The sequence below is a fragment of the Copadichromis virginalis genome, linkage group LG14 (genome assembly GCF_057382275.1).
Source record: "Copadichromis virginalis isolate Kocher_CV1m ecotype Utaka linkage group LG14, C_Virginalis_male_GT1.1, whole genome shotgun sequence".
Classification (NCBI taxonomy): domain Eukaryota; kingdom Metazoa; phylum Chordata; class Actinopteri; order Cichliformes; family Cichlidae; genus Copadichromis; species Copadichromis virginalis.
This window is the reverse complement of record NC_140631.1, coordinates 41,187,444-41,309,339: the sequence shown is the minus strand read 5'-3', so window position 1 is coordinate 41,309,339 and position 121,896 is coordinate 41,187,444. Positions and strand designations below refer to the sequence as shown.

Sequence of the window (121,896 nt, the reverse complement as noted above, 5' to 3'; positions counted from 1 at the left end):
AGCTCAGAGGAGTTACATAAAAAAATAATGCTGTTGGTAATTTTAAGATCAGACAACTGATCTTATTTGAGAACTTTAAACTGAAAGCTGGAAAGTGTAAGAGGAATAGTAACTATTAGACTAGAGGGAAGAAGCTCAAATGTAAGAATCTGGAGCCTCAGTAAACATGTAGGTGAAGGGAACAGAGGGGATTTAGATGTGTTGGGCAGGTGTGGTGTTAATGAGATAAATGCTGAAGAACAAATAGTAGCAAATTTTGCAAAAAGAAGAATAAGAATGGAAATGACTGTGGCGAACCCATGGTTCAAGAAAGGGCAGGAACGTAACGTAAAATAGAAGTGGAGGAAGGTGCACAGGTTGAATATGATGGAGGTGCAATCTGAAAGAAATAGGAGACGGTTCTTCAGGAAATGCAGAAGATTTGTAAGGAGGAAGTGAGGGCAGCTACAGCAGGGTCCAGTTGGTCCAGATGAACTACCTGCTGATGAACTTTTTAACCAGCTTGTTTAACACAATCCAGGAGAGTGAGAGGATACCGGAGGAACTGAGAAGTGCAATGGTACCGAGTTTCAAGAACAAAGGTGATGTGCAGTGCTGCAGTAAAACTGATGAGAGAACTGTTGGAACTAGGTTAACCCACGAGGTCTTTTAGGTCAAACTAACCTACTTCTTCAACCGTTCACGCAATCGCAAAATTCAAATGACTCCTGAAAGCCGCAACTGTGCGTTTCAGTGGGCACTGAGCTACCAGAACTTTTCCTGTAATTTTGCACAGAAAAACATAATGTACTATTGAAATTACACTTCTTTATCTTATATTAAGATATCTCAGGGATTAAAGGTGTAGTAAAATTTCTTTATACTCAAAATTCACTTGGTGGACCCACTTAATATCAAAGTGTTCTACATGTAAAATGACTTTGAATGACTTTGACATTCCTGATTTATAGAGTTGAAGCAGAGTGTCTGTGTGGAACAGAAACACAGACTATAGATAACTAAAGTCAAAATCAACGTTCAACATAAGATGTGTGTGTTTGTGCGTACACGTCAGGGCTGTTGCTAGGAACTTGAAACATTGGGAAATTAGCCCAGCCCTGAAATCTTTTGGATTTTTGCTCAGTAACAGCACCTTTTAAAAGTTATTTACTACATTTGATTTAAGTATTTAAGTAGAAGATTTTAAGTATTAAAATCACATTGCTGATGAAGCAGTCATGTGAGATTTTATGTTGACATTGTTCAGGTTTTTTTTGCAGCTCTGGTCTCATAGATTCTGCTTCTGTTGTGCAATTATGACTCCTTTTAAAATGCATTACCTCTGTCTGGTGTTTTGGATGCTCACGTGTTCTTCACTTTTCCTGCTCTTTTAGTGTCCAATTAATCTACTGTACCTTCCATCTCATTTCCTCTCTCTGCTTCTTCCCTCTCCTGTCCTGGTTGTAAAAAGAATACAGTTCTAATCAAAGAATCCAAATATGTATTTTTTGATGTAAAGATTAGACATTTAACACATTATTTAGCCATTTATTTTAAACACTGGGTCAACTAAATTTGCATTTGAACACATTAACAAATATAAGATTGCATTATGATTGTCAGTTGATCAGACAGAGACAGTAGTGTTTCAGGTGTTACTTCACCTAGTGAAAAACTGATGCCTGAATACGGTTGCCCTTTACTAAACAAATCTTTTACCACTTCTGGGTCTATTCAAAACACAGAGCTAAAGACATGCCTGCACATCACTTTAGTTCCACTCTGCTGCCATCAGAGGGCAGCTTAGACTTGTAGTGATGTAGCCATGTCTGCAGCTTGTTACCACTGGAGGTTAATTAGAACAGATCACATCATTTATAAAACTAGGCTGTAAAGAAATATAATTTTCTCAAAGGACTAGAAAAGAAAACAATATGTGTGCACTATTGTTAAGCTTCTTCTTGTATTTAAAACAATCTTATTCCTATAAAGCCAAAATTACCAATTCAAGACCATCCAGTCATTTCGATAGTTTGTAATTTATTAATGATTATTACTTTGAGTAATTCTTTTTCTCTGGTATCTGAAGATTATGAACAACATAGCCAAACACCTACTCTATACCTTGCTAGTTTTTTCTTTCTTTTGCTACATTCGAGTCAACCTCTGAATGCCACTGTTCTTTGCCCCAACTTGCACTTGCTGAACTGGTTTCATGATGTTACAGTTTGATAGCAGCTTGGAGGAAAGAGAGCTGTCTGAGAAGTGTCTCTCCTGCTTTATGTTTTTGGCAATTATGGATCTAACTTTTTATTATCTGTGTTAATAAACTTTTAATAATTCAGTCAGATCATCGTAAAAGTCACTTTTGAAGCAGCTGTGTGTAGGATACAATGATCTGCTGGTGTGATGGATCCTGAAAGGAATAACCCAAGTAAGTCCTAATTATTAAATGTTTATTTTTCTTTTATAATTTGTTGTCATTTTAAAAACAATCTTCAGCTTCAGTGTTGATTTTGCAGCAACTCACTCTCTCACTTCTTTTTTTTTTTTTTTAATGTTAGGTGCATGCTCCAACAGGAAAAGGTAGTTTAAATCACAGTAACATCTGTTTTCATCGTTTCTCATCATATGAAATTGAAAACAACTACAAAAAATATATATATTCTTGCTCTCCTTAAAGTTTGCAGCAGCAGAGACCTGAGGTTGGTGAATTTCGCTGCACAGAAAAGAGTCATCCTAAAGATGGACAAAACTCTGCAGATGAAAAGTAAAGACTGAAAAGTTATGCTTTCTGTTGTTGAGGCTGCACCAAGGCTTATTGTTGTTTCACTGACTGTTTCCCAAGTCTGCTCATCCGTGACATTCAGAGGTTTTTACAGAACTCCTTATGCCTGAACAGCCATGCAAGTGTATTTGGCAGTACACCCTTTAGGAGAAATTCTTGGGAGTCAGTTTAGCTCAGTCGGTGCGCAGGCCATAACATCTCACATAGTCCTTTGCTGCATGTCCTCCCCTTCTCTCTGTCGTCACTTTTCTGTCTGTCTGCTCTTATATCAAATAAAGGCTAAAATGCTTCCCCAAAAAATAATTTAATAAAAATAAATAAATAAAAACATACCATAGGATGATTTTCTGTTCTGTTACCCTAATTCAATTAATTCAATTTTGGTCTATTCCTTGGAAACATACTGGACCACTTTCACAGATAAGTCTACTCAGACTAACAACTGACATCCTATCCTTTTAATTCATTCTCTTTTATTATTTCAGGGTCTATCAGGAGAGTCCAAAGTCTCCTCAACCTCAACCCAGTTGTGTTTCCATGAAGAGCAACTGGTCAAAGTCTGAACCTCTTAGATTCAAAGATGGACAATCTTCTTCAGGAAAGACGTGAGATGTTGTTGAGATATAAGTGTTAAAGTTTGCACTGTTAGATTTTTATTTTTTTGAGTTTCTGATGCTCTTTCTTTTGATCTCAGTAGTCATCAGGAGAAAGCAAAGTGCTCTGATCCCAGCTCTGTGTCCATGAAGAGCAACTGGTCAAAGTCTGAACCTCTTAGATTCAAAGATGGACAGTCTGGTTCAGAAAACATGTAAGACTTGACTAACTGAAAAAAAAGATTAGATTTGGTTGGTTTAATAGTTATTAGAGAAGCCATGGGAACATTGAAAAGTGTTTGTCATAGATGTCATCCTGATTTTATTTCCTGTCACTTCCATCTTTATTTTTTAAATTCCTCTTCTCTCTTCACACTTTTGGCAGTTTCACTAGCTTTGTTAGCCTTTTTAGAATTGTCTCTATGCATGCAGGTGATAGTTAAGATGATGAGATCTGTGATGAGGTCTTTGAAATATAATCAGTGCAAGCATGACTTAATGCTTTATTTCTATAGGCAGTGTGTGCATAATCTATAACAACACATTATGGATAATATTTTTCTTTGCAGAGATCTTGGGGACAAGTGTGAATCTGACAGTTTCTCATGTGGTCATAAAACTCCAAAGGACATGGATTCCATATTTATAGTATGTGATTGTTGAAAACCTTTTACCACTTTTAAAATCAATTAAAATATCTTGCATTTTCATGATCCATGCAGTGCTATTCAGACTAGTGTTCACAAGTCATACAACTGATTGTGGTTCTATTCTTATCTGTTCATTCCGATACAGTTACTTGAGGAGAATATAGCAGGATTTGTGAAGACTGAACTGAAGAGGATCCAGAGGATTTTGAGCCAAGATGACTCTGAATATTTAGAGACTGGGAGTGAGGTTGAGGAGATGGGAGACATTAAGAAAAAAAAACAGTTGAGAAGCAGCAGAACAGCTTTTCTTGAAATCACGCTGCATTTTCTGAGAAGAATGAATCAGGAGGAACTAGCTGAGTCACTTCAGAGCAGTAAGACAACGCCGAGAAACAGTTGTTGAGAAAAAATATCAAAAGGTTATACTAATGATACCATCCAGACTAGTATTCTGACAAGCACATATTTTTTGTTAAAATAGAATAGAATAGAATTCAACTTTATTGTCATGGCACATGTCACAAGTACAAGGCAACGAAATGCAGTTTGCATCCATCCAGAAGTGCTTTAGCCATGATATAGATATATTACAAAATATATATGAGCAATAATATAGGTATATAGATATATTACAGAAATGGGTCTGTTATAGGTATGAGGGTACAAAAATGGGTCTATTATGGGTATGTTACAATGTACACGGTATGAAGGTCTGTTATGAATATGCTATAAGTATGTACAGGCTGTAGTGGGTATACAAGCTTTGTACAGGCTATGAACAGGATATAAATATGAAACTATACAGAAATATGCAAGTTATAAACAGTTGTGAACAGTTGTAGAATTATAATTATCATATTGTACAGAATGATTGTTTGTACAGAATTATACAGTAGTGCCGTTAAGATAAGTGAAATATGTGGCTACTTTTTACAGAGGCTATATAAAGTGCTAGTGGTTGTATGTATGTTCAGTCCATGTGTTAACGTGGGTCAGATGTCAGGAGGCAGAGTTCAGGAGTCTGACAGCTGTGGGGAAGAAGCTGTTCCAGTGCCTGGTGGTCTTAGTCCGGAGGCTCCTGTAGCGCCTCCCAGAGGGCAGGAGGGTGAAGAGTCCATGTGATGGGTGACTGGGGTCTCTGATGATTTTCCCAGCCCTTTTCAGACACCGCTTCCTGTAGATGTCATTTATGGCAGGAAGTGGTGCTCCGGCGATGCGCTGGGCAGTTTTCACGACCCTCTGCGATGCCTTCCGGTCCGAGGCAGAGCAGTTCCCGTACCAGACTGTTATACAGTTGGTCAGGATGCTCTCGATGGTGCAACGATAGAAGTTCACCAGGATGTCTGAGGACAGGTGGTTCTTCCTCAGAGTCCTCAAGAAGAAGAGGCGCTGGTGAGCCTTCTTGACCAGCTTGGAGCAGTTGGTCGTCCAGGTGAGATCCTCGGAGATGTGGACTCCCAGGAACTTGAAGCTGCTCACACGCTCCACAGCCGTCCCCTTAATGTGGATGGGTGGATGTGGGTCAGCATTCCTCCTGTAGTCCACGATGAGCTCCTTGGTCTTCTCGGTGTTAAGCAGCAGGTTGTTTCTGTCGCACCACTCAGCCAGACGATCCACCTCCTCCTTGTAGGCGGCCTCATCGTTGTCACTGATGAGGCCAATCACCGTGGTGTCATCTGCAAACTTAATGATGGTGTTGGAACCATCAGCAGGTCTGCAGTCGTGGGTGAAGAGGGAGTAGAGGAAAGGGCTCATCACACAGCCTTGTGGTACACCGGTGTTCATTGTGATGGTAGATGAACAGTGGTTATCCAGCCGGACATGTTGGGGGCGGTTGGTCAGGAAGTCCAGTAACCATTTGCAGATGAGGGAACTGATGCCCAGGTCTGTCAGTTTCCTGATGAGTTGTGAGGGGAGGATTGTATTGAATGCTGAACTGAAGTCTATAAACAGCATTCTGGTGTAGGTGTTGTTGTTGTCCAGGTGTGAGAGGACAGAGTGCAGTGCGATGGAGACTGCATCCTCTGTGCTCCTGTTCTGACGGTATGCAAATTGGTGGGGGTCCAGGGTGGGGGGAGACAGGATTTGAAGTGTGCTAGGACCAGCTGCTCTAAGCACTTTGTGATGATGGGGGTGAGTGCTACTGGGCGGTAGTCATTGAGGCTAGATGGGTTGGAGTTTTGGGTATCGGGACGATGGAGGTGGATTTGAAGCAGACCGGTACCACAGCGTGGGCCAAGGACAGATTGAATATGTGTGTCAGCACTCCTGCAAGCTCCCCAGAACACGCTCTGAGAACACGCCCGGGGATGCCATCAGGACCTGCAGCCTTTTGGACATTAATCCTGCTCAGCACCGCTCCTAGATCGGTGGGGGAAAGAGTCAGTGGGTGGTGGTCCGGCGTCACGTCTGCTTTGGTCGTAGTTGTGGGGTTCCCTCGCTTAAAACGAGCATAAAAGTTGTTGAGCTCATTGAGGAAGGAGACATCAGAGGATGCGCGGGAGTGTTTGGTGGTCCTGTAGTCTTTAATGGTCTGGAGTCCTTGCCACATGCGTTGGGGGTTGGAGTTGGAGAAGTGTTCTTCTACCTCTTCTAGGCTTTTAATAACTTGCATAATGAAATGTCAAGCATAAACACTGACTTGAATATTGTTTACATGTTTATATGAAGTATTTTAGTGTCTTTTACTATGGATCCATGCAGTTGGAATAAATGCAAAATGTCATTATCTTGCTTAAATAACCACGATTTACGGAAAAGTCTGGATAGCAGTAGAATTATTATAAATCTGTAAGTATTTATGGTGTTAGTTATCCATGCCTTGTACACAAATATATAATGAATATAAATGATGGCTGTAATGCAGATCAGAGAATTTAAGCAATTCAAAATCATATTAACAAATAAAAGCCCAGACCCATTTTTACAGTCAGGAAAACTATGGGGGATTCAATTCTGAAACTTTAACAGAAACTTACCTCATTTTCCCATAAGAACCCCCAGTGACACCTCTGTCCCCGTTTGTCCTTATGGGTTAAACATGTGTTGTTGTATTTAAATGACTTGCTAATTCACCTTTACATTTACATTCTGTTCTTATTTACATTTTACTTGACATTCAATTTTTTTTAAAAATGGGTTTGTACAAATTTTGGCAAAAACACTCATTATTATTTCTTTTGATTGTTGATTCAGAAACCTACACCATCAACTGCCAGCGGAAACTCAAATGTAATCTCAAGAAGAAGTTCCAGGTTGTGTTTGAGGGAGTTGCTAAAGCTGGAAATCCAACGCTCCTCAATGAGATCTACACAGAGCTCTACATCACAGAGGGAGAGACTGGAAAGATTAATAATGAACATGAGATCAGACAAATTGAAGCAGTATTTAGGAAAAGAGACAAAATAGAAACAACAATCAGATGTGAAGACATCTTTAAACTCTCACCTACAAGAGATGAACCAATCAGAATCGTGCTGACGAAGGGAGTGGCAGGCATTGGGAAAACAGTCTTAACACAGAAATACACTCTTGACTGGGCTGAAGACAAAGCCAATCAGGACATTCAGTTTATATTTCCATTTACTTTCAGAGAGCTGAATGTGCTGAAAGAGAAAAAGTTCAGCTTGAAGAAACTTCTTCGTCACTTCTTTTCTGAAACAAAAGGAGAAACCTACAACTATGACAAGCCCCAAGTTGTGTTCATCTTTGATGGTCTGGATGAGTGCCGCCTTCCTCTGGACTTCAAGCACAATAAAACATTGAGTGATGTAACAAAGTCAACTTCACTGGATGTGCTGCTGACTAACCTTATCAGTGGTAAACTCCTTCCCTCCGCTCGCCTCTGGATAACCACACGACCTGCAGCAGCCAATCAGATACCTGCTGAATGTGTCCACATGCTGACAGAGGTCAGAGGATTTACTAATTCACAGAAGGAAGCATACTTTCAAAAGAGATTTAAAGATAAAATGCAGGGCAGTATTGTCCTCCAAAACATCAAGAGATCACGAAGCCTCCACATCATGTGCCACATCCCAGTCTTCTGTTGGATCACTGCTACGGTTCTGGAAGATGTGCTGATAACCAGAGAGGGAGGACAGCTGCCCAAGACCCTGACTGAGATGTACATCCACTTCTTGGTAGTTCAGGCAAAACTAAAGAACATAAAGTATGACGGAGGAGCTGAGACAGATCCACACTGGAGTCCAGAAACCATAAAGATGACAGAGTCTCTGGGAAAACTGGCTTTTGACCAGCTTCAGAAAGGAAACCTGATCTTCTATGAATCAGACCTGACAGAGTGTGGCATCGATATCAGAGCAGCCTCGGTGTACTCAGGAGTTTTCACACAGATCTTCAAAGAGGAGAGAGGACTGTACCAGGAAAAGGTGTTCTGCTTTGTCCATCTGAGCGTTCAGGAGTTTCTGGCTGCTCTTCACGTCCATCTGACCTTCATCAATTCTGGGGTCAATCTGCTGTCTGATGTACAGTCTAAATCCAAATGGTCTGGACTATTAAACAAGGACAACACATATGCAAAGTTTTACCAGAGTGCTGTGGACAAAGCCTTGCAGAGTCCGAATGGACATCTAGATCTCTTCCTCCGCTTCCTCTTGGGTCTCTCGCTGGAAACCAACCAGGCACTCCTAGCAGGCTCTGCTATGCCAGCACAGCAAGGAAGTTGCTCAAAAGTGAACCAGAAAACAAATCAGTACATCAAGAAAATAATCAGAAAAAAAATCTCTCCAGAGAGAAGCATCAATCTGTTCCACTGTCTGAATGAACTGCATGACAGTTCTCTAGTGGAAGAAATTCAGCAATCACTGAGGTCAAGAAGTCTCTCCTCAAACCAACTATCACGTGCTCATTGGTCAGCACTGATCTTCATCTTACTGTCATCAGAAGAAGATTTGGATGTGTTTGACCTAAAGAAATACTCTGCATCAGAGGAAGCTCTTCAAAGGCTGCTGCCAGTGGTCAAAACCTCCAGCACAGCTCTGTAGGTTGATGTTATATATAACAAAAAATTCCCCTCTCACCCCTGCGGAGCAGTCTTTGTCCTTCAAGCTTGGGTCCTCTGCCAGAGGCCTGGGAGCTTGAGGGTCCTGCGCAGTATCTTAGCTGTTCTTAGGACTGCTCTCTTCTGGACAGAGATCTGGAATGTTGTTCCTGGGATCTGCTGGAGCCACTCGGCTATCTTGGGGGTCATTGCACCATTGGCATACATAGAACACCATCACCATTAGTTATGGCGTGCATGCCCTGCCTGCTAGCATCTTGCGCCCTGCTGTTATGTGCTGGATTGTCTCAGGGGCATCTTTACACAGCCTGCACCCGGGGTCTTGCCTGGTGTGGTAGACTCCAGTCTCTATGGATCTTGTACTTAGAGCTTGTTACTGTGCTGCCATGATTAGTGCCTCTGTGCTGTCTTTTAGTCTAGCTCTGTCCAGCCATTGGTAGGATTTCTGGATGCCAGCCACTTGGTGCAATGACCCCCAAGCAAGGCGAGTGGTTCCAGCAGATCCCAGAAACAACATCTGAGATCTCTGTCCAGAAGAACGTAGTCCTAGGAACAACTAAGATACTGCACAGGACCCTCAAGCTTCCGGGCCTCTGGTAGAGGGCCTGAGTTTGAAGGATAAAGACCGCCACCGCAGGGAAAGAGGCGAGTTTTGTTTTTTGTTTTTTTTAATGAATGACAAAATAAAACTTGAATCTACTTATATGACTTCTGTCTTTTCCCCACTGGTACTTATTTCAGGCTGAGCGGCTGTAAGCTGACAGAGAAAAGCTGTTCATTTTTGGCAACAGTTTTTAACTCCCAGTCATGTAATTTGACTAAGCTAAACCTGAGTAACAACAACCTGTAAGATCCAGGGGTGATTTCACTCTGTGCTGGACTGCGGAGTCCATACTGTCAAGTGAAAACTCTGAGGTTTGATAAAGTTTGCGTGTGCTTATGTGTTTCTTGTAAGATTTTGTGTTATGTGAAGACATACATTTGTTATGAATTTGCACTCTATGCAGTTCTAATTTTGGTGTTTTAAAACTGTTTACAACCTACATGTAGTTTATTAAGGCACTAAAGATCTCGGATAAACTTATGAAATGTCTGAAATAAAAACAAATGTGTTTCTTTTAACATTTAGGTTGGAACAAACCAGTCTCACAGAGGCATGCTGCGAGGATCTCTCATCAGTCCTCAGCACCCAGTCCTCCAGTCTGATAAACCTGTCCCTGAATTATAACAAGCTGGAGGATTCTGGAGTGAAGCTGCTTTCTGTTGGCTTGGGCAGTCTACAGTGTAAACTCGAAGTTCTCAGGTTTGATTAATGAAGAAAGTTTTAGTCATATTACTGTCTAGGTTATAAAGAAAGTTTATCATGAATATGGTAGTTCATGCCACAGCCATATATACAAAAATATGTTAAAAGGCGTATGCCATCATTGGGAAATACATACATATATTCCTGCAGCTTGACAGTGGGCATTACTTGAGAAAATTAAATTATGAACATGTAACTCTGCCCATTGTTTCAGCATAATGAAAAAATATCCATGCATCTGTCATAGACACAACAGAATAAGCAGAGATACCCAGAGCTCACCTCCTCCAGCTCAAGCCAGCCAAGAAACATAATCTCCCTAGTGTGTTCTGGGTCTGCACCAGGGTTTCCTTCCATGCTCCCCCTCAAATGTCTTCTTTAAGTTTAGAAGACTCTAGGCTGTCCTCTGAACTCAACCTGAATGACCTAAAAGAATGAGGTCTGTGATCAACCAAAGCTCTTAGCCATATCCCCAAGATATGGTATAGTGGTTTGTTGCACTGTGGATTGGGTGGTGGTCAGGGCCATCTGCCAAGACTGTTTAGACTAGTAGATACTTAAGAAAACATTATTAAGAAAATACCAGCATGATAAATGTTTAATGGTTGTGTTAGGCAAAGCACATATAAAAGATATGATTCTTTCAAACAGCCAGCAGGGAGCAACTTCTCTGATATAAAAAAAAGAGAAGTCTGAGAAAGTAAGTTTAAAAAAAGCAAGTAAAACTTTATTTATATGGCACCTTTAAAGATAAAAGATCACAAAGTGCTTCACACAGGGATAACAAAGTATAAAACAAAACAGACAACATGTGTTTTTAGTTATTTAGAAGCTACTGAGTCCAGAGATTTTAAGCTCAGTGGGAGAGAGTTCCACAGTCTCCCTTAGTTCTCAGCCTTGTATGATGAATGACAAGTAGACCATGATTACATGACCTAAGAGACCTGCTAGGAACATGAGGCTGTAGAAGTTCAATGATGTAGGCAGGTGCTTGACCATGAAGAGCTCTATAAGTCAGTACCAGAATCTTGAAGTGGACTCTAAATTCAATGGGGAGCCAGTGCAGCTGTATTAGCAATGGTGTCAGATGTAAATACTTAGATGTTTTGGTCACAAGTCTTGCTGCGGCATTTTGAACAATCTGTAGATGCTCCAAGGAGTTTTTGTTTAAACATGTAAACAGTGAATTACAGTAGTCCAGTCTTGATAAAATGAAAGCATGAATGATAATCTCCAGTTCAGTGTGAGATACAATAGGGCTTAGTTTAGAAATGTTTCTTAAGTGATAAAAGCAGGACCGAACCAAAGATTTGACATGAACATCCAAGTGAGGTCAAAGATTACCCCTAGGTTCCTGTTAGACAATTTCAGAAATGTTGCAAGGGGACCAAGAGCATTCATTATCTTAGGTACGTGTCTATCAGGGGCATACAAGGACTTCAGTCTTTCCTGGAATCTAAGCACTCATTAAAAATCTGTAGCTTAGAAACATCTTGAGACTTAAAAGAAATGAATAACTGGATATCATCTGCGTAGCAGTGGTAGCAAATGTCCTCAAAGGGGCTCAAAACATGCTGGAGGGGAAGTAGATATATTAAGAACTATAGAAAATAGAAAATGCTCCCACTGCTCACTTTCTCGCTTCAGCGAACACTTTGTGAAGAGTTTATGGTCTCAATTCCTGGAAGCTAAGACCAAGTACAAAACCATAAGTGAACCACTTATTTTGGCTGAAAAAAAAAAAAAAGAAATTAAACAATGTCCAAGATACTAGAGACCGGTGGCTGTGGCTCAGGTGGTAGAGCAGATCAGCTACTGATTAGAAGGTTGGTGGTTTGATTCTTGGCTTCCCTAGTCTGCATGCCAAATATCCTTGGGCACGATACTAACCCCAAGTTGCTCTCTGATGTGTTCATTGGAGTGCGAATGTTTATTAGTTTGCACTTGAGTTTAGAAGTGCTGGGGTGAATGAGGCATGTTGTATACAGTGCTTTGAGTAGAAAAGCGCTATATAAGAATCAGTTCATTTACCAGTCCAAGATACAAAATAAAAATCTCCAGGCAAAGCAACACACATGGGGAAACAGGAAGGCAAGGACAACAGCATTAAAGGATAAATGGAAAACACAGAAAATCTATACTAGGGGACACTTAGGGAAACAGGTTGGGAACAAGGAACACCTGAAACTAATTAAGGGTAACAAGACTGGGGAATAGGGGAACTGGCAACATGACATGGACAAACCGCTACCAAAATAAAATAGGCACTCACAACCTAAACATAGAGATAAGACTATAACAGACTACTCTGATTAATGGGGAGGCTTGTGCCAGGAAGGGCATCCGGCATAATTTATTATGTGTGCAGGAGACCATTTGGAAGGGAAGCAAGGCCAGGAGTTGTTGTGCCATGGTGTAGATGGGAGGAGAAATGGAGTAGGAGTAAGTATTGCTTGCTTTGCTTGTCCTGTCAGAACACTAATGAAAATGAATATATCACAGTGACACCTGAGCTGGGAGCCATGAGAGAGATGGTTTGGACATGTACAGAGGAGGGATAGTGGATATAGTGGGGGGGAAAAGAGGAAGGAAAGAGGAAAAGATGAAGACCACAGTAAAATTCATGGTTGTAGTAAAGGAGAACATGCAGAGGGATGGTATGACAGGGGATCATGTTGGGATGAGGTGAGGTAGATGGAGCTCATCTGCTGTGGTGACCTTTGAATGGAGCAGCTGAAAGGAAAATGATTTTATATTAACATATATAATATTGGGGGGTTTTCTTCCTTCTCTTTTAAACATTCAGGTTGGTTGCCTGTGATCTATCAACAGTAAGCTGTGGCATTTTGACTTCAGTGCTCAACTTTCAGTCCTCCAGGCTAACAGAGCTGGACATGAGTTTCAACTGTCTGCAAGATTCAGGAGTCAAGCAACTCTGTGTTGGCTTACAGAGTCCATACTGTAGACTAAAAACTCTCAGGTCAGTGGGGTAACTGCAATATTGCATAGGCCTGTTGATTGCTCTCTCATTTGTAATGTCTCCAGTTTTCATTTGTTCAATATTATCTGTTAGAATTCTCAGTTCAGTTGAATTCAGTTTATATAGTGCCTAATCACAACAGCAGTACCTTAAAACACTTTGTATTTTAAGGCAAAGACTCACAATAATATATCAAATGTGCTTTTTTTCAGCCTTAGCTACTGTGGTCTGTCAGAGAAAAGCTGTGGATATCTGGCTTCAGCTGTCAGAGTCTGTCATCTGACAGTTCTTGATTTAAGTAGCAATGACCTGCTGGATTCAGGAGTGGTGATGCTCTCTGCTGGACTACGAAATCCTTACTGTAAACTGAAGGCACTCAGGTCAGATCTCTTAAACTGAACACCTTGGCTGTGTTCTTAGTATTAGACTTTTTTTTGTTTTGTTTTGTTTTTAGCTGGCTGAAACTGGTGGATTGCCTGAACTAGGTCTTCAAAATCTGTCTTCATCAGTATTGACGTGGTACTCATCCACCTCATTCTATAGTAGTCTGTCAGTCTTACTCTTAAATCTATAAACTTGAATAACTTGAAAGTATTCACTTAGGTACTTGACTTACTCCCAAACCAACAGAGTACCAGATCTGACCTTTATTTCCACTGACACCCGACTGAAAGTAAAGCCTGGCTGAATACAGTACCATGACACTTTCCTCATTAATGGTGGTGGCCATAACATTCTGTAACAAGAAAACAATTTACTGTCTGGGATCTACTAAAGTTTATAGTACTTCAATCAAAGCATAAATTATAATTTTTTTCAGTGTTTAATCTGACAAATTTAGAACTTTGCATTTACAAATACTGACTTTATATAAAAATGTACATAGCTGTTTTCAACTCAGTATTTTGAAGGCCCCATGTTAATGTTTTGACCATAACTAACTGTATTTTATTTATTTATTTTGGCAGGTGGCAGGTAATTTAGCCACACCCCTAACATGAACCCTTATCAGTATTCCAAGTGAAAAAAATGTACTCCTTGTACAGTATTTTTTGTTTGCTTGTTTGTTTTTGTACCAGGGTTTCAACATGTTCATTTTTACTGTCAAGTTGGATAATTTAGTTTGGTGATTGCTGTAACACGCACCAACCACCATACAGCCTCTTATGGCAAGGTCTCTCTGCAGAGGAGATATCGAACATAGTTCATTTGAGCTCAGCATCCCCAGGCTCCACTGGAATGCTGTCAAAGTTCTACCTGAGGTAGAAATTAAAGATCTCCATAACCATGTCCTCTGCCAAGTGCCAAGCCTACTGAGCATCTTCCCCTGCCACCCGATCCCTATCAAATGATTACCACCAGCTGGTGAATGCTAAAATTCAAATCTTCCCTTCACCTGAGTGTCCAAGGCAAACAGCCATAGATCTGATGGCATAATTGCAAAACTGATCATTTTGGAATAAGTTGGACCTGAGACCTAGGCCCCTGTCACAGTAACACTATCCTGGGCAGGGTATCATGGTCTAGAGTTGTAAAAATCTTTTCTATTCACGCCAGGCAACAACTCGATGAGAAGTAGTTTTTATTCCAGATGTGTTCAGGGTTCAGCTGTGTTGTTAAAAACTATATCAGCAGCTTATGAAATGAAAAAGTGGTTACAATTAACATGCACACTTTGCACCACTTTGTTTATTATCTTGATTTTTTTCATAAATGGTTGGATGGTCAGCTCTTTTCATAAAGGCTGGTCCCAGTATATACTATGCTGAAGGAAGCAATGAAGCTCCTTTAATTAGTATTTGGAACATCTGCCATCCAGATACTTCTGGGTGACGTCTATCAGTTAGGAACCTTGCTAACCAAAACAGACAATTGGAATGCACCGTAAAAGTAAGGCATAGGAGATAAAGAAAATCAGGAATTCAGACATCTAAACAGTAGGCAATTATGGGAAATCAGTGCAACATGTTGGGGCCTTTTTTGTGTCCTTTTTGCCAAATACAGTATAACATAACATTTTCCCTTTGTGTGTGCGTTTACAGTCTGTCGGGCTGTCAGATAACAGAAAAAGGATGTCCTTCTTTGGCCTCAGCCCTGACATCCAACCCCATCCATCTGCAAGAACTGGACCTGAACTACAATCATCTTGGTGACTTTGGCGCAATGCTTCTTACTGCTAAACTGGAGGATCCCCAATGCAGACTGGAAACACTCAGGTATGGAGAGCCTTGCTTTAATCCAGAGATATATAAAGAAGCACCAGGAAAGAATTTTTGATAACTGTGAAACCAGACAAATTCATGGTTCATCCCATAGAAGAAAAATTGAAAAACACTGAGGCTGCCATTCCCACCAGTCGAAAATAGTTATGTCTTTATGGTTCATTGTGCTTATTAATGAAATGAAATGAAAATTTGCATTTTTCACATGTTGAAGCAGTGGTGCATCCATGATAACCAGTTTTATCTGTTAGTTGTTTTGATGATCAACCTGATGCTAATTTATATTCCTGTAGATTTAACGCTGTTGATTAATCAATACTGCATTTATTTGCTAACAGCTTGTTTCTGTAGTTGCTTGTGGTTTAGAAAAGCACTGTTGCCTCACAGCAAGAAGGTCCTGGGTTTGTACTCCACCATTGGCTGGTCCCTTTCTGTGTTTGCATGTTCTCTCCGTGTCTGTGTGGGTTCTGTTTGGGTACTCTTTGGATTGTGTGACTCTCTCCCACAGTCCAAAGACATGCAATTAGTGGGGTTTGATTAATTGGTAACTCTAAATCGCCCATAGATGCGAATGTGAGCGCGAATGGTTGTCTGTCTCTCTGTGTTGGCCCTGCGTCAGATTCCTTTTCCATATGGGACAGACTAAAACCCCCACATGACCCTGATAAGGATAAATGGAAGAGAATGGATGGATGGAAGCATGTTGGTCTGATATTGTTTGCTTTTTTTTTTATCTCAGGCTGGACCACAGTGGAGCACAGAGGTTAAAAACAGATCTTAGAAAGTGTAAGTAATTAATTAGTGAAAACCTTTTTTTTAATTGGAAAGTTTCCTGCTCAGAAAGTGTCATTATTTTGTCAAACCTTATCTTTGTAATATATTGTTACAAGCATGTTGTTGGTAATGACTGAGAGAATAGGCATATTGTACAAATGTGCATACTTTATACCTGAGTATCAGTGTCATGAAAACAAAGCTGCCTTGATTTGATGAAGCTAAGCTTGTAAGTTACAGCGGTTTAACTGCTTACATGTTAGCTTTTACTGTAGAAAGTAACCCAGACAGCACCCTCATTCGCCATGATGATGGGATTACAGAGGAACGTAGTCAGTAAATCATGTTCTATCTAAGGGTGCCTTTAAAAAAATCGATGTCCTGATTTAAATTAATTTTAGTTAGAATAACGTGATATCGATTCATTAAATCCAGAAATCGATTTTTAAATATAAATGTATTTTGCCAGAAACACCAGAATCTCAGCTCAAAGTTCACAAAATGATTTCAACAACCACCAAACAGCTAGAACGGTAACAATGAAAGAGCAGGTAAAAGGAAAACGATGTAAACACAAAGCATGACTTGTTCACCTGATGGCACGTATGCGGCCACACCGTTGGTGCTGAAAGCCAACAATCTCACAGATTCTGAAGCTGCAGGTTTCGTCACTCTCCGACCAAAATGTTGTGCTGTGCCTCTCATTTTATAGCTTTAGAGCACATACAGTAATGTAATGCAAAAAAGTAATCATTTAAAATATCAAGTCAAACTTTCAATGGTCAACAAAAGGGCTAAATAAATAACATAAAGTAATGTATCACTAAAAAAAATCACCAAAAACCCAACTGAGAAAAATAATAAATAAAAAGTTAAGCAGTAAAACAAAACAAAAAATTGACAACCTGGATTGAAGGTTTTGGTGCTTTAAAATATAACAAATGTAACAAAAATTCACAATTCAACCCTTAATCTCAAATTCACTAAAATCATATTAGCAAGTGCTAATTTAACAGCACACAAGCAAATAACAAAACTCACATTTCCAGAACACAAAAATATCTCCATACCTGCAAAATACAGAGAAACATGAGCTGTGCATGTTGTGCATCAGCTTTTCTTTTTAAACCTGCTGCTAGTAATCAGGCTAATTTGGCTTGCAAGCGCTACAGTTGTTATCCTCAAGATAAAAATCATTGAAAACTTAAGTTAGTGGTATTCAATTCAATTTTAAATCATGCTTTTTATTTGTTCTTGTTTCTAATGTCTCTGTAAAGCACTTTGAATCACCTTGTTGTTGAATTGTGCTATACAAATAAACTTGCCTTGCCTTGCCTTGCCTAGTGAACTCAGCCCTCTGCAAGACTCACAACAAACAAGTTGGATATTAAACAGAACAAAATGCAACAGTTGGGTCATTCTAATTACAACTAATGGCTTTAAAAGACTGTTATTAGCCCACATTTGGGAAAGGAGAGAAATGTTTCTTGTATAAAATAGGCTGATTCTATATCATCAGCCACAGTGTCTATGTTGTTGGCTGCTCGCTGTGCTCAAAATCACTGCAGTTAGAAAAATAGCTTTTTGTAGCAAGTGTGATTAACTAAATTTTGTTAAAGCTCCTTGTTTTATCAGTTTGTAATCTTTTCTTCAATCAGATGCCTGCTGTCTCACACTGGACAATAATACAGTCCACAAGAACCTTGCTCTGAAGCCAGACAAGAAGACTGTGTTGGGGTCAAAACAGCCAGTTTTACAGTCACGATGGGAATTCCTGCCTTTCACTCCAGATATATTTTATAACTGGGAACAGGCACTATGTACAGAAGGTCTCACTGGACGTTGTTACTGGGAGGTAAAGTGGAGAGGGATTGTTTCCATAGGTGTGACTTACAAGGGCATCCAGAGGAAAGGTGAGGATAAATCCTACTGGCTTGGGGGAAATGAGAGGTCCTGGATACTACTCTGCCATAGGGATAATTACTCCGTGTGGCACAATTATAGTCAAAAAGAGATACCATTTCGCCCCAGCAATAAAGGCTCTTGCTTTAGAATTGGAGTGTACATGGACTGGCCAGCTGGCATTCTGTCCTTCTTTGATGTCTCCACTGACACTCGGATCCACCTCCACACCTTTCACTGCAAGTTCACTGAGCCCCTCTACCCTGCACTTTGGTTCTGGTTTACAGTTGAAATGCACAAGTGCTCAGCAGCTTTGTGTGACCTGCAGGAATGGGAGTAACCAACTGTTTATGACAACTGTAGTTTAATCTATCTATTGATTGAACTTTGTACATATGTTAAGGTAAAAGGGAGCAGAATTTCCAGTAAATTATGCCATGTAAACACTACCAGCCATGCAAGAGTCTTGGCTAAGTAAAAGCAACAAAATAAGATTGTTGGCACATTTTTAGGTTTAAAGGAGGATCTAGTCTGCTCATATCCAGTTCCATATTTTTATACTTGGACTCCACTATACTAGCTTTGCATGAGTATTTTCGGACCATAAGGTGCACCGGATTATAAGGCGCATTAAGTGAAACAAAACGGTCAGATAAGTCAAACTTTACTCTTTATTTATAAATTTACTTGGGACAGTGCATGTTAATGAAAAAAAAAAGAAATTACATGAATGCAAACATACCAGATTATAGCCAAAGGCTAATTTCCATCTGTTGTCCAAAAAAAGTCAAATCATTCTTCTTGCTTCCTCCACTTCTGTACCATTGATTCATTAATGTTGAATTCTCAGGCAGCTGTTCTATTCCCATCTTGTTGCAGTATATGAATGACTAACCTCGTATTGTGGATGGATTATCTCAGTTGTTCTCCTGACTGAAGTTTGGTCCGTTTACAGCATCCTGCCATGCGATTGCATTTGTCTCTAACCATCGGGAACCCTCACGTTAACTTTTATCGAGTGGGAAAAAAGTTAGCGTTCATCCTCCAGCTTCACTGTGTTTATTATGCTAACATAGCTGTGTAGCTAGCGATCACGTAGCACATCATTATATAGCAGCTAGCCCAACTTCAGTAACCCTACAAACGTCACTGCTGCACTTTGAATCACCTTGTTGTTGAATTGTGCTATACAAATAAACTTGCCTTGCCTTGCCTTGCCTTGCTGTTTAGTTTTCTGTCTTTATGTTGGAAGTGATAGTAGAGCTGTACGTTTGAATTTGTTTCCGTAATCTCTCAGTCAGAACATGCTATATCATATTTAGGTGGAAACTAGCGAGCTAACTTCCTGCTAACTTCTAACTCTGTTAAATGTAATAAATCCTGTTTTCATGGATGCCTGGATGTTAAACTTAATTGTTACACCTGGTAAAGCAGCAATATTAGCACCACATCCTCATTTGGTGCCATTTACATTTTTAATTAATGAAAAAAAGGAAACATTCAGACAAACGTTTGTCATTTTGAAAATTACAATTGTTTTTTGTGTTTTGTTTTTTAATTAAAAACATTTGTGGATAATTTGGAAAAGTATTGGATTTTCTTTCCTTTAAATAGGATTTCATTTTAAAAAGGTGAACATCTGTGAGGGCATTAAGTAAAACTTTGGATTGTGCAGTCATTTTTGGAGTATTGGTGCATTTAGTAAAGCGTGGACATGTTTTAACCCTTTAAGTCATTTATGAGATCCCTCATTTATTTCTAGGTGCCACTATATTTAATCATAGACATGGATTTGTCAGTTTGCTTCTCCCACAACTTTTATATTTTTTTCCTTATTTTTGTTTTACACAGTTAGGACTATTAATGTGTGGGTGGTGCAAAGTTGTGTAAAATATATGTATGCTTTTAATGTACATTACATAATAATTCTGATTGTGATTGTAGGCTTTGATTCAATGTAATTTTCCACTTCTAATCACTGCAGTGGCATGTTTTGCATTAAACCATGGATAACAGACCCACAGTAGCAAGATTTGCTGTTTGAGGCAGAAATGTAAAGCTCAAGATGATAATGAAAACAATCGAATGGATGGGGGGGAGCGAAAGTCATAATGGCTTAAGAACACTTTGAATATCTGTCATATACAAAGGAAACTGTACATGAATGATAAACACCAATAGATCTATCCATCCATCCATTCTCTTCTGCTTTCCTCATCAGGGTCTAACAGATTCATTAAAAAAATATCCCTGTACACTCACCAGTCACTTTATTACAGGGGTAGGCAACTTCAGGCCTCGAGGACCGGGATCCTGCAGGTTTTAGATGTGTCTGTGATCCATCACAGCTGATTTAAATGGCTAAATGACCTCCTCAACATGTCTTGAAGTTCTCCAGAGGCCTGGGAATGAACTAATCATGTGATTCTTGGTGATATCTAAAACCTGCAGGACACAGGCCCTCGAGGCCTGGAGTTCCCCACCCCTGCTTTATTAGGTACATCTTTTTAGTACTGGGTTGGACTCACTTTTTCCTTCATAGCTGCGTTAGCTCTTCACAGCCCACATTCAACATTGCTCTGAGATTTTGGTCCATGCTGATGTGATAGCATCACACAACTGCTTCAGATTTGGCAGTGGCACAAATGTGCACAATGTGATTCTCCCATTCCATCATTCCAAAGCTGCTCTATTGAACTCTATTCTACCAGCTCGATAGTGTAGTGGTAAGACTACACACCTTTGGAGCGAAAGTTTGATTCCCCAGCCAATATCCAGTAAGGGTCCTGGCTAGACCCCCCATGTGAAAAACCAAGCCCTGGAATGGCGCAGCTATGTCCGCAGCCTGGACAGAAAACATTTCACTGTATGTTGTACTCTGTATGATTGTGTATCCTGCAGCCATCTGAATATGGTACACTGGTCATGAAGGGATGGACATGGTCAGCAACAACACTCAGTTAGGCTGTTGAGTCTGAATGATGCTCAGTTGGTGCTGAGAGGCCAAAACCAACAGCATGTACATAAGATGCAATGTAGGATGCATCCAAGTTTTCATGACGTTTAAGGCAAATTCTGACCCACCGTCCAAAATCCAATGTTGGTTCAGTTGTAGTGTTGGTTTTCTTAGTTGACACCTGCTGTGGATCATATGGATGCTCTTCTGCATACCTCAGTTGTAACAAGTAGTTATTTAAGTTACTGGTGGCTTAATTATAAGCTTGAAGCAATTCTCCCTTTCTCCTAGAGAACTGCTGCTCGCGGGATATTAGCTCCTTTTCAGACCATTTTCTGTAAAATAGATTTTCTGTGGCTGTGTGGAAAATCCCAGCCGATCAATAGCAGTTTTTGAAACACTCACATGAACGTCTGGGGGCAAAGAAGTCTTAAATCTTCGTCATTCCAATGTTCACTTTGAACTTCAGCGAGTTGTCCTGACCATGTCTACATGATTAACTGCGCTGGGTTTCTATCATATGATTGTATTAACAAGCAGCTGAATATGTGTATCTAATGGAGAGTGTCTGTGTATATAAAGGCGTCTTATTCCTAAATGAAGGAATAATTATTCAGCTGATCCCATTAAAAAAGTCATTTCTTCTCTGAAAGTGTTTTTATGGCTGAGCGGCGGAGAGGTGAGCGAGAGAGGCGGTGGAGCGACGCAGACGGAAACAGCCAGAACCGTCTGGGCGGAGAGAGAGGGAGGACTATATACAGCGGCGGAAGGAGCGCAGCGTCACAGAGGTGAGTGCTGTGGAGCTGCCATCAGACAAGAGAGAAGCTCGTCACCCACTCATCAACCAGCGGCTTGTTCTCAGGTAAGTAAAACACGTCAAAGCGCAGATTTGAGTCCGAGCTGAGCTTCATTTACGGGGTTTGGAGGCGACGAGACGATGGAGGCAGAGCAGGTGCTTTAGTGAGGATGACGATGCTGCGGAGGAAGGATGGAGAAAACAGCAGCAGCAGCTTCAAATCTCTTTAAAGTGGCTCCGGTGGGCTTTAAGCAGCCTGCCGATGTTTTCATTGTGTCACAGGGGCGTTTTTCCCGTCCTGGCCTTCACTGCGCACATCGCCACAAACGCGCACCGAGCCCGAATCCCAACATTTTCATCACTCAGCGTCAGAAACACGCTGCGTGGGGAGGAGACCGTGGGTTCGGGCATGTTCTGACTCGGTTTGCAGCGATTTTGTCTTCATGTTTGGTTTGATGTAAAATGGAGGCTGGGTGGAGGAGGAGGAGGATGCTGAAGCTGCCATGGCCTCCTTCCTCTCCTCCTTTCCTTCCTCCGCCTCCCACATCACGTGGCGTCTAACAGCTTCTAACCACCACAAACCCACACAAATATCGCGCAGCTGTCGCGTTATAAGCGCTCAGGTCTGCGTGTCGGTCAATCTGTAAAACGAGCTCTTTGCTGGGTAGAGCGGAGCGTTCCCAGTATTCCCAGTAAGAGATCGATCCTTCTCCAGTCTGCGAGCTGAGTGGGCCGATCTAAGAAAACACGGACATCTTTGAATATGCATGAGGAGATTTATCCATAATATGTTGGAAAGTATGGATATTTTAAATAGTGCGCAGCTTGCCATGTAATCTGTAAAAGGAGCTGTTTGTTGGTGGTAACAGAGCTTTCCCAGTATTCCCAGTAAGAGGTCGATGTTGCTCCAGTGTGTGAACTGAGCCGGTCGATTTGTGGAAATGAAAATATTTTTGTTCACGAGGAAAATTGGGGGAAATGTTCGTTTTGGAAAGTAGCAGTATTCTTCGACACTGTGTTGCAGGAAAAAGGAAAAGTTGCTTCCACGAGAAGACAAAAAAGTGAAAATACTTTCACGTGGTCAGATTCAAGGCTCGCTGGAAGGTCTTAGGAAAGTCGGAACATTATGGAACATCTGGAGATTTTAGAAATTTACTGGAAAGTTTGAATTTTTAGAAAGCAGGAATATTATGGGGGGGGGGGGGGGCAGTTTGTTAGCTATTCCTTAAAATGAGCTTTTTCGGGGTCATATAAAAAATCCCCTGGAGTATATTGATGATAAAATTATTACTGGGAAAGGCTTTGCTGGGATGTTTGGGGCATAAGGAAACTGCTGAATGTGTTTGTTTTGCTAATGAAGGAACGTTTTGAACACGGGACAACGTGGTTATCTTTAAAACGGGAACATCTTGGACATCGTGGAGATTTTGGGAAATACGTCTTACGTGTCTGAACACTGACTTTCTCCTGATGGTGCACATAGAAAAACCCAGAAGAGCCTGTGACTGTGAACGCGTTTGTTCCTGTTTGAGAACATGGATGTAGCACAGTGGCCTTACAAAAGGTCAAAAGCGCCTCCTTAGAGGCGACGTGCTGCAGTTTGTACCTGTAGGGACAGAAACGCTTTTTGTTTCTCGGTGTCGTCGTCCAGTCAACAATAATCTGGAATATAATCCAAACTCATGTTTATTAACACAGATGATCTCTGTTCTCAGAATGCTGAGCGTGGCTGTAACTTTGGTGCTGCTCAGGCTTTCATCAGGAATCTCTCATTTCTTTATTTTTGTTTCAGTAAATCTACATGAAGTTGTGTTTAGTACATGTGCCATAAACATGAAGTGAATACATGTAACATGTATGTGCGTGTCGCCTTCACTGGTCCTAAATCAGCCCGGATCATTTGACCTGGAAGCGAGGCGTCTGAAAACAGGAACCTCGTTAACACAGCAGAGAGCAGCAGCTGAGCTTATTTTTAGGAGATTCATCGGGATGCTTATGCACTTCACCTGTGTGTGTGTGTGTGTGTGTCCACGCTGACTCGTAGGGTCGTGTTGCGTAACCTCGATCGTGGCCTCAGCTGAGTCCTGTTGTCGTTGTGTCCCGCTGGGATCTCAGATTACATAAAGCACTGATAACGAGCTTAATCAGAGAAGTCAAACCCACTAAATGGTGCACAGAGGGAAGTGTTTATCCCGCTCATGCTTTTCAGGTCATTTTCACGTGTAAACAGCCCACAGTGACACGTTCAGGCCTGTTCTGGAAGATTCTGCAGATACATGAGATCCATGGCGTGCATAGACTGCACGGCTGCGTCGCACAGACATTTGATAAATAACGTGAAGAAATAAAGAAAACGCTGCCTTTAGCGTTTGAAAGCAGCCTAAACCTAAACCAGCACACTCTGCATGATGCTGACTCAGTGATGGATGCAGTCGGATGGATGTCAGCATCGTGTCCATTTGCTAAAGTGGATTTAATCCAGTCAACAGCTAATGATGGGCAGCAAGGGTTAGCGTTAGCCCTCTAAGCCACTGTGCAGTGGGTCAATTAGCCTGCTTTCAGCTCTTTCCTCTCTCTCACACACTCACACACACACCCTCTCTCTGGAGTTATACTTAGCACTCGTGTTGTGATGCTGAATGGAAACAGAGACAACAAGACGCTGAAGGAAAACAAACCTCGGCCGGTCTCAGCTGCATCCCGGCCACGCCCTCGTGGCGGAGCCGTGCGGTGGTTCGGGCCGGGAGCGGCCCGAGTACAGCACAACAAACTGCTGAAATGTTGTGTTACTGGCAACAAACTGCGTCACTGATTGAATCTGTTTATTTAAAGTCATTCTGCAGCAGAAACCTAAAGTAAAGCTGTTTGAAGCGCGTCACAGCACAGCTCAGAAACATAATGTGGTGCTAGTGGAATAATTATGTAATTACAAAATGTAATTATTGAGTAAATACCAAGTAATAACTAAGCTCGAGCCCAGTATTAGCAGTAGGTTTATCTGAGTAATGTTAGTTTCATGTAACAGCACAGTAATAGAATTCTAACCGTTTGGATTCAGGTGTGATGTTAAGATGCAGACGGTCATTGTCTTTATGTGCTGCCAATAAAGCTTTATTATGAGTGTTTGTGCACAGAACATTTGAAACATCACACGGAGCAGATTTAGTCTGAAACAGTAACCTCACCTTAGATTCAATCAAACATCTGAAAGGTAAAGATTTTCTGTCTTTTTGGAGCAAAGAAAATGAGCTTCTATGTGACGTAGCAGCTGAATGTTTTCAGCTTTTCTGTTTCATTTGTTTCTGGGGGAAGTTTGGATTTCCTGCGTTGATCTGTGTCCCGTGTTTTGTGGCTCTGGTTTCGATGATGTCGTGCTTCTTATGACGAGGTCTGTATCGCGATGTCCTGTGTTCTGGTTCATATCATGCTTATTATCTGCAGCAGTCTCACCCGTGTCGCAGTTTTGGACTTCTTGTGGTTGATTCTGTTTCACAAAATGCGAATATTAAACCAAACAAGAGGGGCAGTCATTGCAGCTAGAAGTCTTTCAGGTCACACGAGACAATGTGACAGAAACAGAACCTCAGTCCGCAGGAAAGCAAAGGAAGCAGCTCCTTTTAAAGACTCAGTGTCAGTTACAAAGACGGGGTGAGGGCACGCCAGCCGTGGCTGTTAGCACACACCTGTCTTCTCTGATCAGACTTGTACAGTCAGTCAAAAAGTGTGAAGGCCCAGCAGTCTGATGGAGTAAAACATCAAGAAAGGCTGTGAAACCTGGTTCTTCATGAAGGTCAGTCAGACTGGATGGTGTCCTGACCGAGGACGTAAGGCTCCCTGGATCAGGGATGTCCTTAGTTATTAGTATTTACTACTCACTGACAGTTTGTGCTCTCCAACATCCAGCTTCCTGTTTCAACCTCTGCTTGTATTCTCATTAGTGTTTGAGGAGCACAAACGCTGAGAATTCCTGAATAAAATGTGAGCAAAATGTTGTTTAAAGGACAAAATAATAGAAAATCTCATGAAAATCTGTTACTGCGTCCTCTCTGACAGGCCCTGCTGCAGAATCCCTCATCATGACAAAAGAGGAGAACCTGGAGGTGCAGGAGAAGGAGAGGCACGACCGGGAGGAGCAGGAGGAGGGGAGGGTCCAGAGAGAGGAGGAGGAGGCGCTGACTGAAGAAGAGGAGGAAGAAGTAGAGGAGGAGGAAGAAGAAGAAGAGGAGGAGTATGAGCTAGAGGAAGAGAGGGAGCAGGAGGAGAGGACAGAAGTGGAGGAGGATGAGGAAGAAGAGCAGCAGGAGGAGGAGCGGGAGGAGAGAGAGGAGCGCGAGGAAGAGGAGGAGGCTCCGGCCGAACCGGAGCCAGAGCCCGTGTCTGTGTCCGAGTACCAGAGTCCGGTTCACGAGCCGCGGCGCCGAGCCATGGTGCACCCGTCCGCCCAGGCACCGCTGCCCAAAGACTACGGTACGTCATACCACCTTAAATTCAGACACCTTAAATGCTGCCAGTCACGCTGTTAAAGTGGAGACTGCTGGAGTCACAGCTCACTGTCAGCACTCACAGTCTGACTGATCGGCCTGTTGTATTGATGACAGCCAATCACTGTTCAGTAAGCAAATCACCGCAGTTCACGGAGCAGCACAGCAGAGGGCGCTCTCAAGCTGACTTTTACTCTTTCAGCATTAACTCCTACTCTGTGCACTTCCTGCTCCCTAGGGGGCGCTCTGTGGAGCTGTAGAGCAAAAATATAAATGTGAGGTAAATGTTTGGTCCCGACAACAGCTTCACTTTAATTTTTAGATGTTTCTCACAGGTTTCTGTTGTGTCTGAGTATTACTGATGTTACAGCACCACAAGCTGCTTAATGGCAGCTGCCATTTTGATTTGGGGCGTGAAGCAAACAGCAGCAGAGACTGTGTAGCTGCATCACCTTCAACCACCGCAACCAGCTGCTTCTTCTTCTTTAACTTCTAACGTCCAGTTATCTTTTGGGAATGGGCGCCATTGAGGGAGGACGTCCTTTAGTGACCAATCAGCTTGCATTAGCAGAATGCATTTTATAGATAAAGTTACACATCGGTGGTATTTTATTTCAGTCCCATTCATAAGACCTTCTCCATTAGTACCTACTCGGATCCACTGATTTTCCATTACAACCCAGTGTGCGTGCTTGTCGTCATAGCAACATATCTGCATGTCATGACATGACTGCCACAACATAGGTGGACGTCGAGGTGATGATATACCTGCTGCTCAGTCTGTGGCTTTTCTCACACTCTGGATCACGGCGTCGTTTTTGTAGCCGTTTCCCTCGTAGTCAAGCTTCAAAAATGGTGGTTTGGATTTTCGTAAACAATCGAGTGACGCTACTGACCAGCCAGTTGGTGGGATGAAGTCTGACGATGTCACATTTTAGTACCTGCTCGGATCGCTAGGAACCCCGAGTGAGCAGGTACTATGACTTAATGGAAAACCCTGAAAACTGTAGCGAATCGTGCTGAGTCGATCGAGTAGGTACTAATGGAAAAGGGGCTATTGAGGACAAGCTCATGAGCGCCCCCTGCTGTGCCTCAAGATGAATATGCAGCTGATTTCCTTCATTGTTATTAGCAGGAAGTGGAATGGCTCTCCCGGAGCTGCTGACAGTGAGTCGCAGTGGGGCAGGTTGTCAGGCTGATGGCAGTGAAATAAAACCCTCCTCAGAGCTGCAGAGCCTGCAGGAAGAGAAACTGCAGCACTCGCAGGTTATTTCTGATTTGATGACGGGGACAGATTCTTCTTGGTGTCACCGTCTGGAACCATCTCCTGCCTGCTTTCCTCGCTCCTTTCCGTTTACCTTTCTTTGTCTCTTTAAGCTCATCTGTGATTTCTTCCTGTTTGCGTGCAGCGTTCACCTTCTTCGACCCAAATGACCCGGCCTGCTTGGAGATCCTCATGAATCCCCAAACCACGGTCCCTGAGCTGTTCGCCATCGTGCGACAGTGGGTTCCCCAGGTGCAGCACAAGATTGACATCATCGGCAATGAGGTGAGAACATAAAAGCAAAAAGAAAAAAAAACACTGGAAAACCTGCAGTTCCTCTAACGTCCACTAGAGGCTCCAGCAGTGAGTCCGTCCCCACAGACTCCCCTGTTCAAACTTTACAGCAGAAATAAACACGTTTACAGTCTGATGCATAAAAACTTGCTGCTTTCTACACATAATTTCCTGATTCATACATTCATAGTTAATTTTTTAATAACTTCCATTAGGCTTAAACTTTGGGGCTCATGTCTCCGTTTTTGAAACCTCGGCAGTGCTGCAGCTTCTCTTTCAGCCTGCTGCAGTCCTCTGTGTCACTGGCTTAAAGCCAACACTGATTCATTGTCACATTGACCCAGATTCAACCCTCTGGACACACACACACACACACACACACACACACACACACACACACACACACACACACACAGTGATGTCTCTCTGAGCAGCTCTTGTCAGGCTCTTAAAGCCTGAATGCTGAAAGCTTCTGTTCAAAGCACAAATTATGGTCCATGCAATTAAAAAATACAGGCTGGGAAGATTATTTATTATTGATGATTGATTTGGACTGGATACCAGATAACAATATGGAGGCTCTTCCATGTGATAAAGTGCTCTCTGCATCAGACACCTGTATGTGCACTTTGATTGCATCACCAGCAGCGTCTCAAAGGTTGTTGCTGCCGTTACTTTATTTTTAGTCAAAAGTGAGAAGAAGCTGCTGTGCCAAGTTTTTAGCAACCATGGTGACCAAGGCACAGATACCATGTAATTGTTGCTAAGCAACATGCAAATAACATCCTAGAGAAGATTGGATGCGCGGGCCCCACAGCTGGACATGCTGTTTGTCAGATCACTGCACTGAAAATGCTCCAAAGCAAACCTAAAGCAGCAGCATCCATGTGCATCATCAGGCCCATCCGCTCACCGTAACCTAAACAATTATTTAAAGAAATCCATCCCTTAGGGAGGGGAAAGGTTTATGAAGGGGGCATATCTGTACAGACCTTCTGTAATGGTCACACTGGCAGCAGCGCTGCTCACAGAGAGATGGTGATAATGACCCAGTTAAAATGGCTGCATGGAAACAGGAGGCAGAGCAAGTGGTGCAGAGGGAGAGGGAGCGATGGAAAGTCAGTGAGGCTTCACCGTGACTCAGCGTGAAGCCGACTCAGCCTGGAGGAAAGAAAAACAAGGAGAGAGCGGCACAGCGACGATCGCGGAGAAGAAATCAGCCAACGAGCTGGAAGGCTGGCAGCCAGCACGGCCAGGATGTGAACTCAGGGTTTTCCCACTTTAAAGTTTATTATACAACCATAACATCACATGTAGGAGCGATATACAGATGTTAAATAAAATATTATAAATGTATCCTCAGCTATCTGCCCCTCCTGGCTTTATTTAACGTTTTTGTTTAGTGTGACAGGAAAGTGACGCCTAAAAATCCAGAAAACTGAAAGCCTGATATCAATAACTGCTGTGTGAAAACCAGAACATGCTCTGACACGATTAAAAAACCCAGAGTACAAGTGGCTCTAAACAGAAAGGGAAAGTTCCAGAAGCCTGCACGTGCAGATATCAGTTTGTAAAGTTTTGATGTGAAATCTCTGGTCAGGTTACCTGTAACTGTCTTTCCTCCGTCTCAGCTCCTGAAGCGTGGTTGCCATGTGAACGACCGCGATGGTTTGACCGACATGACGCTGCTTCACTACAGCTGCAAGGCTGGAGCGCACGGAGTTGGTAAGTTACTTTATTTGATACTTATTAGGGAAGCATCGGTCTAGAGGTGCACCGACCGACCGACCAGAGACCAGGATCAGACAGTTCCTGACTTAATTAGCCTGTTTCATATGCAGCATACACACAGCGATGTGTTCAAATACTCAGTTGCAGACTCACAGGCAGGTCGTTAGTGTGAGGCTGTGGCTGTTAGCGAGCTCTTCGCTGTGAGTGATGGAGACAATAGACCTCGTAATTCACCCTCAGCCAGTTAACAAAGTTATCCAAACCTCAGCCGCAAGCTAGCAGCCTCGGTATGAGCAAAGGATCAAGGCGGCTACGAGCAAAACTACAGAGACGAGTGAAAAACAGAAAAAAAGTTGCTGGCTCGGTGAGGTCGGGTATCCGGCAGCAACTCATTTCACTTCACTTTCAGCACTTTCATTAGTTCAGTAGTTTAAGTGAGAGAAACTCACCACAGTTCATGTTCAAAAAGGTTCATTAATTATGAAGAAAAGCTGCTTTTTGCTTGTAAGGCTGTCAGGTTCTTAGAGACATCATCTAAGTCAGCAGGACACATTTGGAAAACTGGAGTCAGTGCGTCTCTGTTAATCATCCCAGAATAAATATCTGACAAATGACTCTAAACGCTGATATCAGCCCAGAATATCACAAATCTTCAACTTTACCATCCTGGGTCTAACTCGACGTTACTGCTGATGACTCTGACTCCACCCACGAGAAAATAATAAAACTATTTACATATTTTTCCCATAAACCTTCTGTGAAGAGTTTGTGTTATTACCTGTGAAAACTTGGCCCTCAGGGGGTTGAATTCTAATAATCACAAATCACATGAAACAAAAAAATCCCAACAACACACCAAACCAACTTCAGTCCAAAGTCTCAAATCCTTCCACCCTCGATTCAGAAGAGATTTTGCTTCAGGAGGAAGAGCAGAGGGGCGATCCTTGTTTCAGGTCCCACGTTCCTCTAGTTCGTCCTGATGTAACAACTGGGAATAATGCCGACTCGAGCTCTCACGTGGTTCCAAGTTATTGTACAGGGCAGCTGCGTGGACCTGCTCTGGGGCGGCCGGCGTCTGTGCGTGTGGTGGATTCAGCTCCTCCGCGTCTTAGTTTCGTCCTCATTGTGTGTGCAGGCGACCCGGCGGCAGCGCTGCGTCTCACCACTCAGCTGATCTCGCTGGGCGCCGACGTGAGTCTGAGGAGCCGCTGGACCAACATGAACGCCCTGCACTATGCCGCGTACTTCGACGTCCCGGAGCTGATCCGAGTCCTGCTCAAAGCAGCCAAACCCAGAGGTAATTTCTACACCAGGCAGTATTTTAGTGGTCGTTCTGAAGGTAACAGGAGGTGAGACTCTCCTTCCGTGTTCTCCTCAGTCCTGAACTCCACATGCAGCGATTTCCACTATGGTACGGCTCTCCACATCGCCGCCTCCAACCTCTGCCTGGGTGCAGTCAAATGTCTGCTGGAGCACGGAGCCAACCCCACCGTCCGGGTAAGGACAGCTTTCCTTACTTACTACTGGGGGCTAATTAAATGGGCTCATCTCCAGCTCCATGTTTGTTTGTTTTTAATTCATGAATTAACGTAGCTTTGCATAATTTTCAGTTCAAAGGAATCCTTCTTTACCTTGTCCCGGTCCTTGGTGCAGACCCTCAGTTCTTTTTAATTCTGTAACAAGCCTTTTTAGCTTCTGCCGAGCTCTCCTCTGATTGGCTGATCCAGTCTGTGAAGGTCTGAACTGCAGGTGGAGGATAAGGATAATAAGACTGCTTCAGCTCCTTGAGTTTTTTGTGCTGCTGTTCCTTTAAAGCTGAAATCCAGAGACCCTTAATGGTGATTTATCGTCTCAAATCTGACTTTCTGACTTGTTTCTGCAGAACGATAAGGGTCAGGTTCCAGCAGAGGTGGTTCCCGACCCAATGGACATGAGCCTGGACAAGGCGGAGGCGGCAATGGTGGCCAAAGAGCTGAAGCAGCTGCTACTGGACGCCGTTCCACTGAGCTGCAATCTTCCCAGAGCCACGCTGCCCAACTACGACAACATCCCAGGAAACCTGATGCTGGCCGCTCTGGGGCTGAAGCTGGGAGACCGTGTGGTGCTGGACGACATGAAGGTCAGACACGCTGAGATCAAACTGGGATAAATGGATTGACGGACATTGAAACAACAAATCTTCTGTATTTCTGCATAAACATGACCTAAAACATCACGGTCCTGAACCTCTGAACATCCACCAGGTCAACAGTGACCTCTTTAGGGTTAGAGGTACAGTTTGGTTCACGTCTACTCACTTACATGATATTTGTGCTCATATGCAGACTTGCAACAAAAGACCGAACTCGTGTAAGAGACTAGATTTGGAAGGTGGCATCTTCTAGTTTCTGAGCCGGTGCTTGTTTAGCGTGTCGCTCACATGCAAACTACCCCTAAGATGTTCTGTGGCAGCCTGGTGGATGGAGGTCAAGGAGACTCAAAGAGATGTACAGGAAATTACATTAAAATGTTAGATTTGTATTTTTTAATACTCCAGAGGGTTACAGGTATGTGGACCTTTGCTTTGGATATTTGCTGTGAGCCACCTCGTGTATCAAAAACTACAAACGACCTTTTCAGGCAGCTGTTGAGGGATTTGACTCCATTCCCAGGTACAGGCATCCTCAGCTCTGTCAGGGAGGGGCTCTGAGTCAGGACTTCTTCTTCTTTGTAGGATGCGATGATGGTTCTTGTGTTGCTGCACGGTTCAGTTCACAGACAGGTCTCCTGATATTTTCTGCTAATTATAAGTCAGAATTCATCGTTTCATTGATGATGATTGATTGACCACCATGCTTCACTGATTTAATGACGCTCTTATGGTTGAATGCAGCATTTTCTTTCTTCTTATCGAAAGCCAGAAGTTGTACTTTGGTGTCAAAACTCTCATTCCAGTTTCCCTCCTGCCTGGAAACTAGTTTTGTCTGGTTTTTGGAGCAATGCTCTCCAGGTTAGTCCAGTGTTTTCTTGATGTTCACCTGGGGTTTCACACCTGGGTTGATCTGGGTTGACATGTGGAAGGGATCGGTGGTTTGGAATTTGCTCCGTAGGTGGATTTTCGAGCAGTTTCTGCAGGATTCTGTTCATCTGGACGTTTTCGGTGGGAGAAACGTTTCATCATCATCAGGTGACGTCTTCAGTCTCAGCTGACTGCAGGTTTCAACCTTATAAACAGGACATTTGCACAGTGACTGAAACCTGCAGCACTGAAGGAACAATGGCTTTACTTGGATGAGTTGATGTTTCTCCCACTGAAAAGTCTAAATCCCGACGAACATATTCAACAGATTTACTTACCTGGATGATCGAGCATCAAGTCGTTATTTTTGGTCGGCAGATTTTCAGAAACTAGAAGATGTTACATTTCAAATAAAGTCTTGTTTGAATTGCAGTTTTTTATTAACAGCTTTTACATTTGGGCGTTTAAAATAGGACCCTGTAGCCTTTGGGGGGGTTGCCAGTGGATGTTAAGAGGTTAATCTGATCGGCAGTTTCTTTTTAACAACATGTAAACAGCAGTGTGTGTGTGTGTGTGTGTGTGTGGTGGCAGTTTGTCCTTCACACTGTGCTTCTTGAGCTCTGAACAGTGTGTTTTCACTGTGCAGCCCCACAGAGACCAGAGCAGAGACGACAGCCCGGCTGCAAAACGCAGACAGGTTGGTTGGAGTGGCTGGATTGTAGACTAACTGAAGTGACTCACCACGCTGCCAACATGTTGTCTTCCTATGAAATCACCGTCACTCCATCTGTAGCGTTGATGTCACGTTCGTCCCTTTCATAAAACACAGCAGCAGACACCCAGACTATCTGCCCCCATGCAACCTAACCAGAAAAAATCTCTTTTGCAGTCATGCTCCGAGAGTGCGAGAGGTCACCTCTGACTCCGCCCTCTCTTTTTGTTTCTGTGTCTCTCAGGCTGGCACTCTGAGGTTTTGTGGTACTACAGAGTTCGCCAGCGGGCAGTGGGTCGGCGTGGAGCTAGACGAGCCAGAGGGCAAGAACGATGGCAGCGTGGGCGGCGTCCGCTACTTCATCTGCCCTCCGAAGTTAGGTGAGAGATTTGTGGTTTCTACAGGCGAGACAAAGACTCCTTTCATTTTGTTCCCGTTAGCTGAAATCAAGTCACCGTGTTAAGTAGCGTATTCTAGGCGACTTTTCCCAGGATTTTTCCAGTTGCTCCGGGTTCTCACAAGTGAGTTCTGATCTGCTCCCCATTGGATGTTCCCAGAAAACCTCCAAAGGGGAATCAGACAAACCTAACTCAAGTTTAGTAATACTTCCTGAATCTGCAGGAAGTGACTGTGGCTCTTCAAGACCTCCAAGCTTTAGAACATCCAGCGAATCAGTGAATACATCAGAGAACGTGACATCTAAAGACGTCATATCTCTGTTCATCAAAAGCATCACTAAAAAACACAGGAGGCAAACACGAAGAGTCCTTCCCTCATTTCACCGTTTAAAGTCATCTCCTTGTTCATGTTCAGTCGGCTGTCCCTGCTGCAAGTCCTGGTGTGAGCTCTTTGATTTCATCGTAAACAAACTCACTGACCGACTGTTCTTGTGGAGGCTTTTGGTGGAGAAGTGAGACTTCTGGAGGAGCACGCTCGTCATCTTTCCAGCATGGAAACAGGAGTTGTTGCTGTTTCTCACTGCGTTGATCTACTTCTGCCCTGCAGGGATTTTCGCTCCAGTTTCAAAGATTTCCAAATCTGTGGACCAGACGCCTTCATCAGTCACCTCCACCCCAAGAACACCCCGCATGGATCTGGCCTCCCGCCTCGCAGGAAAGACCAAGAAGGAGAAAGAGAAGAAGGAGAAAGAGCGAGAGAAAGGTAACCGAGCTACAGTCTTTGCTAATAGCTTCATTCGATTAGGTTTATCTGTGCTTCTCATCAGTTTTGTTCTGCATTCTCAGCCCAGAAGAAGAAGGCTTCAGTAGCCAGTCTGGATCCAGAGGGAATGAATGTGGAGGTCGGAGATCAGGTTCTGGTAGCCGGACAGAAGCACGGCATCGTTCGTTACTTTGGCAAGACAGACTTTGCTCCAGGTGCGTTTGCTGATCCTCAGTCGGTTCTCTGAACTGTGCACATGTGGATACTTGTAGGACTGTGTTGTCTGTCCTTCTCCAGTCCGGAGAAACTTTGCACTAATCCTGCAGAAATGCTTATCAGACAGAGCAGCTGTGACCGGATCTGTGTCCCTGCAGGTTACTGGTTCGGTATCGAGCTGGACCAGCCCACAGGGAAACACGACGGCTCGGTGTTTGGGGTCCGCTACTTCAGCTGCCTGCCCAAATATGGAGTGTTTGCTCCGCCCTCCCGTGTCCAGAGGTGAGGATATGTCGAAGGTACCGTGATGTTTTAGTGTGTGTAATAAATGAGAATGGGGAGATAATCAGCTTCAGGATTAATTAGCTCAGAAATTCTTCCAATGTTGGAAATGAAAAAGATTAAATATATGAAAAAAACTGAAAATACAGCAGAGCATTAAAAGCTGTGGAAGCTTGAAGTGAAGCTTCAAAGTAACCAGGACGATGTGACATTAAGGCTTTTTAAAATCTTTGATTCCTGAGCGACGCCTTAAAAGTCGCCAATAAACACTGTTGTTGTCAGAATCGGAGGCCCTAAGGACGGCTCACAGAACGACAGCTCCACGGTGAAGAAGGTCCACCAGATCACCAGTAAGTGACGACCATAGTGTTTTATTATCATTCTTTACCCCTGAAAACCGTATTTGTCTCCTTGTTCTAACAAACGTTGTGTGCTTGTGCGCTGCAGTGTCACAGCCGAAGCGTAACTTCAACACGATGCGTTCTCCTAAAGACCTCACGTCTGAGAGCTCCATATCCAGGTCAGCCCTGCTCCGTCACATTACAGTCCTGCGCTCTTTGCTGTTCGGCTTTCTTGGACTTTTTGACAAGAGGAAATTTTGGAAACGGTTCAATTTGAGCTTTTAAAAGAAAAGCAAAATAAAACTGTTTTCACCTTTTTATCAAAAGTCCAAATAAGTCCAGCAAAGCAGGCAGGATTAGACTTACTGAACCCTGCTCTTCCTCCTCCTCCTCGTCTCCTGCAGGCTGCTCTTCTGTTGTTGGTTTCCGTGGATGCTGCGCGCTGAGATGCAGTCCTAACTACGCCCTTCCTCTTCTCTCTTCTACTCCACCACCAGATCAGTCTCTCCGCTGTACTTGCTCTCCATCTTCTACTCCTGCTTTCACCGACTTTCGCCGTCGTCAGTCAAACTTCTCGTGGTGACCCCGTCCCCCTCCTCTCTTAATCTCAGCCCAGAACCTCCTAATTTAGCCGTTCTATAGCAAAATCTATAGTGCCTTGTATCTGATCAAAACGTTCCGCATTCCTTTGAAGAAACCGAGAATCCGATTCCTCCAAAAAACCCAACCTTTCACGTCTTCTCACCTCATCGTCCCAGCTCGGTATTTGTCCGTGCTGTGCTGTCATTCGGGGCCTAACAACAACCACAAAACGTTTGTTTTTGCTACTACTAGCTTTGGGTCTTAAACAGATTTTGTCATTAATGCTAAGCTCGGCACAAGCTAGCTAAAACGTGGACAATAATGCAGATATTCAGCCTGTGCTTTGTGGTTTGGCAGATGTTTGTTAAATTCTCAGACACTTTCTGCACAAATGAACAAGAGCAGCGCACGAGAGCTCAAACAGTTTGTGCAAAATAAGTTTGTCTGCTCGTCTGAGACCAAGAACCTCTGCCGTCTCCGCTTGAGTTAAGATGTAAAAATCCCGAGTGCATGGAGGGAAAATCCCAGAAAACATCCCGACTCCAAACTGTTTGAAACTCAGAAGTGAAAACAGGGTTTTTACTTGAACGCAGCCAATAATTGTCTGTAGGAGAGTTTATTTCCACTGCTGATGTGTGAGATAAGTAAGTGGTTCTTGGCCTCCGGGTTGACTCGCTGTATGTGGAGGAGTGTGGATGCTAACATTTAATAACAAGAAGAAGCTTTATCTTTAATTTACATTTTTCCATTTTTCCTGACCACAAAGAACAGCTTTGATGTTTATCCTGCTGTTTGTCAGCCGTTAATCTTTAAAGGTACTTTTAGCAAACGTCTGGCAGGAAATGCAACGCACATTTTCACCACAAGGTGGCAGCGCTTCATCTGAGCTCCAGTGTAGTTTTCCACCAGCACTACAGTCGTCTACATGCACAGAACGATTTTTGTGCTCCAATGAATAAAATAAGTCTGATTAGCAACATTTGTACGAATGTTGAGCTAATTTTAGAATTTCTCGTGAGCAGTTTAGGTCCACCTGGTGGTCGACAGAGGTATTACATCAATTTGCATCTGCAACATAAATGTCTTTGACATAAAGGCGCAAGCTGGTTTATTTTTTGAAGGATTGAATCTGCTTTTGTCCAAGAATTCTTTACAAAAAGTACCTTTGATTATAGTCACTGCTAATCAGCGTATTGCCAATACTTGGACACTAATAACAGGCTCCAGTTGTAATCTGTTAACCATAAACTGCTAACTGACCCAAACCGTTGACGTTTCCGGCCCCATTTCATGAGACTGTCATGTCTTTATGTTGCCTCTGAACACGAGCTTCAGTTCCAGCTAAATGTGATGTCCAGTCCATTCAGGGTAGAATATGTCTTTGTAATATTAAGCGTCCCTTCATCAGCGCCTCCATTTCGAGGTTTTTAATGACCTTTACTTAAAAGTTTAACCCCCAAACGAGCTCCCGAGTCCAAATCTTTGATCTTCCTCTGACCCTCCTCTCTCGCTCCTCTCTCTCTCCATTTAAATAAGACTTTGGTATCTTTTGTGAATGTGAGCATCCGCGAAAAGAAAAACACAAGCTAACCTAAATGTGTGCTTAATGGTAAATCTCTGCATAACTGAGAAACAGCAATATGTAAACAGTGTACCTATCTCTGTGTGGAAACGTTTCCTGTGTTAATGTCTCGTTACACTCTGTGAGCACTCGATACAGAGAGATGAACACACTCGCGCTCGGATGGCCGAGGCTGCTGGGGCGAGCACAGAGAATAACCGGGCAAGCGAAGGGATGAAATCCATCCTCAGTTTTGATCCAAGTCAAGTGGAAAGTGACCCAGATGCCACCAGGAAGACCGTGGAGCGTATTTGGTGAGGTCAGATCCTCAGTTTGTGCTGCTTCATTATTCTGTTATCTGATTCTTGGACGGAGCATTCAGATCTCATGAGCAAGACCGGGCAGATTTGGTAACTTGTTTCCAGAGATGTAAAACTTTAAACTATGAGAATTATGAAATATGACCAACCACCTTCCTGCAAACACTGGTTGAAGGTCATTTTAGAGAATGATGAGGTCGTTAAGAGCCTTTGAGGCGGGGCTTGCCGGTTTTTCTCTCCGTGTGCTCTGCAGCCTCGGCCAAAGGAGACATTTGTGGTTGCTCGTGCACACTGCTGTGGATAATGTCCTGTTTGTGCTCGTGGAATCAGCTTCAACGTTATACTAACGAGAACTGCAGTGCTTTTGCTTTTCCACTCACCAGGCGCTCAGTTTAACTCAGTCAGCTGCAGGATTTAGTCCATGTGGTCACAAACCTTTCATTCCTGCTTGAACTTGACCTGAGCCTCGCCTCTGAATGACTTAACCAGACGAGCGGTAGGTTGAGTCATGTCGCGTTCCCCACGGACACAAACTGGTGTCCTGGTAGGACTGTAGTAAATTTAAGCTGCTTTAAGGATGTCCTGAAATCATCATGGATGAGATGAACACAAAAAGTCAGTCCTGCATCCATCGAGTTGTTGGAACCGTCCAAAACTGTCCTGAGAAGCAGCTTTTTGAAAAATGGGACTAGACGTTCGAGCGATGTGCAGATGACTTACTGCTTTACCTTCACAAATAAATATCACAGCCACAGCCCAAACAAGCCAGACGAACCGGAGTCAGTCCACGTGTCGTATTTGCATCTGTTTATAGTTTCACTCTGGAAATTCATCGCCACAAGTCAGCTGTCGTAGCACGGCGTTCAATGCTGAAGCTCCACCCAGTCGGGCGAGCGTTAGTGGACCGCAGTGATGGTGGAGGTTTGTCTTTGTACAGTAAACGTACAGTAACAGTACAGTCGATATGTCGGTTTGAACGTAGCGTGCTGTGTAGATGTGGAGCGTCACCAGTTATTAATCTCACGCTAAAGGAAGCGTTACAGACGTTTTTATCGCCACATATTTTCACTTTGGTTTCTGTATCCAAGGCCGTTGCCGCTCCTTTTGCCTGATTTGGCTCTTTAACTACAAACTCTCACTTTGTCGTTTTTGTTGATTGGATTTCAAACATGCTTTTACTTTAAGATTGGTTTCCTTACTTTGAGGCAGCAGGAATGTTTGAAATTTTGCATCCTTGTCGAGATTCAGCCACTGAAACTCCGTCACGTCGTAGCCATCATCTTCTCCTAATCGAAACCAAAATGTGACTGTAAATTAAAAATGTTCTAGAAATGTTTCCACTTTTTGGTTTCAAATGAAAATCCTGTTTGATGCCTTCATCGCCCACGTTGGCTTCGTTTCTCCACACTTCAACAAGATGAGATGACGTTAAATACATGTATCCTGAGAATCGTGATCAGGGATGCACCGATCAAACTTTTTCAGCTCCAGTGTGGTAGCCTGGCTTTGGGTGTCTGCTGATATCGAGGACTGACCCAGGAACAGTCTGGAATGAGGAAGCAGTGATCTTTACTGATCTTTACTGATCTTTACTGACCTTTACTGGAAGCTGGAGCCTGAAAGTGAAAATTTAAAAGCAAAGAAGAGAAACTCCCGTTAGCCTCGTTATGAGTGTTGACGTTGGTCCACCAGAGGGCAGCTTCCCTGATGAAACCAAACAAAAACAAGATTATGACAATATTATCTTATTAAAGACTCACAAATACAACAGATATTCAGGAAATCTGTTTGTATTTCAAGTGTCTGGAAGACAAAAATATCATTGGTTGAACTGATTTGTGCGTCGCGTCTGTTACTTTAGTTTCCTTTGGTCCTCTCGGTCTGAGTGCTCCTCACATGCACGTTTGTATCATCCACAAATAAAAGCTGTTTGCATCGGAGGTGTGAAAAGCCTCAGAGTTGCTTTCCTGTTGGCTCCCTCCATGCTACACCACAGCTGACAGGCCCTTGCTGATGGGTGGTGTAAGCTACATACAGCTGAACGACTTGTTGAAGTGTTCGGCGTCAGACTGACAGACAACCCAAATATCCGATCAGTGCATCCGTGATCACGGTTGGTTCTGGAGAAGCGTTGTTATTATGTCGTATGAGCACAAACACGGCGATCGTCTCTCATCTTCCACAACTCAAGACGAAGCTGAGTCAGGAGTTTATTGTCAGTCGCCTCTGTGATTTCTTTCCTCCTGATGTGAAGCCGGGAGCCGTTGGACAGTTTTAGCGGCTCAGCTCTTGTTTGCAACACAACTTCTCTGCAAGCAGATTTTCAGAGCTGCACTGACGCCAGCGGCTGCTTAAAGGAAGGAAATCAGTCACGTTTGGATCAGCAGGAATGGAAACTGTGATTTGTAGTTAACTGAGAGAGTCGGTGTCCTTTAAAGAAGTGACGGCTGTCTGACGATGTAACGTCGAAATCACAGAAACGAACTCGGCACTGCTCGTTTCAACATTCGGAGTCTGAAGATTATACAGTATATAGCCTATATTTTGATAACTTCACTAAGTGTACTTTTTGTTCTCTGGTTTTGTAAAGTGTGCGTGTGTGTTACTTTAGTCCATGTGTGTGCGTCACTCCTGTTTTCAAAGTGTGTTTAAAGCCGACGGGCGCGGAAGCAGAAACAGGAGAGAAGGAGCATCGACGTCTTCTTCCTAACAGATCCTCACTGCATGCTCTCTCAGTATTTTCTCATTCGGGGTTTTCAGTGTATCTTCTCATCCATCAGCATGAAAATGCTTCTAATAATAACAACTATGAATATAATAAAGATTTGATGTTTTTCTAAACCTTCTGTCTGCTGGACTTTTTATCTGCGTTCAGATAAAATCAGGTGAAACAGTAACTAATAAAACTGATACATTTATTATCTTTTTTTATTTGACTCATCAGACTATAAAAGGATTCACACTGACACCTTGTAGCCAGTTATCAGAGCACACCCACAAAATCTGCAGAGTGAAAATGATTTATATGCATATTTTTAAATTTTAGACAGACAATAAGTATAAATAAATTCATACTTGCAGCATAATTACATGTTGATTTTAGTTTGATGGGGATTCTTTGTGCTTCTTTCTCCCCGTGAGCTCCTCCGTGGCTCACACAGGTGTCTGTAGACCTGGGGTATCAAACATGAGGCCCTTTGGAAAATGTGAAGGAGGAAAATGATTTTGGATTTTAAATGTGGTTTGTTTGTTCTCTGACAAAGACCTCACCCACAGCCATTTATAATACACCAAAGAAATGATAGATTTCTGTAATTTTACACATTTCTTACAATTTAAGCAAAGGTTTAATAAAAAGAGTTTACTACATTTACTGCAGCAACATTTCTCTGTCACAGACTGTCCTGTGTGTACCCTGCCTCTTGTGCTATGGTTGCTTGGCCAGCCTTGTGTTACTTAGTCTCCAACAAAACGACGTCACGTAACAGCTTGTTTTACTCCAGAAATATGAAGACCACAATTAAAAATGATTAACAGTGACACCCAGTGGCCAGTTTTCAGAACACACTTTCCTCTCGTCACAGTCTTCGTCGCTACTACCCCAGTCATACCGGGATTTTTCGTTTTTATGGGCCGATGGGGTTTTATTTCTTTTCTTTTTGTAACGGGATAAATGAAAGGTGGTGGATTGGCCAGTTGGTCATGATCGACTCTGGGCTGGACCAATTACAGCCGAGGAGGTCGAACTTTAAAGTTGAGGTGAAGAGGAAAGCGATTTGTCCCCGTTCCTCTTCAGCTAGAAAGTTGCTAATTCAATCATGAAACTGATCAGTGATCAGCTGATCAGCTTTTCTCTCTGCGCCAGAAAGAGGAAACCAGCGGATGTCGCGCTAAACAACAGCAGCACGTTTGATCAGCTGATGTTAGAATTTATTTAATATTAATTTCTAGTATCAGCTGATGTTTGCTGGAGCCACAGCTGTAAAGCTGCTGGTCATGATGGTTTGGTTATGTGGTGAGAGGGAAATATGAAGATGAAACCAGGAGACGTCCTTACTGAATCATCAGAGCTGTGATGGAGAAACAGGTTTACCTTTCAGGTGACATGGATGAGTTGAAGTTATGAACTGTTTCTGAGAGACAAATAACACCAGGATCCTTTTTTATGTAGCTGACAGCTGGTAACTGTGCAGGGGCGGGTCTAGCAAAGTGTTGCCAGGGGGGCATGTAGGGCATTAACAGGGAAAGGTGGGCACAAAGAAATACTTTTCTTTCTTATTCTCATTTAAAATGTTTTGCTTTTACTAAATAATTATCTGAATCTTACAACCAAAGTTTTCATCTGATTAAAATTTATAGAAATCCATTATTGTATTCAGTAAATATTAAGCCTACAGTGTAAAACCTGACAAGTTAAGTTAACTCAAATGATTTGGGGAAACCGATTGCACCAATTGATTCAAGTTTTATAACTTAAACAGTTTGGGGTTATTTAAGTACTTTATTAGAGTCCCAAGAACCCAAAGCAAATATGATAATGTAACTCAAATACATTATGTTTATTTACTCATTGTATTTAGTATGTTTCAACTTAAACCATTAAATTTCTTGTACTAAGATGCTGTATTTATTCAAACTTATTTAAAGTGTTACATGCTCATATTCAAATTAAGTTAAATTAACTTAAATAGTTGTATTTAAACAACTTAATCCAATTGGGGAAACCGATTGCACCAAATGGTTCAAGTACTATTAACACAAAACCAAGCTATTATTCTTTCCATTCAGTTTTTATTAACTTTAACTGCAGAGAAAATACAGAATGAATACAACCATACTTTCAGTCATAACCTATGACTGCTAAAGCCATTATCAAATAACAAATAATTAGGCATTTTAAAACTTGCACTTTTAGGGAATTTTGAATGTTTTTTGTAGCATTTTGAAAATCGATTAAATGTACAAAACACAAATTTAGTCATGTAGACCTGATACATAGGTGTACATCATAAAAAAACAATAGTCTAGAGGCAATTAGAGCCATAACAATCACAATTTTAAGTAACATTTAGTATAATAATGAAATCACATGCACTACAGCAATGCAACTATAGAAAACAGCTGAACTAAGGATGTCACTAACAAAAAGTATTCTCAAAGGTATTTGTGGCTTCGCAACAGTTTTGCCCAGACCTCGAGTGAACTGGCACTCATCACACAATTAAAAAATAAAGCATGAAAGTATACTGTACATATTGACTAATTATCAGTTATCTCGCAAAAGATTTCCATGTAACTAAAATATGTTTTTAGAAATAAGCTTAAGATTACACACTATGTGAAGATTTTTTTCAATCACAAACAAAACGCCAAATATGGATTTTCTCCTTATTCTTAGCTTTCTCCACATTGCCTTTTAGAAAGCTAATTACCCAGAACAAATAAAACTATTGAAGCCATTCACAGATAACTGAAAAAGCACGAATATAGTGACCAGTGAAAAACAAGCATCATCTGCACAAGCTCATTTTTTAGTGTCTGCAATTTTGGTTTTAGTTGCTTTCTCTCATCGTCTAGCTTCAGCAACACTACTTGAATGAACTCAAAAAAGCCAGTATACTTCATAGGATAGCTCAGATGCAGAGCATAGATTAGCCCAAACAAAGACACCAGGGCATCAGTCCATGAGTGATGAGTCATAACAAACTGATCTTCAAGTTCTATGAACACTTGGCGTGGTGAGAAAGGAACTCCTCCAGGCACCTCCTCTTCATCGACATCAGCAACCAGAGCAATTCTATGGCTTCATAGAACTCAATTTCACCCTAAGATATAATACAGAGTGCACAATTATTCATCTGTAATATCTCTGTTAAAAGCATAAATACAAATGTTCAGGCACCTTTCTTCAGTTTTTCAAATTCTATATATCATAACATGTTTTAAGTTGACAGTGAAGGTTCATTTTTCATTCATCCAGGTAGTCAAATCAAGGATGAAAGAAGTTTATAAGTCATTCAACTTCACGTCTTCAACTTTCAACCCAAGTCCAGATGACTTATAAACTCCTTTCAACCTTTTCTAAATTCAAATGTGCAAATTATTGTAATACCAAAGTACCTTGCATGTTTTGAAAATCTCTGAGGTACATTGGTAGGCCGGCCAGAACTGCTGTTCTAGTTGCATAGATGTCGTTTGTGTCCTTATATATATATATAAATATATATATATATATATATATATATAAATATATATATATATATATATATATATAAATATATATATATATATATATATATATATATATATATATAAATAAACAAACACATAACAATGGCAACTGCCAAGCAAGCAGAATAATAATTAGTATCTTTTAAATACCTGTTTTCCATATGCCGACAAAAGCTGCTCCATCCTTTCACCGACCCGTCCAGTTTTCCTCTTTTTGTAAAGTCCAGTCAGCTGAGGAGCATAATCATCCAGCGCAGCATAAAACACATGTGGCAGATTCTGATTGGTGATCCGATGAAATTCAAAGTAGAGCTGAAGAGAATTCCAAAAATATTATAAGCAAAACACAGCATACTATATGAGCAGCAAATGTTATATACATAGTTGTACTTACCTGTGTCTCATGAAAGAGTGCTGGCCATGGTCCCTCACCTGGCAAAATTTGAGGTTATTGGATGAGGGCGATTAACTTTGTCAGAATGTTGGTATGGAAAGTGCAGAATTGCTCTGTTTAAGTCTTCTAAGTTAAAATATCTCTTAGAAATCAAACCTTTAAACAATGTGCCAACTCCACTGAAATGACACCTTCAAACAGGTCGTGTAGGAAGTCAGGTGGGAAGCCTGTGACAGGATGAAAGAAAGAGAGATGGTCAGAAGGAACACAGGTGTTTTTAACACCATAGTTTTCCTTAATGTCATCATTCTGAAGCTCTTGCACAATAATTATCATGAGCATCTTTTGTTCTCATTACATAATTCCCTGTAACAGCATTTTCTGTTTGCATTTCTGTTTGGGTGGCATGACAAAACCTACAGAAATATGTAGACCTGAAACTCTCATTGAAACCAGCAAGTCCATGGGCAGAAGGTTGTCTGCCACAACAGAGTAGACAGTGCCTTTAAGACGTTCACCAAGAGTCTCAATGTAGGCACCTACTTCTTCAAGAGTTTTCAGATCATTTAAGAGTGGTGACAGCATTTCCTTACACCCAAACTGGCGTACATCATTGGAATTGCACAGCAGAGCAAGCTGGGTGCAGTGTAGAGCAGAACAAGATTTAACTGGAAAGTTTTCCAGTGTCCAATAAACTGCAAAGACTTTATGTATTTTCTTTGAGGTACCAAGTGGGTTTGTGATCAAAATCATCCACATAAAGTATCATTGACAATTTCTGTCCCTCTTGTGACAGTAGAACATTTTCCTGGTAGTAGGATCCATCACAAAATGACATGAAATGTCCAGGAATCTGTGTGGGTGCTTGTTTAATTTCTTCAAGCACATCATTTTTTTTCAACAACAATTGCAAAGATGTGAGAATAGGCACATACATATAAGTGTGCTTTGACGATTCAATTAAATACTCCACAGGTTTGACATATGGAAAATTTTCTTCATAATATGATTTCCTCCTCTTTGCTGTAGATAGTGGTCCTTCAGATGTGACACATTTATGTAAAACATTACTATCAGAAACTGCCTGACAAATCTCATCCACCAGTTTGTCCGTATATGTACAGTTGTGCTTTTTCAGTATATCTACAACTGATTTTCTAACCAAAGGTTGTGATAACAAAAACAACTGATCAATATGCTCAATAATCTCCTGTGTTGCTCTCTGGGACACATGGAGAAGGGTCTGCATTTTCAAGAAAAATCCAGCCAGATTGTATTGCAACTGCTCTTCTAAACCCTCAATTCCACTGATTTCACTGGTGGATGCCACTTGATTGTCATCTGATGACTCTATTGAATCAAGCTGCATGTCATCTTTTTGTTCTACATTTATAACACTTTGCACAATGCCTTCATCGTAACTTGTTGAATTTTGGTGGTCTCTGCATTTGTGGGCATTGAAGGTTGAGTAGACATTGGTTTTAAAATTGCAGTTCTTGAAAGGACATGGAACAGTTTCTTTTCGTTTTAAATGCCCCCTCAGATGGATAAACATTTTGCTTTCAATAAATGGCTGCTTAAAATTACACATAGAGCAACAAAATCCATAATTATTCAAATCTGGATAAGAACCGTCTTTTCTTTGCGTGGGAGTGTGCATTGTAATGAATTAAATGTATTAAATGTACACATGCATGTGTTGTAGAGACAGGGTAAGGGTGAAATTGTGGAGTACTGACCATGGTTGAGCCGATAATGCTTCAACAACATGACTTTTATGGCAGTAGAAAAACTAGACAAACTACACAACTTGCAATTCCACATTTTGATACCAAATCGTTTTAAAATCACCTTTACTGGTTGTCTTTAGTGCAGTGCTGGATGATCTCTCGGCATGCTACTGCTCCTTCAATCGTCAGACTGTAATAACACAAAAGCCATGAGGACAGAAAGCTAGCAGAACAGTTTTTACTTTTACTTCACTTAAAAACAGTCAATCTGAATAACACAAGCTTGGAAAACAGTAAGATTTATTCTTGCACTACAGTTCATTTTCAATTCAGGTTGGTCAACTACTCTATACGTTATAAAATAATAAAGCAATTTTACACAAGTGAAGTACACAATAGGCTAACCCTTGGAAAGTACAGAGTCAGAAACGTTTAGGTTTGGTGCAGTGCAGCTTTGAAAAGGTAAATTATTTCGCGACTAAAATGCCACTAACCATCATATTCAAAATTTGTGAAGGCGAACTTGTCCGTTAAACTCTTAAAATTAACACTAAATAAATTTTCTACTATTTTCACTGTGTCAAAAGTAGGCTACATTTGAACTTGATAAAGGTCAGAGTCAGAAAAGCGTAAACACTGATTTTACCAAAGGTTTTGTGGCATGCAGTTTGCAAAAATCAGACTACTTACCAACTATTGATTGAAACAAGCCACCAACCGTTAATTTTTTAAATTGTGAAGGCAGACTCCATACAGCGCTAGGCGGGAATTGTGTGCTGGCAAGCTAAGTTACGAGCTACTACAACAAAGTAGTCTGATAAATTACAACGAAGTACAACTAAAACAAAGCAGTCTGATAAATGTACGCTAGAAGTAAGCATTAACAAAAAAACATAAAAATAACTTTATCTTGTACTTTCCACTCTCTTGACGAGGCTCCTGTCTCATGGCCGACAAGTCCAGGCAAAACACTGGGGGCGGGGCTGTGGATGATGACTAATACAAATGAATTAGCACAACTTAAACAGTTTAAAGCAACAGTACTTAAAACGTTACAAAAACATAATGTGTACTTATTACAATAAAGTTATTATATCATATGTATACTTTTGGGTCTACCTAACAAACTTCATGAAAGTTACTTTAACTATTTTTCAGAACTGAGTAAGAACAACTTACTTCTTTTAGTAAGATGCACTGTTGGGTTTTACAGTGTAGTATATATCCTAGTAAGTTATAGTATCCTTTCCTTTGGGAAGGTACCACCTGTGCAGTCTGCAATTCTGTTGAAGAAAGATGTTGAATCTATTTAATTACTGGAGAAAAATAACAGATTTCTGTGCATTTGTTTTATACGTGCATTAAATTAAAAACGTTTTTGTCAGTTAAGCATCTTGAGGCAGAGGGTTCCCTATTTTTCTTTTCTTTTTTTGCTGGGAGTTGGCAACCCTATTAGTGAGGAATATGTAATCATAAATTAGGTTGTTTTATATTTTTAAGTACTGTCTAGAATAGCAGAATAGTGAGGACGGTGTAGGTTTAAGTTTATTACAAAGGCTTTATGGCTTTTCCTATAATACCACGGTGGGCCGGTCACTAGTCAAAATGCCCGGGCTGATTTTTTTGTCCCAGTCCAGCCCTGCAGTAACACTACCTGTCATGTGTTCCTGAATGTGCATCAATACAAAGAACATTACAAATCATGTTACTGATTCTGTGAATAAAGGCACAAACACACAGAACTGGATATTATGGATTTTAATCATAATTCCATTTATTTTCATAAACCTCTCCAAGTTACAAACTCTGCTTCAAAGGTGCTTTTTTTTTTTTTTTTTTTTTGAATGCTCAAAGAAAAAGAAGAATTTTATAAATTAAATTTTAGGTCAAACAGTCTGAACGAAACATTTCATCATTCATTCTTCCTGAGGTTCATCGTGGTATTGAGACAAGGCTCAGAAATGTGCAGCGTAAAGTCTTTTCGTGTACTGCCACCAGGGGGCAGTGTCATAAATAAGGGTCGTGTTCCTACTGGCCATTAAGAAGAATGCAGGTTTGAGGGTGAACAGCAGGCTTCAGGTGAACAGCAGGCGGGCAGTCTGGGAGGTGAAGATGTTCTCGGAGAAGAAGAGCGAGCTTCACTGACGCTTCCTCCGAGCTCTGCGGTTCTTAAACCACACCTGGAAACGAAGGAGACACAGAGTTAGTCTCGTGATTCTAATATGCGTGCGCATTTCGGTCTGAGAGGACAGTGCAGCTTACGAAAATATAACAGTTCAGTACCAAAACTGTAATCTTGAACTACAAACTGCAATCTTAGTGAAGTACTAATCCTTCACAGGTCTTCATCTATTAGAAATACCGGGTAAAGGTCTAAAGTACTCAAACACTACAGTATGTTGGAAGGCATGAAGGTACCTAACGTTTCAAAAGGCCCAATACTGAAAACTAGTAACCAGTGTAGTATCAGTACTGGGAACGTTAAAGGGATTCAAAGGTACTGGATCACCGTAGCACCGTCCATCTTCACTGATAATAAACATTTAAAAGTCTTCGAACTTTTCCAGGCAACTATTTTTTCTCCTCTTATTTAATGAGTCAGTTCTACAAAACATGAAACTTCGGCTACAGCACGAGTCAAATTTAGTCAAAACAATTAAGTCAAATTTCAGGAACATTTCAGTTTCCCCATCAGTGAGTCTGCTGTCATTACATGCACCATTTACAGCGCCTGCGCATGAGACATTTTTATTGTTTTTTCCGTTTCAAAATGCAGAATCTTAAAATTGTTAAATAATAACATAAACTCTGGTTTAATGATGTTTTTCTAAAAAGTGAATTCGTATGTTGTTCATTCCCTGGCTGCTCTGTGCGCAAAGATTAAAAAAAGGCCTTTGTGTTTAATGTATGCATGTAATAAAATACCCTTATTATTTTTAATTACTTGAGTCAAAGTAAAATGGAACTTGGGAGCCTTTTGTGTAACTTGGAGGGATTTTACGCACGGACGGTCACTTGTTCGTTCCTCACGGCCTGACAGCCTCACACCCCAAATCAACATGTCGGACTCACCCTGACGGTCTCCTCGCTCAGCCCGGTGCGCCTCGCCAGCTCGGCACGAGTCTCCACTGAGGGGTACTCCGTGATCTCGAACAGCGCCTCGAGCTGCTTGATCTGACTGTCAGTGAACACCGTCCTCACCCGGAACTTGTGAAGCGACTGCGGGGGCACCGCCGAGGGCTGCGGGTATCCGCTGTAAGCCGCCAGAGGCTGCATATCTGGGGAGGAAAGGACCAGAAATGCTTTTAGCGAAGAAAGAATCAGACAAAACAGAAGCATGAATATCACAGCAAACACATCCTGACTGTGACTAAATCCGAAAAATAATAAAAGTTTCCCATTTTAAAAAAAAAGAGTCTCAAAGTTTTGGTGAAGAAATAAAACTTGAACTGTGAGAGTCTCTGCTTACCGGCACGGTTTTGGCTGAAGTGCGCGTAAACTCCGGGGTTTGAGTAGAAGTGCTGCTGATGGACAGCGGGTCTGTAAAGCGGGAATCGTTCCTCTCCGAAGCTCATCTCTCTCCACTGCTGGCAGCCCATCGCCTGTAACGGGACCTGGACCGGCGAGGGAGCTCTGACATTGCCGATGACCCCCCGGTGATACCCGTTCGGTGGAAAGTCCTGCAGCGGCGGCCTCGGGCCGAGCTGCGGGGAAAGGATGCGCTCGATGCTGAAGTCCGACACTCGGCCTCGGTCCATGGTTTCTCTCTGTGACCCGAGAGCTCCAGCGTCCACCTTTAAACACCTTCTGCTCTTTAACATGTTAATCAGCTCCTGAATTCAGACATGAGAAGAAATCTGGACTTTGATTTGACCCCTGACCCTTTGATGGTTTGAAGTGGACGATGACTGACAGCAGCTTCTGTAATGGGTGTGTTACCTGTAACTTCAAAGAGCTCCTTCATCAGTGATGGCGCAGTTTTAGTTGTTAATGAAGTTTTTGATTAAAAGTTCAACTTTTGTTTCACTCTGAAAAGATGAAAGACTTTGGATCTTAATTAACCCCAGTTTGTAAACGCCTCAGAGACAACAGCCAAGACTGGAGCGAATCAAACCCTCATAGATTAAATGTTAATGAAACCACATTATGTAAAAACCCATAGTGTACGAAAGACACACTTCTTTACATTTGGAAACTCTGTGTAAGAACAGAATAGTTTGATACATACGAGATTTACTTTTCATCTCACGACGTTTTACATTTAAATCCCTTTAGTTCCGTTTGAAAGACCAAAACTCCTCTTTATTCTTTAGCTTCGAATATGACTTAAAATAATATTCGAGATATGTTTAGTAAGTAAATTTAAAACGGGTCTTTTACCGTAAATTATCCGTATTTTGACAAACATTTTAAAATACAGGAGAGAGGATCATCGTTTATGAAAGCAGGCAGAGCGAATAATACTGGAAAAAAAACTTTAAATGGTTTTTTATCCATTTTATTTTTATTAAACACTCTAATAAAATTCGTTTATTTATGTTTATTTTTATTGTATTTATCTTCCGTCACACAAGCAACCAGATGATTATTTATTTTTTTATCTACTTAAATGAACATTCTTGACAATGTAGATGATATTTAGATAGATATTTTTGTTGTATTTAATAAGCGACAATGGAACGATTTATTTTAATTTTATTTAATTTTAAATTATTTATTTCATGAATTTCATATGTTGTATATTTATTTCATTCTTTATTTTTTTATGTATTTATTTCTTGCAGTGTGTGCTGGTGACCACCAGATGTCGCCGCAGTCCAGTTTTAGTTACATATACAAATCTGCTAACAGGCAGATGGGCCTCCTGCACTGTTAAAGCTTTTAGGTTTTTTTTTTAAAGAAAAGTTTAATAAGAAATAAAAACGGTCACGTGGTTCCGAGAGCATGAAAGCTCTGGAGTGAAACCAGCGTGTTTGTGCATCGCTGCTTTCATCATGTGGAGATTTCACAAACTGGAGACATCAAAGCATCAAAAGCTCGATGAGCTTTTCTCACTTTTTTTCTGGTTTGATCATCTTAAGTCCAGCATGAAACCCAGCAGGGATCCAACACTGAACACAACCATAAAAATAAGGTTCAGCGCCTCAAACTGCTCTCAGACATTAGTCTGATAAAAGTTTCCATCAGAGGTTTAGAGGAGCTGTCATGTTTGTATATACAGTTCAGAACATTTTACAGTTTTAATCACAGGTAGAAAGCAGCGTTTTATTGGCCTCATCACGTCAATCTCATCTTACATACAGGCTAATAAGACCCCTGCATGAACAGGACAGTGAAGGAAGATCAATCAGTAATCAACAGCAGATCAATGACTTTCCTCTCTTTGAAGTCTCCTCCTCAAATCTGAGGGATCGTTAAGAAATGAAAAGGAGAAACTGACAGTTAAAGAGCAACTTCTCAAAGATCAAAGGGAACATTTAAACCTGTGCAGAGTTTCTACAGAGATTTGATAAGATAGAGACGAAAAGCCTGGATTAGAGTCTAGAAGCTGAGCTTTTTAAAACTGTGTTTTAAATCACATTTAAAGGGTTACTGTAACACCCAGAACAGTAATCACAGCCCAAAACACAAAAAAGAGGAGTTTGATCAAATAAAATATGATCAAATAAAGTAGCTCATTAAAGGAAAAATACAAAAAGTGCTCACCGTCTGTGTAAAGTCTGAATATTATAGAGGACGACAAAATGCTATAAAATAATAAGGGCTCTGGTATTTCAACTGGAGGAAGGTTAGAAATATAGCTTTAATATGCAGCTTGTGTTTATATCAGGGGAGCAGATTTAATTGGTCCGTTCACAGAAAGCTGGATTTGTTGGCTCCTCTGTGTTTTCTTCATTAAGTGAGCAGATAAAGTTCTGCAGATGACCCTCGCGTGGCTTTGGACGTGAAACTCAAGCTGTGAAGACACAAGCCTGAGCAGCAACGTGCAGTTCCTCTAATGTCCACTGGAGGCAGGCAGAGGGATAACACGACCCTAACGAAGTCAGGGCTCCAGTTGTGCTGGACGACGTGCTACCTTTACTGTGACATTTGCATCGTGTTTGTTCATCTCTGATGGTAAAAGCTGGAGAAAGGAACGAGCTTGGTCTGAAGCATCAGGAGAACGGCAGAGGTCACACAGGGTTTAGGCAGCATCCGCCCCAACAACTGGCGTTTCTCGTGATTCAGCGCGTGCAGATGAATGATAGTGGGTGCGCAGGCCCCGCGGTCGTGGACCTGATCTTATTTTGTCGTGCGGGTTTTAATTTGCCTTGCAGCTTCCTTTCCCCTCTGTGCCTGCTGACTGCTTTACGTCTGCCTCGTCGCTCTCAGCGTGAATCAGCAAATCGTGGTGATGCCCAGACTGCTCTCCGAGCTGGGCTCCAGACACCCAGCCCCTCCCTCCCCGCTTCGCTGTCTGGTTCTGGCTGCTGGTCAGTGAGCGCGGCGGGGGTTCACTCGCAGGGCTTTCTGGGCACGTTTCATTCCTCATCTGTCGTCTCCTCCCTGCGCCTGCAGTGCTGCTGCCCAGTGCTCCTCTGGGCTGGATCTGTTCATGTTTTGGGGATGTGTGTCAGCACTCTGCAGCTCTGCACAGGTTCACTGGCTGCGTCTTTTTATCAGCTGCTTTCAGGGTTCCTTCAGTCTGTGTTTGGGCTGCTTTTTAACTGCGTTGTTGCCTCAGCAGCACCGTTTTACGACGCCTCACTCGGTCTGTTTTTGGAGGGTTTTCAACGCTGGTCAGCAGTAAAAGGCAAACAGCAACGAGACAGCAAAGCTCATTGCAAAGTTCCTCTTGGCATCTTCTCCACGAGTCACAGACAGAGAGCGGAGCTCGGTCGGGCTGCAGGCCCGGGTACTGGCAGGGGGGCATAGTACCATCTTTGAACCCACGGTGACCTGCTGCTGCACTTTAATGAAATAAAAATAATTCCCAGATAAAGAATAAGACGCAGTGGCGATTCATACCGCACCAAAGAATGACGTGAAAGATTTCTATAACTTCATTTCTTATAGTTTAAGCCCAAAGGGACATCTTTGAATAGTTCCACCATTCTGACTCCGCATAAGATCACAGTGGGCTGTGTGTGCAGCTTCAGTTTTATTCATGTAGCACCAAATCCCAACAACGTCCGTGTGCTTTATGTTGTTAGACGCTACAGTGTTAAAGAGTCCAGCAATCAGACGATGCCCTCTCCGCAGCGCTGGGTGACAGCGGGAAGGAAAAACTCCCGTTTAACAGGAAGAACTATCCAGGAGAAGCGAGGGGCAGCCATCTGCGATCAGCCCGGGGAAAGAAGAATACAACGTCCTGACATGTACATGTTACATTTTATTAAACAAATAAGACCTGGAGTTTCAGGGGGAGGAGCTGTGTTAATAAAGGTTAAATAAAAATAATCAGCAGTGGAGTATGAACAGCTGGACAGAGGAAACAGGTGAAGGCGGAGAGGAAATGCCCAGGAAAGTTTCAGAAAATGTGTCCATGAGCTGTTCACCTTCTTTAAAGATGCTGTGATGAGGCATAAAAGGATGAGAGCCTCGGCCTGGAACCCGGCGACGACCCGAATCATCTGAGGACAGGAGACAGAACGAGGGGGGGTAAGAGTGACGCTGGTTATTTATTGATGAGGACAGCAGAGGATCGCTCCCCTCTGTCTGTCTGCTCGGATCAGCTGATCGTAGCGAGGGCGTTTGGGATCGTTATCAGAAACTGTTCAGAGCTCAGTCTGTTGTTCTGCTGCTGTCTGAGTCTCTGCTCCGTGGATGACTCATCATAGAGAGTTTGGAAATACTGAGTCTGTGTGTCTGACGTTTACATGTAAGCGCCTTTTTTCATTTTTAGAAGAAACTCTGGAAGGAAATCACAGTAAAAGACTTCTGTGCTGCTTTAGCGTGTTCACACAGTTACCTGGACCCCGTCTTTAACGTCCTATTATTTGTAACTGCAGTGATGACATTTTTATCAACGTAGAAAACATTTCTAATTAATGAATTATAAATGTGCCCCCCTGGTGGCTCATGGAGGTACTGCAAGTAGCACAACCGGTCTGTCATGAGAACTTAGAGCAAATCATTTTCAAATAAAACCTTTTATCGTAAATGTATGACGTTTACCTCCAACGAAACTGCAGCAAATTTCTGAAAAATGAGTTAAAGTGGAATTTGGATTAAATTGTCCTTAAATAAGAGAACAACAAACTGTCCCATCCAAGAGGGTGGAGCTGAAGTTTAAAGTACCTGTTAAACTGTTAAACTAGCTGGCTCGACGTGTTCATGTGGTGTTAGCTTACTGTGTTACTTTCTGCTTGGCACTTTAAAATCAAGCCTGAGTTTAGTTGTTTTAAACTGTGATTTGACTCTTTGGAACAAAACGAAACTGTGCAGCTCAAAAGTTTTATTCTTCCTCCTGTTTGCATTTGATTTCATGGATGTTGCACCAACAGAGGGTCTCTCTCTGTTATTTTTCAGCGTACTTACATCATGACGACTCTGAGTGATTGTTCACAGACGCTGCAGTTCACCGTTGTGACCAGCAGGCGGCGGCGCAGACAGACGGCTGGTAAAAACCATTATGTAACGTCTGTGTTTTCCTCTTTTATGTTTTCACCGACTTATCTGTCATTCAGCATCCATCTCTCTCTCCCTCTCAGCACACCAGTCTTTCTTAACGTGGCTCGCCCTTTCTCTCTGCTGCCACCTTACACCTGTTTCCGCCTTAAATGTAACGTATATGATTTAAAATAACCCTCGAGAGACTTCTGGCTCTTTTCTCTTTGTCTCACAGACACACACTCGCTAGACAGTCATTAGACAACTGTCCGACCTTCACAGCACAGTGCTGCATACCCCACAGGACACACACACACACACACACACACACACACACACACACACACACACACCTGAGGCGGTACAGAAGTCTTTCTCTGAATAATGTGATCTCTCTTCAGGCGCGCTTGATTTAACTCAGCTCTTTCTTCTGCAGAGACCTCAGAGAGATCCGCCCGTCTTTACTCCGTCCAATGAATGAAATGTGCCCCCAGCTTTCCACGGAGCTGAGCGCTGAACTCTGCTTCTAGCAAGGATGAAGAAGAAAGAGACACAGGGGCTGGATGGGACAGTGCTGGTTGTGAATAAGTCTTTTCAGTCTGACATGACTGTAAAGTAATCGTCAGATTTCAAAGCTCTGACACTTCCTGAACTTTCAAAGACGTTGACCTCTAACGGCACCGTGGAGCCTGGATCAGGTCTGACTGCCCTCAGGGCCAAACTGGAAGAGGGCCTAGACTCTGATGTTGGTCCATCCATCCATCCATCCATCCATCCATCCATCCATCCATCCAGGTTCAGGTTCCAGGGCCAGCAGTCTAAGTAAAGACCTCCAGACCTCCCTCTCCCAACCAGCTGCTTCAGCTGTTCCAAGCCATCTAAAAGGGCTGCACATCCTGGTTCTGGTCAATGTTTAGCGTGTGCCCTCTGAGTTGAACGTCCCTGAGGTGAACCATGAACCATTGGAAGGTGGAGGAGTGGGTTTACTCTCAAGTCCTCCTGAATGAGGGAGCTATCTGTAACAGGAAGTCCTTTAGTGGAAGCTGATTTCTGCCACATTCTTTTAGTCACTCAAAGTGATGATCAAAGGTGAGCAGTGAAATGCGGGTTGACTGCCCTCTCACTAATGCAGTCTGTCAGTCTCCCTCCTTCCCTCCCTCTTGAATAAGACGCTGAGATACTTAAACTCTTCCACATTCTTAATCTGGAGTTAGGACTCCATCGTTTTCCTACTGAGAACAAAGGTCTTAGACCTGGACATGCTACTTCTCACCTCTGCAGCATCAGGTCATCAATCAACCACGTGTGGCTGCTGCTCTCTATGGAGATGATTCCTCATGGTAAAACAAATAAAGGCACGCTGGTGTCTGCACAGATCCTCAGGCTAAAGGTCTGATAACACAGATTAACATCACTGGGACCCAAGCAGAGACCAGTGGACTCACGGACATGGGAAGAATAATTCCTGTTTTACACCCATCAGAAATTGAGAGCGTGAATGTAGCCTAGATTTCAGCTAACGTGCAGAAACAGTTTTACTCTGGATCTGTGGTCCCAGGGTTGTTTGTGTTACTCGTCTCTCAGTGATTCCTGAGATCAGGGACAAAACAGGTTTTAATTTTCTAAAATATATTTTGTGATTTTTCAAAAACATATTTATATATAATTGTTACACAAAGTTGTGGCTGTCTCACCATGTTTTGGTCTCCCAGGTGTAACATTTTTTAATCATTTGTGTTTTTGCTGGAGAAGTGCAAGGTTTTTTCAAAGAAATGCAAAAATATATATTTTAAATTAGGTTGTTTCAGCTATTTTGACTATTAGCAGCTTCTCTATTCTGTTTATGCACATGTGTTTTCAAAGTAATTACCACATTTAAAAGTAAGATTGTTTTGGCTTTTTATTATTAGAGTTACAGTCATACATATTTTCAGAAGCTTGTATTTAATCTCTATAAGAAACAATCATATTAAGCAGAATGCAAATTACACATTTATTGAGGAAATTGCTTATTTTTATTGGAAGATCATGAGGGAGGAAAATATATGTCTCGGTTCTCCAAAAGAGAAAAATAAACCAAAACTCCATATTATGGAGTTGACAAGGTGCTGACGGTGGTGACACACGAGTAGAAAATGGTAAATGGCCTCTATTTATATAGCCTTTATAGGACCCCAAAGCGCTTTACACATCCAGTCACACACACATCCACACACACATCCACACACACATCCACACACACATCCACACACTGGTAAAAGCTACATTGTAGCCACAGCCACCCTGGGCTGCACTGACAGAGGCGACAAGATATAAAACAAGATATTATTTCTTTCAAAATGACCATTAAACCTTAGCAACCTTTGTAATATCACAAGACGCATCATAACAATTCTGTTTTTGCACATGGCAAGTTCTATATCTTAATAGTTCGCCAGCCAGTAGCTGCCTGCTGCTGATTCCTAAAGTTCTCTGTGGTTGTGTTTAGACGCTGCTGGACTTTCTCTCCTTTTGTCTCTGCTTGTTTCCAAAACCTTCTCTTCTGACTTTTTTCTCTTCCTTTCAGATCACTGATGTTCTTTATTTTTCCCTCTTTCACTCTATTTCTCCATCTTTCCCTTTATGAGAAACTCTTTCTTCAACTCAGGCTGGCTGTTAATGTTTTCTCTCCTTCTTTTTTGATCATCCCAGTTCCTTCTCTTTCGTTCCTCTGACAGCTTCCCCTTTGCTATTCTACCCTGAAATGTACCATTTTGTAATTACTATAATTTCTCTGAACCTTATGCTTTTTCACAGATTATCATGTTCCACCTGAACATGATACACCAGCTCTGCTATCACTTCCAACATAAATGGAGACAGAAAACTAAACAGCAGTGACGTTTGTCAGGTTACTGAAGTTGGGCTAGCTGGTATAAAATGATGTGCTACGTGATCGCTAGCGACACAGCTATGTTAGCATATGGAAGAAATATAGTATCATCAGAATTCAAGTATTTTTAGACATTGAATTTATGACACTGAATTTTTATCCTCCAAATTTCCCTGCAAAAATATTCACCTGCAAAAAATTCACCTGCAAAAATTCACCTGCAAAAGTGATGAACTTTAATGACCCAAGCCAGAGCAATCAGCACCAGATCGAGTCGAGTGGCTCTCGGCCAATTAAATTACGCTGTTTGATCACATGACACCGTTAGCCAGCAGTGTGTCTCCTAAAAGAGAGCTGTTTAAAGGTGAGTGATTAAGTTTTTCTCCTAAATAGAGATCATTACAGAACGCCTAGTCCTACTTAAAATCCCATTTATTTTTATTTTATCATCTACTCGAACTAAGGAAAACGTTTGACTAACTCAAAGACAATTTCCACGCCTCCCCTGCCTGACTGCAGAGGCAGTTTTGAATTTAGGAGCAGCAAGATGGAAGCGGCAAACCCTGGCGATTCTCCGGTGAGTATATTGTTTTTTATCTTCAAGTTTGTCTTTTGAAACCTTAATTTTATTTAAATCCGTTGCTCACGTATAAAGTACACAGACGGGGTCTTTGCTCAACTCGTCTGAGGCGTGTCTCACTAAGCGCTACATGCTAGCATCCTGCTAACCGAGCTACCCTTTACATGCTGTGCTTTAGAAAACAGGATACTCGTTAAAAAAAATACTCCGCAGATATTGATAGATAGACGAACACTGCAAATATAATGTTGTAAACGAAAACGGCCTTTGGTGAAGGGGTAAAATACACCATGAATAGAGCCATAGAGTGAATGGCTGCCATGGTTGCAGAACGGCCTGATTTAATGACAAGAATGGGGAAGAGTGAGGTGAAGTGAACCACAGCCACAAAACACGGTCAGACAAGGCGGCAAAAGGGCAGTGATCTGTCCGTCAGTATGAAGTTGGTGTGTGCTTTGGTGAACAAAAACTCCAGACCGGTAGCAGGAAGGTGGGAGACTCGTGTTTCACTGGAATAGTGGTGAATTAAAACATCCTTTGTTGGGGACATTTCGGTGTAAATGCATCCATACAGGCAAGACAGAGGCAGACCAGACAGTGAAGAAAACAAGGCAAACATTAGAAATATTAAAATGGAAATATAGGATTAATATAACATACAATTGGGGAAAATGTAAGGAACACAATGTAAATGATATTGTAAAGTCATTAAAACAGCATACTCTGATTAAAAGAAACAGATAATTGGGTAGGAGGATGATGATGATTTTGATGATGATAATAATAATAATAATAATAATGTTAAAGAACATGTACAAGATGGGTATGTATACTTGTAGCCAGAACTTAACAACTACAAAGTTGTAGCATGCCAGACCATCTTGATTGAATGTAACTTCGCTCCACACAAGTTTTATGGTAGACATATTCATATTGGTATCTAATAAATGATTAATTCTTAGATTTTATCAAACGTTAATTTATAAATTGTTTCTGTCTTTATGTGTTTGTTTCAGATTATGCAAGATGAAATTATTCAGTCAGCAAGACACTTGCTGCAGTTACTGACATCATCCAACTGAACTGCTGCTGTGATGAATCAGAATACAAGGTTTACTTTAGCAAGACTTATGAGTTAATGCTACATTTAACTAAATTGTTATATATTTTGTGTCCAATATTGTCTCCATATGATTTTGTTTTTTGCAACATCTTGCAGAGAACAGAGTCAAGGTACCAGCTTGGTCAACCCTAAAAGACCATCTGTTCATCAAGAAATGACCAGGTGAAAAAGTCATAAACTAAACACTCTGCATGAGCATGGAATTTAGGATGCAACTTTATATCTTACCTGCTCTACACTCAGGGCTTGAATTACAACAACAGTCAATCACATTAAAAAAAGTATGCGGAGTATTTTTTAACGAGTATCCCATTTTCTAAAGCACAGCATGTAAAGGGTAGCTCGGTTAGCAGGATGCTAGCATGTAGCGCTTAGTGAGACACGCCTCAGACGAGTTGAGCAAAGACCCCGTCTGTGTACTTTATACGTGAGCAACGGATTTAAATAAAATTAAGGTTTCAAAAGACAAACTTGAAGATAAAAAACAATATACTTACCGGAGAATCGCCAGGGTTTGCCGCTTCCATCTTGCTGCTCCTAAATTCAAAACTGCTTCTGCAGTCAGGCAGGGGAGGCGTGGAAATTGTCTTTGAGTTAGTCAAACGTTTTCCTTAGTTCGAGTAGATGATAAAATAAAAATAAATGGGATTTTAAGTAGGACTAGGCGTTCTGTAATGATCTCTATTTAGGAGAAAAACTTAATCACTCACCTTTAAACAGCTCTCTTTTAGGAGACACACTGCTGGCTAACGGTGTCATGTGATCAAACAGCGTAATTTAATTGGCCGAGAGCCACTTGACTCGATCTGGTGCTGATTGCTCTGGCTTGGGTCATTAAAGTTCATCACTTTTGCAGGTGAATTTTTGCAGGTGAATTTTTTGCAGGTGAATTTTTTGCAGGTGAATTTTTGCAGGTGAATATTTTTGCAGGGAAATTTGGAGGATAAAAATTCAGTGTCATAAATTCAATGTCTAAAAATACTTGAATTCTGATGATACTATATTTCTTCCATATTAGCATAACATAAACACAGTGAAGCTGGAGGATGAACGCTAACTTTTTTCCACTTGATAAAAGTTAACGTGAGGGTTCCCGATGGTTAGGCTGACAGTGATCACTGGCAGTTTTTAGGGGCTTGTTCAGATTAAATAGAACAAGATAAAAAGCATTAAAACATTTTAACAGCACAACAGGCTTAATAAATACAGAGTAGTTTGGCCTGGAAGCAGGATTCATACATCATCACAGCAGTCGGGGCACAGCTAGCTCAGCAGATGCCACATGATCGGAAGGTTGGATGTTTAAATCCAACGAACAGAGGCTATCCTGGATTGGTAGTTGCCCACTGCATCACTGAGTGAATGGGTCAAATGCAGAGGACTAAGCATGTTCCTACAGGATTAATAATGTAAACATAAACAATGAGATTCAAGATAAGGCAAATGTGATAATATTTGACACACCTGTGAAGCAGAAATATCAGTAAAATACACAAGAAGTAATATGACTGAAATATTAGTAAAAATAACTTATTAATATAAGTGGTGAATAGCACACATTTGTGACATTTGTCAACACCGTCAGACAAAAATCCTGATGGTGTTGACACAATACCCAACTTTCTCTCATAACACGTGTTTTTCTGACAGAAGCCATCTTGTTTTTCATCAGCTGCTTATGGCCTCAACAATCTACCTAAATGAGGCTGTTTTTACAAGAAAAAATAATTAAATCTTGGATTACGACGCACTATGGCTGTGACACAGAGTTTTATCAGAAAGGTGTGCAATAAATGAAATAAAAACAAACAAATTATCACAGCAGTGACCTCATGGCATGTGTCTCAAACAGGAAGTGGTGAAGGGGTCCTCAGAGTGTAAGCTGCCCACAATAATTCCTGATTTTTTTGTACTTTTAAAAAAATCTGATGGTGTTGACAAAAACTCTGGACACGATTTTAATCACTTAAAAAATATGTAAAAATAAATTTTCAATTGCATATTTTGATATTATATAAGGTATTGACTTAAATACTTAGTGAAGAGAGCCATGATGTTTAATTTTATATTACTTTTGATTTTCTTTTTCTGTATTTTAATATTATCACAACTGCTTCTGGACAGTGGATTTTTAAGGTACTGGTAATGTATTGTACCATTTAAAATAAATAAATATGTATAAAAAATGCAAAATCATACTTTTGTTGTATAAACATTGCCTTGGTTTGTCTTTTACGCAGTTGGGTAACACTTGTATGCATATTTTTAACCACAAAATTGGGTTTTGTCCCTTATCTCAAGAATCACTGCTCTAACTTAACAGTGATGTGCTTCCACACAGTCCTCCAAAAGAACAACAGCATGTCGAACAGCAGGCGAGGACACCGATCAGCTGGTGAAATAAAGAAAAGGATAAAGACAGGATTACACACACACACACACATGCTCGTTTTGATATCTTAGAGAGGACATCTCATTGATGCTGAAGGATAGGCCTAAACCTAACCATAACCTAACTCTAACCCTGACACTAAAACCAAAACTCGTGAGGACGGGCAAGTGACTTTTGGTCCCCACAAGTATAGCAACATTCCCATTTTTGGTCACAGAGGGGCATTTTCCTGTCTTTTTGCAGCCACAGGTATCGCCCCCTGGTGGGCGTTAAAAAGGCTGTATGGCCATTTTTACTGTGTGTGGTTGTTCAAATATGTTTGTCACTGCTCCGAGGGGCACAGACTGACTGTGTCAGCCTTCCAGGGACGAGTGTTAGTCAGTATTTGAAAATGACAGAAACAAATGTTCATTTCTCAAAGATCAGACGGTGTGTAAAAATGCAGACCTGAAAACTGTCCCACCATGAAGCAGTTTTGATGTTTGAATCATTTAGTTTGCACAAATGAGACAAACAGACAATCATGAAGTGACTCCAAGCTGTTGCATCAGTTTCTTTATTCTCAGGTCTGTGGAGCCGTCTCGGCTCTTCAGGTGCGATTAAAATGCAAATTCAGCTCCAGTGCACGATGCGTCGTGGTCGCCTGGTGAAAATGTGAGAAAATGTCAGCGATTAACAACAAGGACAACAAAAACAAGACATTTGACCCTTTTTTGTCATTTTTCTCCTCTTAGCGTGTCAGATAAAATGCAGCTAAAAAGGTCGCAGCCGATGTAGCTGTAAAGGTCAGGAGACGCGCACACACAGAGCACAAGTGTACAGTGAACAACACAAAGAACGGCTGAGTGGAGTTCAGCGTGTGTTCACGGGTGGAGTTGGGTCCAGACTGGGTAGTCTGCCTTCTCATTGGTCGGTTTTGGGGGCACATATGGAGTCCTGATTGGCTCATTTGCATCATAACGGGAGCTGTTACTGGCTGACGGCCTGACAGGCGGCCGTGCCATTGGTCAGTTTAGAGAACAAAAGGCTGTTTGGGCATCGAGGCGGAAAGGTGAGGAGGTCGGAGAGTGTGCTGAAGCCCACATGTTCCCTCTGCTCTCGAATGAATCGCACACAAATCATCTCCAGGAAATGTGAGCCTGAAGGCTTTTATACCAAATATACAAGCTGCAATTTTACTCACACATCCATCAGTAACACTGGTATGTTCTTGGATTTCAAGCTAAGCACCATGAAAATCCATACGTTAACATTACCACTCATTGTCTTCCACTTATCTGATTCATGGTCACGGGGGCCTGGAGCTTATCCCAGCTGTCACAGGGCGAGAGGCGGGGCCACCCAGAGAGCCAGACAACCAGCCAATTTAGAAACGCCATGCACGTTTTTGGACTGTGCGAGGAAGCCGGAGTACCTGGAGAGAGCCCGCACTGAGAACGTGCAAACTCCACGCCACGGCTCCAGACGAACACAGAACGTGCTAACCACTGCACCACTGTGCTGTCCTGTTAATATGACACGTGTTAAATATAAAAGACTTGAGAGAAGCACGCAAAAACTGTTTCTAAGAGAAAACGAAACCTCGGCGTTATCATCATACCTGGTGGTTTTAGTTTGTGTTGTGTTCGTCGTCTTAGGTTCAGGCAGGTTTGATTCCCACTGGGCTGTTTTGGGTAATGTAACTGTATTCTGTTGAAGCTGAAATAGCTGAACTCTCATGGAATATCCCTTTGATCCAGGAGCTGACGTCCAGCCTGACCTGAACCCAACATGACATACAGATAACTAGCTAATGTTAGCGCAACATGCACAACATGAATTCATGTAACTGTCATACTCAGCCGACTTATTTCAGTAGAATAGAAACATTAGATTAGAAGACGTCTTTTAAGCAGCAATACAAAATAACTTCCAACATGTGTAAAAAATGATATACCAGTCGGGGTGGACAACTATACTGAAAATGCTGCCACCGTGTGGTGAAAACTTGAATTTATTTATTTTTAACAGTAAGTACCATTAAAGGGAACCTCTGTCTGTCCATGCAGCTGTCAGATAGGGGGGGTTATGGGAGTGTGACGCATCAAAGGCAAGACAGACCCGAAGATTAGAATGAACTGCAAACAGATCGCAGTCACTAGCAGCTCATTCTTCAACCTGTTCACACAAATCCACTCGCCTCATCATCCGAGTGTAAAACACTAGCTGCATGTCAGGAAACAAATGTTAAATCACTTGATTGTGAAATCGATTTATTTCAGTAGTAAACATGTTTCTTGTTGTAGTGACTTTGCAGAGACGCGTCACAAGTTTTATTTTAAAATCACGATCTACAGCCGCCTCCAAACAAGGAGTTTTATTAGGAATATGTAAAAATACTCTAACCACAGGGAGCGATGACGTTATTTACACCACTGCTGAGCCCTCCTGCCTCCAAGTGCAGACTTGGTGCACACGCAGTAGATGTTTGTCCTACGCTCTGTTTTTATGGCCCCTCCTGCACTCTGGGCAGAATTGAAATAACTGACTGATATCTTGAGTGTCTGTACAATGATCTCAAGTTTCCTTTAAACCTGAAAGCTGAATCTTTTGGATTTAGATGAATCTCTTAGGTCATAGAAACCCTGGCACAGAAAGACTGTTCTGTCGCCACACTGCCTGAAGTTTAATCAGTGCTATCTCTGCCTCTGAAGCAGGCCCTGATGCTAACGCTATCATAGATACTCCCATTCTCTGCCCTAGGAGCCTTAGCTCACTGAAGCCAAGAGATGCAGCCCCCATCAAACTGCCATCAGCTAATCCTCCACAGCCGCTCTGTAGCATCTTCTCTCCATCAGAGGGATGCACTCAGCTCAGTAACGGCGTCATCCCTATCCACCGGTTTAAGTTGCTCTTAGACCCAAGTGAGGCTAATCAATCACTGAAAACCACACATGAATATTCATGGACAGGAGCGCACGTCATGATCCTGGGTTTTGTATCCAGCGTTTTCTGTTTTAAGAAGAAGAAGAAAAACCCTTTATTGTCCTGGTACAACGAAATTATGGGTGCTCCACGCCAACCGTGCAGGAGTAAAAACTATATAAATAGTAAAGACATCAGGAATAAATAGTAAACAGAAGAGTTTTATACAAACTAGAGAAATATATACAAAACGATAGAAAGGCACACACTGGAGAGCAAAGTGCTCGAAGGTGCAAAGAAAAGACTCGTCTGAATAGAGTCTGTATGTGAGTGATGAGGGTTACTCAGACCGAGACTCAGATTGGTGAGGTGGGTGGGCAGGGGTGGGGGGAAGGTGTTTGTTTGATTCTGATGAAACTAATGTTTTACTCAAGGGTAACCATGGATACAGTAATTCGGAAGCTTTTATTTTATTAACGCCATATGGCCCGTACCCCATACTTCTCTAAGAAGACAATCTTCCCCATTCCCATACTGCACAATGGTTGGATGTAGTTCCTGTACAACCACAGCAACAGGTTGGTTTGCATTCCTGACAGTAAGTCAGATTAGTGCCCAGCAGCACCTGACTGTGGGCTTTCAGAGCGATCCTTTGTCACAGATGTGTTTGAAACTTTACAGAAAGAAGTTTTAGCTAGCTAGCTGGAGGATAGCTAGCTAGCCAGAGCAGCTCTGCTCAGACCGTTGTGTCCTGACCCGGATCCAATGCAATGCAAGATAAGATTACTCAAACTTCATAGTCCACTTCACTTCAGTACTGGGCAGCAATGCTACAGAGAAACCGCCTGTCCTAATGCGTAACCCTTTAACATGGAGTGTATCATATTTAATACATGAGTTCGTAGACGTCTACATCAGCCCCTGAAAAGCCAAAATAAATTGTACAGTACATTTTAGTGAATAAAAAAAGAAAAACAGCAGAATGTAGCCAATGTAAACAAATGAAAACTCATAATACAAATTAATATTTACCTTTTACCTGATTCTGCTCTCCCCCCATCCTCCCTCACCCTCTGCTTAGCTGAACTAAATTCATGGTTCTCTTCTAATTTTCTCAAACTCAATAGTAATAAATCCGAGCTCCTCTTGGTCGGCACTAAATCTACATTATCCAGAACCAACAGTTTCTCTGTTACTATCAATAACTCGCCGGTCTCCGTTTCTTCCTCTGTGAAAAGCTTGGGTCTCATCCTCGACAGCACTCGATCTTTCAATTCACACATTAATAACGTCACTCGGTCTGCATATTTTCAGTTGCGCAACATTAATCGTCTCCGTCCTTTTCTCTCCCCACATGCCGCTGCCATTCTTGTCCACAGCCTTGTTACTTCCCAGATCGATTATTGTAATTCACTTCTTTTGGGTCTTACTCGAAAATCCATCCACAAGCTCCAACGCGTCCAGAACTCCGCTGCCCGTATCATCACCAGGACCCCTTCTGCCCACCACATCACTCCTGTCCTGCAGCAGCATCAATTGTACACATTTAAGGCTATTCATCATCTCTCTCCTCCATATCTCTCTGATCTGGTTCAGATCACCGCCCCATCTCGATGTCTCAGATCTTCTTCTTCCCTTTCTCTCTCCGTCCCCTCCCCCCGTCTTTCCACCATGGGGAGCAGGGCCTTCAGCTGCTCTGCTCCTCGACTCTGGAATTCCCTACCTCCTGATTTGAGAAATATCTCTTCCTTCTTTCTCTTTAAGTCCCAACTCAAAACTCACTTGTTCAAAATAGCTTATCCCACATAACCTCTTAAATCTGCTATTTTAAATTTGTTTTATGTCTTATGCTTTTATGATTCTGTAAACTGCTGGCTTTTATGTTGCTTTTATTATTCTACTGTGTACAGTGTACTTGAGTGTTCTGAAAGGTGCTTTCAAATAAAATGTATTATTATTATTATTATTATTATTATTATTGTTTTTTAATTTGTCGTTTTCAAGAAAATATAATTTTCTGGGGATTATTTTATGGTTCAGGCTTCAAAAGGTTAAAATGAGAAACAAAAATAAAAAGGTTTTATCGATTAAAGGAAATACTGGAGAACAGAACCCGAACTTTTCTACAGTCGTTCATGTTTATTGGATGAAAGTTAGTTTCAGCTGCCACTCAGGCCTCGGCTCAGTTTGAAGAAAATATTCAGTCAATCAAGATTTTTGTTTTGTTTTGCACATCAGGTGAGTTTTGTTGAGGTTCAAGCACCTTCAGCATCACTGCTACAGTAACAGTCATGTGATTAAAGGTTATAAACGGACAAAAACAAGCAACACTGACTCTTTGAGTGAAACTGGAAATAAACAACAACTTCAAGTCCAGTCCAGTATTTTGTCTGCCCAACTACCCACCCCAAACTCCTCATAACCACCCATTTCTTTCATTTTCTGTTCCCTTCACACCCTCTGCAGGTAAAGAAACATCATTAAAGAAAAAAGAGGTGGATACGGGCTTTAAAGCAGCGTCTAAGCCTCATAAAGGCACCAAGCAGGATGGACAGTTCAGATATAATTATTGAAAGTACAAAAATATGTTTATGCACTTAACCATAAGAAAAAGCAAGTCCAACATAATAAGAGCAGTGATCAGTCCATGAATTATTATCATGGTGAGCTGAGAGAGCCAGAATCAGCGTGAAGGCGACAGATGGGGCCATGACAAGGTCATCCATTCGGCTCAGTGGCACCAAAAACTGAACTTGGCAAGATTTTTGTGTAAACAGTTGTTTTGGGCCAAAAATGACAAAACAGAGCAGAGGGAGGTGATGTGGATTCTTTCCTTGGTCCAAATTCAAATCTGCTTAGTTTTGAGTCTGAAAATCAGCTGATCAGAGACCATTAAATATGAATTTATCAAACAGGGAACTTTAAAAACTCATGGGTGGCTCTGGTGGTTAAAACTTTTGAACAAAAAGAGCTTCCCATGACTGGCAGATGTGACAAACCAAGCAGCTACAACCTAAATTTACCAGCTCCCTGGCTCGTGTCGGCCGTTAAATTCCCTTTTACTCGTAGCCATAAATACAGCTCATTGTCCTGGTGGGATTGTGTTGGCAGCACGCCGTTCGCCGTGGCTGTAAATAGCCTCAGAACCAGCATCTTATGTAATTTCCTACTAAACCTCTCTTTGAAATACGCCGCCTTACGTAACTGTCCTACAACACCGGGCCTCATTTACATAATTGTATAGCGATAAACTCATTGCGCTAATCTATGGCCCCTCATTTACATATATGCAAATGAGCCTCACGTGTCTACAATTCCTCAAAATATGGCAGGACTTTGATTTCTTCTGCCTGTTTTTTTAATGTCTGTATGTGAGCATGTATTCATATGTTTGTGGGGACCAAAATCCTGGTCCCCACAAGTTCAAAAGTATTTTTGAGGCTCAGTTTTGTTCTGCTGTCTGCCCCCACAACAGATAAACTTCAGCTGTCAGATTCAGCTCTGTGTTATAAATCTGTGATTTTGGACGATGATGATCATGGATGGTTAATCATCCAACATGTCGTTCACGTTATGGTCCAGAGATGCTACGTTACAAATGAAAAGTGAATGCAGTGTTGGGCAAGTCTCACGCCACCCCCCTTCTCTTTATATTACAGACAATATGTTTATTGAAATGTATGAAAACATAAACTAAAACAAAGCAAAAGAAAAAAGAAAGAAAAGGAAAACAGTGACGCTGTTATCAGTCAGATGCTTTCCAGATAAATCTGATGGTGTCGTCTGCGTTCGTAATTCCAGCAGTTTCGAAGGATCTCCAACATCACCGATTAAAAAGCCAAACATGGCAGAGCCTCCAGCGTGTTCACAGATGGCTGCAGACTCCGACTGCTGACCTCCTCCTGACCGTGGGTCCATCTCTCCATCAGACCGGTTCCTCTGGTCTTCAGTCCAGTTTCATACCTCTCCCTTCGTTAAGCACGGCTTCCTGACAGCCGTCCTTCACTGAGACCATTTCTGCTGAGACTCCAGAGAACAGCAGACGATCAGCCGAAGGTCCCGATCGTCTCTCTGCTCTCGTCTCAGCTCTTTGCTGGATTGTTTTCCTGTTTCTTTCAGACGCTGTTCATTTGTTGCAGACAGTTTTTTAGACGTTACACTTCTTTTGCCCAGCTTCCTCAGAATTTCTAACAGCTCTTTTGTTTGCGCAGAAATATTCTTTCATGCTGTCAAACTGTGTTTTCTTTGAGATTTTTTATAGATTCAACTAAAGAAATTGTTCAAAAATGTGTTGTGTGACAGGCTGCTGGTAACAAGGTGTCTAAAGATACTTTTTAGACCTGGTTCTTTGCTCAGTCCTCTGCGATGTTTAGACAACGTTGTTCGTTGGGAGCCCTTCATGCTTGAACGATTCATACGTCTGCGTTATCGTTCCTGTGAAAAAGCAGCTGGTGTCCAAAGGAAAACTCTGACAGGTCTCCAGAAGGAAAACTGTTGCTCAGGAGCACTTTAAGACAGCGGTCCCCAACCCCCGGGTCTCAGACCAGTACCGGTCCGTGAGTTTCCACGTGTGTTGTGAATAAATCTTCTTTTTTTCGATACCAGTACTAGTTTTATTTTGTTGTATTTATCTTAAAGGCCGGTCCGTGAAAATATTGTCGGGCATAAACCGGTCCGTGGCGCAAAAACGGTTGGAGACCGCTGCTTTAAGACATTACCAGACATTTGGCTCCTTGGAAGGTTTGACTCAAGACTTTTGCACGGCTAACTGTATCTCCCTTTGTAATCTCACTGATAACAAAATCAGACAGGAAATAGTTTGTTAGCTTGCCAAACCAGCAGTTAAGACGATCCATGATGCTAACTCATCTCTCCAGCCTGATATCAAAGCCTCACATGACATGGTCACCTAACGGTAATCTGTCTTCTTAGACATGAACATCACATCTCATCTCCATCACCCACACCTTCAACCTTCAAATGTGGACTTTTCAGCTCTTTACAAGTAGAAAATGTTCATCTTGTATACACTGACACGAATTATGAACACGTGAGACCAGAGAGATGAAAATTTGCTTTCAGAAACACGAATCAGATGTTTGAAGGTCGTGACTGTTTCACAGAGCGCTGTGACATCAGCCTGCAGAGACTCGAAGAGCACAGTCTGAGGTACGTCACATGCAGGCTCTGTTAGCTGTCAGATGTGTTTCATTTACAATGTAAGGGCCTCCACGGTCACTCATAATGGTTTTCTGGACTTACACCAGGCTCGTTTCAGGCTGGCTCAGATGCACGATGGATATCTGGGTCAGTTTTAGGAAAGAAAACAGCAAAAAAAAGAAGAAAATATACAAGAAGAAAGTTTTAAAATAAGCACGTTTTTGTTCATCTCAACATCTCACATTTCCTTCTATCTGAACACTGGCACCAAAACATTATCTTGCAAATATAAAGACATTTTTTTTGTCAGGTTTTGAAATGTCTGCCTTTTTTTGTCCTCACTGCTGAGGAAACGGCCGTATGTGCAGGCAGCTCATTACGACTGTAGTTACTGTGCAAACTCAGAGAGTGACATGAAGACGTATATCACACGGACAAAAGAAAGGAAAGAAAACATCAGTTCATAAAGGACTGCGAGTTTTTTCCATGGTGATGTTGTCACTGCGCGAGTGCTGAACAAACACCTTCCCCTCTGCACATAAAACGCACAAAGGTGTTGTGTGGGCTGCCTGACGAAGCCTCCGCCTGGGCATGTTTTCACACAGGGGTCAGGACGGCGCCGGGAAACGAGGCGAGGCCGGCAACACGGGCTTCACTTTTCCTTTTGTGGCCTTTGAATGTTTTTAATTTCAACAGTTATGTACAAAAAGACCAAAAGCTATAATTAAACTACACAAAACACTGAAAAATGAATAATTATCTGAAAACAGCCTCAAATCTGGTGAAACTGCTGGTTCAGGTGGACGCTCACGTCTCCATCCCGGAACGTTTCAATCCTGATCATGAAGCAGCTTCATGAGACACAAACACCACAAAACATAAAACCAACACTTCAGAAAGCAGCACGTGTTTGTGCTCGAGTTTTCCTCACAGTCACAAATATTCATGGATTTTAATAACAGCTGATTTGTCTTCAGTAGGGATCTGTTACCACGGCAACCGAGAAAACAGGGCTTTAAAAAACTCTTTGAACCGAAAACACAAATGTTTTCTGAGCTTTCTGCTGGTTAAAACTTACAAAGTTTTTAGGGCTTGACTTTAACTTTATATAATTAATAGCAAGATTAAAATAGTCTGTAGCAGTCAGCTGTGTGAGGAAGTCGAACTGAGCTCTCCAGGGTTCAAAGGTCGACTTTTTCATCCACTAACAGTGCAAAAACTAAACATTGTGTACATGGATGTGTTTTAAAACACACGTGAAGTGTTGTGGCTGAGCTGGAGAGGAGCAGGTGCCCGTAAGCACAAGTGTTGTGTTGTTTTCATCATAAACGTGTTGCTGTGTGTGAATGTGTTTCAGGTTTTGCTTAAAGACTAAATGCGGTTCAGTGTCGGTGCTTTGGCAGCTCAGGTGAGCACAACAATACCTGAATAAGGTTTATAATTAACGCTGCGATTATAAATGCTGCATCATCACATGTGAGGCCTTGGAAAGTGTGTCTGCTCATTAAAAATTAAGCTGCGTGTTTACAGTTGTGAGCTAGATGGTTTCTGAGTTTTATTGCTTTATGGTTTGATTACAAATTGAAAGCAGGCCAGGCTGACGTTGCCACGTCCCATTCCGAACTCGGAGCACGTCTATGCGTCCTTGACAGACACCTGTGGACCGAGGCAATCCTCAGACAGACTAAACACGAGTGAAATAAAGAACGAAGAGCACAAAAGCTTCACGAGGACGTGAAAGGTCGTGGTTTTCTGAGTAAGGAGGCGAACGAGGACAGATCAGAGGAAGGTTTGGCACAGAAATAGGACGCAGGAAACCAAAATAGGAAGAGCTATTGCAGCGTGATGCAGGTGACCTGCAGCAGGTGTTTTTGTGTGCGTGCGTGCAGACAGGTCTGTGGAGGGGGCGTGGCTTATAAACTACCTGCAGCAGGTAAGGTTCGGGTTACCTGCAGCGCTCCAGTCTCTGCTCCGCTTTGGAAGAACATAATTCAGTGTTTGCTGATGAGTTTGTTCACTTATCGCTCAGCCGGTCAGAAGCCCAGAGTCGCAGAGCGGAGATCATCCACCCGCAGGTGAGTCGGTCATTACTCGCACCTGCGGCCTCTGCACAGCGTCTCCTCACAGCCTGAGCTGCTGCTTTTTTTTATTCTGCTGTTTGTTGGCTGGTTGGTTTCTGGCTGTGTGTCGCGTGAGAGCAGACTTCAGTAATCACTTCCAGCGAAACTCCATCAACGCTCGTGTTGTTTTCAGGAAACATGCGGTTTTAATGCGAGACTGTGACGTGTAATTCATACCTGCGTAAGAACTGGTTTTGTGCACGCGCGTGTTGTTGGATGCAGGGCTGCTGGGGGTGTATCCGGTGTCCGGTGTGCTCTCCCGACACGAGTTTGCGGAGGTGCGTGCGTGAGTGTTTGGTGTGCAAATGGTCCTGTTGCCTTGGTTACAGTGACATCACGCATGCTGCTGGGGTCACTTCAGCTTCACACGCACTTAATTTAAATGTGCATACATATATTTAAATCTAGTAAATGCTTTGTTATTGGCGGCGTCTGCGGAGTCCGCTTCATGATCCAGCAGCGCCGTCATGTTTGCATCACTTAACCTAATATTGACTTAAACTAACACCAACCTGTGCAAACCACCTGAGGACAAAACCAACACTGATACGGGATTTTGAAAACAAACTCTACAAATCCTTAAAACTTGTAAAAACATTACATATGAACTATACGTATGTTATATTTAGTGGATGGTAAGAAGTTTGTGAGCGTCGGGCCGCAGCAGCATGTCGAACAGCCGCTCACCGTCTGTTTCTGCGCCGTTTTAACCAAAACTGGATCCAAACTGGAGGTTTTGGTGCCGTTAGCTCGGCTGTTTCACGCTTCCTGGACTTTAGATCAAAGGAAAGTTTGGCTATTGGAAGTTTTTTGTGCTGCACGCTTTTATGAGTTTGAGCAAACATAAAGGAGGAAGAACATAAAATGGAAACGCTGTGATAGATGGTTACTCTTGTTCTGCCAACCATTCATTAACCAAGTACATTGTCATTTAAATGTTGCACTGAAAGTACAAAGAGCATGAATTTGCTTACTTTATTGCAATAATATGATCGAATTCAGTTGCTGCTGCCTTTGGAAGCCACTTTGAACCCCCCGCCCCAGCTCTTTCATGCTATCTCTAAAAAGGGCCATAAACGAGCGTCTGCAGCACTGTGACATACTGCAAAACAATCTTAAAGAACTTACCACTGTTACTCCTGACACGTGATGACTGAAAATATTCAGATTAATGAGTTTAATGTTATCATCTTCTTAATCTAAAAAAGTCAAACTGATTTAAAAACCTCCCAAATCAGAAGATTTACTACATTTTATAGTTTTATATCACTTTGAACTTGTTATCTTTAGCTGACCAAAGCACCCTGGACTCCAGCTTTAAATCCAAACATTAAGCTTTCTATAAATTTCGATAAGTTGTCTTCTCTCTCCCATGTTTTGCACAGTAAAGTATTATCAACAGGTCTTGATCCACTCCAAACATAAGTGTACGTTCAGGCGCACCCTCGGCTCCTCCGGTCTGTGTTGACTGGTTCGCTGCAGGAATGTGTGGCTGTGGTTGAACAGCTTCTCCACCCAGCGACAGCAGAAAAATACTCATACCTACTGTGGGCGTCCGACAGCAGGCTGATCCTCCGCCACGCCTGAGCTAAGAAACAATTAGATGCACGTTTGTCGGTCTCTGAATTTTTCCACCGACCGAACAAACAAAAGCCCGTCTGACACCACAGGGCAGCAAACACTAGAGTTTATCTACCCAAAATGAATAATCAGTTAAAGAAGGTTTGCTTTGTGATTAAAGATTTAATCTTGCAGTCCGGATTTAAGACCTGACATTATGCCTCAACACTGAGCGTGCCAGCTGGTCTTAGACATGAGTTTAGGGTCAGCTTGATGACTTCAACCCATCTCAGATCTAAAAGTTGGCTTTTCTAGGTTTTCCTCCTTTGCCTGGTTCATTTTTTTTCTTCCAGGTTTTGTCAGATTACAGCATCTTTATTTTCTAAGTTTTCGAACATTTCATTGTTTAAATGTTTAATCAACAAGTCGTGTAAAAGACTGGTGACCCGTCCAGAGCGTACACTGCCTCTCGCCTTACGGCAGCTGGGATGTTGCCGGCCCAAATCGTAGACATGGACAGCAGGCAGGATTCAATAATAGGTGAGCTGCTTATTTACAAGGGACAAAACAAAGTCCAAACTAATGAACCACAAGTTGTACGTGCAGACACTCTGACAAAGGCCAACGACTGCACAGAAAAGCAACCAGACACACTGCTGGATGATACTACAGCAGGGTGGGCAACTCCAGGCCTCGAGGGCCGGTGTCCTGCAGGTTTAGATGTGTCCTTGATCCATCACAGCTGATTTAAATGACTAAATGACCTCCTCAACATGTCTTGAAGTTCTCCAGAGGCCTGGTAATGAACTAATCATGCGATTCAGGTGTGTAGACCCAGGGTGAGATCTAAAACCTGCAGGACACCGGCCCTCGAGGCCTGGAGTTCCTCACCCTGCTCTAGAGATAAATAACCACCAGAATGAAACAGGAAGTAAGAAATGATAACTAAACGGCGAAACACAAAGACATTTACTTGAGATCAGGGACTCGAGAGGATGGAACAAGAAACTCTAAAGTATAAACTAAACGCTAATTCAACCAGGAACAGAGAACTGTAATCTCGGTACACTAAAGAAATGCACGAAGCACCAACTCCGGGTCAAAGGCCGAGCACTGTGACTGCTACAGCATGACTAATTTCTCCCTTTCTGATTGTTGGTGGATGCTCACAAAACAAGGATTCGCTGTTCTCCAGGTGTGCGCTACGGTTTTCTTTCACCTTGCAGAGTTAAAAATGTTTGACCTGAGGTTTTCCTGTTCGGTAAAGTCTGGCGAGCGTCAGCTGAGCTGCGAGCTCAGACTCCGTCACCACGAGCTAAACCCTTCACGGCTCCGATGATGCCCGGGTGTCTGTTTGGCAATTACTTTGAGTCAATTTGATCGGTTTAAAGTCCGACATTAAACAAATACCTGGAAGAAGTGAGGCGCCACCTGCTCTGCTAATGTGCTGCCAGAGCGGGCATCGGGTCGATACTGCGTCCTTATGCAACCTCGAGCCTGAGCGCGTGCAGCTGTGTCAGGTTTAAGATTCTCAGGTTGTATGTTTTGGTCACATGTTAGTGCCGCTGATTCTTACTGAAGAGCTCTGGCTGGTCTGGATGTTTGTCAGAGGAACATTCAGACTGTCGGCTTTTCTCGTCTTTCTGTAGTTTAAACCTGATGGCTGCAGACTTGCGTTATACGGCTGTCCCATGTACGATGTCATTGATGTCACTGTGGATAACTAACCAATCCCTCACCTTATTAGATGAGGAGCTAGATCTGACCGTGCAGGCTTAAATTAGCTGTTAAATGTACTCGGTTGGCTCCTGTATGAACTCTGAGGGGAAGGTGACTGTGTCGCAGAGCACAGGTGAGGTCACCTGCAGCTTTTAATTGTGTGACAGATCACATGACTGTCTACAGTTTCACTTCAGCCTGAGGTGTTCAACGGTGATTGGACCTGATGGAGTTACTGGAGAGATCCGCCTGACCCTGAAGCTCCAGTGTTTGTCGCTTTGAAATTTAAAAGTGAAGTTATTTGATCTTTAAAGGAAACTTCTTGTATTTAAGATAATTTTGAAAGCTTGCAAATGTGACTGTCAGCAGAATTTGAAGAGACATTTTTGACTTTATCTCCAAAAACGTCCCAGCAAGCACATTTGAAACGAAGCTGCTGTCTCTCACCTCCATCATCATTCTGAATAAAAACCTGTGAGAGGAGTCAGACGGCAGCTGGTCAGTGCTGAGATGTTTGCTGGGTCTGGGCTGTGTTGACCGCAGTTCTACTGAAGTACTTTTTTGTACTAAACATGGGCCAAAGACCTGGCAGGTCATTTTAGAAGACCTTTTTTATTTACACCGCTGTTCTATTAAAGGCCACACCTGACTTCCTGCATGAGTCAGGTGTGGCAGAGAAATGTGCAAGGCTGGTGCGGGACAGGTACGAGGACAGTGGTGATGTGTGCAGGAGGAGTGACAGATGGATTCGTGGTGGGACTACATCAGGGATCTGCTCTGATCCCCTTCTTGTTTGCAGTGGTGACAGACTGACAGATGGGGTCAGGCAGGAGTGTCTGTGGAGCTGGCGAGCCGTAGTGAGAGTGGGGAGCAGGTGGGAAAGAGCCTGGAGAGGTGAAGGAATGCTTTGGAGAGAAGAATGGAAGATAGAACACGTGTGAGTGAGATGGAGACGTGCAGTGTGATAGTGAAGGAAGACGAGTTTAAATACCTGGATTAACAATGCACGTGAGAGGTGAAGAGATTCCAGGCAGGGTGGAGTGGGTGAAGACGAAACAAAGACGATATGGTGGGTAGTGTCTGAGGTGCTGGAGGCTGAGCTGGAGGGGGCAGAGATGAAGCTCAGGTTGAGTGGTTTGGAGACAAAGTTAAAGAGGTACGGCTGAAACGTGGACTTGCAGAGGAGAGTGGCTTTGTTGGACGAAGTACTATAGACGTGTAACGGTCTGTACGAGCTAGCAGCTAGCTGTGAAGCTGACGTGAATTCTCCAGAACACAGCATCTTCTTCCTGTATTTACTTTTGTTGCTCCGCCCCAGACACATCTGGCCAATAAGCAGACTGAACATTGTCACGTGGTTTCAGTGACATTTTGGTTCGCTTGGAGTTTTCTTGAATTTTTCTCAAATCACGAGAAAAGTTTGCAAACTCAGAGTAAATGACCTACAGGCGTGAAAACGCCCCGAGTGACTTCTTACTGCTGCAGAGCTGCTCTGTCATTTTAATCCAGAGGTCTGGATTTAAGAGGAGGGAGTCACTTTGATATTTAAGACAAAAAGCAGCATTTTTCCTCTTTGTGAAGCTGCAGCAAACAGCAGATTTGTCTTTATGAAATCATTCACCAAACAATCATCTCATGGTTTCAGCTCCAAACAAACACTTCTGAGTCTTCGAGTCGAGTGTTTTGTTTGGAAGAAATGTGTGTGGATGATGATGCTGATTACCGATGTTTGCTGTCTGGAACAGTCGGTGCATTTCTTTGAGCCCTGAGATCAACCTGCTTAGGAAAAGCCAAAATACTGAACCTGAAGGAGAGGAAAACCACAGGAAGGGTAAGCGGAGCAGGCTCCGAGTTGATGAGCGTTTTCTAATGTGTTTCATTAGAGCAGCCGAGGCTGCTGGGATTCATTATGACTCAGATGATCTTCACAGTGTCCCAAGGCTCCGCCCACCCCGAGGCGGCGGGCCGCTCTGACTCTCAGCTAGCTAACATCTGCAGGCTAATGTCCCCTCTGATGGCCATAACAACACATAATGTTTTTACACCATTAAACAGCCTGTTTCCTTCAGCTTTATGGCTGCTGTTACCTGCAGCCCTCTCACACAAACACACTCGGGCAGCCTGCAGACCCACACGAGCTTCCTTTGCAGTGTTTACTGTCAGGATGTGGCTGAAAATTGCACTGATAGTTCAGTGAGGCAAATGCCTGAATAACAGCAGTGCATCTGCAGCTAAGTGCCGCCTGGAGGGATGTGTGTGCGAGCCTCGGTGCTCCACGTTACCGGATGAGGTTGCATCAAAAGTCGAGCCAGGTCCAGACTTTTATTTATTGTAACTGCTGTTTCCCTGCTGTGCAAACACAGAAGCCTCTTTGAATAAATAGTTTAATCAGGATGTTTGCAAAGCTGATTTAATAGTTGGTATATTGGAAACCAGAAAGCTGAGCACAATCTAATAGTTGAAGTAAAACGTTTGTATTTAAGAACTGCTTAAAAACTTTATTGCCTTCTTTAACTATCAGTTTAAATGTGTGCTGCTTGGAAAAAGCTTTTGGGGTTGAAGTACAGCCAAATAAAAGTGTTACACACACCTTGGAAAGCTGGATTTAAGGTGTCGACACCTGTGCTTATGCACTCGGCCTCCAGAGTTCAATGAGCTGCTTAAAGAGACTGTAATGCAAGTTTACAGCCAGATGTTTGACATTAGAGTAGCTTTGCATGATTCAGAGTTCACATTGATCCTCATTCATTTTACCTGGGCCTTCGTGCAGCCACTTAGTCCATCCTCTGCCTGAAACAAGATGTTTTAGCTCATCTCTCTTTACGCCTTTACTGGGAAATACTGACATGCAGTCTTACACCTCATAGAAAAGCCATTTAGAGACACCTGATCTCTTCATTATGAAGGTGAAGTTTGAAGAAAGGTCACGGGGTCGTAAAAGTCTGATCCAGAAGTCTCCTGATGTGTATAAAAAGTATTATAATGAGACATGTAGAGACCTGCTGCCTGCAGATAACATGGCAGTAACAACGGTCGTTTTTAGGTTCACGTGTGGAAAGACGCTACTCCGCTCTGTGATCCTCTCGTCTCAAACACTCGCTCCTTCCTCTGCCTTTAATTCATCGCAATCCGCCGCCTCGTGACACCACTTCCAGATGAGTTGGTTTAACATTCAAATCTCCAGAGCGGCATTGGTGTATTTGGGTCACGAGATAAAGATCTATGCAGTAAAAAGAGAGTCCTCCGACACCTTTAGAAAGTCCTTTTTTCTGTCCTGAAACCAAACGGGACATAATCACTGAGCCGGAGTTATGAACTCACATCTGTCCGATGTGCTCTGAGAAAACTGAGACTGCTGTTTTTGCATTTTAGGAAAAATAATCTGGGGTTCGAGTCGTTCTGTTTTAATGCCACGGTGTGAGAAATGACGCCTCTGTGTCTTTGCAGTACAGCAGCTGGCGTCAGAGTGCCAAATAAAAGCAGGACGCTAACGACTCGCTGGCCTCGACTGAGACGCTCTCCGGGGCAAATGTAATTATCTTGATTTATAAACATGTGTTTATCGCGGCTCCGCCTTCCTCTGTGCTCCATTAAAGGTGTTAGATGCTGGTTTGTAAAATCAACATGTCAGAGCCTCGTTAATTTTTAAGAACCGGCCAAAATGATCACTAAGAAATGTGCCTTTCAGCCTCCTGTGGCCTCCGCAGAGCGAAATCTGCAGGAAGAAGAGTTTGTGTGTGGATGTGGAGGGGAGGGGCTTCCTTTTAATTAAGCCTTGCAGAAGACTATAATGGAGATGTCATTGGTCTGATGATTGGACTGAACAGACCACAAGTTTTACTTCATGGTTCTTTCTAGTCTTCTATCCACATGAGTCACTCGGGTTGGATCAAATGCGTCTAAACGAGACATTCCCGAGACAGTCTCGCAGTCGTGGGCTCTTCTCCTGGTAGGACACGCCACAACACCGTCACCTAAGAGGCCTCCAGGACCAGAGCCGCCAGTGGAGGCCTGGATGGTCCAATTCCTGTTTGAACGGGCCATGGGTGGCTGCTGATGCCCACGCTGCCTGCTGTTCTTCTGGCTTTGTGCAGTTTCTAAGAGGAATCGAACTCGTCAGTATTCGGCAAATTTCATTTAAAAGGATCATTGTTTCCGTCCTTCACAGCAGGCGAGTGCATCCTTTTTGTATTTGTGGGGCTGAATTTTCTTTCTCTTAAAGACTTTAAATCCATACGAGTCGCTCCACATTTAATATAAAACATTTTGGTTGTTTTAAACTCCATTATCTGCTTTTGTCTGAACAGTTTGAAAATTACACAAAAAAGCTCTGAAGAAGGTTTTAAGTCGTACATTTGCTCTGTCTGGCAGTCAAAACTAGAATTAAAGTGATTGAGACTTAAAGCTCTTATAAACTGGATTTTAATTTTTCTTCAAACCCACGTGTCTCTGCATCACTGCACGTTCACCACAGTCGTGCTCACGGAAACATCTGTTTGCTTTGAGTTTCCTCCTGAGGAGCTCTGTTCATTTCTTAAAACATTCAAGATTCAGCGGAGTCACAAAGTAAAGCTTGAAATGGTCTCTGGAAGCTGTCGGTGCTCAGTGTGAGCCCAAAATGTGTTTCTTGAAAGTTTATCTGAAGACTTTGATCTGTTGTTAACAGCTTCGGCCACAATCTGGGTTGAGAACATGAGAGGGAAAAAACGGGGAGAAATTTAAAACTTTAAAGTAAGCAAATCTCCAGAGAAGAGCTCTTGCTCTTAGCTTTGTGATGTGCACTTTTGTTTTTTCTCCTTCTTAAATTTGGCAAACGGAGGACGAAACCATCTCGCGTTTCACTGAAGCGGCGTTTTCCTGCTTCAGCAGGAGCAGAGGCTCGTATTACCTTCCATCTGAATTACTTTACCATCCATTTAAACAGTGTTGCTGCCACAGCAGGACGAACCCGGGTGCATGTGAAGGTGTCGAACAGAAACCGTGACATTGAAGCCGTTTCCATTCTGCAGGCCTCGCTCTGTAATCCTCTGGCTCCTGTTGAACTGCAGCTGAGCTCCTAAGACGGCGCCCGAGCCTCGGGACAAGTTTCTGTACAATAATAACAAAACACGATGAGTCAGACTCAGTAAAGCCAAATGTAGCTCCCAGGTCTGAGGACTGCACCTTTGATTCTTCTTGATGAACAGCAGGTGTATTATTTGTCAGGTAGTTTTATTAAAGCTGCTCCAGCATCACAAACAGTCCAGAGGACCAGTTCAGGCTTTTATCTGGCGTTGGCGTTTTATCCTCAGTAGTGTCCAACTCGATGAGTCATAAAATAAATGATCCCCTGCACAGCTGTGTTCGTATCAGGCTGTAAACGTGTTTATTTCTGCTGTAAAGTCGGACATTTTAACGCGGGACTGTTTGACTCGCTGCTGGAGCCTCGTGTGGACATTAGAGGAACAACAGCTTCCTTCTTGGGCTCTGCCCATCACTTCCTCTGGTGCGAAAGCTTTTCAGAGGAGCTTGATTTGAATATTTGGATAACACGTGAGCGCTGCATAACCACAAACCCACACACTGAAGTTTGTTTTGACTCAGACGGCTTTAAATGAGATTAATCTGCTGCCAAAGAGCCAATAACAAATGCACTTTGTTTGCTGAGAGTCACAAAGATGAGCCCGTTGTTAGCTGTCCAGAAACCCACAACACATCAGTGTTTTGTCCCACGTGGCTCTGACTGTATTTTCTCGGTCAGTTATTTTGGAGATGATCGGTAAACTCTACACCTTCCACCTATTCTCACAGTCTCACTTTCCATCATCTCGCATCCTCGTCTACTTCTACGTAATCTGTCTCTTCTCTGCGAGGGCGACACAAAGGCTGCTTGTTCCCAGCCTGCCTGCCTTTGTCCAGAACAGACAATGCAGTGACTCCAGGGGACGAAGAGGGGGAGGAGGAGGAGGAGGAGGCAAAAGTGAGTTAGGCGGAGAAAAAGGTGACAATAGGAAAAGAGACTAATTTTACCCATGCCTGTGAAAAACATGAGTGTCTATATCAAGTTAGTGTTTTTTTTTTTTTTTTTTTTTTTTTCTAGTGTATGAAATTTAGGAACATCACAAAAAACACAAAATCAGCAGCAAGTTCCTTCCTGTTTATAGTTTATTACATTTATATATGCAGATCTGCTCATTGCAAACTCCATGTGTTTATTATTGGAGTCGTCTGGAGTAGCTCTGCGTGATTCAGTTCATAATAATTCATTGTACACTTCATTGTTTTTCCAACCTGTCTCCGACCTGCCTTTCCACGTGATGTGTATGCATGTATGGTTGGGGGTTCACTGCAGGTGTAAACTTTGCATGTGACAAATAAAAGGCTTCATCTTTGTCTTACTGGGCCTCGAGGAAACCCCCCAGTCCAGAAAATATCTGAATGGAGCCCTTTTTAGCTCCTCCCCCTTTAAATTCTTCTTTCCTCTGATTGGCAGCCTTGTAAAAACTAAGCAGAGGCCTTCTGCTTACAGTGATTCCTGGGTCATTCTCTTTTTTTTTTTTTTTTTTTAAATCAGTATGTGATTGAGACTTGGTGTCTCCTAATTTTTATGTTTGATGAGCAGATCGACCAAAGTGCTCCTGAGGTCAGAGTGGACGCTCGTCTCGTGTAAGGTGACTGAAAAGCCCAAACCAGAAAATGTCGTCTGTTTATAAATTGAGTTATTACTCAATCTTCTTTCAGCAAACTGCAGCACGACATCGCAAACACTTTTCAACGCGGTCTAACAAAGCCGAGCTCGTAGTTTGTCGCCTGCTATACTGAGCTTATTGGAAATTTATTTCCTTTTTAAATTCAACTTAAGTCTTTAATGAATAAAAATCCAGTTTCACCACTTTTTCCAACTTTAACAGGAATTTTAAAAGAAATTATTGAATTTTTCTTCAACCCTCAGTGGCCCTAATACAGGTGTAGGGGAAATCCAGGCCTCGAGGGCCGGTGTCCTGCAGGTCTTAGATGTGTCCAACACAGCTCATTTAAATGACCTCCTCAACATGTCTTGAAGTTCTCCAGAGGCCTGGTAATGATCTGATTCGGGTGTGCTGACCCAGGGTGAGATCTAACACCTGCAGGACACCGGCCCTCGAGGCCTGGAGTTCTCCACCCCTGCCCTAATAGATCTTTGTTAATAATGGTGTGAACACAGACTTTAAAGGATTGAAATATTCATGAATGCCTGTGTTTAGTCATTTCAGTGTTTTGCCAAAGTAGATAATGTTGAAAGGCCTTACGGGGAAAGGGCTAAACCAGCTTGTGTCAGACGATCAACTGAGGCTCTTCTTTATAAGATAAAGAAGGATTATTTTGAGCTGTGACTCATGCAAAGCTGCTTTCGGGTCTAGCCCGGCTGTTCTCAGACATGTTTCTGAATCGGCGATTTCCTGCTGAGATGATGTAAAACTGTCGATACAACAAACGATGCTCAATGTGGTCGCCGAGAGGCCACAGAAGCTCAGGTTTGAGGTGCTTGTGTTCTCTGCTGAGGAGCAGGGGGGATGTTTAACTTTGTCTCAGGACACAGACGTTATTTTAATCAGTCTTGGTTCTAATAGTCCTGATTTCCTCTCACCTTCATCATCTCCTCAGCTGAATATCGCTTTCCCTCTAAAGCGGCCGAGCTCTAATAGGAGCCATTCGTCTCTTCTCCCCGCCGCCGAAGCTTCAGCGAGTGATGCATTTCAGGGCTGCGTTTCTAGGTAATGCAGTTAACTTTAAAAAGCTGAGCTGCACTTTATTCTTTAATGATATAATTGCACAGGATACAAGTGGGTTAGATTTGAAAACCCCGCATGAATTTGTTTCTGTATTTGGAGCTTTTGACGTGAATAAAATCCAATTTTCCAACGAAGCCGCTGCGTTCAGGGGCAAACGCGTAAAAACAAACGTCTGGAGCGGTGGTCATTATGAATTATCCATCACTGCGTGAGCTCAACATTGTTTACAAAGACTGAGACACAGTGATCAGATGATTTTTGGAGTGTTCAGCTATACCCACAGATACGTGCTAATCACAGCTGACCAACATCTGCACGAAATCCCAGAATTTCATCAAATCTGTAGCTCCGCCTTCTTGGATGGTATCTTAGTACAGTAACCTCACAGCAGCCATATTACTGGTCAGATAATGTCATTAAAAAGGCTCCAACATCACAAACGCAGTCCAGAGGTCCAGTTCAGTGAAGCCCATCAGACAGCTAGCAGCTATGGCCCTCTTGGAGGAAGGCCCCCGCAGACCCCTCTGTTTGTGGCCTGTCTGCTAATTCTGCCAATTCTTATTATATATTCTAGAAACGTGTTTAACTTTTTTTTTTTTTTAGGGAATGCCACACAGTTAAAGTGTAAATCCGGCTGCATGCAAGCCCCTTCTACCTCAGACACATCCTGCGTATTGCTGGTGCTCTGCTCTGTAGTCTCAGGACAGTGTGGGGCACTGTGGGAGTGTCATCCTGCTCTGAAGCTGTAAACTCGCCTCCTGTCACCTTCACAGCTGCACATTCTGCACATCTAATTGGATAAAACCACCTCAGAGTGCCGTGCTAATAAAGCTATGTAGAAGTTAAGCCCCGCCCCTTTATCTTGCTATAATAAAGTGTGGTTCAGGGCACAGAGGAAGCAGAATCGCCTCTTCCCCTCTCCTCCTCCTCTTCATCTTAATCTCTCCCTCAGTTCGATATCAATATCAGCCTCAACCGGAGCCATTTCCTTAATCTTAATAACTCGAATTCATTTCCTATCTCTGCTGCAGCGCGGTTTACAGCAGAGGTGATAGCCTCCTCATCCCAGCAGGGACGGGTCTTAATAGTAGTGATGAGCTGCCTCCCCTCGTTCCCTCACGCTGCTCCGTCTGCCTGCTTGTGGTTTCATGCAGACAGAACAGAATGGCACGGTGAATAAAATCTTACGTAATCTAAGAGAAATCTGCTGGTATCCAACAGAAGATCTGCCAACAGGGTTAGAAAAGTTAGCGGATAAGATCCACTACTGCGTGCTGTCTGACCTTAAAGAGCAGGGACAGAGAGAAGCTTGCTGGAAACGGCAGAAAGGGAGATAAAGGTTCCTGAAACTGGATTTTCTTAATTCGCTCAATTAAAATTGTAGCTCAGAGGAAGATCTGATAACGCCATCCTCTCCCTCGACTCTGGTCGGGTTGTCAGAGTAGTTAACCTTAAAAAAAACACAACTTTAATAAGATGATGTAAATGAAGCATCATTCAGAAGCAGTGCGACCACAATCATCCTGTGTTTCAGGAACATGGAAATAAAGTGGGTTCTGCTTCTCCTTACGTCTCGTGGTACATCTCCTGCTCCATCCGTGGGCGTTCACGTTCAACGTTAAAGTTAAAAACTTCCAGTAATGGTCAGTGGCTGCTCTCAGACCATCGGTGTTTCCTACTCTTGCAGATGCAGGGGCAGCAAATCGGAAGGGGTTTAAAGGGGGAGGAGCTAAAACAGTCAGTTTCAGGTAAACTGAGGTTATAAGATGAAGATTATTTGACTTGCAGTGCAAACTAAAGAGTACTCTGAAAAACTGCAGTTCCTCTGATGTCCACTCGAGGCTCCAGCAGCGAGTCATTCACGTCAGGCTCGATGTTAAAACTGTACAGCAGAAACACCAGAAGGTCAAAGGTAAAACTACAACTGGTGTTTTATTTTTTATTTTTTGTGTGTCAGTATGTGGTGTCAGCCTGTGATGTCATTGTGACATCATATGGCGTAGTGTTGAAAAAATGAAGTGTGCTGCACAGCTCTCTGCCTGCCTTTTCACTCGATATTCAAGAAACTGTATTTACTGATAGATTTTTATTTTAAGTTTAACTTTGGCTGCAAACAACGAAGGTTAAACCTGAAGATGATCCATTTACTGGTTTTCACATTTGGTGTCACCTAATGACCTTGACCTGGTTTCCACCAAAAATGCAGTCAGCTGATTACATCCTGGCGCCCTTCAAGGGGAGAATAAACATGTTTACAGGCGGCTACTGATGAGCTTTCTATGAATAGTTTAATACTTCGTAATAACTGTGTAACTCTGGTTAAATTCTATTAAGGCATCAAGTTTGCATCATTGGGGCGTGGCCTGTTTGACGGATGGAGACAGAGGCGGCTGTAGCTGCTAGCTGTCAGCTAGGTGTCGCCTCAGCTACCTGGAGTCCCTGAACTGGACCTTTGTACCACGTTTGTGCTGTTGGACCTCTTTAATGCAAATATCTGGCCAATAATATGGCTGCTGTTTCTGCCAGGTCTGGTTTGTGAAAGATTTTAATTCAGTTTCACTTCCTCAGAAAGAAAATGATGTGAACAAAGACATTTTTAACCACTGCATTAACCTAATCGGGGTGTGTGAAAGTGAGAACGGTGCCAGAAAACGACACACAGCAAGACGCTTGTGGGTTCACACTGTCAACTTCTTTTATTCTCCTTTGAATGAAGGGAGGACGGTCCATCAGTCAAAGTCACATGACATTAAACAAGCCCTATTAAAGCTCACTCGTCATGGAAGGGATGAGGAAAAGGAAAGATTTTAGCTGAAAGGGCAAACATCGTGTAGTAACCCCCACAGAGCTCCTAAATGTCCCAAGAGTCAGATTTCATGGTTAATAAAAGTTTAAATGAATCCAGATCTCCCCAAACTGATTGGTTACAGATTTCTCGGCTCCGGGAGCGAACATTGCTCTCTTTCTGCAACAGATTGCCCTGATGTTGTTTCCTATCTGATGAAATTAGATTCTGCTAGAGGCTGGTAACATCTGAAAATGCAAGTTCAGGTGTTAAAATGATGAAAAGTGGGCCAATAAAATGAAATAAAGGCAGAAGAGGTGGATTTCTGGATCCAGCTGAAAAAGAGAGGAGAATAAGGACAGCTGGTTTTACGCCCTGCTGAGCCTCAGCCCGGCTGTTTGTCCCTGCAGACAGGTGTTACCGGCGTCAAAGTCATGGAAGACGTGCGCACAGACACGCACAGCTGTCGGGGAATCATATTGGATGACGAAGCATCAATCATTACAGCCAATCAGACTTCACTGCTTGTATTCTCGTCCAATACGATCACAAGATTTTTATTGATTTATTTTTTGCCTCCCTGTTCCTGCTGGTGATTGACATCATAAGTGATGTCATCAGTATGTCAGGTAGTAGACTTATAGTGTGTGTGTGTGTGTGTGTGTGTGTTGTGACTCTAATGTTTGAGCAGTTCTTCCTGTAATTCAGCTGGGTGGGTGTATCTCATATTCAAATTTTTCCCTCTCATGGAAAATTTCCAGACACCTGCCTGCTGTTGTCCTGGGCTCTGCGCTCTGTCCACATTTGAAGGACTGGTTCAGCAGTTCGGGGGAAGTGCACTCATCGTTCTCGGCAATAAGCAAATATGTTTAGATGTCCATGAAACGAATGCCACAAACGGTTAGCCGAGCTTAGCACACAGACAGGAAACTGGGGTTAAAGTGGACCTGTTCTGTTCTTATTTCCTGTCATGTCTCGTGTTCATATTGATGTTTCAAATAATAAGTAATCCTTTTGTCTCGAGCTCTTCTCTCAAGCATAAATATAATGTATAAATATAATGAATATGTAATGAGCTTGTCCTCGGTTGGTTGCAGGAAATGGTTTCAGCCTCGTGCTGTGAGTCTGTTACACACCAGGCTGCTGCATAACGAGGGAAACTGAAGATGGCACGTTTGTTCAGTCTGACAGGAAATTCAACACTTTTTTTTTTTTTTTTTCCCACCCTGTCAAATTTCCAGAGTCTCTTAGTAACATTGTGTTGTTATTCAAACTCACTTTTAATTTCTGCTGCATGACGTAACTTACATTTGTTTTTACTGAGAGAATTGCAGCAGGGATCAGCAGAGTAACGGAAAAGAGTTTTGTTTCCCCTTAATCTTCATTTTAAGCATTCTGCATATCTGGAAATGTTTTATTGTTCTTATTGCACTTTCCTTTAGATGCAACAAAGGTTAATGAGTCTATTTTATCTGTGGAGTTGGATGTTGTTCACTGGTTCAATTCCAAACGCTGTTATGAATGAAGACGTGCAACAGTCAAAGTTAGATCTGCTCAGTCTGTTTTCTTCATCTTGTTCTTGGCTGTTCCCTTTAAGGGGCATCACAGCAGATCATCTGCCTCCTGTCCCAGCTTCCTCCTCTGTCACGCCGACGTCTTACACCTGCTGGGTCTAAAATAGACTAATGTTGACTTCCTCCAGGGTCTGAAACTGCACTGACAGCACTAAGAGGACAGCTCGGGACTGAGGGTTCACTCGTGTCTCTGATAAGACTCAATGAGTGGGGGGTGAGGTTGATGCAGTCATTAAATCGTGTGTGTGTGTGTGTGTGTGTGTGTGTACTGCAGGCAGCTGGCGACTCATCAGCAGTTAAAGATGCTCGCTTGCTCTCTGTCTGGTAAATCTACATACTGAAGCTTCATTCACTCTTTGAGCTCAGTGGGAAAACAGCCGTGTGTGTGTTCAGATGTTAAGCAGATGTTCGCGTCTGTTCTGTGGAGACTGAGGTGATAAATGTCACTAAATGAACTGAGATGAACCTGCCTGTCTGCCGCTTTCATACTTCAAATGGTAAATGTCCAGCATTTGTGTAGCGCTTTATTAGTCCCTGTGGAACCAAAAGCGCTTTACACAACCTGTCATCCACCCATTCACACACACATTCACACACTGGTGATGGAAGCTACATTGTAGCCACAGCCACCCTGGGGCGCACTGACAGAGGCGAGGCTGCCGGACACTGGCGCCACCGGGCCCTCTGACCACCACCAGTAGGCAACGGGTGAAGTGTCTCGCCCAAGGACACAACGACCGAGACTGTCCGAGCCGGGGCTCGAACCGGCAACCTTCCGATTACAAGGCGAACTCCCAACTCTTGAGCCACGATCGCCCACTTCAGGCACAGACTGCACCACAGCGTCGATGTACACGTACAATGGCAATGAACGGCTGTTTTATTCTATCCTACACAAAACATGGATCTAGATGCCGTGTTGGCTCCCTCCCCACCACCAGTGGTTCGGTTCAGGGAGTTCCTCTTTAATCAGTCCTGTGCAGTGAATTATCTGCAGGCAACTAAAACCTGCTGCTCAAACATGATTGGTCAGTAGATGTGACATTACAAAGCTGCTCTCCGTTTACCATCTGACAATCAAACCTGATTAAAGCTTTTAAAGGCCTGAAGCCATAAAACTGGTGTGAAGGTAAAGTCCAGGTCAGACACGCACACATGCTTTCGCTGTGTAAGAAATAAATGGTGTGTAATGGTTAAAATATAACTGGACGCAGACTGGAGAGGTGCACACGCTCTGCTGTAGCAGGCAGACAGGTGAGCAGGATCTATGCAGCCTCAGTGGTCCAGGTCTGACGCCTTGGCCTCATAACTCTGTTACACACTCAGTCCCCAGGTGGGAGTCTGGAGGAGGCGGCCTCAGCCTGATAGGACAGGCAGCGCCTGATCTATGAGTCTGGGATACTAAAGTGCTCAGGTGGAAACACAAAGGTGTGTGCGAGCACCTGAGGTGGCTGTCTGACTGGAGAGGGAAGGACGAGGAGCAAACGGACGACACGGTGAAATCTGTTAGTTATAGACTGTATATAAAAGATGGCCATCATAGCATCACTGAGCAGCAGCCTGAGGGGCTGAAAAGAAAAAAACCCTCTAAAAACAAGCCAGTGCTGAGAGTTTGCAATCCAACATCTGAGACCATAAACTCATCAGGAAACTGTTTACTGGAACTTGTCCCAGCTATCATAGGGCGAGAGGCGGGGTACACCGTGGACAGGTCGCCAAAGCATTTGAATATAAGGGGGCTGCTACGTAGAGTCTCTCCAGATGTGGCTTGTATAAAACAGCTGTGCATTACTACACTTACTACACTACACCGCCTCCGTGCATCTTGGGAATTCAGGAAAACATCTTTCGGGATGGCTCGCTGATTTATGGCTCACTGGCAGGAGGACAGACAGTCTCTGTCAGCTTGATGATGATGATGATGATGATGTTGTTCTTCCCCCTGGTGGACAAAAACCGATCAGCTAGTAAAGATGTTGACCGACACGTGACCATAAATGATATTTTCTCCTATTTATTTCCTTATCATAAGAGTTAATTAACCTCTTAAGCCCCAAGCCTACCTGATCTCCTGCTTTTTGCCCCCTGAAAGCAGGAGATCAGGTAGGCTTGGGGCTTAAGAGGTTAACTAAAGGTGCACAGAAAACTACGAGTGTTGGAAAGGGAAACCAAGCAGACTGTCTTCAAACACAGAGGACGAGCAGTTTTCTCTTCATTAAACTTGAGCTTGAACTTCAGCTTCACTGAACTGTGAAATCCCTGCAGCACACTTTCTGATGAGACTCTACAGTTTGCATTTGTCTGAATTTACCGAGCTGAGACTGGCAGATCTGCCATCACTGTTTCCTCTGTGTTCATTTTATCTCAGAGTACACTCCTGCTCCTCCACTAAGCGCACAATAGATGGGTATGATTTATGACAGGAAGTGTTTTGAGTTTGTGTGTGTGTGTGTGTGTGTGTGTGTGTGTGTGTGTACACAAGTGGTTTTTAGAGTCAGGGTTACAGTTATGGTGAGCATTGTTAATTAACGTCCTCACTAAGATATGAAAGTGTTTTTTCTTTGAGAAGAGCAGCGTATTTAAACGTGTTTAAATTGGGCTGTAACAGCTTTTACAGACGTCTCTCACCATCATCTGGGGAAGAACAGCTGGCAGGTTAGTCAGCAGCACAAGTAACTGGGCTAAATTATAAAATCTCCTATTTACGCACCTTTTATTACATTATCGTCTACTTTAACTTCCACATTGCCAAATCCCCTGAATGCTGTCTGAAAATGTTTGTGATCATCTTAATTTTGAGACGTTTGGAGGGGAAAATGGCGTTTTATTGTGCACAGAGCGCCTGGATGTCGGTCACAGGTCCTGAGTGTGTAATCACCTGCTGCGTCTGTAAATCGGGAGATAATTACACACAGACTGTGAGCACCAACTGAATGAAAGGTGCAGTGTAAATTTGTCCTGCTTTTCATAAATCAGACCCGCTCTGTCTCCACTCATGGAGAACAGTTCTGGCTCAATCTCAATAAAGAACCCGAGTGACTCATTTTGTGTGTGTGTGTGTGTGTGTGTGTGTGTGTCCGTCCTAGTGGAAGCAATAATGGTGACTCATGGCTGTGTGGTCGTCCTCCTGGCTCGGAGGATTTAAACCACTGACTGGCAGCCTGATTTCTTGTTGTTTGCTCTTCTCCAGGAGCGCCGTCTCAAACGTGTTCGTGTCACCTTGTTAAAGCAGTCGCATCAACTTCAGGAACAACTAAAGATTGTGGGAATAAAAAGATTCTCCTTATTGCCCACAAACACTTGGCAAAACTGGGACTTTCGTTTAGTCGTTGAATGCAGTAACTCCATATTTGGCTATAGAGTGAGGAAATTATTTGATCCCCTGCTGAATTTAAGTTTTCTCAGAATAAAATGAATTCACTTTGTTTGAATATTAATGGACATGGACAGAATATCAACCAAAAATTCAGAAAAACAGAAACTGACCCAGAGTTGGATCAGCAGCGCACGGAGGGGTGGTTGGCAGTGGTTAGTGTAACCAATATTGTTGGCGTGTTGCGTTAGGCATAGGTCTCTGAATTAATGTGAATTCTAATCAGTGGCGTCTTCTCCATCAGGTAAAGGTCACATGATGTTGAAATGCCTGGCATAGACCTGCCCACCTCGGAACGCCACAGCAGCATCACCCCAAACCCTGCAGGAAGTGATGTTGTACCCGGAGATGAAGTGAGTGACACGGAGCACCTCCTGGATCTGTACCAGTGCCGGCTTCCTGTCCAGTCGTCTCCAGTGGAGCTAAAGGAGGAAATGCAGCGAGTCGACAGCAGCTGGAGCCAAGATGGAGACCTGCAGGACTGTGGACAGTGAGTGTCCTTCAGCTGATAATCAGACCTGAGTAATCAGTAAAACAGATGATAGATCTTTAAGAGTTGCTGTGCAGCTACTCTGCAGCATTTTTTCAGCTGAGGTCAATTTTGAACGATGAATTTGCACTGCAGACTAATAACAGCACAGTTACACTTTTCTCAGGTTTCTTGTTCAGCTTGAAAACTTCTCACTTTGTGCATATTTCTGCCAGGTTGGAGAGGAGATGGCTGCTCTGGCACGAGTTTATGAAGGAGTACGACCACTTGGATGCTTGGCTGAGATTGGCCGAGGAGGCCGTCTCTTCCCCAAACTCCGTCCACGTTACCTACCAGACCGCCAAGGAGGAAATGAAGAAGTTTGAGGTGGGGAAAAAGAAATAACTTAAACAGAAACTGAAATCTAAACTTGGCTTCAGGTGTTTTAACCTCACAGGGATTCCAGCAACCATCTTTCACCTTGGACTCATCTGTATTTCTGTTGTGCACTGAATCTCTTTTGTTGTCTCTCTGTGACAGAATTGATGTTTGAGCTCTGTGTTTGTGTTCAGGCACTCGCACAAATTAAAACCTGGGTCAGAGCAAAGCTGGGCCAAAGTTCAGCACATGGTTAAAGTTGTCACCCAGCCAGGGTGTAAATATCACTCAGCAGCCAGTCGTAAAGCTGAAGCAGGCAGCATCAACACATAAATCTACTCGTGCTGCCGGCTTAAATAACAAGACCACCTCTGACCGAAAAGCTGTAGATTCTTCTTGTTTGCACAAATTCATTCAGGTTCACACTGATTGTGTCTGCAGCTCCAACAAAATGAGGAAGAGGAGAAACACAATTAGACTGAATTAGAATTTGATGGAAAAGGAGGAGAAGGAAGAGAATCGGGAGACTGAGCGTCTTTATGCATCTCTATGATGTCACTGAGGTTTCCTGTCATTAATACGATCCTCTCACAAAGAAAGACGCCCCCAATGTAGTTCACCTACTTCCTGCATTAACCTCCTAAGACCCGAACTCTCATGGCATTTTTAATTTCTCTTTGGTATTTGGACTGACTGGGACCTGATGAATGTAAAAACAAAGAATTGCATGATTTTATTATTATTTTTTTTTTAATCTGATTTTTGTTTCTGAGAAAATTGAGGTCCACATATGATGATATGACCTTGGCAGTATATCGTCCTCGTAAGTGGACATCAGGCCCATGTAGAGCAAAATTTTGTATTTTGGTCTAGACCATAGGTGTCAAACTCTGGCCCGCAGCCTAATTACATTTGGCCCGCGAAGCCATACCAAATTACTATCAGAGCTGGCCTACTGGTATTATACAGCTAATATATATATTGTTTAGTATTAAGCTTTGCTTGTTCCATATTCAGTTTTTCAGCAAAACGTGTTTGAGTCCATAAGAAAAGATTCGTTCTTATATCTGGAGGAATAAATATATTTCAATAAATATTAACGTTAGCCCGCGACTTTGTTCTAGTTTTGAATTTTGGCCCACTGTGTGTTTGAGTTTGACACCCCTGGTCTAGACAATCCAAAATGTGATGTCCACATATATGGACGCCAGGTCCTCGGAGGTTAAATGCTGGTTTGCAAAATGTTCTGATCAGGTTTGCATCTGCAGGTAAATGAACATCAAATCTCTAAAACGGATTAAAATCTGTTTATACTTTTAGTCCTAAGACCATATGTTGTATATTTATCATCCTTGTGATAAACCCATGTCAGCCTTTGGTTTATGGACTTTGCATTTTGAAGCTTTAGCATTTGCTTTATTGCTATGTTGGTTTTTGTGAGCCACATATTAGGACGAGGGATCAGGATCTGGAGTCGTGCACACTGTAGTTTTAAGTGTGTGTGTCTATAAGATTTCTACAACAGATCTAAGTTGTGCCTGAGAACAGGAAAGTCGTCTGCATAGAGGAGAACTTTCATAGCAGGCATGTACAAAGTGAGGCTTTGTGCTCACATTGTAGATGTGTAGCCACATTTGTAGCTACAAACACTCGTTTTAATTCTTTCAGCCTGTTTTGATGCACAATTTAGTTGAAATCGGGCAGAAACGGGGCTTTTAGAGTGTTCTTCTGAACTGATTGCATATCGCATAGATTTGATTCGGGTTTCATTCTTTCTGGAAGACAACAGTCGCAGGCTCGTCCAAGTTTTCCAAATATAAGAATATCTCCACCTGATCAACCTGGATTTGGGAAACCAAAAAACATCTGCTTCAGATGCACTTTGTGTTTGTGTGTTCAGAGGCTGCGGCGAGAGGCGGGGCCTCGCCTCATCCAGCTGGACAGCCTGACACGGAGGAATCGAACACTAACTCGGCTCTTCCAGGGTACCATGCAGGCTCGGCTGCTGTCATCGGCGAGGGAGTGCGGCCGCCGCTGGGATGACGTGAGCGCCAAACTGCAGTCCATCACAGGCCAACTGCAGGTACACGAGTCAGACCTTCTGAGGAGGATTTCACTTCTCTCTCTTCTTTATAGTTGACTCTTCCCTCTCTCTCAGCTCTTTGTCTCAGAGTGGGAGGCGTTTGATGCACAAAGGGAGGAGCTTGCAGTTTGGTTGGCTGACATGGATGTCCGCCTGATCGAGGTTGAGCAGCTGACAGGAAACGCCTGTGAAAAACTGAGACAGCTGCAGGTGTGGGCTTGTTTTGAAGTGACACATCAGTTTCTTTCTGCATGTTTTTACTTTGCTATTCATTTTATTTCGTCTTTTTTTTTTTTTTTTATGCGTAGTCGTTTCAGGAGTGCGTGTGCGAGAATTCGGGGCGTGTGAACGCCCTGCTGCAGCGCGGCGAAGCGTTGATCCAGCACAGTGTGCCTTCTGACGCTCAGCACGTCGAGAGCCAGCTGCTGGAGCTGCTGCAGCATTGCAGCCACGTCTACAACAACATTGGACGAACACACACGCGGCTGCTCAGCATGAGACTGGTACACACACACACACACACACACACACACACACACACACACACACACACACACACAGTAATCAAAGCGTGTCTCAGGTAATTGGTATAGTGTTTGATTTTTGTGCTTTTAGACATTTAAAAACATGTCAGGATCTGAAGTAATCACACTTATCATTCATTTGGTGTTTGTGCATCGTGTCAGCAGGAGTCTGGTAACCTGAGGGCACAAAACAGACTAACAGTGTGTCCCACAAATACCTGTTTGAAATGTTGATTTTAAACTCTTGAAAGTAAAATTGAACTTCTCTGCAGCTCCCAATAAAATAGAACAGAATAGAATAGCTCTTTATTGTCATTCTACATGTACAACGATAGCACCACACAAACTGTGCTGGAATAAAATATAAATAGTAGACATCAGGAATAAATAATATGCAGGAGAATTGTGTACAATCAACAGGAATATGTTTGAAAATGATAAAGCCACACATCAGAGAACCAGATGCAAAGTGCTCTGAGGTAGTGCAAAGAAAAGACGACCTCACAGGTGAGATCAGCAGAGGTGTGGGGTGGGGGTGGAGCCGTCTGTGCCTCATGAAGTCCAGGATGAGTTTGTTTGAAGGGACGTTCAGGTTAGTGGGAATATTCAGAACTTGAGGGATGAGGTTTTTTGTACTCCTTCCTTCCTTCCTTCCTTCCTTCCTTGGGATGATGCCAAGGCATTCCCAGTCTACCCCTTCTCCGTGTCCTAGGTCTGTCCCAGGGTCTTCTCCCATTGGATGATGCCCAGAACATTTTACACAGGATTCATCCTGGTCAGATACCCGAACTACTTCAACTGGTTCCTTTCGATGATGAGGATTAGTGGGCCGCCTCTTTGCCCCTCCCAGAGTTCCTCATCCCATCCCCGAGGCTGAGCCCAGACACCCTTGGGCAGAATCTCATTTCTCTTGCTTTTATCCACCACCTCATTCTTTCTATCACCACTGAAGGTTTGTGGCCATTTCCCAGTAGACTGGCTTTGCTCTTCAATCTCTTGCTTCACTCGCAGAGAAGAACTCAGAATACGTCTCTCTGTGGGAGCAACTCATTCCTGACACTCCCCTCTTTCCACCTGAGAACTATGCCCTCAGACTTTGAGGCGCTAATTTTCATTCAATCTGCTCCAACCTTGGCCGCCACCTGACGAAGCCAATAAAACCATCATCCCCAAGAAGCAGAGACGAGATCCTGAGACCACTGAACCGGACGCCCACTTAACCCTCTGATTGGTTCCAAGAAGCTTCCTGGTTACTATTTTCATCATGCTGACAATTCAGGGTTAGTTTGCATGCAGGTAACAGGTCTCTGAGGAATAGACTGAATATACTGGCATCAGTTGTCGTTTTTTATTTTAGCTTCCTATTGTTTGTGAGCAAGGTTTCTTTGTCATCATCTAAGCCTCCGTGTTTTGGACTTTCTTATATCAGGCCCCTCTTTGTTTCTTTGGCTCAGATTTACTGGCTGCATCTGAAACATTGGCCATCTTTCCCAGAAGCCGTGTCTGCAGGCAGTAGCTTCCAGATTCAGGAATCCTGAATGGACTATCCAGATATTCCAGTCATAGAGATGCGTAACAGTAACTCGGGCGTATTAAGGACTTAATGTTGTGGGCTGACATGAGTGCTCCAGTAACGGAGTACTGTGATTAAAGTCTGAAGTCAAGCTTCAAAAACATGCACATCAACCAAACCCCAGCACTCATAAATATCCTCTTCCTCCTCCCCATCCTCTTCCTCCAGGTGTTTGAGGACGACTGCATCCTGTCCCAGGCTACAGACTCTGGTTGTCCTTCGGAGAGTCTTTTAGAAGATGAGGGAACAGCTGAAAAGCAAAATGTGGACCTCCCCGCATCGTCAAACCATCCTAAAGGTAAACCAACATCTCTGACCTGAAGGAGTCGATTTGATCAGTTACTCACAAAAGGATTAAGATCAAAACGAACCATAAACCTCTCATCTGCCTCCTCCTCAGACCCTCCCTCACCCATTCACCATCCTCCTCCTCCATCCTCTCCTACCCATGAGCACCTGGGGCTGGAGTGGGACCCGTCAGTTGACATTGGACGCTCTGTCTCCCGTGACGACGCCGACTCATCGTATTTCAGTGCCAGCACAGGTAAGAAGATGCCTCACCTTACACGGGAATACCGCCTTAAGAAATCTAAGGTGGCACCGTGAGAATGCAGATTTGTTCTCTCAACAGGATTTTTTTTCTTCTGCAGGTTTGAAGAGGTGGAGCTACCTGAGTTCCTTTGACTCTCGGTCTGACATCAGCGCCGACATCGGGAACCAGGAGGGAGACTTGGTGAGTTAAAGTCTAACATTGAGCCATTTCCACAGGTTAGTAGAAAGAAATCTTGATTGTGATCTGCAGTGAACCCCGCAGACTTCCTGCTGCACAAACTCTTGGAAATATTCCACTTCTGCCGCCCATTTGTCATTTATGTCCTTTAATTTACTTTGTTACTCCGTGCTTCTCTTTCAAAGGATGGGAATCGCCCGACTGCGGTGACTTCACTGTAATTTGTTATTGATCAAACTGTTACAGAGTCAATAGTTCATCTATATTTTGGTGATGGAGGATACTGTGATACATTTATTCTATTCCCTCAAACAAACCGTAAACTCCAGTTTTCTGATTTGACACGCACAAAGTGGCACAAAAGTGGAAGCAGCTCGTCCGTTACCGGCCTCTAAGGACGGACAGGACTGGATTCTGAAGTAAAAATCTGGTTCCAGTTTCCGAGCCCTGGACTGCAGTGATGAGTAGTTTTCTTGTTTGAAATCATCATTTGTCGTTTTTGTCACCAGTTAACGAGTTTTAAATCGCAGAGATTGTTTCACTCTAAAAAAACGTTTGCTGTTACGATACCACCAAGATTCTCACAATGAGTGGTCCTGGAATTGAACCCTGGGGAACACCTTTAGTTCCATTATGGTAGAAGTGATTCCTTCTGCCTGCGCACACTCACATCTGTATGACAGGTGATTGTCAAACCATCCAGCAGTGTTTGATTTGTTCTCCGGTTTAACGCCTTCGCTCGATCGATATGAACCACATTGTTTTTTGTGTTTGTTTTTTGAATGGATTAAGTCATTTATTTCTCTTGAGGTTCTGAAAAAATACATAATTTGGTTATTTTAGTCAATGAAATGGCTACAAAACCTCCCATCTCTACCTCCATCACAGCATCCACCAAACTGTAGTCTGGAGCACACCGTGATGATATAAACCAGCAAAACACTGATGTTGGAAAACCTTTTCTTGCAAAAACCTCTGGATGAAATTAAAGCCAGTCTTTGTGGCGTTTGGCCTCCTAATTGTGTTGTTTGCTCTCTCCTCTTGGTTGTTCTGCTCTGACCCAGATGCTGCATGGCCCAGAGGCCTGTCTGCCTGCCTCTGTCTCTCTCACACAGTCATTGATGTTCAGATACAGCGGCTCTCTAAAAACGTTCCCCATCAGCGGCTGTCGGCTGTATGAGCTGGTTACAGCAGTTCACCTCCTCTTCTGCTGATTTATTGATGATGCCTGCAGAACGTGGCACCTCTGCATGTTGTCGGGTTTCCTTTTTTAGCTTTATTGTGGCGAGACGCTGCAGTGTGCTGAAAAAGCTGCTGTATGAGACAGGCAGAGGAGGGGAAAAGGGGAAAATAAGATGGGAAACAAAGGCGAGGACAGACGTTGTCAGTCTGAGGTAATTTGAATGTCCTCCTCTGGCAGCCTGTAGCTTCCTCGTTTTTGTGTATTTCTGTCTCTTTCAGACAAACGCACTGTGTCGCACTGTCGGTGAAACCCAAAGCCCAACAGGAAAGAAACAAACGAGAGGCGCATGTAAAACTGAATTAGCATCTGATTACAGCTGCAGGATCACAACAAAGACATCAAAGTTTGTGTCATCTCACTCTGCTTTCTTATAAGCCCAGCCTCATTATTTACTGGGCTGGCGAAGACGTGATGTCAGCGTGCCATCCCCACGGGCTCGGCTCGGCACCACCTGCCCCGAGGACTCGTGTGGTCATACTTCATTAAATCTGCGACTGTGTGACCTTGTCTCTGGGTGCTCGCACGCCGCATGAATTCTGAGTGCTACTCAAAAGACGTGCCTGCAGAGTTTTGTGATCATGTCCACTACAGTCACCACCGCTGGCTCCCTGTAAAAAGATTTGTTTTTTCCATTTCTTGTGATTTCATGACTGAAAATGTTCCTGGTCATCTTTTTATACAGTTAACTCATTAAAGGTACATTTTGTGAGAGCCCTCTGCAAAGTGTAATGACGACCTGCACCACAAGGTGGCGTCGTCTTAATGAACATCATGTTTACAGCACAGATAATCTTTGCATCATTTCCCACAATGTTTTAAAAAAAAATTAAGAAAAGAAATAAATGCACACAAGCTGCTATAAGATTAAAATAAAAAATATCGATATAAACTAAACCTTACAGTTCATGAGGTGACTACTCAAAAATAACTGATAACTTAATTACTTGTTACTAAACTACTTTTGGCAAAATTAAGTTACTTAATTACTTGTCAGAATAAAATAATTACACGACTCGTTACAGTACTTAAAGATCTAAAAACACATTTTCACATAATTACCAGTTAATATAAACCTGTAGGCTCTCACACACCAGCATAGACCCTGTCTGCATGAGGACACACAGGATCTTTCATTTAGCTTTTATGTACAAGCACAAAGCAGAGTTAGTGGTGAGCGGCCTGGATGCACTTTTCCCTTTTTGTGGAACAAAATTAACCTTCTGCTTTTCTTTATTTCATGCTGTCTTCCTGTTTGTTTGCTTCTTCTACTCAAACTCTTGCTAAGCTGCTGCAGCAGATAATAAAACACGGAGGTGGGAATGAGCAGAATAACTGGAAGTTTTGCAAACCTGGATGGATAATGGAGTTCTGAGTTTGACTTGGAAAATAAAGTTAAATCATCTCAGTGAGGTTTTAAACTTTTCTATAATGAACTCTGTCTGCAGGAATGGCTTGATCACACTCAGCTGGGCTTCTCGCCTGTCGCAGACCAAAAGGCAGAAGCTCTGGGCTGCAGGGACCAGTGGAAGACCTCGACTCCCGACCGACAGGACGGCGAACCGGTTGACTTTGATGGAGGCCGCGTGCAGGCGTGGCTGAGAGTCCAGAGCGCCGCTTTGCCAGAGAGGAGCACGTGCTGTTCGAAAGAAGTGCAGACTGATGGGAGGCTGAAGGTACTGTCTTAAAAAATGTTCAAGATCCATGGTTATACTTCCTCTGTGGTCCAAATATAACCATGAAAAACAACCGAACAGCGTGCTCGATCACTGAAGTTATCTTTATAGTTTATTCTTTACAAATAACATTCTCCGAGATGCTTAAACAGTTGGTGCTGCTGCGCTTCTCACAAATCTTAAGTCATTAGAAGTTCATGAGCGGAGCTGTGCATTCAGAACGGTTTGATTTTCCATTTAAACACTTCCAAAACGAAGCCGGTGCCCTCGAGGTCGGCCCTTCATTTGAGAGCATCTGTTTGTGGGAGAGTGAAGCAGAATGTCAGCAGACTCAGGTCAGGAGGTTTTACACGCAGATGATATTCATGTGCTGAATGTTAATGCTCAACTCCAGGAAAACGGGTTCAGTTAAAAAAAAAAAAAAAAAAAAAAAAAAGTTGAGGACAGTCGGTTTCTCAAACATCACCACAAGGTGGCAGCAGTTTACCACAAAGTTTGGCCTAATTTAATGTTTGTACTGTTTTCTATTTAAAAACGACGACTTCACAGATTGAGCTCCTGAAGCTACCAAAATAAATCAGCAAAGTGTGGCGTTAACATGAATTCTGTACAAATTTGGAGCTAGCAGTGGCCTGAAAAGAGGTCTTGTGCTGGAGGGTAAATCGAACGCCGCCTTGTGGTTAAAAGCGGAATTACACACTAGTACAGCTCAGGTCTAGTTCAACTTTAGTTGATATCTACGCAGATATCACACGGACATCTGTAATATCTTTTTTTGATTGAGTTAGAAAGTTTTTAAGTTCTTTTTAAGCAAGTTTGTAGAAATCGAAGCTGTGAGCGACATGTCAGACGCGCAGCTTTAAACCGTTTGCGCTCTCCTCGCTGACTGCCAAAAGTGAGCGTGAGCAGATTTGATAATTGTAAGCAAGAGAAGCTCTGTTGATCTCTCAGATTTAGTTACACAATTTATTTTGCACGGCTCCAAACAGCTGCTGCATTAATGAGTCTGTCCTCAATCACACACACAAATCCAATTCGGCTCTTACAAATCTGTCCTGCGTGCTCACAGATGTCGAGTTGCGGCCCGACTTTGGAGAGCACAGATTTGTTTAGCGCTCACTCACGTCCTTATTGTTTACCTTGGTTTGTCCTGAGATGGTAGTCGGGTCCCCAAAGTGTGGGTGAAGAGGCAGAAGTGTCCCCAGAAGCTCATTAATACAGGTTTAGGCTTTACACTGACGCAGCCACACAGTCTATATGTTCCAGTTTAAAGTTGCAGCTCACACAACAGATCCCATCAGCCTTTATTTTCCTCCCAGATTCATCCTCCTGAATAACTGTCCTCTCCCTCCTCTCCAGGCCTCATGTTTCTCTCTCCATTTAGACTTCATTGGCCTCAGCCTTCATTTTCTCTCCCTCGCTCTCATTACTGGGGAATAGCATCTATTTATCCTCCTCTTCCTCCGTCCCGTCTGCTGCTCCTCGGGCCGCCGAATGAATCCATAAAGTCTTGATTTATGCATCGTCTGACTGCACTTTAACTGTCACCATAAAAACAGAGAAGCACGCAGACTTCCTCCTTTTCTTCTTCCTTCTTTAGTTTCTCCTTGCCCTCGTCTTCCTCCGTCTGACTTAGAGCCAGTCCACATAACTGTCCGTGTGCAGGAAATCTATAAAGATGAGGAAGAGAGGGAAGAAAGTTTGTGGATTCGTTTTTAGGGGTCAATTCATATGACAAAGTGTTATTGTATCAGATTTCTTTATGTACTTGAATTTGAATTATGCAAATTTGATTGAGCGCGTGTTTGTGCGAAATAGCACTGGGACTTTCTAATGGAGGTTCATTACAGAAAAAACTATCGAGTGAGTGCAAAACAAATTGGAGGAGAAATTAGCTGCAAGTCCAGATCGAGAGCAGCGAAGGAGAAAGTCACAAAGTTTGTCGATGTTTTGCAGCAGCTGCAAACTTGTGATGAAAACAGAAGTGTGTGGCGTTTGTTCATGCGACAGGATATAAACTGTATATAAAAGATGGACACCGTCGTGATGAAAAATGAGTCATAAAACAAAATCTATCCCCGTACAGCTGTTATGAAGGAGGACATTGGCCATAGAGACCAAACAGGTGTTTGTAACCACGTTAACTTGGGCGTCTGTGGGCTGATTCACTGCTGGTGCTTCTAGTGGACATTTGAGGAGCTGCATGTTTTTGGGACTTCCACATTTGCTTAATGCTTCAATCCCGATGTTGCTGCTCTCCGATCTGACGGATAACAATGCAAATATAATCTCAAAGCTCAGAAACACAGCGTCCGTGTCTGAGTTGTCGTCCATCTTTAAACATTCACCGTGATTTGAGGAAGGATGAAGTAAACTCTAACATTTACGTTTGTTTACCAAAATCCCCACGTTCAGATGTCGCAGGGTTGCATGGATGAAAACCACGCTGATGCATCCAGCAGCAGCCATGGCTGCCACGATGACACACGGCGGCTTTCACCATCAGATCACCTGAATTTAAAGGCCAGCTCTGATAGGATGAGGAACCACTATCAGTCACAAGCACCGGTGAGCTGATGGGTTTTCAATAACAACTCTTTGTTTTTGTTACTTCAAGGAGAAAATAAGCATCTGGACGTGTTGGTAGATAGTTTTAAATCTATAAAGTTATAAGCTGTTGACACTGGTGTGGATTATTGGAGGCTCTCTGTTCTTTTAGGAGGAAGAGGAGCTGTACTGCTGTGAGGAACCCGAGCGTCTCATCTCTGAACAAAGGTGAGGAAACGCAGAAATCCCTCAGAGGAACTCATGTCCTGTTCTAACATTCTAACAGTTTGTTCAGGTCAGCAAATGCAAAAGTAATTATGAGTTCAGATTGCTGTAAATACTATATCAGTGTTTTTTCTACTGTCGGATCTGTATGATGTCACGTGGAGCAGATATGCCTGATATGATGCTTAAGTCTCAGCCCAAGCTTAACTGATTCATTTTTCAAGTATTAAAATATTCAATATGTGGGACACTGTGTCCCAAAGCCTGTGTTTTTAAAGAAACACCTGAAAACATGCAAAAGTAGGATGATGACTGTATTGTTTTTAAAGGCTTGGAGCCATAAAAGGGTTAAATATTACTCAATACTTAACTGGGAATAGAAACAAAGTTGGTAAGCTGGTCACATAAATATCTGACCTCTAGATTTAGGATATGATTAGACAGTTGAATACAGTGTTGGTCAAGTTACTTGAAAAAAGTAATCAGTAACTAATTACAGATTACTTCCCCAAAAAATTAATGATTACTTTACTGATTACTTATTTTCAAAAGTAATTAATTACTTAGTTACTTAGTTACTTTTTAAAAACACGATTTACAACCTGAAGAGGTGATAAAGCGATAGATCTTTCAGCCCAATTCTACTTTTTCTGCATAATCCATCATACAAAATGTAATCAAATGGAAAAGTGTCTTTTTAAACTAGTTTTACTAGTTTTAATCTTTTAACTTTATGCATCAAGCAAAAATGTAATTATCTGCAACATTCTCTGACTGAAAGAAAGTTGTTTAATATTTAAACTTTTCTGCACATTCCAGCACATAAAATAAAATATTTTTTGTGTTTACACTCAGTCTTTCAAATAGATGCAAGTAAAACACAGCAGAAAATAAATAAAATCAAAGACTCAGCGGTCCTGTTGCTCTATTTTCACCTGTTGAGCAGGAGTGAGGCAGGCGGAGGTTTACCCTGGTGCAGGTGTGCCGCAGTGAGAGTTTCTCTGTGAATTTCCCATTACGTAGCAGCGCACTCGGTGCTTTTTTTAGGTTTTTTTTTTTTTTTTTTTTCCCCCTGTAAAAATAAGTTTTCTTCCCACGCACAATGGACGCTAATGTTTTTGTCACTTTTTATGGAATCTGTGTGCGTCGTGTGTCCCATCAGCACGGCCTTTGTCTGTGAACTTAAGTCCCTGAAATGCTGAGACCAGATGAGGTTTGTGGTGTCGCCTCAGTGTGAGGTTTCTCCGGCTGCTCGCGTTTCTTCTCGAACCACAAAGACGCGCATCTCAGGCTGGTGACTGAGAGGAGATGAAGCGCTCGAACTGCCTTGATTGATGTGACTGTGTGGATGTAAAGCTCTGAGAGGTCAGGAAGAGAAGAAAACTGTTACATAAACAGTCAGTTTCCATTTGCACAGCTTTGAGAGTACTCGCCTTTCTACTCAAACTTCAGATGCCCAAAGCAAATTTCTTAAAATGCTTTAATTATTCAACTTTTCATGTTTTAATTATTGATTTAGTGCCTCAATTATATTTTCTGCAGGTTTTATTTAAATGGAGTATTCCCAGGGCAGTTTCTGATGACTTTAACTTTTTACATCTGTTACGCCCCAGTCTAGGGGTACAGGAACGCAACACAAGTTTGAAAGAATTGCCCCGCCCTGGTCCCCAAAACCATACACAAAGGGAAACCAATTTCTTAGTGAATCGTGATTTATTTTTCTGCACTGCAAAAATGAAGCTCCGGGGTGAACAAAGGCCAAAATAACAAACAAAACAAGCTAAGTCAGGAGGAGGTGTTATCTACAACCCTATGTGAAATCAAATATCAAACAAAAGACAAGCGCTACACCTAACTCCCTAACTGAAATAAACAGGAGAAAACAGTGCAAGGAAAAACAATAAGGCAGCTCACCCCTTCTGTTGCAGTGCTATTTACAAGGCTATTTACAATGAAAACTAATGTACACACTATATACAAAACTCCAAAAAAAGTCGCACAAAGTCACAGGCACAAAAGTCTCAGGTTTTGGAGGCCAGGGTCAGGTCTGCTGCTGCTGTCAGTGGCTGCCCCGGGACAACTGCTGGTGAGGGATTTGAATGAAGATCACATGGCCAGGGGACCAATCAGCAGCCGTCAGCTCATCCACTCCGGGACCTGCAAAGACTTAAAGGCACAGACAACAACAGCCACCAAAACAGATTATGGACAGGGCCATAACACATCTGGAGACTGTGAGCACAGTGAAGTCCCATCAGACGATGGGATACTGTTCTCACTGAGGGATGGAGGTGATCGGCAACAACGCTCAGGCAGGCTACGGAGTTTAGACAAGAGGCCCAAAGTGTGCCAAGAAAACCTCCCCCACACCACCAGCAGCCTGAACTGGTGCATGCATCCATCCTGTCAGCATCACCATCTAAATGTCGCAGCAGAAATTGAGACACATCGGGAAACTTTTTTCCATCTGTTATTGTCCAGTTTTGGTGGGTCTGTGAGATGTAGCCTCAGCTTTCTGTTCTTAGCTGACAGCAGTGGTACCCGGTGGTCTTCTGCTGCTGTGGCTCGTCTGCTTTAAGGTTTGAGATGCAGAGATGCTCTTCTACATAGTTTGGTTGTAATGAGTGAGTATTTGAGTTGGTGTTGCTTCAGCTTAAAGCAGTCTGACACTTTCTCCCGGAGAATTTTTTCTGACCATTATCTGTAAACCTGAGTGTGTAAAATCCTCTTTCTTCCTCATTCTGATGCAGAGTTTGAACTTCAGCAGGCTGTCTTAACCGCAGGGCTAAATGTGCAGAATTGCTGCCATGTTATTGGTACCTAATAAAGTGGCCAATGAATCTACATCTTGCTTCCTAATGTTATTGTTGGCAAAATCAGATTACATCAAACATGGCAAACCGCAGCCCTGACTCAATTTATCTGACATCAGCAGGTCTCCTTAAAACCTAATGGTTTGCACTGAGCTCCTTTAAACTCCCCGGGCAGGTAAACCAAACACTAACGCCTCCACCTTCCCCTGCAGTGTTCCCTGTGTGACCTCCAGCAGCAGCAGCAGGGCTGCTTCCTCGCTCTCCCCCACCCTCCTCTGCCTCCTCCTGGCTGCAGCACTGGTTCTGCTGGCCTGGGTCTTCGCGGAGCAGCCATGTCACCGCAGCAACACGATGGCCCGTACCTGCCACCTGACACTGAGATACGTCAACGGACCCCCGCCTACCTGAGTGCCAGTGGAAACGCTTTCTTGTGGCTCTTCAGGACAGAGGTTTGCAGCTCGCTGTGAGCAGTTCAAACTGCAATAACTTGAAACAAGACCACAAAAACAATCAGGTCTTCTGCTAGAAGATGGAAGAAAGTCTGTATACAATGATACACAGGATGCACCTAATGTTGGAGATCTTCTCACTCTGAAGTCTGACTTGCAGGGACCTCACATTTTGTAAAAACTGTAAAAATGATATGGGAGAGGTTTATATATCCACGGTGATGTCCTCAAACTGTGCTAATGTTAAAATGCAGCTTACAAACTGACCTCCCCCCTCACTACATGACTTTATATAATTTTGCCATTTATATCAAATATTTGTAGTATTTTGTACTTCATAGTCCACGTCTGCCTGTGACGGTACTTTCCTAATTCACTTTGTACAGTGTTGCATGTTTTACAGGAAAATGCTTCACTTTGAGTGAACATCAGCGTTTGTGTCCAAGCTCATGACCGAGAGTGACGTTGACATTTTTCTAAACCACTTCAGTCTTTAAAGACTTTAAACGGGGCCGGGTTCTATTTTTTGTGTGTAATAAGACTTTAAACCAGAAGGTGGCGCACTGAGGTAAAGACGTCCCAAAAATAGTCGAGCTAATCCGACTTATTCTGGATTCGTTAGAGTTCATCCTTCAGAATAGTTAAAAGAAAATGCGATTGAAAAGATGACAGTTTGACGGCAACAATGAAACCTTCTGCTCAACGTGCTGCCACCTTGTGGTGGAATATTTTCATTACAATTTAGAAAAAGTACGTTTTATTATTTCTAAGGTTTCAGACTTCTGTGAGAATCAAACTGTAGAGCCCATCTTTGGCCCTGTTGGTACCTGACATCCAGCATCTCTGTTGATTTCCAAGTTCAGAGCTGTTCTCACGCACTAAAACCTGGTTACTCAGACCATTTTTTAAGGTGGTCTGGGCGACACTGAAGGACCACCTACACAGCTCACAGCTCTGCTAGTCTACCGAGCTATGGGGGGCCGGGTTGCCAACCAGGACCCGTGCAGGACTCTGGCATCTGGTCTTTGCAAACATAAAGAAAATGTAGGGAGAGACATCCTGGAAGAACTAGTCCCCTCATGTTCTTGGAGCTGTGGATGCACATTAATGAGAGGTGTAAACAGGGCCTGTGGAAGTCAACATGGCGTCTTTTTAAACAGAGAGACGAGCTTTGACTGACCGGCAGTCATGTTCTGCAGAGGTATGTGAAGCACTCACACATGTTTTCAGTATGAAGAGCTGTTTGATGCCATGTGTGAGTCTGAGTTCAGCACAGCTTCCTAAATGTTTGAGGGAAAAGTCATTTTCTGTTGCTGTCATGAGCTACATAATTATGAGATCATGTGTTTTTAAAGTGTGTTGGCAAAATAACTGTAAAACTGACGTTTGTATTGGTCGCCTGCCACCTCATACATTTCACTTTTTTTTTTTTTTTTTTTTATACAAGAATAATTCTTGATGTGTTGTTGAATATTTGAAAAAAGCCTTTTTGTCCAATGAAATGTCATTTTTTTATATATATAAATGTGTTAACATTAATAAAATAATTAATTAAATGAAAAAGTGGTATTTTCTGATCTTTGATCAATGACCTCAGTAATTCCTGATCAGTTTCTGGTCAAAGTCCACGTTACTGTCTGCAGTTTAGCTTTGACTGAATCTAAAGAGCCAAACGGGCTTTCCTGAATTTCCTTCCCCCTTTGAGAAGCTTCAGTGGAATTACAATTAATCTTAAATATTCACTGAGGTGGTGTTTGAAATGGTATTTGCTAATTCTCAGAATGGGGGGGAGGACTGTAATGTGGGAGTTTAGGATTTTAAAGTGATGAAGAAAATGTCTCTTTTGGTCACTTTAGTTGGCAGTTAAACGTCTATTTGTCCGTCTAAGCTGTGAGAAAATCACTAGAAGCAGAGATGCCCACACTTCCCTCTTAACAGCCACCTTCTTGAGTTCTTCTGAAGGCCATACTGAGGTGTTTCCACGACAGACCTCGGTCTTTCCTCTGGCTTTCCTGCAGTCTCCATCCAAAGAACATCCCAATCATCATGAGCGGTGGATCCCCTCTGAGCTCCTGAATGAATAAGCTCTTCATCTTATTGAACTCAGACACCCTTTGACGGACTCTGATTGTATCTTTGAGCTTATTCTTTCAGTCCCTGTCTTCAGCTCATTGCCACAGGTGAGACTAGAAAGGAATCAACCAGCAAACTGGCTTTGGAGAAAAGAAAAGTTTATTTTATACTCTGTTTTCTTGGACTAAGACAACGTCCATGCTGCAGACCTGAAACGCCCTGAAACGTGCTGGTTTTAAAGGGTTGACTGTAAAGAAAAACCTCACACCCACAGTGCACAGTCCATCATTTTCCAGCCAATAATCAGGGACTTGGAGGAGCCAGTTTTCCTCCTTGCGGTGTCAGCTACAAACCAGCTCAGCAGGACCTGGATGTCCAGAAGGACCAGAAGACTCCAGGAAGCTTTAACAATCCCAGCTGAACAGCCAGTTTGGTGCAAACCACACTGGAAGGTCAAGTTTGACTGCAGCGTGTCTGCAGGTTGAATTTCTGTGAGATGTTCGAGGCATCATCTAATCTAGAGCTGTGCGTGCGTGCGTGAGAGATTTTGCGTTGCCCAGATTTGCATGCTGGCTCTCATGCCGCACTCACGTGTCTGCAGAATGCCGAGTCACAGCGATCAGTGACACTGCTAATACACTTAAAAGGGATCAATGCTGCAGGGCGAGGTGTGTGCATGGAGCTCTGTACATGACATTCGGCACCACTGGATGTCGCACGAGAACACAGGTGTGACAGCCACACCTCCTCCCCTCCTTTTCCTTCATGTTCTCAGGTGTAGTAAAGCACAGACGAGATAAAGGAAGTTACCTGTGTGTGCTGAGAGACCAGGCAAGCAAGCAAGAGGATGTTGCGGTCGCCTCTCCTGTCAGATACAGAGCTCTACTAATATAAACTAAAGTGGCTGTATGGTGAAGTGCTCAGCTTGACTAGGATCAGTTTCTAAACCAAACAATAATCATTCCTCAACCTAAAGCTCAAACACAACCCAGTCAGGGGCACTGCGCAGTGGGCCATAACTTTGTTAATTTCCTGTAGACTCCTTCAAAGTAAAAGCTGTCTTTAACATCATTAATCTGTGCCAGTCCAGACCTCAGTGACCTCTAGCTGTTGTTGTGATGAGAAGCCAGACTGCCCACGGATTTCCTAGTCCTCGATGTCTGATGTGTGTACACCAGGGGTGCCCAAGACATCGATCAAGATCTACCCAGCGATCGCAAAGGTAGCGTGGGTAGATCGCATGGCATTTAATAAAAAATTGACATCAGCCAAGTAAGAAGCCAAAAACCTCCCATCTCCATACAGAATGGGAGGATTTCCCCCCCCCCCCCCCCCCCGGTAATGTCACATTCAAAGTGTGTTTGCCCTCATCTGCCAGTCTACCACTGCTATTCCAAAGAAGCGACGTGTGGAGCGGCAATTTTGGACTGCTCACTGAAATTTCACCAGTAGATTCTACTGTATCAAATTCTACCGTTCCACCATGATGGTGATCATTTGGAAGTGGGCCTGACAGCAGCTGCTATCTGGACTATCCCACAAGGTTGAAACGCTACATCCAGATGAGCAGAATCAACCTTTTGGGATTTACTTACCTGGATGATTGAGCGTGCATCGAGATATCTGGACTATGCATCCCTGGCTGAGTCCATTCAGTCCAAGTCATCAGAGTAAGGTAATAACCGAAAATGTATTGTGCAATGATTCATACAGTTATGCAAGGTACATCAACATGTATTGTACAAACAAAGAATACTCGATGTTTTATAAATGTTTTACATTTTTATAGCAGGTAGATCATTTTCAGTTTCATTTTTATAACTAGCTCGCATGCTGAAAAAGTGTTCGATGCTTAATAACAGGCAGGTCAGACAAATATCACAGTAACGTGAATTCTGTACAAACAGTGAGCAAAGATTAGTTCGAGAGGGCAGGTTGAACGCTACGCTGACTCACTGTAGCATCATGGGGCGATCATGGCTCAAGAGTTGGGCGTTCGTCTTGTAATCGGAAGGTTGCCGGTTCGAGCCCCGGCTCCAACAGTCTCGGTCGTTGTGTCCTGGGGCAAGACAGAGGGCCCAGTGTCCGGCAGCCTCGCCTCTGTCAGTGCGCCCCAGGGTGGCTGTGGCTACAATGTAGCTGCCATCAGCAGTGTGACACTGGGTGGATGACTGGATGTGTAAAGCGCTTTGGGGTCCTTAGGACCAAGTAAAGCACTATACAAATACAGGCCATTTACCATCTTGTGGTTAGAAGTAGTATTACTCACAGAGAACCTTATTTGATCTTTAATTGATATCACTCTGTGAGGGGCTGATTACTGATATAGCTTCAATTAAGGCATCCTTAAATTATGTTTTTAAACCAGGAACTATTTGAACACGGGTGTTCAGCTACATTTTTGTCACACTCTGCCTGTTTTTGCCTGCACCAGTGTTTCTTCCTCCAGAGACGGATTTTCGTCTGTGTGTGTCTGTGTCTGTGTGGTTTCTTATGAATGACTCCACTGATAATATACTTTTGTGTGTGTGTGTGCGTGCGTGCGCTTTGCTGGTGATCCAGTTAATGAAAGTGCTCCATCTGTTCGGAGCACCGGCAGGCCTGCAGCTGAGACAATGATGATTATGATATCCGCTCATTAAGAGGAGGGGAAAAAGAGAAGAAAATTTTAAACTTCATTCACTGAAACCACAAGACGACCAAAACAACCACTGCACTGTAGTTAAGTTTCAAATTGAAGCCAAAAGCGCGGGGGACTGAATTTTTTCTTCACACTAAGAACAAAATATTCCTGGAAGATCTTTTGAGGTTTTACACACTCGCACAAATCTCATTTCTTTAGCTTCTTTGCGAGTAGCAGCAGCATTTCTTTTGAAACATCAATAAGCTGGATTCCCATTTCAAATCTGCACATTGTCTGATAGAGATAGCGTGTGTTTGGATGGACAAAGCCTGTTTTTCAGCCTCTGCGCGTGGAAACGGGACAGAGGTTCAGGGAGGAGGAAAGCGTACGAGGGCGGCGAGCAAATGAATGGACACGATTGTTTCCAACAGCTGAGAAATCGGCACAAATTCAGTTAGAGGGCAAATAATTTCACATTAGCAGAGGAATTCAACAGTGGACTTTTAACCCGGCAGTTGTGGCACACAAAGAGATGGAAAGAGAAGATAAAAGAATAGAATATAATAGCCCTTTATTGCCACTGTACATGTACAACAAAATTACGGGTGCTCCACACCAACAGCGCAGGAATCAAAAATAAATAGGAGGAACACAAAATCTACAACGAAGATGGATACATGCAAAACGAGAAAGGCACACATTGAAGAGCAAAGTGTTTGGAAGCAGTGCGAAGGACTTGGTCTGAGTATAGAGTCTGTGTGTGAGTGGCCCGAGTGATGAGGGTTACTCAGACCATGGCTCGGACTGGTGAGGTGAGTGGGGAGGATAGTGTTACATACACGCTTGTGTAAAATGGAGATCACAACTGGAAGCTTCACAATAATTCTGCAAAACATTTGTTGCAGACTGAAGAGTTCCAAAGATGATGTGAGTGAAACTTTCACCACAAACATAAAAGTGTTGATGATGTTGGAGTTGTGCAGGTTTGCAGTTCTTAAACTAAAGCTCACTGTGACTGATTCTGCCCCCCAAATATGTCACTGTGGAAAGGGAGTTCTTTTATATTTAAGTCTATATGTTTCCCTTCCAAAGAGCATTAAATGGCAGTGGGTTAATTCTCGGAAGCAGTCCTACTCAAAAACAACTGAAATCCAATCCGAGTTCAGGAAAAGGTTCTTCCGGTTTTATGGACTACCAAAGTTCTTGGAAACCCCTGAGATGCCGCTGTAATTAAGTGATATCTTTCACTGGGCTGTCCTCATTTTTACTGCAGAACACACAAATATGTAAGATGAGAGTTTTGTAATCCGTCTTGAGGACATGACAAACCAGAGACCACATTATGGCTCACACTGAAAGTAAAAAAAAAACAGGATGGTAACTAAGAGGAAGACAAAAAATTAAAATCAGTGATCAAGGTTTTTTATTTATTTATTTTATTTTATTTTATTTTATTACTGTGATTTTAACCACAGACCAACTTGTTTATGAACCAAGCTGGTGTATCAACAGCAGTATGATAGAGTCAGTCTGCTATCAGATTGCGACTGAATGGGGTCAAGTTGGTCATCTGTTGGTGACGATCCGGTCTTTCAGTGATGATGTATGAATCCTGCTTCTGGGTCCAAACTACTCTGCGTTTATTAAGGCTGTTGTGTTTTTAACATGTTTTAATGCTTTGTATCTTGTTCTATTTAATCTGAACAAGCCCCTAAAAACAGTCAGTGATCACTGTCGGCCTCTCTGTTCATTTTAAAGCTCAGTTTTTAAACCTTACGATGTAACTACAGCCCAGCCCATGCAGCAGTATGTTAATGACTAACCTCGTATTGTGGATGGATTATCTCAGTTGTTCTCCCGACTGAAGTTTGGTCCGTTTACAGCATCCTGCCATGCGATTACATTTGTCCCTAACCATCAGGAACCCCCACGTTAACTTTTATCGAGTGGAAAAAAGTTAGCGTTCATCCTCCAGCTTCACTGTGTTTATGCTATGCTAACATAGCTGTGTAGCTAGCCACCACGTAGCACATCAGTATATACCAGCTAGCCCAACTTCAGTAACCCTACAAACGTCACTGCTGTTTAGTTTTCTGTCTTTATGTTGGAAGTGATAGCAGAGCTGTACGTTTTCATTTGTCAGTAATCTCTCAGTCAGAACATGCTATATCATGTTTAGATGGAAGCTAGCGAGCTAACTCCCTGCTAACTTCCAACTCAGTTAAATTTCATGAATCCTGTTTTCTTGGATTTTCATGGAATCATCAAAATCACAAACCTGTTGGCATCTACATACACAGACTATGACAGTTTTTATTTTATTATATGTATAAGAATGTAACCAGAATGCAAACAGCTGGAAAGCAGCTGTCCGCTGTTTGAGAGTTGCGTTGCAGATGAGTTGCGCTCGTCAGTTCAGACCGGCTCAGACTGATTGCAACATTTTTAATTTGTAATAATAAATTAGGCAGTCATTGGCAAACTTCACCACTCTTCCTGAAAGTTACTGCAGTCAGTGAAATATGCACATATTACATAGTTCTTTATCTGCAAAGTGCATTTCATGGTCACTGGAACCAGAATATCTCCTGCTTTGTGCTACACCTGAGAAATATCCTCACTTTATCCAGAGTTCATGTGTAAAATCACCCTAATTTTCAACAAATACAACTGAGATGCCTTTATTAAGACTTAGAAATGTGCAGGCATTCATCTAAACTAGAAATAAACAGCAGTGTGCAAAAGTCTTGAGCCACCCATGCTGTATTTCTTTCTATACTTGCCAATTTCAATAATTCCTGCACATATTTTACAGTTTCTTAGCAAAATATAAAGAATTGAAGGGTGGCCCAAGACTTTTGTAAACTGCACTAAAGTTAACTCAGCCGAACTGCAGAAACAAACCACGAAAAGGGAAAAGTCTGCGATGGATTCCAGTCGCATTGCAGCTGCGTTCAGGAATGTGAGATATTTCAGAGCATGTTTAGGAAGAGCACACAGGCCATGTTGTTGCATCCACAAACCCTCCTTCAGCCTCCAGGCTATAGATAACTCTGTTCGCAGCTGCTTCCTCGCACTGAGGCCACAGTTTAGCATTTTACCATGCTAACGTTTCTCATTAAAGAATTTTAAACGCCATTCCTTCGGAGCACCAACGGAGCAAATGTAAAGGAAAAAAAAAACAAATTCCTGCACTGATTTGATTAAATTTGTGCTGCGTACGCCAGCTGCTAGCTGCTGTGGCTAATCAGATTTAAAACACACTGAGGTTTTAGTGACGTTTAAAGAAAATTGATGTCAGAGAGAAACATTCCTGATTTAATGGAGATGTAATGGAGTTAGTCTATTAAGTGCTTAAAAACACAAAACCAGAAAAATGCAGCTTTCTTTTTAGGCTGTGTGTGTGTGTGTGCGTGCGTGCGTGCGTGTGTGTGTGTGTGTGTGCAGATAACCCAGTGTGGCTCCAGGCTGGACACACACTCTCCCTGATCTCTAAAACTAATGAACCGTCCAAATTACCAGCCTGGACAGCCATCTTCTCGAGGTTTCAGCATCCTTAAGACTCTCTTATCACTTCTGTCCCAAACACATTCTCTGCATTTCAGCATCACAAATACATCCACACAGACGCAGTTTGTTTTTAGTGTATGGAACAGCAGTGGCTGACAGCCAATATTATCATGACTGTGAGAAATATAAACTTTTATCATCTTTTAATTTTTCTACATGAAGAAGCGGAAATGTGAGATTCTTCAGTAATCAAGTCGCCTGATCTGAAGTCAACAGAGCAGCTGTAAAGACAAACCCGCAGCAAAGGAGAAGCAGAGCTACTCTACTGGAGTAGAGTAGCTTTGCATCAAGAGTTACAGTGTGGAGCTGGAAGTGAGCAGAAAAAATCTTTTGGTATGAAAATGTGTGAGAAAGAAATTCAATTAAAAAAACCCCAAAAAAACTATGAAATCAAGTAGGAGGACGTCATCCTGACCTCCAGCTCAGGCTGTTTAAAGCGCTGCTAATGTTGGCGAGGTCACGGGTACGGATCGCTAATAGTGCTAACCATCATCGCTCTGCTGCGAGCGTTAATGCAGATAAAAGCATCCAAAGGAGGTTAATCGTAGTCCTGAGCCTGTAAACACACCAATTAACACAGCATTACCTGCACCCATCTGTAGGACAGGACAGGTGTGTGTGTGTGTTAGTACTGCAGCGCAGGATGAAGTCAGGATGTTCCTCCAGCTAACCGCTTTGGATCAGAGCCTGACAGTGACAGAAGTGACTGACTGACCAACCGGCTGCTGTGGGAAAACATCTGGATCTCTGCCAACTCAACACACACACCAGCTGAGGCAGGAAGCTGGTGGTGGGAAGTGTGTGTGTGTGTGCGTGTGTGTGTGTGTGTGTGTGTGTGTGTGGCAGGAAGCTGATGCTTTTTGGAAATTGAAAGTGACACGCTGGATCCGGAGCATGAAAAGGGGAAGACGTTGGGGTGTTTTTGCTACTTAATTATTTAAAATGAGCCTCTGAAGCGATCGACACCAGAGCAGACTGACTGGAATATTTAAGAAGTTGATGCTGTAAGCTTCATGTAGCTGTTTAAACACCTTCAATTTCTCAAAAAGTCTTAGAAAAACAATAATTAAACCAGGTTTACACTGAATATTCCCTGTGTCTGTGCTGGAGCTTCATCAGATGGTCCATTAGTACAATTAATACAACTGATCAGAGAAAATCTACCGGTGAAGCTGAGCAGGCAGCTAGCAGCAACCTCCACCTGCAGTCAAAGAGGCCACAGCCCTAATATTTCAAACTTTATCATCCATACAGGTGAGCTACAAAAAAGGTCTCAGTGAGCAGTTTGAAACTGCAAAATGAGCTGAATGAATTAAATTAATCAAACATTTATTTGTAATCAGATTTTTGTAACACTACACATGTGTCTTTATTATTTAAAGCCAAATATTCAGAGGTTTAAACATCACGGTGGGTGGTCTTCAGTCAGCGTCTCAGGGTTAAAGGTCACTGAGGTTAGAGCCTCAGTAGATTAGTATTGACCTGAGTCAGTGCTCCCTCAGGTCCAATCATCTGTCCGCCTGTTAGAGCCCAGCCCCCCAGAGGAGACAAGTGGAGTGCTGCATGCTCACCTGTGCAAGTACTCAGGTTTATTTCAGCAATCATCAGTTATGTTCATTTTTAGTTTTGTGTTCTTTATGTGAGCAGTTAAAATTCTGAGGTCAGAATAAAGACGGTTGAGACAGCTGAGCTGTGGCGAGCTGTGCGGCTCCGTTCAGGCGATCTAAGACGTTTGTTCTCCACCTGAGCAGCGATGCCGCGCAGGCTGCCGGCTTTTTATTTTTGAATGACTTGACATTTAAGTGATTTTGTATGGAGGTGAGCTGTGTGTGTGTGTGTGTGTGTGTGTGTGTGTGTGTGTTCACTGTGGAAACACATCACTATCTGCCTCTCTCCATGTCTCTCGTCCCGAGGGTCCACTCAGTACACCAGTCAAACCGCTATGAGTTCACTCAACCACCGCTCCCCTGGGGCATTATGGGTAAACTCACAACATTATGTTCTCTATTGACTAGGTGAGTGTACTCCAGGGACTGTGGACCCAGAGCAGTTACACACACAACTGAATCATGCAGATGTACACAAGTGCGCTGTGCTACATGCATCAGGGGATTGATGCTAAACACACGCACACACACGCACACACGATCAGGTGAAAACATCCTCACACATGGGGCGTTGTCTGTGCTCGACTATCTGAGTGACAGAAAACAGCTACGCCCTCTTCCTCAGTACAGAGTGGTGACACGCTGCGAGCTGTTGAAGACTCGATATGTCTGTAAAAGCTGGACGAAGCCGCCATGACATCACCAGGTGGGTTTGTGAAAAATGAAACACCACGTAGGTTTTTTACTGTTGTTGTTTTTGTATTTAGAAGCTGCATTATTTACATCGGTGTTATCATTGAATGTTAGCCAGCTCACATAGAAAGCTGAACTGCAGAGACTCGGATAACCTGCAGTCAGACTAATGAACTCCTCGTACTTCTTAGATGATCTGTTAGTTCAACCAACCACACAGCAGGCATAACAGGCTCACTCACTGGTGCACCGTTTCCCTTCATTTGTTCAGGTGTGTGCGAAGTCCCCTTGAACTGAACGTTTTCACTGTCACCATGCTGAGGCTTTGGAGCCTACCACGGAGCCTCAGGGCCACATTAGGAAAAAACTGTGTTTTTAGGGCAGTCTGGTTAAGATGTGACTGTCCCAGAATATAGAGCTGACACTGTGTGTGTGTGTGTGTGTGTGTGTGTGTGTGTGTGTGCGCGGTACACTCAGCAGTAGGTCTGCCTCTCTGGGACAGATCTCACTAGGAGCTGGAGCAACAGTGTAGAATAAATCGGTAGCAGTGAGCCGGGCTCTGTGTCGCGGCTTCTATCAGAGTACGTGACAGAAACTGCTTCCGATAGATTCAGACGTCCATTCATGAAGTGGGTGCAACACAAACGAAGCTCAAATCAGACCACAGCAGGTGAAGCAGAGGAATTTAACACAGGTTGGTGACTTGTGGTCTAACGGTGAGCACAGTTTAGTTCACATGCTTACTTGTTGTGAGCTAAAGCGATGCATGAACGACGACTCTGGGACCTAAAATCTGTGAAAGGCCTGGTCTGTATCAAGCATGTTTCTGCTCATTCAAAGTGATTTATGTAACATGCCTCATTCACACAGCAGTTTCTTCTACATCTTAGTGCCGTCTAACACGTATACCCCAACGGGTGCATCACACATGAACTCGGGGTTCAGTATTTTGCCCGAGGATATTTGGCAAACTGGAGCAATCAGGGATTGAACCATCAACCTTCTCAATTAGTGGATGATCTGTTGTACCTCCTGAGCCACAGTCACATCATCCATGGGAGACACCAATGAGGAGCACTGATGCTGGAACCTGAAACTGTGACAAGTCCTACAGTCTGCATGATTTATATCAAAGTATATTTTCTTTAACCCTCTAACATCCACCAGTTCATCAGCAGCCCAGCTAGGGTCAAGTGTAGGGTTTGAGTTTGTAAGCATACAGGACAAAGGTAACAAAGCCCTAGCCTGGTCACTGTTGGAGATTAAAAGGGAGCAGATATTTCTCCAAAAGCTGGGTGTTCATATTAAACATGACCAAAATTTCAAGGCTTATTTTGAACCGGAAATGATGCAAAGCTACTCTGATAGAGTCCAACAATAAAGAGCAATAGAACAGGTCCACATTCAGCAGCTGTATCAGATTTTTGTGCCGCATCTAAACACACATTTCTTACACAGATGCTGTTTTTCTCACTGCTATCTAAATATGGAGGTGGTCTATATATCCTGAGCTATAAATAACCTCCTGTCTGTCTTTCTTTATCCTGATAAGGTCAGTGACTGTACAGTTTCAGTTTAAGGTAAGATGCCTGTGAGCGACAGAATAAAACAAAGATCCTGAACCATCTGTTTGAAATAATCTCCAGAGTTCATGTTTTAACCCATTTAGTTTTATATCCTGTCGTCCTCGCTGTATGAAAAATGTCTCTTTTTACCTCAGTAAATACTCCCAGTGTCTTTTTTCTGCTGACCACTGCCTGTTCGTGTTTTTGTTTCACTTACAGTGTTGTACAGCTGCTGCCGGGCTTAGCGTACTGTCCTGGTTTGACTTGTAAATCTGCCCTGTTGTCCACCCATTGGCCAGTTTCAAACCATGTTTACTGCCACCAGATTAGCCTTTAGCCTGACTGTACAGCTGATTGTTGGCAAGCCAGCAGACTGGTTACGCTGCACAACAACAACTTTCCTGCTGGAGCCATCAGGTGTGTCACAGGTGAGGTGAACACCGACCACTTTGTGCGTATCACATATGCTGCCCTACATTTCCAAATTTTCCAAATTTTAATTCTCAAGAATTATGGATGTGCTTTTTGTTTGGCTGAAACAGTAATCCATGTAAAAAACAATCAAGTTTTGGATGATTTGGCTCAAATCCTCCAGACAGAATTTACTCCCCTATAAAAGTGCACATATTTTATTTTTCTTTCTCTTAAACGTCAAAGTTTAAACGTAATCGCTGCGAGCCAAACCCCTGCAGACCGCTCGAAACCCTCAGCTGATTAATATTTTCTCTGCATGTGCAGAAATCTTGTTTTTCCTATTTGATTTAAAAACAGAAAACATTAATTGCTCTGTGACCTTTTAATAGGTCACAGAGCAATAGCAGAAAAATCAAATATACCTGTTTGAAGATTATTTTACATTTCCGACCTGGTGTTTGCTGCTGCTCGCTCTGAATATTAAGGAATAAAAAAGAGCAATAAAAGGAAAGATCAGTCGATGAGTGAACATTTGTCCCTCTTCACCTCTTTCTGCTTTTCTTAATCTCTTTCTCCTCCTCGTCTTATCTTGTCCTTCACGCTGAGTTTTCTGACTGACCTTTATTCTGTGTTCGCCTCTGTTATCTTGGACTTCCTGTAACAGACTTTTGTTTCTCTCTTTCATGTTTACATTCACTGTGCAGTAGAAAAGTATGTTATAAAGAGTTTCTAATATCAGAGGGAGAAGGAAAGGCCACGTTATTACTTTCCCAAACCTCAGTCACCTTTTGTTTCTCTCATTTTTGGTGAATCCTGTCAGGAAAATCATTTGCATCTCTCATCATTCCTCCAATAGAGATGCTGATCATGATTTCTGATACTGATACGTTTCCCCTGCTCAGCTAGTACATGAGCAAGTCATCATCACAGGTGGTTGAATCTGGCTACTTTGATAAACTGAATAAACCGGATTAGCAAATCCTGGTTGAGCAACTTTATCTTGGATCTATTTATCCAGTGGGTGAAGTTGTGACAGATGTTTACGTCCATAGACAGTGGTGTTTCAGCGAAAACCATCCGGTCCTACACAGCTGTGAAAGATTTAGTCGATCTCAAGAAGAACCAGCGCGTTCAGTTAGTTTCTCCATTCTGCACAAGGCGTCAGGCCTGGTCTCACAGTAAATCATGAAATCATGAAAGAGCAGAAAGAAACAAAAGAAATCAGAGCTTTAAAAGAAGCGACAGCTATTATTTGAACTCAAATTTGAGCTCTTTATAACACATCTCGAGTCAGGCACTTTGAATGATGTGTGAAAGTCTGTGTTTGATGTGAGCGGTGAAACGATTTGCTCCACCACCAAACCCTCCAACCTTCAAATGTGGACTTTTTCACCTTTTTGAAGTAGAAAACATTCTTTTCATGCACACAGACATGAATCCTGTGAGACCCGACAGGAACACGAACCAGTGATTCGATTTTATTTAGACGACATATTTTATCAGGAAAAGACACAGAAGCATTGCTTTCAGTCAGATTCTGTTTTTTGAATTCTCAAACATAAACCAGACGAGATGGGCAAGAAGCACTGCTCAGACATGACAGTCACAGGGTAACAGGGTGTGTCCTGGTAACGTCCTGGCTCTGTGTTTATGGATTTGTTCTTTTCTATGCTGGTTTAATTATTATTATTTGACTGAGTATTTATCTGGTTCCGGGTCTCTGAGTTGTTTTCTGCTTGTGTTATGTTTGTATGCCTGCTCCCACGTGTCTTAGTCTTTGTCTCCATGGTTATTGTACATCCTGTTTTATTTTGACAGTCTCTCCTGTGTTCAGTGTGTTAGGTTTTGCTTCCGTCTGTCTCTCGTGTCTGATTAGTTCCCTCTGTGTTCCCTCGTGTTTCCCATGCTCTTGTTATCCTGTGTGGATTTAATTTTATATGTCATTTCTAGGCCTTCATCATCATTCCTGCAACAAACACCAAACAGAGTCTGATCGTATAAATTTGGTGCCAGTTCAACGCAGCACAAAAACCTTTTTTCTAACTCCTGGAAGCAGCACAACTCAAATCTGGATCCTTGTTTCTGCTGCAGCCCGATAAAAACATCCAATATGGCCGCCAGCAGGTGCGTTACATCACCTGAAAATCCTTCTGTTCTTTCCCCCACCCCCACCGCTAGCCCTCCTCCCCTCCCCCCAGAGTGGGTTGGGCTACATAATGAGATCACGCCAGCTAATCAGCAGGGAGGCTTCCCATTGGCCAGTCTGGTTCATGGCGGGAGGTTGGCATGACGAGAACACTGATTGACACTGACAGGTCGTTGCTACACATAATGGGATTATGGAGGGACAAGGGGTGGAGGGATGTGAGAGGGAGGCTTTGTTCCCCCTCTTTGTTCTGACAGGGTTTGTGTCGGTGTGCGTTGGATCCAAAGTTTATCTGCTGTGCTCCAGCGTTTTCGCATCACAGCTAAAGAGGAACACGACTGCCCCAAAGGTTTGTTGCCATAGTGACGGGAAAGCAGACCCCCACCTGAAAAAAAGCCTCCCACCCTCAATAACTGATACAGGTCAGAAACAGCAGTCAGTCCAGAGCATAAGGCCAGCGAGGGCACGACATCACTGTGTTAATGTAACTCACATATAAGGCAGCAGAAACAGCTTCATTCAGCTTCATTTCTTCATTCTTGGACTCTGCTACAGTAGCTTTGTATGATTCAAAGTTGGAATCAGTTATTTTTATTCAGAAAAGAGTAAAACACAAGGTTGACACAGGATGGCTGACAAACCTGTGACATTTAGTCCAACAAGAACTGAGCCAAGGTGTACAGAAGAAGCAAAGGAGTAGTCGTATGAGGCTGACCTCATAATCAATAGTAACAGTGCTAAATAAGTGTCTCCAGTAACAGAAATAACCGCAGCACTCCTGGCTCATAAACTCAGCGGTTCACACATGCACAGCAGCCCTGAACTGTTCTACGATGTGGGAACACAAATGTCATCAGTCAGACGTGTCCTGCACTCATCACGTCCGCTTTCAAAACACCAACATCATGTAACTTCATGGTGGATATGGCATCTATTTTCTTCACTGTGTGTAATCGCAGTGGCATCAGGCTAAATACGTTAACGTGTTCTTCCTTGGTCTAAGCCAGGGGTGGTGGAGCTCCAGGCCTCGAGGGCCGGTGTCCTGCAGGTTTTAGATGCGTCCTTGATCCAACACAGCTGATTCAAATGGCCAAATGACCTCCTCAACATGTCTTGAAGTTCTCCAGAGGCCTGGTAATGAACTAATCATTTGATTCAGGTATTTTGACCCAGGATCTAAAACCTGCAGGACACCGGGCCTGGAGTTTCCCACTTTTGGTGTAAGCCATTCCCTCCAGCTTATAAACCTCTGTAGCCCGACTCATCATTGGCGCTAACCACAACCGTTAACTATAACAGGCAAAAACAACAATAGTATGAGTGGGTTTTTTGTTTTGTTTGTTTGTTTTTGTTTGTTTGTTTCCTGACTGCCAAGATTCAGGAGAAGAATTTAATAAAGAATAAAATGACACATTCTGAGTGCTCAGTGTTAGTTTAGGGTTGGGTCTCACAAGGTTAATGAAGAATGGTATTATATTTCTAAGATAGAGCGAGCCTTGAATACCTGTACAGATGTGCCTTTAACCTGCTAACAGCAGGCAGGTTCTGACCTGTCCAGGGTTAGCCAAATGCTGAAATGGCAGTTTTTATACAGCTGAAGATGTGACCATTTAAATAAAGTCACGCACATTAACTTTGGCCTTACAGTTGACTTTAGATTTCAGTGTTTGAAACAGGCAGAAATAATATTAAAAGGGGGAGGAGCTTAACTTGGTTCAATCCAGAA

The 121,896-nt window shown here is 42.7% G+C and overlaps 3 protein-coding genes, 2 long non-coding RNA genes and 1 pseudogene across 10 annotated transcripts; 4 read left to right on the top strand and 2 right to left on the bottom strand.

Moving 5' to 3' along the window:
• The first annotated feature begins 3,467 nt into the window (after positions 1 to 3,467).
• LOC146694685 (NACHT, LRR and PYD domains-containing protein 3-like) lies at positions 3,468 to 19,430 on the top strand (annotated as a pseudogene). Its single transcript, XR_014914928.1, has 11 exons — positions 3,468 to 3,575; positions 3,930 to 4,008; positions 4,156 to 4,384; positions 7,206 to 9,012; positions 9,775 to 9,948; positions 10,163 to 10,336; positions 13,146 to 13,319; positions 13,532 to 13,699; positions 15,362 to 15,535; positions 16,281 to 16,327; positions 17,974 to 19,430. The product of XR_014914928.1 is annotated as an NACHT, LRR and PYD domains-containing protein 3-like (transcript).
• Positions 19,431 to 21,893: 2,463 nt separating this feature from the next.
• Positions 21,894 to 40,753, top strand: clip3 (CAP-GLY domain containing linker protein 3). 2 transcript variants are annotated; one of them, XM_085430949.1, is made up of 15 exons: positions 21,894 to 22,035; positions 26,023 to 26,436; positions 27,860 to 27,999; positions 29,640 to 29,733; positions 30,875 to 31,036; positions 31,118 to 31,236; positions 31,622 to 31,858; positions 33,384 to 33,434; positions 33,694 to 33,829; positions 34,455 to 34,610; positions 34,694 to 34,825; positions 34,985 to 35,108; positions 35,391 to 35,458; positions 35,556 to 35,628; positions 35,854 to 40,753. In XM_085430949.1, exons 2-15 carry the CDS (start codon positions 26,046 to 26,048, stop codon positions 35,906 to 35,908), a joined length of 1,938 nt encoding a protein of 645 aa, XP_085287075.1. In that variant the 5' UTR covers positions 21,894 to 22,035; positions 26,023 to 26,045; the 3' UTR covers positions 35,909 to 40,753. The 2 variants fall into 2 exon arrangements, with proteins under 2 accessions (XP_085287075.1, XP_085287076.1); XM_085430950.1 differs by lacking the exon at positions 33,384 to 33,434 and having other exon boundaries at positions 21,895 to 22,035.
• Positions 40,754 to 43,340: 2,587 nt separating this feature from the next.
• On the bottom strand, positions 43,341 to 47,484 carry LOC146694683 (uncharacterized). Of its 4 annotated transcripts, none has more exons than XR_014914925.1 (6): positions 47,447 to 47,484; positions 46,389 to 47,263; positions 44,694 to 44,764; positions 44,538 to 44,575; positions 44,294 to 44,455; positions 43,341 to 43,737 (listed from the first exon to the last, which is right to left on the bottom strand). It is a non-coding gene; the product is annotated as an uncharacterized LOC146694683 (long non-coding RNA). The 4 variants fall into 4 exon arrangements; XR_014914926.1 differs by having other exon boundaries at positions 46,389 to 46,457; positions 46,958 to 47,478; XR_014914927.1 differs by having other exon boundaries at positions 46,389 to 46,457; positions 47,184 to 47,478.
• A 921-nt stretch (positions 47,485 to 48,405) lies between these two features.
• Positions 48,406 to 50,025, bottom strand: dharma. Its single transcript, XM_085478751.1, has 3 exons — positions 49,737 to 50,025; positions 49,340 to 49,545; positions 48,406 to 48,447 (listed from the first exon to the last, which is right to left on the bottom strand). The coding sequence occupies exons 1-3, from the start codon at positions 50,023 to 50,025 to the stop codon at positions 48,406 to 48,408; spliced, it is 537 nt and encodes a 178-aa protein (XP_085334877.1).
• Positions 50,026 to 54,429: 4,404 nt separating this feature from the next.
• Positions 54,430 to 59,699, top strand: LOC146694681 (uncharacterized). The gene is made up of 4 exons (XR_014914923.1): positions 54,430 to 54,869; positions 55,296 to 58,308; positions 59,328 to 59,422; positions 59,531 to 59,699. It is a non-coding gene; the product is annotated as an uncharacterized LOC146694681 (long non-coding RNA).
• Positions 59,700 to 71,809: 12,110 nt separating this feature from the next.
• Positions 71,810 to 107,030, top strand: LOC146694680 (nesprin-2). The gene is made up of 13 exons (XM_085430942.1): positions 71,810 to 71,965; positions 91,017 to 91,262; positions 91,478 to 91,628; positions 93,520 to 93,702; positions 93,778 to 93,912; positions 94,011 to 94,205; positions 95,968 to 96,097; positions 96,200 to 96,343; positions 96,450 to 96,532; positions 99,218 to 99,445; positions 101,861 to 102,013; positions 102,165 to 102,220; positions 105,243 to 107,030. The coding sequence occupies exons 2-13, from the start codon at positions 91,039 to 91,041 to the stop codon at positions 105,436 to 105,438; spliced, it is 1,878 nt and encodes a 625-aa protein (XP_085287068.1). The 5' UTR covers positions 71,810 to 71,965; positions 91,017 to 91,038; the 3' UTR covers positions 105,439 to 107,030.
• Positions 107,031 to 121,896: the final 14,866 nt, after the last annotated feature.

Excerpts from the sequence above, each read along its gene's own strand:
- clip3 (XM_085430949.1), top strand. The coding sequence starts at position 26,046 with ATGACAAAAGAGGAGAACCTGGAGGTGCAGGAGAAGGAGAGGCACGAC. Across the intron at positions 31,037-31,117 it reads CAAAGCAGCCAAACCCAGAG|TCCTGAACTCCACATGCAGC; the intron begins GTAATTTCTACA and ends TGTTCTCCTCAG. Across the intron at positions 35,459-35,555 it reads GAAGGTCCACCAGATCACCA|TGTCACAGCCGAAGCGTAAC; the intron begins GTAAGTGACGAC and ends TGTGCGCTGCAG.
- dharma (XM_085478751.1), bottom strand. The coding sequence starts at position 50,025 with ATGGACCGAGGCCGAGTGTCGGACTTCAGCATCGAGCGCATCCTTTCC. Across the intron at positions 49,546-49,736 it reads CTTCAGCCAAAACCGTGCCG|ATATGCAGCCTCTGGCGGCT; the intron begins GTAAGCAGAGAC and ends TTTCCTCCCCAG. Across the intron at positions 48,448-49,339 it reads TGAGCGAGGAGACCGTCAGG|GTGTGGTTTAAGAACCGCAG; the intron begins GTGAGTCCGACA and ends CTTCGTTTCCAG.
- LOC146694680 (XM_085430942.1), top strand. The coding sequence starts at position 91,039 with ATGCCTGGCATAGACCTGCCCACCTCGGAACGCCACAGCAGCATCACC. Across the intron at positions 96,344-96,449 it reads GTATTTCAGTGCCAGCACAG|GTTTGAAGAGGTGGAGCTAC; the intron begins GTAAGAAGATGC and ends TTTCTTCTGCAG. Across the intron at positions 96,533-99,217 it reads GGAACCAGGAGGGAGACTTG|GAATGGCTTGATCACACTCA; the intron begins GTGAGTTAAAGT and ends CTCTGTCTGCAG.